Source organism: Oncorhynchus kisutch, linkage group LG7 (genome assembly GCF_002021735.2).
Source record: "Oncorhynchus kisutch isolate 150728-3 linkage group LG7, Okis_V2, whole genome shotgun sequence".
Lineage (NCBI taxonomy): Eukaryota > Metazoa > Chordata > Actinopteri > Salmoniformes > Salmonidae > Oncorhynchus > Oncorhynchus kisutch.
In genome coordinates this window covers 19,152,912-19,276,129 of record NC_034180.2, presented here as the reverse complement: position 1 = coordinate 19,276,129, position 123,218 = coordinate 19,152,912, and the positions used below count along the sequence as shown (strand labels likewise).

The 123,218-nt window shown below is 44.0% G+C and overlaps 3 protein-coding genes and 1 long non-coding RNA gene across 7 annotated transcripts in view; 3 read left to right on the top strand and 1 right to left on the bottom strand.

Annotated features, from left to right (window-relative positions):
• Positions 1 to 5,119, top strand: part of mideasb (mitotic deacetylase associated SANT domain protein b) — a 35,008-nt gene extending 29,889 nt beyond the window's left edge. For 2 of the 3 annotated variants that reach the window (XM_031828624.1, XM_031828623.1), the window contains exons 12-13: positions 734 to 942; positions 2,456 to 5,119. In XM_031828624.1, coding sequence (XP_031684484.1) covers positions 734 to 942; positions 2,456 to 2,705 — 459 coding nt within the window. In that variant the 3' untranslated portion in view covers positions 2,706 to 5,119. The remainder of the gene's footprint in view (positions 1 to 733; positions 943 to 2,455) is intronic. The other variant, XM_031828625.1, reaches the window with a different exon arrangement.
• Positions 5,120 to 22,974: 17,855 nt separating this feature from the next.
• On the top strand, positions 22,975 to 24,693 carry LOC116374632 (uncharacterized). 2 transcript variants are annotated; one of them, XR_004210525.1, is made up of 2 exons: positions 22,975 to 23,150; positions 24,456 to 24,693. It is a non-coding gene; the product is annotated as an uncharacterized LOC116374632 (long non-coding RNA). The 2 variants fall into 2 exon arrangements; XR_004210524.1 differs by having other exon boundaries at positions 24,332 to 24,693.
• A 30,351-nt stretch (positions 24,694 to 55,044) lies between these two features.
• crip1 (cysteine-rich protein 1) lies at positions 55,045 to 62,774 on the top strand. The gene is made up of 5 exons (XM_020487673.2): positions 55,045 to 55,242; positions 60,481 to 60,575; positions 61,357 to 61,414; positions 62,249 to 62,302; positions 62,507 to 62,774. The coding sequence occupies exons 1-4, from the start codon at positions 55,203 to 55,205 to the stop codon at positions 62,290 to 62,292; spliced, it is 237 nt and encodes a 78-aa protein (XP_020343262.1). The 5' UTR covers positions 55,045 to 55,202; the 3' UTR covers positions 62,293 to 62,302; positions 62,507 to 62,774.
• A 7,828-nt stretch (positions 62,775 to 70,602) lies between these two features.
• On the bottom strand, positions 70,603 to 121,803 carry crip2 (cysteine-rich protein 2). The gene is made up of 8 exons (XM_020487672.2): positions 121,650 to 121,803; positions 94,004 to 94,098; positions 77,235 to 77,292; positions 74,979 to 75,113; positions 74,460 to 74,528; positions 74,174 to 74,268; positions 73,783 to 73,840; positions 70,603 to 73,545 (listed from the first exon to the last, which is right to left on the bottom strand). Exons 1-8 carry the CDS (start codon positions 121,690 to 121,692, stop codon positions 73,478 to 73,480), a joined length of 621 nt encoding a protein of 206 aa, XP_020343261.1. The 5' UTR covers positions 121,693 to 121,803; the 3' UTR covers positions 70,603 to 73,477.
• Positions 121,804 to 123,218: the final 1,415 nt, after the last annotated feature.

Sequence of the window (123,218 nt, the reverse complement as noted above, 5' to 3'; positions counted from 1 at the left end):
CCATCTAGTGGCAAAATACTGAACAGCTGATATGGCTGGCTTCCCCACTCCCCATGTTGTGTAATTTGACTCTGTCAGCAAACTGACTCAGAAAACCTTTGACACCATTTCTGCTGTTAGTTGGTGACCTGGTAGAAATCTATGGTTTTAAAATATGGCCTGAGGTGAAACATAAAGCTTTGTTATGTTTTGTAAGATGTGTTTAAAAAAAAAACCTGCCTTATTATGTTGTACTTATTTTGTACTATCCAGGTATACAACGTCTAGGTTAGTTTGACTTTGGGAGGTGTGTGAGTGTATGTGCTGACCAGAGTTGTGGGTGCAGTTGGCAAGATACTGCTCTGACATCACTGGGTGGCGGACGGCTCATAATGGCTGGAATGGGGATAATGGAATTTAAAATTGTATTTATTTTTATTTAACCTTTATTTAACTAGGCAAGTCAGTTAAGAACAAATTCTTATTTACAATGATACCCTACACCGGCCAAACCCGGACCAAACACATTTGTATAATTTGTATTTGATACCATTCCACCCATCCTGCTCCAGCCATTACCACAAGCCCCCTCCTCCTCAATTAATGTGCCACTAACCTCCTGTGTCTGATTCTGATCAGCTGTCATGATTATTGGTCAGCTTGACAATTGGGAGGAGAGGGTGCTTTTTGTATCCATGCCTGTGTCCTTGCATCCAATGATCTTTTGCATGCTTAAATCATTTAGCAAATGAAGTATTTCCATGTGCAGGCTGGAGCAGTCCTGGTGTTGAAGAGTCAGGAGGGCTTGAGGAGAGACCAGACGTCGTCCCGTGTCGGTCTCCCTCCTCAGCTCCCTTCCAGCGCCTCCTCGAAACCACGACCGACCCCCAAGACCGGGACCATATCAGGGACCAAGGGCCCTGCCGGACCAGAGGGAGAGTTCCCCTGCAAGAAGTGTGACCGGTCAGTGTCTGAGATATATATTTTTATTTTATTTAACTAGGCAAGTCAGTCAAGAACAAATTCTTATTTACAATGACGGCCAAACTCGGACAACGCTGGGCCAATTGTGCGCCGCCTTATGGGACTCCCAATCACGGCCGGTTGTGATACAGCCTGGAATCGAACCAGGGTGTCTGTAGGGACGCCTCAAGCACTGAGACGCAGTGCCTTAGACTGCTGCACCACTCAGGAGCCCCCATATCTAAGATATGTCTTAGATGCCAATAGGCAGAACAACATGGCGTCGTCATTTGTGTCAAAGTTTGCCGGACTCTTGATGCGGTGCTGGTTGAAGGTGCTGGTTAAAGATAGTCTTGAGATTCCAGATCTGGATAAAGCATTTTGTCTATGTTTGCAATTAGAAGTTGTCCACTCTGTATTTACAGCGATGGCACACTAACCAATGACATCACCGCTCGTGATTTTGACGCACGTTACTCCGACAGTGAATTGTATGGACTGGTAGTTGTGATTTGCATATTAGAGGAGAGACCTTGATCAGAGAGTACTGCGATTCGACAAGATCTGCAGGGTAACTGCAAAGTTGCACCGGTTGGTTTGAATAGGTTGGAATCTTGGAGAGGCTGTTGGTTGCAGAAACACTGACTTGGGAAGCACTCTGAGCGACGTGTGTGTGTGTGTGTGTGTGTGTGTGTGTGTGTGCGTGCATGCGCGCGCATGTGTAATACAGTGAAAAGTGCTCCTTGGTGGTTGTTTGAGCTTCCTGCTATAAAAAAATCAAGTAGTGCTGACTGCCTCTGATTGAAGAGCTCGTCCAGTTAGCAACCGCAGTTCTGTTATTATCAACTGTCTCCTAGCAACTGAAACACAGCAGTGATATGGCATGCTATGCCCCCAGTCTATGCAGCTCTTATCCCATATCCGATTCCTCACTGGTCCACATACTGCAGACTACTCTACAGTATTCTGCCTTGGCATGGTGTTACACTTCATCCAATTCTAGAATTAAGCATTGTATGGTCTGGGAACCTTTGAATAGGAAGTAAGGAAAAGTAATATTTCATGGGCAGATGTTTCTGGCATTTGGACTTCATCAGTTCTCCTTCCTCCAGGTTCACACACAGTACCGTGCTTGTGCAAAGAGAAGGTCTTACACTCTTCAAATTGAAGTGCGGACCTTCTACTTGTCTACTGTGAACTAACACCATACAGATGTAGGAGCTTAATTTGAGCTAGTTTTCTGCAGCAGGAAAATAATCATGCAGCAACAGGAAATGTGAATTATATAATGAATGGACATTTTTCAAAAGGGAAAGTCAAGTAGAAATTACAATCTTCAGAAGCCTTTTTAAACCTCAGATACAGTAAACAGTTAGACACTTCCTGCAACGGGGTTATCAAATTAGAGCTAGTGCTTGTCCACAGATACGAAAGCTAACAAGGAAGCCAACCCAGCCTTCTCTCTGACCTCTAACCTCTGCCCCTCTCCTCCTCCTCCTCCTCCTCCCCTTAGGATCTTCTACAAGGTGAAGAGCCGCAGTGCCCACATGAAGAGCCACGCGGAGCAGGAGAAGAAGGCCGCTGCGCTGAGGCAGAAGGAGGCGGAGGAGAGGGCAGAGGCCCAGGCTGCGGCGGAAGCTGCAGCGTTACTGGCCGCGCGGCAGAACGGGGCACGGGAGGGGAACACAGCTGGAGGAGACGGCGCTAACGATGACTCATCTGACGAAGACGATGATGTCGAGGAAGATGAGGACTGGCACTGAGACCATGAAGATGGAAAGGGAGCCCACAATATATTATGCCGTTATGGCAAGTGCACCCTCTAGTCATCTCTATGGCTAAGACGGACGGCCAGACAAACAAGACAGACTGACTGCTCCTCTACTGGCAGGGTGAGGGGAACATAACAGAAGTACGAAGCCTCGGCTGCTCCTAGCGCTCTAGGGACATTTTACGCCCTCTTGTGACACCTGCTTTAGCAGCATTTGTCTTGAAACAAACTTCTTTTTCATTGTTTCATGGAACAGGATCGCCTATCGTGACACTTTCAGGGACAGGTTTTCTCCCTCTTCCCTTTAACCTGCTTGTGATGCGTTCAGGGTTTACCCATCTCTGACACGCCCCACGGCTATACAGTAGGGTATGAAAGCCATGCCATCTCTCTCTCGAACGCCATCGCTTCCCCCCCCCCCCCCCTCCTGTCTGCCATCCTCCCCTGGCTTCTTCCTGTTCCTGTCAGCACTTTCAGCCAGTCACAGCACACAGACACTCATCAGGTGGGAACTCATAGCCACGCCCCCAGCCGTGTAGGCTTTAAAAAAACGAGAACACGGTGTGATGCTTGGCAACGCAAGACTACATGAACCACAATGCAACCCGGCTTGGCCACTGCCTTGCGCTCTCTCTGCAGTTTGATATGCTGTGAATAGAAGGAGATAAAATGAGTGATTGGGTAAATGCAATATTGAAGTGGGAAGGACTTCTAGATCAGGAAAAGCTCAGATAGACTGATGTGGTGGTAACACTACTTGTGTGGTGACATGCCTACATGTGAAGGACCGATCTGTTTAGAGAACACTGCATTGAATGTGTTTCATAGTCTTTCATGTTTGGGACTTTTCCCACTCAAGACTGCCAAAAGCTTGTACAGATGCATCGGTCCTCAGTTCACCAAACTGGTTTCTTTCTTAGTTTCAAGTGCTGTACTTTTGGGTTTTATTTGAATAGATTTGGTATTCCTCCTCACTGTCGATGCCTTGGATGTTTTTAAACACGTTTTTATCTTCGAATGAATGACCATTCATTTTACAAAGGTTATTTTTTGATATTCAACAAATTACTGTTGCTTTTTTAATTTTTTTGGCTTAATTATATCAAATGGTCATTGTTGTTTCTGTTAATTTGATCATTGTTATTAATAATGTCACTGTTGTCTCGTATATCATTATTATTATATTGTTTTTGCGGCAGGTTGCTTTGAAGCTCTCTTTCCCATTTGACCACAGTATAGGGTTATTTATGACATTGCTTTTGTTGTCTGTTTTGAACTGTGAGGTTTGAGAAGGAGATCTCCAGAAAAAGAAGTCGGAGAAGAAAAGTAAATGTAAATAGAATGTGCAATAGAACAACAACGTGATCCCTGATGCCCCCTCCCCCCATCCTGTACCCAGAATGCCCCTCTTTGTGCCCTCTCCAAATTGGTCCTTAGTAGCTTTATAGGCAGTTAACCTTCTGTCAACCATATCATTACACCAGGAGGATAGAGAGGGGGAAACATGATGTTGAATTGAATGGGAAGGTCTGCTCTGGTCATTCTATTTCTATGGAGACGACTCCTATTGTCTGGCCTATTAAAATAAAATAAAAAAGGGCTTCCCATAACAGTCTGTCTCTATCGATCTATCTCTTTCTGCCAAGCACTATATCTCTATTCCCAGACCAGGCTCGATCTGTCGCCATGGCAACAAATGAGCAGGCAGAACATTTTCTTGTTAAGTAGAGTGGGGAGCGGAGAGTAGCTGCTCCAATTACCTTGCTAGGTTAAACCTACCTGCGTACTATGCACTGTGTGTCTGTCTGTTGGGAATGTTCTCTGCGTTCTGGGGTGTTTGAGAGAGAGTGTGTGTGTGTGTGTGTGTGTGTGTGTGTGGGGGGGGGGGGGGGGGGGGGTGGCTTCTTGCAAATGTGCTGCTTTTTGGTCAAATATCCTTCTGAAATTCAGCCATTTGTGGAAAACTAGGTTTAATCCCGACTTTTCACTTTTGTCATCTTAATTTATATCTCCTTTACCTTTTTCTTATTAGTTTTACTTCCCCAGAGATTGTCATGAGGCGTTGTTTGTTTTGAAAAAAATAATGTTTTAATACCGTTAAACAGAATGAAATTGAGGGCACGCTGTAAACCTTATTCGCTTTCATCGAATTAGGGAAGGGAATAGAAAACATGTAAAGGTTTATTTAGCTAATATATATCTATAAATTAAATTCTATGAATGCAAAACTTTCAATGCTATTTTCATATGGGGTTCATTTCACACTAATGATGTAAAATGAAATGGATTCTCAAGTGCTTTTTACTATGTAATTTATTTGTTTCAATTTAGATTTTTACCACCTGTGTTTAAAAAAATAAATATGGGAAAGCACTGTTTTATTAAAATTGTGCAATACTGATGGAATAAGTGTGTTGGTCATTTTCAAAACGTGCATGTATTTACCATAACATGAGATCAGGGTTGTTTTCAAATGTTTTGCAACAGGAAGAAAAAAAAAAAGAGTACTTTTTGTAATTGGAACAGGTTATTTGCCGTTTCATTCCATTATTCTTCATGTTGTACCTAATGAACATAACCCCAGTGTGTTTCTGGCTCCATGGTGAAGTTTCCCCCTAGGTGCAGATCTAGGATCATCTTCCTAACCTTAACCATTTAGTGTGGAAAATGCTTAACTGGATCATTTTCTAGGGGCAACTTTACCTTACACTGTGCCTGAGGGTAGTTGTTTTACTGAGATCCACGACGTGGCAGTATTGGAGCAGGAATCTAACGTGCCTTTACATGGTCCAAGCACAAGATGGAACCATTGTTTGACATATGTTCATTTGGCTTTTATTTTCTTTATAAATACAGTGCCTTTATTCCACATAACATTGAGCTCGAATAGTGTACAATACTGGATTTATAGTGTACAATACTGGATTTACTCTCTGTAATGTAAGAGTAAGTAAGCTATAAGTAAGACATTTATACAGAGTAAGACTGCTTCTCATGTGGCTGTGTGAGTCACACTTGCCGGATGTGGCTGTTTTGGTGGAACCTCCAAACTGGGGTTTGATGGTGGAGTTGGTTTAGATGGAACTGGGTGTGGATGTTTGATAGTACGGTTAGATCATTTTTATATATATTTATATATAAATGTACTTTTTTCTGCTGGTGTCTTTGTTCCACTCTTCACATCTTTCCTCTCACTCTGTGACGTCTCTTCTTTCTCTCACTCGCTCTCTTCAGTGAAAGTGTTGGACACGCTTGAGCAGTGGTGCTGGACAGAGCTTCAGCACAAGAACAGAACAGAGTTGGATCTGGAAGAGAATATGCACCTGGTCTGGCTGTCTTCAAAAAAAAAAAGGCCATACTGTGTAGTTAGGAGGATGAAGAGAACTGCCAACTATGTTAAGCACCGGGAGCGAGCAGCATGGAATTCTGGGAAACAAGAACAATATGAGCCTCAGATGTCTCCTCACACACACACACTGTGTATGTATGGTGTCCTGGGAGAAGAGAGGGAAGGGAGGAACGACGGGTTAAGGATGAGTTATGTTTGAACTGACAATGATTCTTCAACATGAGACATTGCTTTATCTTGTTTGTATGGGGTAACAAACCTGGGAGGAGAGAGAGAGGAGGAGGTGTTGAAGGAGGGAGGAGTGGCAGTTAAGGGGATGTGGGTTTGAAGAGCATCCTTCAACATGAGACATTGCTGTATGACACCATCTGGAAACGATAAAAGATCAGAGCCACGCTCACATGAACTTATTGACAGGGTTGAATGTAAACCGCATAATCATCATAATCATTTCCGATATATTGTTTGCTGCAAAACTGCATGCTAGATAATAATTTAGATTTGGGTTCGCTGGTTTGGGAGAGACAGAGAATTAGGACACATTTGTAAATCTTTACGTCCCAAATCACACCCTATATAGCGCACCTCTCTCGACCAGAGCCTGGTCAACAGTAGTGCACTAAGGAATAGGGTGCCGTTTGGAACGCCTCCATGCAGTCCAGGCCAGGTGTGTGTGTGTGTGAAGAACTGAAGCGATGTAGCTATTGCAGAGGGCTGTACTGCAGACCTGACTGACCTCCCAAGCCTCCAGGCTGTCTCAATAGGAGGATGAGAATAACACACACAGTACTTGACAGCTCGAGGAATGCCCACCGCCTACTGTACAGTTTCAGCTTTACCTCACTGTGTACAAATATGTAACAGTTTCACTCCATCGAACAGGTAGAGCTCTAACCACCTATATATAGTACCAAGACCAAGCTACCTAATAGGTCACATGCGCTGTGAACAATTCTCAAATCATCACGTCAACGTCATCAAGAATATGCTGACCAAAATCATCACGAATGTCATCCTCACCATTATAATTAACATCATTACCCTCATCATCATCCCCATGTTATTACAACCAATGACAATGAAACCAGTTAGGACAGACTAGCCTGCCTCCTCATTAAGCGTTTCGCTCTATCAGTAGGCTATATAAACTGGAGTTCAGTCCTATCGTTGGATATGTAGATCTCTATAATCCATATTAGGTCAGATCCCAACCCTGTGGAAACATTGCCCTTCACTTCCATCACTCAGTCTGACCAGACTGGACCATGATGGCCCCGCCCCTAGCCACACCGTAGGGAACTATGTGGTTGCCTGGTTACTAAACAGAAGTCCCTTGCTTCTGCTAACAAGCTATACAGGCTGACCAGGCTGCAAACAGTCACTACCCAGCTAGCACATAACTTTCTGAGAACCGTATGTTTCTTAGAGCTTGGTGAGAGCATGGTTGTCCTATGGTTACTTTGCATACAACCTTCCCACAACTTTCTGGGAATGGTGCTGGACAGTTGCTTGACTTTGCAACATTCTCAGCACATTTTAAGGAACTTGACAAAAATACTTTATTTTCTTGGTATTTCATTACTTTATCAGAAGGTTTCCGAAAAGTTCAAACTTGGTTACATTTCAATTTTGCTAATGTTCAAGAAACGTTCTCCAACTGGTTGGATGTTGGGAATGTTCTCAGAACGTTCAGAGAACATTAAGAAACATTGTTCTTCTGTGGGAATTTCAATACTTCAGCAAACAGTTTTCATGGTTCTATTTAAAGTAATGATTTAAAAACATATACATTCTGTTTCCAACATCAATAAACCTCTCTGTCCTCTATCTTGTTAATTGTGTTCAGGTGTGTTGGCCACACCCACTAATTGACCACACCTGATCTTAATGTGTGCTTGTTTCCTTTGACATGGGGTCTGTTTGATTTAGTGCTAGGTGATTAACCAACATTCTGGTTATTAAACAAGTAATTGACCGACATCTGTTCAATTATTTGAATTCCATTTCGTTTTTTTTCTTCTTCTGTGAGCTCAATACGCACATTGCAGTTTCTCTAGAGATAAATCATCCTGAGTGGCATAGCGGTCTAAGGCACGGCATCGCAGTGCTAGATGAGTCACTACAGACCCAGGTTCGATCCCGGTCTGTATTACGATCGGGAGTCCCATAGGGCTGCACAAAATTGTCTGGGTTAAGGGAGGGTTTGGCCGGGGTAGGCCGTCATTGTAAATAATACTTTTTTCATTGTAAATATTGTTTTTTTTTATGTTCCTGGAGGCTGTTGCCATAGTGATAACCAAAAGATAGCTGTGTTGCCATTCACTCAGCCTATTGAGTCCACTGGTTCCACTCACACAGAACTACACTTTGCCTTGACCTCTTTCTCCCCTGTCTCCAGATGAAAACCTCTGACTCGTGAGGTCTGGCCACCAGACAACCTTTCCGTTTGACCCCCTTCCCCTCCTCCGTTCTCCAGACCATCTCTGGAGACCTTCTCCCATTCCTCATCAACTCATCCATCCCTTCTGACTTCAAAAAGGCCTGAAGAAACCAACAACCCGACTCATCTGACGTCAAAAACAATAGACCTGTATCCCTCCTTTTCTTTTCTTTCCAAAACACTTGAGCATGCTGTCTCTGATCAACTCTCTTGTTATCTCTCGCAGAATGATCTTCACCCTAACCAGTCTGGCTTCAAGACGGGTCACACAACCGAGACTGCTCTCCTCTCCTCCTCCTCAGCCAAAGCTGACTCTCTCTCCTCTGTTCTCACCCTCCTAGATCTATCCACTGCCTTTGACATCATGAACCATCATCCTCCCCTCCACTCTCTCAGGGCTGGGCGTCTCAGGCTCTGCACGTCTCAGGCTCTGCACAGTCTTAGATCGCATCCTACCTGGCAGGCCGGTCCTACCAGGTGACTTGGAGAGGATCTGTGTCTGCACCACATGCTCTCACTACTGGTGTCCCCCAGGGCTCAGTTCTAGGCCCTCTTCTATCTTATACACCAAGTCACTAGGCTCTGTCATATCCTCACATGGTCTCTTCTATCATTGCTATGCGTATGACACTCAACTACTTTTCTTCTTCCCCCCCTTCTGACACCCAGGTGGTGACACGCATCTCTGCGTGCCTGGCAGATATCTCAGCTTGGATGTTGGCCCACCACCTCAAGCTCAACCTCGACAAGATGGAGCTGCTCTTCCTCCCGGAGAAGGCCTGTCCACTCAAGACCTCTCATTTACCGTTGACATCTCCACAGTGTTGTCCTTCCAGAGTGCAAAGAACCTTGGCTTGACCCTGGACAACACTGTCGTTCTCTGCAAACATCAAAGCAGTGACTCGCTCCTGCAGGTTCATGCTCTACAACATTCGTAGAGTACGACCCTTCCTCACGCAGTTTGCTGGACTACTGCAACTCACTGTTGACTGGACTCCTTGCTTGTATCATCAAACCCAACATCAAGTTATCCAGAACGCTGCAACCTTCCCAAGTTCTCCCATGTCACCCCGCTCCTCCGCACACTTTCTCACATCCAATACGAGACCACGGCGCTTGCCTACGGAGCAGCAGCAAGAGGAAGTTCTCTCTTCTCTGTCGTGTCACCCCAATGGTGGAACCAGCTTCTCCATGAAGCTAGAACAGAAGAGTCCCTGCCCAACTCCCAAATGCACCTCTTCAAAGAGTATCTTAAATACAAATAAATATCCTGAACCAACACTTGCACTTGACCCCCCCCCCCCCTTCTTCCCTTTCTGGCTCTGGCTTTGCTGATGACAACTTTTTTGAGTAAAAGTGTACTTAAAGTACCATGCCTGTGAAATGTGGTTGTCCCATCTAGCTATCTTAAGATGAATGCACTAACTGAAAGTCATTCTGGATAAGACCATCTGCTAAATGATCGAGTGTAAAATGTAGTTTCCAACACGCCAATATTCTAAATAGTTTAGTGCATAAAAAAAATTATATATATATATATAATGTTGAAATGTCGAAGCCGAACCAACCTCAAAAAGCACTAATCGCTTAGCACCAGTTTGACTAGACTAAAATGGACAGCTTTCTATGTGTAAAAAAAGCCATGGTATGCTAGCTCCATTCTGGTGGTACAGTAGACTAATTCCATGGCTAGTGAATAGAGGATTATAGGTTTGAATCTCACTGATGCTGTGCCACAATAAATAATACATGCATTAGCATGATTAATGCCGAAGGAAGTTAATTTCCATGTGTTCCATCTGTGTGTGTAACCGATGTGAAATGGCTAGCTAGTTAGCTGTGTGCGTGCTAATAGCGTTTCAATCAGTTGTTCCCTTTGCTCTGCAAGGGCCGTGGCTTTTATGGAGCGATAGGTAACGATGCTTGAGGCTGGCTGGTTCGAGCCCAGGTAGGGGCGAGGAGAGAGACGGAAGCTATACTGTTACATGTGCTGAGAGTTTAAAAAAAAGTTTACCCAAAATAAGCTAGCAGTTTTATTGAAACATTGTGAAAGTTTTAAGGAAGTTATTCATACATTTCCAAATTGTAATTTCCGTTCTCAGAGCATGAATAAAACTTTCAAGGAACCAGAGTAAAACGTTCTCAGAACCTCCCTACAATCTAAAAATGAAGGTTCCCAGAACTGGTGAAATGTTTTACTTATGTTCTCAGAACGTTTTTAAAAAAAAGTTACATTTTACAGGTCAGGAAACATATGGCTTCATTCCCACAGCCAATGTGAAACCAAAAACATGCATTCCCACAATGTCAGAGCCAAATGTGCTAGCTGGGAGAGCTGCAGGCCCTGTGATGGGGTTAGCCAAAGGAAACAGGTCTGTTTAAATTAAGGCAACATTAGGAATAACGACAGGGGTCCGTGGAGGCTCTGCTCCAAGATCTCTCTCACTGCTCCACAGGCTCTGGACAGTGTGTGCCCTCACAAAGAGACATTGGGTCAACACAACTACCGCACAACCTTCATACAACTCTCAAACAACATTCACACAAACTACCGAACAACCTGCCAAAGAGTCATGAAACGTCCTCTGTAGGATCTTTAGAGACTATTCTTTCAACAGAGAGACACACATACAGTGCCTTGCAAAAGTATTCACCCCCCTCTACATTTTTCCTATTTTGTTGCATTACAACCTGTAATTTCTATTTGGATTTCATGTAATGAACAAAATAGTCCAAATTGGTGAAGTGAAAAAAATAAATAAACTTGTTTAAAAAAATGGAAACGATTTGAAAACTGAAAAGTTTATATGTAAATATGTATTCCCCCCTTTTGCTAAGATGCCCCTAAATAAGATCTGGTGCAACCAATTACCTTCGGAAGTCACGTAATTATTTAAATAAAGTCCACTTGTGTGAAATCTAAGTGTCACATGATCTGTCACATGATCGCAGTATATATACACCTGTTCTGAAAGGGCCCAGAGTCTGCAACACCGCTAAGCAAGGGGCACCACCAAGCAAGCAACACTATGAAGACCAAGGATCTCTCCAAACAGGTCAGGGACAAAGATATGGAGAAGTACAGATGAGGGTTGGGTTATAAAAAAATATCAGAAACTTTGAACAAAAATCCCACGGAGCACCATTAAATCCATTATTAAAAAATGGAAGAATATGGCACCACAACAAACCTGCCAAGAGAGAGCTGCCCACGAAAACCTACGGACCAGGCAAGGAGGGCATTAATCAGAGAGGCAACAAAGAGACCAAATATAACCCTAAAGGAGCTGCAAAGCTCCACAGCGGAGATTGGAGTATCTGTCCATAAGACCACTTTAAGCCGTACACTCCACAGTGGGAGACTCCCCAAACATATGGAAGAAGGTACTCTGGTCAGATGAGACTAAAATGGTCATTTCTGGCCATCAAGGAAAACGTTATATCTGGCGCAAACCCAACACCTCTCATCACCCTGAGAACACCAAGAGACCTGCAGCTGTAATTGCTGCAAAAGGTGTCTCTACAAAGTATTGACTTTGGGGAGGTGAATAGTTATGCACCCTCAAGTTCTTCGTTTTTTTGTCTTATTTCTTGTTTGTTTCACAATGAAAAATATTTTGCATCTTCAAAGTGGTGAGTGAAGACGGGTCACACAACCGTTGTGTAATGTTATGTTGTGTAAATCAAATGACACAAACCCCCCCAAAAAAATCTATTTTAATTCCAGGTTGTAAGGCATCAAAATAGGAAAAATGCCAAGGGGGGTGAAGACTTTCGCAAGCCACTGTATGTCCTTTTTCTGTCTTCATTTTTTCCTTGACTATTGCTCCTTGACCATTGCTCCTTGACCATTGCTCCTTGACCATTGCTCCTTGACCATTGAGGTTTTGACTGACATTGCCAAATGATATTTCCACCATCATCTACAGTAACCTCCTAAATAGAAATGTCTACTTAAAGTAGCATAGATTCAACTCATCTACCAGATGGGCTGGTCCCAAACCCTCAGTAATGTGGCCAGAGCCTGGGCTTATGGGATTTGAGGGACTGGATGGGTCACTAAAATGGAACCATGACTCCAGGTCCGCATCCCAAATGACACCCTTTTCCCTTTGTAGTGGACTACTTTTGACCAGGGCCCATAGGAATCTGGTCAAAAGTAGTGCACTATGGAATGGGTGCTACTTGGGACACATCCCAGTAGTCTCAAAGGACCATTGAGCCACTTTAACCCCACATTCCCTCCTTGCCCTGCCTTTAACTTCGCATGCAGCGTCAACTTCATACATACACTATAGCACAGGACTCACAACATCATCTAGTACACAGTATTCATCTTTTTTTTTAAACTCAACATTTGTCTTGAGTTTGCACTCAAATAACAATTGTTTTAATGTTTTTAAGATGTGAACTCAGATATTCAGACAGCTTTAGAGGGGGGGAGGCAGGGAGGCAGTGAGTCAGGGATTCTAGAGTTGTTTTCTCACTATGACAACGGTCAGTGAGTGGTTGACCCAGACCCTCTGTGGCAGCTGGTTCAGACACAGATCCTGTCCAGAGCCACAGCCTCCAGTGGACTTCCCCATGTTAGATTCAATTATCTCCAAATTCTATTTGCAATTGGTTTGATTTCTGGTGACTGTCTGCCAAAGTCACAGTGTTTTTCTCAGCCAGTTAAACTATTGCGAGTGCACACACACGTGCACGCAGACACACACACACTCACACACACACACAGTTAAAACGTCAGAATGACTTGGTGAGGCGCCTAGCTGGCAGTAATGGTAATGAGATTCCTGCTCCCTTTGGTTTCACTGATCTGTGGTGATTATAGAGGCTTTCTAATGCTGACCATACTGGCGGCATTGCGGTTATCATCAGTGTTTCTGTTGTTACCATCGTCATCATTATTCTCCTCATCCTCCCCCTCGTCATCATCTGTGTCATCCCATTATTCTTAATGATAATTCTACGTCAGTGTCTTTCCCTCCCTTTCTCCCTCCCAGCTCCACCTCGATGTATCTCTCCAGTTGCAACATCTTAGTAAGCAGATGTGAACCTGACCCAAAGATGTTCTGACTCCAATTGCATACACATTGCATTCCTATTGATTTGGCTTGTTTATGCCCTCCTATCTGATTGTCTCTACTACCCAGAGCCTTATTTAAAAGTTCAGGCATAGAAACAGATGTTTCTTGTATCCCAGATGGATCAGCTTCACATAGATGGCTCCTCTTCCTCCCTCTCCCCTCCCTACTCAGCCCTAGCTCAAGAGAGCCATTGGACAATCAAGTAAAACCTGTGTGTTCAGGGTTAATGGTGTAATGATGCAATGATGAAAGAGGAGGTCCAAATGGAACCCAGAGCTCCATTGCTACCCTGAGGGGCCAGACATATTCCCTGGCCCGGCACAATCCTTCAACCCTTCTTGGACCCACTGACAACTTCCCACCACCCCCCTACATAATCACATGATGTCTCAGATCGGCACAGGTGGGCCGGCTTGGCAGGCGCACTAACGTTTCAAATTGATGAGAGCGACTAGAAAACATGGCACCCTGCCACTGTCAAGGCCAGGATCCAATCCTCCCACCACCTCCTCTCCTTTACCACAGTTTACTATGTCCCTCTCTCCCTGTTGGCCTAATAAGGTGGCCAGACCAACACGATAAAAGAAGATTATATACACTTTTAGTACAGTAGTTATGGATGGGAGTATGTAGGGATTTATATTATGAATGGGCATATCTCATAGGAACCAGCTGTTTTATCATGTTCTCACACCCATTGTGTGTCTGCGCTGTGATGAAAGTTGACAGCCGGGCCGGCGGGGGTCAGTGGGGAACACACAGGGATAAGTGCTGCGTCGGCCCTGGGCCCCTGGTGTACACAGTTGGCCCCTGATCTACACAGTCCAGGCAGGGATTTACATGATAGATTAGTTAGTGAAACGCTCCAGCAGTAGCTTAGCAGTTCCCTTTGGTTTCTTCTCCAACACCAACACCCGGCCTTTCCTGTGCTCTGCTCTTTATGTCCTCGTTGGAAGTGGCCATGTTCCACAGCAGGAGTTCTCACCGAGTTTCCTTTCTGCCTATACTACAGGGACTAGCTAAAGAGATGAAAAGCAACTACACACAGTCTTGCTCAGCTAACCTTGTGGGGAGATATGTCCCTTCAGTCCCATTAAAAATCACATTTTCCCTAACTTCTAACCCTAACCCAAAAACCTAACCGTAACCCTAAGGGGATACTCAAAGCGGTCACTGGGATACATAAAGGCGCACACACACTGGCAGGCCTCACCCCGAACAGAATGCTTGATCCCCCCCTAACCCTAACACACTGGCAGGCCTCACCACGAACAGAATGCTTGATCCCCCCTAACCCTAACACACTGGCAGGCCTCACCACGAACAGAATGCTTGATCCCCCCCTAACCCTAACACACTGGCAGGCCTCACCACGAACAGAATGCTTGATCCCCCCCTAACCCTAACACACTGGCAGGCCTCACCACGAACAGAATGCTTGATCCCCCCCTAACCCTAACACACTGGCAGGCCTCACCACGAACAGAATGCTTGATCCCCCCCTAACCCTAACACACTGGCAGGCCTCACCCAGAACAGAATGCTTGATCCCCCCCTAACCCTAACACACTGGCAGGCCTCACCACGAACAGAACGCTTGATCCCCCCCTAACCCTAACACACTGGCAGGCCTCACCCAGAACAGAATGCTTGATCCCCCCCTAACCCTAACACACTGGCAGGCCTCACCACGAACAGAATGCTTGATCCCCCCCTAACCCTAACACACTGGCAGGCCTCACCCAGAACAGAATGCTTGATCCCCCCCTAACCCTAACACACTGGCAGGCCTCACCACGAACAGAATGCTTGATCCCCCCCCTAACCCTAACACACTGGCAGGCCTCACCCCAAACAGAATGCTTGATCCCCCTAACCCTAACACACTGGCAGGCCTCACCCCGAACAGAATGCTTGATCCCCCCCTAACACAAACACACTGGCAGGCCTCACCCAGAACAGAATGCTTGATCCCCCCCTAACCCTAACACACTGGCAGGCCTCACCACGAACAGAATGCTTGATCCCCCCCCTAACCCTAGCACACTGACATGCCTCACCCAGAACAGAATGCTTGATCCCCCCCCTAACCCTAACAGGCCTCACCCCGAACAGAATGATTTTGATCCCCCCCTAACCCTAACACACTGACAGGCCTCACCCAGAACAGAATGCTTGATCCCCCCCTAACCCTAACAGGCCTCACCCCGAACAGAATGCTTTTGATCCCCCCCTAACCCTAACACACTGGCAGGCCTCACCACGAACAGAATGCTTGATCCTCCCCTAACCCTAACAGGCCTCACCCCGAACAGAATGCTTTTGATCCCCCCCCTAACCCTAACACACTGACAGGCCTCACCCAGAACAGAATGCTTGATCTAACCCTAACAGGCCTCACCCCGAACAGAATGCTTTTGATCCCCCCCTAACCCTAACACACTGACAGGCCTCATCCAGAACAGAATGCTTGATCCCTCCTAACCCTAACACACTGGCAGGCCTCACCCAGAACAGAATGCTTGATCCCCCCTCCTAACCCTAAATCACTGGCAGGCCTCACCCCGAACAGAATGCTTGATCCCCCCCCCCCCCCTAACCCTAACCTCCACAACTTTCCATGCAGAACTCTGGACCAGGCACTGACTCCTGACCTGGGCGAACAGCCCACACCTATTTTGAACCCTTTACAGATTCTGGGTCCATATCCCTATCCCCCCCCCCAATCCCTGTCCTCCACCCTCAGACCTTTCCCAGACCCCCAACAGATACAGAATCCCAGATTACACCCATCATCAGCACCTTCTCAGACAAACAGACTCCTTCATTCCGCATTGACCCAAACACAACCTACATTTCCCCCGCTCCAGGGATTCAGACCTATATCAGCATTCTGAAAAAAAAAACTAAGAGATCTCTTAGTCTATGTAAATTGTGCCAACAAACCCACCTATTGAATCACAGTACTATCGACAACTTCCACACATTCATGCACAAACCTCCAGTCCTATCCCTCAACTCATGACCATTCAGAGCACCATGCCATAACATGCACATTATGCTACAACATTTATTTAGGAGAAACCAGTCACAGTCTTGACATGCCTTCAACTGAACCTCCACAAAATTGAAAAAAAACAACAACAACATTGAAACACACCTGGTAAAACATTTCCAAAACCACCCTATAACCTCCCTCAGCATCAGCGGTCTAGAGATGAAAGCCTCCTGGACCATAGACCAGAGAAGAGCAGCTGAATCCAGCTGAATCCAGGTGGATAGCAAACCTTGTGGATAGCAAAACCGCAGCAGGGGTTTAATGAAACGGACCATAGGAGGAGGAGGCAGGTAGCTGGGTCCAGGGCCAGGCAGAAGGTCATACGCGGTAGGTCCAAAAATGGCAACAGTACAGGCAGGGAATAGGCAAAAGCCGTCGTGAGTGAGGCAGGCAAAAACTATCATACACGAGAGGAGAGACAGACAGGGAAAAACCAGCGCTCCAAAAGAAGTGTGTCTCAAAACAAACAATAGCTCACAGTGATGGGGTGCAAGGAACTGAAGTAAATAGTGTGGGAGGATGACATGCAGGTGTGTGAACAGGTGATTAGAATTCCGGTGATTGGGATCTGGAGAGTGAGCTTGAAAGTGGGCTGTGTTCCGGGGACGTTTGGGAGTGTGAGTTGGACACAGACGTTACACACTGACAGTGGGAGTTAGTGAAGGCCTCATTAAGAGAGCCCGGAGGAGCCACCGACACAAGGAGGAAATTGAACAAAAAATGTGTTATTTATATGCTCAATCTGGTTTAGTCTTTTTTATATTTAATTGTATTATGTCAAGCACTTCAACATAGCACTCGTCTTTGTACCACTTAATCACTCCATCCCTTGGTGTGATTTCCAATGATGTACTTAGTTATTTGTCTATTCATTTATTGATCCAGATTGAATGTTTAATTATGATTTTATTCTATAAAATGTGTTCTAAAATTAAACTTGTTTACCCCCAGCACTTTATCAACAATTGTGTTCCTTCTGTTGTTGAACTGTGATGGGTGACCCCTCGGAGCTCTGGGCCTTTCATGTTCTCTCACCCTCTCCAGACCGGTCTGATGGACAACATAGAAACAGGGTAGAAAGTTGCAATAGGCCTGTGCGACCCAAAGTTTGATACCAGCATAAACAGAAACCCTCTTAAACCTAACCCTAATTCTAACATAAACCCTAAACCCCCGAGAAATAGCATTTGACCATGTGGGGACTTAACAAACTATCCACAGTTGGTCAAATTGTTGTTGGTTTACACAAGTATAGTTAAACACACACACACACACACACACACACACACACACACACACACACACACACACACACACACACACACACACACACACACACACACACACACACACACACACACACACACAAGCTGTAAATGTGCTATTCAAACGATTAGTCATTGGGTTTTATGATATCCATATAATCTCAGTGTACTATAGCACCTCTCAGACATCAGGAAACAGCTGGCTAGCTGATCATGTGCTGTGACCTCACCGCCTGCCCCTCATCACGTCTGTCTGTCCCGAGTCCTTTCCCTCTTTTGTCACTGCCTTTCCTGTTGTTGCTGTTTTTGACGGCAACGCTCTTACCTCTCATGTTCTGACTGTGTTGTAATTCCCTATGATGACATGTACACCTAACCATTAAACAATAATACAATTACATTAACACTATGTACATAAACATGTCCGAGGCCCGAGACAGAAATGCCAATACTGTACCGTACACAAAATGTACAGACTCAAATAAAAACTCAAACATGGTTTCTTATGTGTGCACTGCGACACTGGTATATATGATATATTATCCACCTACACTGTTCTAAGTTACACACTCTGTTTGTATGCACACTTCTAAGTAGGTTTTGACATGCAAGGTGATTTGCTACCCTCTGCTCTGCTCTGCTTATCTCAATGTATTGTGGTGACCTTAACACAACACCTAGCGACCTCGTCACAGGGTTTGGACCCGAATTTGCTAAAATATGTACAAGAGGAATGATTCAATAATTTCACCTTTGCCGGAAAGCTAGTCTGGTCACCAAGATAAGATAAAATAGCTACGGTTCCTACTGTACTGAGCTGTCAGATGATGCGAAGTGGTATGGGGTGATATATCTCCTTTGCTGCAGTTACCAGATCAGTTCCACCAAGGCCCTGGCTGCATCCCAAATGGCATCGTACAGTGCCTTGCAAAAGTATTCACCCCCCTCTGTGTTTTTCCTATTTTGTTGCATTACAACCTGTAATTTAAATTGATTTTTATTTGGATTTCATGTAACGGACATACACAAAATAGTCCAAATTGGTGAAGTGAATTGAAAAACGTAAACAAATTCAAAACTGAAAAGTGATGTATTCACCCCCTTTGCTATGTAGCCCCCAAATAAGATATGGTGCAACCAATTACCTTCAGAAGTCACATAATTATTTAAATAAAGTCCACCTTTGTGCAATCTAAGTGTCACATGATTTGTCACATGATCTCAGTATATATACACCTGTTCTGAAAGGCCCTAGAGTCTACAACACCACTAAGCAAGAGGCACCACCAAGCAAGCAGCACCATGAAGACCAAGGAGCTCTCCAAACAGGTCAGGGACAAAGTTGTGGGTTGGGTTATAGATCAGGGTTGGGTTATAAAAAAAATCCAGAAACTTTGAACATCCCACGGAGCACCATTAAATCCATTATTAAAAAATGGAAGACTATGGCACCACAACAAACCTGCCAAGTGAGGGAAGCCCACCAAAACCTATGGACCAGGCAAGGAGGGCATTAATCAGAGAGGCAACAAAGAGCCCGAAGATAACCCTGAAGGAGCTGCAAAGCTCCACAGCTGTCACGACTTCCGCCCCAAGTCGATCCCTCTCCTTGTTCGGGTGGCGGTCGACGTCACCGGTCTTCATGCCATCGCCACTCCACCTTTAATTTTCCATTTGTTTTGTCTTGTTTTCCTGCACACCGGGTTTACGTCTCCTCATAATTACTATGTGTATTTAGCCCTCTGTTCCCTCTGTCTGTGTGAGGTATTGTTTATTATCGAGGTTGGCACGTTTCCGGCTGGTTAGCGCCAGGTTTTATGTATACAGTGCCTTGCGAAAGTATTCGGCCCCCTTGAACTTTGCGACCTTTTGCCACATTTCAGGCTTCAAACATAAAGATATAAAACTGTATTTTTTGTGAAGAATCAACAACAAGTGGGACACAATCATGAAGTGGAACGACATTTATTGGATATTTCAAACTTTTTCAACAAATCAAAAACTGAAAAATTGGGCGTGCAAAATTATTCAGCCCCCTTAAGTTAATACTTTGTAGCGCCACCTTTTGCTGCAATTACAGCTGTAAGACGCTTGGGGTATGTCTCTATCAGTTTTGCACATCGAGAGACTGACATTTTTTCCCATTCCTCCTTGCAAAACAGCTCGAGCTCAGTGAGGTTGGATGGAGAGCATTTGTGAACAGCAGTTTTCAGTTCTTTCCACAGATTCTCGATTGGATTCAGGTCTGGACTTTGACTTGGCCATTCTAACATGTGATATGTTTATTTTTGAACCATTCCATTGTAGATTTTGCTTTATGTTTTGGATCATTGTCTTGTTGGAAGACAAATCTCCGTCCTAGTCTCAGGTCTTTTGCAGACTCCATCAGGTTTTCTTCCAGAATGGTCCTGTATTTGGCTCCATCCATCTTCCCATCAATTTTAACCATCTTCCCTGTCCCTGCTGAAGAAAAGCAGGCCCAAACCATGATGCTGCCACCACCATGTTTGACAGTGGGGATGGTGTGTTCAGGGTGATGAGCTGTGTTGCTTTTACGCCAAAAAGTTCAATTTTGGTTTCATCTGACCAGACCACCTTCTTCCACATGTTTGGTGTGTCTCCCAGGTGGCTTGTGGCAAACTTTAAACTACACTTTTCGTGGATATCTTTAAGAAATGGCTTTCTTCTTGCCACTCTTCCATAAAGGCCAGATTTGTGCAATTATATGACTGATTGTTGTCCTATGGACAGAGTCTCCCACCTCAGCTGTAGATCTCTGCAGTTCATCCAGGGTGATCATGGGCCTCTTGGCTGTATCTCTGATCAGTCTTCTCCTTGTATGAGCTGAAAGTTTAGAGGGACCGCCAGGTCTTGGTAGATTTGCAGTGGTCTGATACTCCTTCCATTTCAATATTATCGCTTGCACAGTGCTCCTTGGGATGTTTAAAGCTTGGGTAATCTTTTTGTATCCAAATCCTGCTTTAAACTTCTTCACAACAGTATCTCGGACCTGCCTGGTGTGTTCCTTGTTCTTCATGATGCTCTCTGCGCTTTTAACGGACCTCTGAGACTATCACAGTGCAGGTGCATTTATACGGAGACTTGATTACACACAGGTGGATTGTATTTATCATCATTAGTCATTTAGGTCAACATTGGATCATTCAGAGATCCTCACTGAACATCTGGAGAGAGTTTGCTGCACTGAAAGTAAAGGGGCTGAATAATTTTGCACGCCCAATTTTTCAGTTTTTGATTTGTTAAAAAAGTTTGAAATATCCAACAACTGTCGTTCCAAACATATGGAAGAAGGTACTCTGGTCAGATGAGACTAAATTGAGATTTTTGGTCATCAAGGAAAATGCTATGTCTGGCGCAAACCCAACACCTCTCATCACCCCGAGAACACCATTCCCGGAGTGATGCATGGTGGTGGCAGCATCATGCTGCGGGGATGTTTTTCATCGGTAGGGACTGGGAAACTAGTTCAGAATTGAAGGAATGATGGATGGTGCTAAATACAGGGAAATTCTGAGGGAAACCTGTTTCAGTCTTCCAGAGATATGAGACTGGGACGGTTCACCTTCCAGCAAGACAATGACCCTAAGCATACTGCTAAAGCAACACTTAAGTAGTTTAAGGGGAAACATTTAAATGTCTTGGAATGGCCTTGTCAAAGCCCAGACCTCAATCCAATTGAGAATCTGTGGTATGACTTAAAGATTGCTGTACACCAGTGGAACCCATCCAACTTGAAGGAGCTGGAGCAGTTTTGCCTTGAAGAATGGGCAAAAATCCCAGTGGCTTGATGTGCCAGGCTTATAGAGACATACCCCAAGAGACTTGCAGCTGTAATTGCTGCAAAAGGTGGCTCTACAAAGCATTGACTTTCGGGGGGGGGGGGGGTGAGTAGTTATGCACGCTCAAGTTGTCTTTTTTTGTCTTATTTCTTGTTTGTTTCACAATGAAAAATATTTTGCATCTTCAAAGTGGTAGGCGTGTTGTGCAAATCAAATGTTACAAACCACCCAAAAATCCATGTTAATTCCAGGTTGTAATGCAACAAAATAGGAAAAATACCGGGGGGGGGGGGGGGGTGAATACTTTCGCAAGCCACTGTATACTCTATTTAGTGAACTAAACTTCTGGTCAAAAGTAGCGCACTAAATAGGAGATAGGATGCCACATTGTTGTCCACAAGCAGTCCAAGCACCCAGAATCAACCCCCCCCCCAACCCGAAACTAGACTGGAGGTTTCGAGGGGAGGAGCCAACTGAGCCGATGTTATCATAATAATGATGGTTTGTCAGAACTGATGGTTTATACGGTTGGGGCTAAATGTATCTGATGAAATGCTGCATGTTAACGTTTTCCCACATTTTTGGGCCTTTAATTGAACAATAAAGCTTCCAAGTGGTTACCCCGTAGCCTATCCATTAGCTAGCCAGCTTGATAGTCCATGCTAGTTAGATAGTTCTGAATTCAACTGACCACTTAGCTTTGTCCCGCAACTAGGCATTTCTATTAACATTTCTATTATAATGTTCAAATAAACATTTTTAATATACATTTTGGAATGGGTTGTGAATGACATCACCGGGTGGTGGCCCTGGATATGGAACTGAACTAGGCATTTATATTTAAGCAGTAAGGCCCGAGGGGGTGTGATATATGGCCAATATACCACGGCCAAAGGTTGTTCTTACGCACGGCACAACACGGAGTGCCTGGACACAGCCATTAGCCGTGGTATATTGGCCATATATCAGAAACCCCCGAGGGGCCTTATTGCTACTATAAATTGTTTACCAACATAATTAGAGCAGTAAAAATAAGTGTTTTGACATTCCCGTGGTGTACGGTCTGACATACCACGGCTGGCAGCCAATCAGCACTCGGCTCGAACCACCCAGTTTATAAAAACATATTATAATGTTAAAATAAACATTTTGATAAATAATGCCTAGTTCCGGGATGGACCATTGGTTTCATATCCAGGACCACAACCCAGTGATGTCACTCACAACCCATTCCATTCTGTTGTAGTTGTGCATCCAGCCTGGGGATCCAGGGAAGAGAAGGCCCGTCATCCTCACACAATGGCCCCAGTGTCCCAGCTGCCAAACTGGGATGGAAAACCGGGGGCGAAGGTAGCGGAGGAGCAAAGTGCTGGAGGCAGTTAGTAGGAGGATGACCATGGAGAAGAAAATGAATGGAATGAAAAAAGTGTGGAGGGTAAGTAGATGATGAGCAAAATAGGAGGAACAGGTGTCAATTAGACAATCGTTCAAGTTCATCACAAAGTGTCCAGTCTCTCCTGGCACTTGTGGTAAAAAGGATAGCTGACGTAATTCTTGAGATTGAGAGTAGGCACATTTTTTCTTGTGTAGTTTTCTATTCAGTCAGTGGCCTGTTGCTTTTCGACATCTACGGCTTTCTAACCGCTCAGTCACCATACGGTATCAGCACAGTACAATACAGTTACATACGCCAGACTGTCAAAATGCGGAAAAAGCAGGCCACAACCGAAATGCAATTCTAGCATGCCAGCCCAGTTCAGTTCACAGCTGCAGCTAAATATATTATTTTACTGAATTCTTCAGCGGTTTGGAAGCGTTCCAACTGCAGAACCACCGCAGGAGCCCCTCCACAGCTATTACTTGGTAAAAAAAAAAGTTCTCTGCTCTCTCTCCCCCCCTCCCTCTTTTTTTCATCTGGAGAGAAAATCAAGGAGTTTGTTTGTGTTTTGGAGGGGGAGATGGTTGCTATGGAGATGCACCAAGGATCTCAGACTCAGTGCATTCCAGTTATTTTTATACTTTTTATATCATACAGACAGAGAGTGTCTTAAAAATAAAGCCCCATGTCCCCTTTGAGATGTTGGAGAGGAAGTTGACTTGATTCTCTAATGGCCTTTGTGATTATATTTTGGATCTCAACAAGGCTCTGGGCTTGTTTTAAATCAGTTTGGGAGGATATTATAGAGATCCAATTAGATTGTTTGAAGCTGTGCTTTACAGAAACACTTATGGAATTGGATCCCCAAATGACTGGAAATCCCGACCTCTCATTGAGATAACATGTGATTAGCACTTGATTATGGGGTTGCCATGTTAGTCGCTGGTCTTGAGCAGAGCAGGCAGGAATTGACAGGGGTTTTGGTTGTCAGATATGTGGTTTTAAAATCCCCAACCAAAAGAAACTCTAGTTGATTGGCTGAGGCAGGATTGTATCAGAGGAAACCACAGTAACAGCCCTCTTGGTTCCTTCCAACAGAGTAGAATACCACTGGCCACGACGTCAATTCAACATCTAGTCCATGTTGGTTCAACGTCATTTAATTGAAACGACGTGGAAGCAACTGTCACGCCCTGATCTGTTTCACCTGTCCTTGTGCTTGTCTCCACCCCCTCCAGGTGTCGCCCATCTTCCCCACTTATCCCCTGGGTATTTATACCTGTGTTTTCTGTCAGTCTGTGCCAGTTTGTCTTGTTTGTTCAAGTCAACTAGTGGTTTGTCGCTGCACCTTGGTTTCCACAGTATCGCTTTCTCTCGACCTCCTGGTTTTTGACCCTTGCCTTGCCTGTCCTGACCCTGTACCCGCCCTCCTGACCACTTTGCCTGAGCCTGCCTGCCGTTCCTGTACCTTTGCTCCACTTCTGGATCACCGACCTCTACCTTCCTGCCGTCCTGTACCTTGTCCTCTGCTCTGGATTATCGACCCCTACCTACCTGTCGTTTGCCTGCCCCTGTGGTTACAATAAACATTGTTACTTCACACAGTCTGCACTTGGGTCTTACCTTGATTCCTGATAGCAATGTTGATTAAACCAGTGTGTGCCAAGTGGGATGTATTTTTTTTGTTGGTAAAAAATACTCTTTCCTCAGGTAGAATTTAAAAATGGTAGTTCAGATGAGTTTGTTATTCAATGATCTTTGGACTGCTGGAGAGAAATAAAGCATACGTGCAACCTAACTGTACCAAAAATACAACTTGGCTAAAGCAACATCTTGCATGGGTCTGTGGTGATTTTATTCATGAACAATAATCATCTGAGCTCCACATGATTCTGGACATTTAATACACTGCAGATTTGTTTCTGCGTCAAACTGAACATGTATATTTTAGCAGGGACGAAACAAACATGCCGTATGCAATCAATCCATTTCTAGGCCTGCCAGGTTCGTCAAAGTCGACACTATTTGCTTTTTCTCTCAGTCATACTCATAAATACACTTCAATTCTCTCGAACCTTCTGGATAGACTCTGTTCCTTGTCCCACCCATTAGCACTGCCATGAGGGAACATTCCAGAACTCAGACGGCAGGCTTCTGGGACGGACAGAACCACCACATCAGAGAGAGTTGTTCAAATGTTTCTGCAAATGAGATGAAGATATCTTCATACAGTTGGAATGGAGTGCAGAGAGCGGGGAAAGTACAGGGGAAACACTGTAACCACCACCCATCACTGGCCGGGGGTGAACTACACCATGGTGGTCAGCTCTGTGGAGTATCAGCTTAATAGCTAGTTCTAACTGCTAAACATCTGAAGGCCTAATGACAGAGTAAATATCCGATTGGAGTAAATATGGTCATTCTGGCGAAGTAGTGAGTTACCGTATTTATCCAAGGTGTGTTTTTCATTACTGAATCTGTAATCCTGGCCTACCTCTCTAGTGATTTACTGGTGCTTTCCAGAGTTCTGCCATACTTAATGGCCCGGTTTTATAAAGAACAACAGCCATTGTAAACAGCAGACCACAAATGTGACCACCAGAGTTCTAGCAACGTTGGTGGGAGAAAGAAAGCAGTGAACAAAATGCTCACAGTCAGATTTACGATCAGCACAGACTCCACAACTAGGAGGAATCACGTTTCACGAGACTCCAAAGCTCCGCTAGACCTTCTAGACTGAGCCCAGAGTACTGTCAGCATCCTCTCATTATTATTTAACCTTTAATCCAGATTGCCTCACAAGGGATACCTGGCCATGGAGGTCAAGCTCAGTATAAAAACCACTCTGTTATTCATTCAAAATGAACCCCCTTTGATCTGTGCAGCTACAGTAGATATACCCTTTCTCTTCTTCTACTGTATATAATAGATGACATAAGGATGGCCTTACAGCAGCGAACACTGTCCGACAGAACCCGTTCAGAAGAGTGATCCATGGTAAGAGTCTGTGACCAGACATCCATTTGATGTTGGGTCAGCTTGGGTCTCTGCCGTTCACAGGTTTTGTGGAGCGAAGAGAGACTGATGACTTCTCCAGAAACACTGCTTCTTTGAGGGCATAAATACATGAGACCTATTTTGGTTCTTTTTTTCCCCACTGCCTCACACAACTCTCCTGTTGCATACTACAGTACAGTATTTTCCACATACCAGTCCATTTTATTAATTTGTTCCCATTCATTTCCCACAAATGGTCCAAGCACCAGATTGTGCGAGAGGGAAGTTGGGAACAATCAGCTACTAGAGAGATCAAACGACTCCACTAAAGCTTTCAGAAGGAGCGGAGGGAATTCAACAAAGCATATCTTAACATTCTTTCCTCACGCCATCTGACTTGATGGAGGAGATTGGTTAATGGGAGTAACAGTGGCTACAGCTGCTCTACCAGACTATAATGCATCCTGTGCTTCAAGCTTCCCTCTGGTCTGTTCTTCCATCAGAACCTATTAGAATCAAAGCCATTGGACGCTGCCGTAATATAAACTAATTCCACAATCACTGAACATGAATCAATACAAAGTCAATCAAATCAAATTGTATTTGTCACATGCGCCGAATACAACAGGTGTAGTAGACCTTACAGTGAAATGCTTACTTACAAGCCCTAACCAACAATAATAATAACAGTAAAATAATATATATATCTATATATCTATATTTATTTATATATACAGTGGGGCAAAAAAGTATTTAGTCAGCCACCAATTGTGCAAGTTCTCCCACTTAAAAAAATGAGAGAGGCCTTTAATTTTCATCGTAGGTACACTTCAACTATGACAGACAAAATGATGAAAAAAAATCCAGAAAATCACATTGTAGGATTTTTAATGAATTTATTTGCAAATTATGGTGGAAAATAAGTATTTGGTCAATAACAAAAGTTTATCTCAATACTTTGTTATATACCCTTTGTTGGCAATGACAGAGGTCAAACGTTTTCTGTAAGTCTTCACAAGGTTTTCACACACTGTTGCTGGTATTTTGGCCCATTCCTCCATGCAGATCTCCTCTAGAGCAGTGATGTTTTGGGGCTGTTGCTGGGCAACACGGACTTTCAACTCCCTCCAAATATTTTCTATGGAGTTGAGATCTGGAGACTGGCTAGGCCACTCCAGGACCTTGAAATGCGTCTTACGAAGCCACTCCTTCGTTGCCCGGGCGGTATGTTTGGGATCATTGTCATGCTGAAAGACCCAGCCACGTTTCATCTTCAATGCCCTTGCTGATGGAAGGAGGTTATCACTCAAGATATCACGATACATGGCCCCATTCATTATTTCCTTTACACGGATCAGTCGTCCTGGTCCCTTTGCAGAAAAACAGCCCCAAAGCATGATGTTTCCACCCCCATGCTTCACAGTAGGTACGGTGTTCTTTGGATGCAACTCAGCATTGTTTTTCCTCCTAACACGACGAGTTGAATTTTTACCAAAAAGTTATATTTTGGTTTCATCTGACCATATGAAATTCTCCCAATCTTCTTCTGGATCATCCAAATGCTCTCTAGCAAACTTCAGATGGGCCTGGACATGTACTGGCTTAAGCAGGGGGACACGTCTGGCACTGCAGGATTTGAGTCCCTGGAGGCGTAGTGTGTAACTGATGGTAGGCTTTGTTACTTTGGTCCCAGCTCTCTGCAGGTCATTCACTAGGTCCCACCGTGTGGTTCTGGGATTTTTGCTCACCGTTCTTGTGATCATTTTGACCCCAAGGTGTGAGATCTTGCGTGGAGCCCCAGATCGAGGGAGATTATCAGTGGTCTTGTATGTCTTCCATTTCCTAATATTTGCTCCCACAGTTGATTTCTTCAAACCAAGCTGCGTACCTATTGCAGATTCAGTCTTCCCAGCCTGGTGCAGGTCTACAATTTTGTTTCTGGTGTCCTTTGACAGCTCTCTGGTCTTGGCCATAGTGGAGTTTGGAGTGTGTTACGTTCCCCAGATTATGTGTTGTAGTTTGTGTATTTGCATGTGTTTATTTCAGGAAATGGCTTCCTGAAATCCCTCAAGCAGCTGATTGGTCGACTCCAGGGCTAATTGGAGAGCTGACCCCGCCCCCTCGTCAAGACGCAGCTGTCTCCAATTACCCATTCAATCTGAAGCTATATAAATGCCAGTGTTCTGTTCAGGAGAGAGATCTTTTTGGAGAGAGATTTTCTGGGAGGTCATTGCAGACAGATTGTGCGAGACGTGAGTGTGAGTGTGAGTGTGGGTGTGGGTGTGCGTGACGTGACGTGACGTGAGTGTAGGTGTGTGTGACGCTAGTGTGCGTGATATATCTATACATTTTATTTATTATATATGTGTGTAATAAAAGTTTTAAAAACATGTACAAAAATAAAAGTAACAAATAATTAAACTGCAGCAGTAAAATAACAATAGCGAGGCTCTATACAGGGGGTACCAGTACAGAGTCAATGTGCAGGGACACCGGTTAGTTGAGGTAATATGTACATGTAGGTAGAGATATTAAAGTGACTGTGACCATGCATAGATAATTAACAGAGAGTAGCACCAGTGTAAAAGAGGGGGAGGGGGGAGCAATGCAAATAGTCTGGGTAGCCATTTGATTAGATGTTCAGGAGTCTTATGGCTTGGGGCTAGAAGCTGTTTAGAAGCCTCTTGGACCTATACTTGGCTCTCCGGTACCACTTGCCGTGCGGTAGCAGAGAGAACAGTCCATGACTAGGGTGGCTGGAGTCTTTGACAATTTTTAGGGCCTTCATCTGACACCGCCTGGTATAGAGGTCCTGGATGGCAAGAAGCTTGGCCCCAGTGATGTACTGGGCCGTACGCACTACCCTCTGTAGTGCCTTGAGGTCGGAGGCCGAGCAGTTGCCATACCAGGCAGTGATGCAACCCATCAGGATGCTCTCGATGGTGCAGCTGTAGAACCTTTTGAGGATCTGAGGACCAATGCTAAATCCTTTCAGTCTCCCGAGGGGAAATAGGCTTTGTCGTGCCCTCTTCACGACTGACTTGGTGTGCTTGGACCATGTTAGTTTGTTGGTGATGTGGACACCAAGAAACTTGAAGCTCTCAACCTGCTCCACTACAGCCCCGTTGATGAGAACGGGGGCGTGCTCAGTCCTCCTTTTCCTGTAGTCCACAATCATCTCCTTTGTCTTGATCACGTTGAGGGAGAGGTTGTTGTTCTGGCACCACACGGCCAGGTCTCTGATCTCCTCCCTATTGGCTGTCTCATCGTTGTCGGTGATCAGACACTGTTGTGTAATCGGCAAACTTAATAACGGTGTTGGAGTCGTGCCTGGCTGTGCAGTCATGAGAGGAATACTATCCAGTTGATGTTTCATGGAAAATAACAGTCCAATAATAATTATTCTAAATAAATCCTACACTATGTTAATCAGAGGCTGCTGTTGTGCAATGAATATTGGAACTGCTGTACTGGATTAACTTGTTCTATGCAGGACTTATGACAAAATAGCACAGACATGTCATTTCATGCAGTATGTGAAGTATGGGTACAGGGATTGATCTGAAAGGGTATTTATGTGGTTATACGAAGGGATGGAAATGTTGCTGTTCAAAGCTCTGGTGTAGCTTCTATGATTACTTACATACTGTACAGTAGGCTACATTGTTCCGAGTTTAAATACAATTTCAGTTGAGATTCAAACCAAGCATTAAGCTATTAAAAGCATCAAAAGGAAACCACTGTGTAATGTAAAATTGCCTGTTAAAGTGGAGGAGTGGAAGACCTTCTCAATAGTGGGGTTTTGTCATGGAGAATGTTCTGATGTACTGTAGGTCTGCAGGTCCATGTGTGTGTGATTACTGATTAGACCTCCTTATGGTGCACTAAACCATAATGGAGACCCCTTAATCCTTAATCAAAATCATATAACCCCTCCTTCCCTCCTTCCTGAGAGTACATATATTGTATATATACCATAACACATCTTACAGGCTCCAAACTAATGTCTACTCAAAGTTCACAACTTATCAGGACTATTTAGAGTTATACATTCAATGCTGAGTTTTCTTTCCTGTCTTTGTAGGCTACCCAGAGTAGGTTGCTGGGAACTGAGTGGGACCGTACGCATGGTAGAGAGTTTCCAGAACTGACAGAAGCCAGGCGGTAGGCATGACTTTTTACACACCCACAACAGAAACCTTCAGGACTGTCAAGAGTCCTGTGTAACTCAGCAGATAGCGCCTGTGTACCTGGTAGAGCCCCTGTAGCTCAGTAGATAGAGCCTGTGTACCTGGTAGAGCCCCTGTAGCTCAGTAGATAGAGCCTGTGTACCTGGTAGAGCCCCTGTAGCTCAGTAGATAGAGCCTGTGTACCTGGTAGAGCCCCTGTAGCTCAGTAGATAGAGCCTGTGTACCTGGTAGAGCCCCTGTAGCTCAGTAGATAGAGCCTGTGTACCTGGTAGAGCCCCTGTAGCTCAGTAGATAGAGCCTGTGTCGCTGGTAGAGCCCCTGTAGCTCAGCAGATAGAGCCTGTGTAGCTGGTAGAGTCTGTGTAGCTTAGTAGGTAGAGCCTGTGTAGCTGGTAGAGCCCCTGTAGCTCAGTAGGTAGAGCCTGTGTACCTGGTAGAGCCCCTGTAGCTCAGTAGGTAGAGCCTGTGTAGCTGGTAGAGCCCCTGTAACTCAGTAGATAGAGCCTGTGTACCTGGTAGAGCCCCTGTAGCTCAGTAGATAGAGCCTGTGTACCTGGTAGAGCCCCTGTAGCTCAGTAGATAGAGCCTGTGTAGCTGGTAGAGTCTGTGTAGCTTAGTAGGTAGAGCCTGTGTAGCTGGTAGAGCCCCTGTAGCTCAGAATGTAGCTTAGTATGTAGTGCCTGTATAGATTAGTAGGTTGAGCTTGTGTAGCTGGTAGAGCCCCTGTAGCTCAGTCGGTAGAGCCTGTGTAGCTCAGTAGATAGAGCCTGTGTCGCTGGTAGAGCCCCTGTAGCTCAGTAGGTAGAGCCTGTGTATCTGGTAGAGTCTGTGTAGCTTAGTAGGTAGAGCTTGTGTAGCTGGTAGAGCCACTGTAGCTCAGTAGGTAGAGCCTGTGTAGCTTAGTAGGTAGAGCCTGTGTAGCTTAGTAGGTAAAGCCTGTGTAGCTCAGTAGATAGAGCCTGTGTATCTGGTAGAGTCTGTGTAGCTTAGTAGGTAGAGCCTGTGTAGTTGGTAGAGCCCCTGTAGCTCAGTAGGTAGAGCCTGTGTCGCTGGTAGAGCCCCTGTAGCCCAGTATGTTGAGCCTGTGTCGCTGGTAGAACCCCTGTAGCTCAGTAGGTTGAGCCTGTGTCGCTGGTAGAGCCCCTGTAGCTCAGTAGGTTGAGCCTGTGTCGCTGGTAGAGCCCCTGTAGCTCAGTAGGTAGAGCCTGTGTAGCTCAGTAGGTAGAGTCGGTGTAGCTCAGTAGGTAGAGCCTGTGTCGCTGGTAGAGCCCCTGTAGCTCAGTAGGTTGAGCCTGTGTCGCTGGTAGAGCCCCTGTAGCTCAGTAGGTAGAGTCTGTGTCGCTGGTAGAGCCCCCGTGGCTCAGTAGGTAGAGCCTGTGTCGCTGGTAGAGCCCCTGTAGCTCAGTAGGTAGAGTCTGTGTAGCTCAGTAGGTAGAGCCTGTGTAACTGGTAGAGCCTGTGTAGCTGGTATGACTAGGCTTTTGGTGTATGGATCAACACCGTACCCCGGGTTTCTATTTACACTGCATGTTTGGATCTTTTGGGGCCAAGGAGAGGGGAGTAGATTTACATTAACTGGATGAAGTACATTCATTTCATACAGGCCAAAGCACAACGAATGAATTGTATCTTTTTCATTTCTTGCTAGTCTGAAGAAATCCACTCCAGATAAAAACAAAGCATAAATATCGAAGCAACATTTCGAAAATATGCATATTATTTCTCTCTCTTTCTCTTTCATCCTTAATTTTTTTGACAGATCATTCACACAAATTACCGGATCACCCAGGGATCTAGGGTATCAATAAAGTTGGTAGGATATTTATTTGAAAATGCTATTTTTGATAAAAGGTGTACATTGTTCACAGTACTGATGTCATGAAAAGTTTCTGTCATTAGTCTCGGTTATATTGTATCTATTGTACCTTCTCAAGAAGTTAGGTCTCATAAGTAGGGCTGAGAGCTTTTCCTGGTGATGACACATTATCAGGCAAAACTCCAGGTCCTTACTCATATATACATTACTTTTATATCAAAGGGCTATTGTATGAGTGTAGACAATTGGAGCCTTTCATTTAATAATAAAACACCCAGCTACATCAGCTGGGGTAAGTAGGGGTGCTGAGGGTGCTGCAGCACCCCCTGAAAAATCGGAATATTTTCCGGATTGACTGACCTTAATGGCTTAAATTAATGATGGACTGTTGTTTCTCTTTGCTAATTTTATCTGTTCTTGCCATAAAATGGACTTGGTCTTTTACCAAATAGGGCTATCTTCTGTATACCAGCCCTACCTTGTCACAACGCAACTGATTGGCTCAAACGCATTAAGAAGGAAAGGAATTCTACAAATGAACTTTTAAGAAGGCACACCTGTTAATTGAAATGCATTCCAGGTGACTACCTCTTGAAGCTGGTTGAGAGAATGCCAAGAGTGCGCAAAGCTGTCATCAAGGCAAAGGGTAGCTATTTGAAGAATCTCAAATATAAAATATATTTTGATTTGTTTAACACTTTTTTGGTTACTACATGATTCCATATGTGTTATTTCACAGTATTGATGTCTTCACTATTTTTCTACAATGTAAAAAAGACTAAAAATAAAGAAAATCCCTTGAATGAATAAGTCTTCTAAAACGTTTGACCGGTAGTGTAGTTAATATTTTTTCACCATTTTTCACAAAAAGAGTGCACTGAGCCTTTACTGTATTAGTGGACCTATTTGTGCATTCGAAGGTGTCTGTCTTCAGCGCATCATGTTGTCATGTCTCTGATGTGTCCTCAGCATAAGATCACACAGAGGGCATGTCCTATCAACAAGAAGGGACGAGCCAGAGCCAGTCTGAGCAGGACACACGTACCTACACATGCACGTACACACACACACACACACACACACACACACACACACACACACACACACACACACACACACACACACACACACACATCTGCGGATAAAATTAATACCTATAGCTGCTGTAACAATATATAGAAAACAGTGCCAAAGTGATATATGAGGTTTCTGTCCCAAACAGGTAAGAAATATTGGAGAAGTTCTGTTTTGTACCGTGAAAAATCATGAAGTGAATCATATCGGAGCGGTAAATATGACAACACAGTGAGAGGGCTGGGGGAGATGGAGGAAGACTACTGGAGCACTGAGACCAGATGGTGATGACATATAGATGCTTCTGGACTAGGTTTTATTTTCCAAAATATGCCTCACCTTTTCATAGTCACCCTGAAACAATATTGCTTTCACGCCGTGAAGTCCACTTTGATTCAGGCAAAGTGCGGGTCCTGTATCTGGATGACCAAATCATTGACAATTCGCACACGTTTGAATTCATCTGTCACATCTTCAATCTCCTTTGGAACCTCATTTTAACTTTGATTGAGAGATTTTATGTCGCTGATAAAATATTGCATTTCATTGATAAGGGTGAACCTAATGCTTCACGTCTCACTCTAACCAGAGAGAACCGGAAACTACTATAGACGATCATCAAACGCACATCCCCGTTTCATATCCTGTTTTGATTAAGCTTCTTGTAACCATGGCGCAGGACACACAACCCTGATAAATAATGACACGTTGTCGAGGAAACCGTTGTTTTTATCCTGTTGATTGTTTTTTTTCTTTTTTTTTCTTTTCTAACAAATAGTTGTGTTCCTGCCAACAACATGCCCGGCTGGAAATTGGTCTTGATGAGAACAGTTTGAGGGTAGGCGGGTATGGGTTTAGATAATTGTTTTCTGAACCGATCTATCTCAATGGCTTCCATGAGATTATCCTATTATTCTAGTATGAGAAACCTCTGTGAAATGTTCTTGTTATGTTCTCGCTTATATTTGTAGCTGACCCCCCCCCTTTTTTTACACACAAAAACACTGAATGCAACAAGAACAGTCACACAATGTGTCTAGAACAGTGCAGACAAGGACAAATACACTCTTGACATTTCACCATGTCGGTGCCTCTTCCCATAGTGTATTGGAGTGTGTGTGTGTGTGTGTGTGTGTGGAGTATATTTGTTTTGACTGTAAGCCACTTCTTGACACTTATCCAAGTCAAACACAGAGAGGCGCTGGAATGTTTTCTAGGTGACACTGTGAGCTGAGCAATCATCCAACAAAAGGATTGTAAAACCTACACAGAAACACCACCCCAAGTTAAAAAGTCACAAACAACACAAGTTGTTTTCTCTGCAGTCCTCCACTCGTTCACCGCCTCTATGACAACGAGGAAGTAGCCAACATGTTGATCTCCTGTGACTTGTTACCAGGATCTGCTCCTAAATTCATGATGCCTGTAGCGTGTGTAGACAGACTGTATCTGGCCTGGGGATGGATGGATGAAAGAAAGCTTAGCTACGCCTCAGATGAAATGACATGATACAAAATCTCGACATAAATCTCGTAAACATGTCCGTGATAATAGTAAGAGCGACGTTTAGGGCTTTTGGGGGGAAAACTCTTTGAGGATATGATGTGTTTACGTCCTACAGTATATCCATAAAAAGGAGTTGCTTCCGTGCTATCAAGTTACCACCACAGCTGCCACTGATGTGACAATTATACATCAATGTAAGATGTTTGTAACGTTTGAAGCATGGGTGTGGTACTTTTTGTCTGCTCATTAACGGTGTCAATAACCTGTTGACTGACAGCACTGGTGTTTATGGACAAACTATGATGTGGTGGGAACATTAATCTGCCTAGCAACCACATCAAAGCTTTGCTAGTGGCTCATTGTTTCCCATGCTGATGACGTCATAGCGTGGGGGTTATCAGTATAATGAGGTAATGGGAGTATTAAGGAGAGAAGAGATAGGACAGCCAAAGGTGGTGACCATACAGAACCTCTCCTGTGTGTGTGTGTGTATGTGTTTGTGTGTGTGTGTGTGTGTGTCTGACTGGCTCTGACTTTGAGCATCACAGAAACAAGGACATTGATTGAGTCCCAATTTACTGGCCATGTTCCTGTATTCTGTCTACCACATGATCTCCTTCCAATCGTGGCCCTCTATACCACACTCTCGGTCTCACTTTCTCTCCCTCTCTCTCTCTCCTCTCTCCCCCTTCTCCCTCTCTCTCTTTTTCCTGTCTACATGTTCTCCTCCCAGTCCTGGACTTCTCTCTCACTTTCTCTCTATCCCAACATCCATCTCTCCCTCTGTCTGATAGATTTGCAGGAGTAATGACCTAGAACATGTCATGGCTTGTTTTACTAACAGTCCCGATGAACTAATCACAGCCTGTATGTTCGTAATCACAGCCTGCATTTTGTCTCTCTCTCCACTCTCACCTCACCGGATGGACCCCAATCCATCATTCTGGGGAGCTACGCTACTCCCACAATTAAAAGAGTCCAGAAATGTCTGGTTAAAATAAAATAAGCCGGCTGAATATTCTTAAAGAGGCAGTCCTGTTAAAAACGTGATATCCTGTTTTTTTAAAATTATATTTCCACACTATGAGGGTGAAATAACATTCTGAAATTGTTCAAATTATGATAATGCCATTTTAGTGTAAGAGCTTATTTGTCAACGGTGGGTGTAGCTGGTGCATGGAAGTCAAGCGTAGGAGAGCAGAGATGAGTGAACACAAAGCACCTTATTGAGGCAAATAGTAAGTCCAGAACGCAACAGCATCACCAACACCAAATGCCCAAAACAAGTAAGGCAGCACAAAGTACCACAAACAAAGTACCGGATGCCACAAAACACAGGTATACATAAAACCTGGCGCTAACCAGCCGGAAGCGTGTCAACCTCGATAATAAACAATACCTCACACAGACATAGAGGGAACAGAGGGCTAAATACACATAGTAATTATGAGGAGATGTAAACCAGGTGTGCAGGAAAACAAGACAAAACAAATGGAAAATGAAAGGTGGAGCGGCGATGGCATGAAGGCCGAACGCCGCCCGAACAGGGAGAGGGACCGACTTCGGCGGAAGTCGTGACATTATTTATATTTTTAACTCCTGGAATTTCAGCTTGTTCAGGTGGGATGGAGTTATTGGCCAGTCAGTTAAGAACAAATTCTTATTTACAATGACGGCCTACCCTGGCCAAACCCTAACCCGGATGATGCTGGGCATATTGTGCCCTATAGGACTCCCAATCACGTCCGGTTGTGATTCAGCCTGGAAACGAACCAGGGTCTGTAGTGACGCCTCTAGCACTGAGATGCAGTGCCTTAGACCACTGCACCACTCGATTATTCTGACCTATGACCAGTAGTCTTTTATTTGCATATGTATTTTCCTACTTTGGAGGGGTAAGCGGGGTAGTCTCTTGTCTTGAGTCTAGACGATCCGATCCGCCAATCAGGGCTGGGTATGTAAATATATTTAGATTTGTATAAACACACCCACTAGTGATGCGCAGTACAGCTGTTTGTCACCCACACCCGCCCACAATTACTAATAACCCATCCGCAACAGCCAGACGTTTTGAAGTGTCTGTCCTATATATAGGAGATACTGTGTAAGAAAGCTCAGGAAATATACACTACCGTTCAAAGGTTTGGGGTCACTTATAAATGTTCTTGTTTTTGAAAGAAAAGCCATTTTTTTCCCATCAAAATATTAATTTTGTAAATTACTATAGTAGCTGGAAACAGCTGATTTTTTATGGAATATCTACATAGGTGTACAGAGCCCCATTATCAGCAACGATCCCTCCTGTGTTCCAATGGCACGTTGTGTTAGCTAATCCAAGTTGATCATTTTAAAAGGCTAATTGATCATTAGAAAACCCTTTTGCAATTATGTTAGCACAGCTGAAAACTGTTGTCCTGATTAAAGAAGCAATAAAACTGGCCTTCTTTAGACTAATACCTGGCCTTCTGGCCTTCTTCCGATGAGTATCTGGAGCAGGGTACTATTTCACAAAGCTGCCAGTTGAGGACCTGTGTGTCACGGCTCTCGTTGGTAGATACTCGTGATACTTTATTCAAAAACACTCAAACAAAAATAACAGACGCGAAAACAAAAGCGCACAGTTCTGTCAGGTACAGACACTAAACAGAAAACAAGATCCCACAAAACCCAAAAGGAAAAATTACAATTTATGTGTGATCCCCAATCAGAGACAACGATAGACAGCTGCCTCTGATTGGGAACCACACACGGCCAAAAACAAAGAAATAGAAAACATAGACTTTCCCACCCGAGTCACACCCTGACCTAACCAAACATAGAGAATAAAAAGGATCTCTAAGGTCAGGGCGTGACAGTACCCTGAGGCTCCCCCCACTTTGGTGACGTCTCTGGTGCAGGGATCATCGCCGGGACCTCCGGACGTCGCCGGGAAGCTCTGGACTGGGGACCGTCGCTGCAGGCCCCAGACTGGGGACCATGCCTGGAGGCTCCGTACCGCGGCTCAACACTGGAGGCTTCGTGCAATGGATCATCACTGGAGGCTTTGTGCCATGGATCATCACTGGAGGCTTCGTACGTGGAGCCGGAACAGGTCTCACCGGACTAAGGAGACGTACTGGAAGCCTGGTACGTGGAGTTGCCACAACGCGTCCTGGCTGGATACCCACTTTAGCTCGGTGAGTGTGGAGAGCTGGCACAGGATGCACTGGGCTATGAAGGCGCACTGGAGGCATAGTGCGTAGAGCCGGCGCAGGATATACTGGGCCGTGGAGGCACACTGGAGGTCTGGAGCGTAGAACTGGCACAATGGGTCCTGGCTGAATACCCCCTGTAGCATGGCAAGTGCGGAGAGCTGGAACAGGCCGCACTGGGTTGTGCTGGCGAACTGGGGACACTGTGCGTAGAGCTGCCGCAGGTAAGCACGGGGAGTTGGCTCAGGTCTAAACCCTGACTCCGCCAATCTCCCCCACATTTTTTTGGAGCTGTCTCTCGGGCTTCCGTCGTTGTCTTAACTCCTCGTATCGTCGCTGTTCCTCACTCGCTGCCTCCGCCTGCTTCCATGGCATGGTCTTGTCCCCTGTCATTACTTCCTCCCAGGTCCATGATGTCCTCCCTTTTTCTCCCTTTTCTCCCGGACCCAGGAACCCTGCTCCTCCTGGCCACGTTGCTTGGTCCTTTGGTGGTGGGATCTTCTGTAACGGCTCTCGTTGGTAGAAGGAAGAGTGGACCAAAGCGCGTGGAAAGTGTTCGTGATACTTTCTTCAAAAACACTCCAACAAAAATAACAAACGCGAAAACGAAAGCGCACAGTTCTGTCAGGTACAGACACTAAACAGAAAACAAGATCCCACAAAACCCAAAAGCAAAATGACAACTTATATGTGATCCCCAATCAGAGACAATGAAAGACAGCTACCTCTGATTGGGAACCACACACGGCCAAAAACAAAGAAATAGAAATAGAAAACATAGACTTTCCCACCCGAGTCACACCCTGACCTAACCAAACATAGAGAATAAAAAGGATCTCTAAGGTCAGGGCGTGACGTTGTGAGGTGTCTGTTTCTCAAACTAGACACTGTTTCTCAAACTAGACACATCTCCGGCCCCAGCCGACCCAACAGAGCAGAGCCCAGGGCAGGCAGAGTAGAGCGGTGAGGCATGGCCCCGACCCGGGCCTCCTGGTTGGCATGGAGATCTGGCTAGGCTGGCCTGGGAGAGATTAGCTGACTGATTGAGCTGCTGCTGCGGGCACTGAGGGGCAGGGGTTGGGGGGCATCGTCTGGTCTGAGACAGTTTCAGACGCCAGACAGCCAACAGAACAGAAGACAGTCATCCCAGACTCATCCCAATCACAAGGGAGACTATTCACAACACAGAGCTTCAATAACTTCATAAGATCAGGCTTTCCATAAAGTATAAGAAATGACCAGTGTCAAACAGCCCTATGCTACTGTACAGGACAAAGCAAAGTCATTGATCAATCGTAGTCCTTGACTTAGACAGGAGTTGCGTACTGAGTACCGCCACCTCAAATGTTCTACTGTTTGAGTTCGTCAGAGTATTGCGGCGTTCTTGCACCTAAATGTAAACAGTACCGGCACCCAAAATGAGTACTGGCACCTATTTCAGAGTCAAGCACTGCATCAAAGTCTGAGCCGCCAGGAAAACGTGTGGAAGTCAAGCACACACACACACACAATGCTGTTGAGTTGAGGGGCCCCACTAACCCCAAATTTGACTTTGAAGAAAAATATGATTGTGGCGTGGTAGAGGTGGTTTATAAGGTAAAGGATGTGGGGAAGGTAGAGTAGTGAAATGATATGCTGCATTTGTTATTTTCTTCTAGAATGGATTACTTGACAAGTCTCTTTTGAAACGAATTAAGAGAGAGCACTATCAAAAGGAGTCGTGGAGCAGAGTTTATCAAAAGCTACATCAATCAGTGACCTTGGTGGGTCAAACACCTGCCAATTTGTCTTGTCGCTAGCCTCTATGGCTTCTGGTACTCTTGTTTATTATAGTTTAAATTCTGGTTTCTAGATAAATCTCTAAAATTGTTGTGTCATAATCTGTCTTCTGTACAGTACTCTGCCAACTCCTCCTGGCCCTGCTTCACCTTCCTCATCTTCACTGACCTCACTCCCACTTGGTTCCTCTACATATGGGGAAACAGAGGACAGAAGTGTTGCCAGCATGGAAGAACTATAAGAATGTGTCTTGTACATAAGTCAATAGCCTGTGGCGGAGATAAACAGCACAGTCCTGTTGTAGCGCTCACGTGACACATGGATTCGATACTCAAGTTAGAGCTGTTGAAAACACATCGTAACGAAACCTAGCATGGCATGACTAACTTTGTTTTCCCAGTGGGAACTTAATTTGTGGTGTCAGATGCATCAAGCAAACTTGAATTTAAAACACCTTGATGTTTGACAAGGTGACATTCTGGTGAAATCCATCCCTACTCCTGGTAATTTATTATGTTTGCATATCATCAGTCGACCGTAATTCTATCAATAACTGCATAATTATCCTACGACAGGGCGCGGCATAATCTGTTTTATGTCTGTTATCTGATAGCCAGTTCTGCCCTATCGTAAACCTATATCAATGTTTGGTCCTTGCCTCGTGAATAGGAGACAAAGGGAATCAAATCAATCAGACGTATTTAATAAAAAAATAAATAATAATCACATCTCCAAAAGCACTATACTAATTTGAACAAATATATCATTATAAAATGGAATACAGTACTGTCCAAATGCAGTAATTGATCTTCTTGAACATCTTGTTTTGTTTCCAACATCTCCGTTTCTGTGTCGATGGCACAGTCTGCAGGATGTCTGCTCCAACTCCATGGGTGACCATGCCAAATGGTTTGCAGTGGCCTGCCATGCTGTCAACTAACTGTGATGATTTTCCTGAAAGGCAAGAGGCTCATTGGTTGTGTTCTAATCCTTCTGATTCTCTACCTTCACCGAGAAGTGTCCATTTGTTCACTCCACCTCATCCATTCAAAAGCATTGGAATGGTGCTAGCATGTACATTTAAATCCTACATTATACGAAGTACAAAACATTTATACAGCATATATAAAGGCTTCCTAAGCACTAAATAGATCATTCACAAATTATCCATAAGCATATGACATACTCTATAATTGGTGTATAAAGGGTGACATAACCATTCCCACTGTGGGGTAAATTGCCAAATGTGACATAATGTGCTATGTATATTTATACACCACAAGGCATTTATGTAGTAACTTGTATGTGTGCTATATAAAGCCTTTATAAGTTGTACTTTGTCTAAAGTGGGAACAGAAAGTTCCCACCATATTCCTTACACCACTACATTCCTTTTAAATTCATGACGGACAGTTGTGAAGTTACCTTGTGGTATTTAGCTCAAACAGCCTTTGAGGGACATTCCCTGCAGAAGCAGCGTTGTTATCTGACACATGACGCAGGTTGAGGAATCTTGCGGACAGCGTCTCAGTGCCCCTCAAAAGCCTTAGAACATCACATGGGACACACACACACACACACACACACGCTGTACTACAGTATGCATCATTACACAATATCATAATTCATCGTTTTAAGCTCCTTTCGTCTCATGTTTCTATCTAGATTACATTTTGTATTTACATTTCACTATGTCTTCTTTGAGATGTATCATGATACATGACTGGATGGTTTCCTGGACACACACAAGTCTAGTCCTGGACCAAAAAACAAGCTAAATGCAGCATCTTTGCCCCCAAAAATACTTTTTAGTCTAGGATTAGACTTAGTCTGTGTCTGGGAAACCACCCCTATGTCCTTCCATACCCTCATACAGTGCTGAGAAGAACACTGTGTGCTGTTGATTTTGTCTTTTGTTGTTCCCTGTCTAATGTAATGCTGGACAGTATTTAAAGGGAACTGTTGTGGGCACTCAATTCTCCTTTACACCTCTTTCCTTGTAACTTCACTCTTTTTGGTGGGATGTTTGCCCAGGTTGAAGTTGAGAATCGACAGCACCTTTACCTGACCTGTAAAAGGACAACAATGACAGAAGGTTACGTTCCCAAGCCCAGCTCAGTTAATCCCTATCATTGTGATGCTGAGTTGTCATAATGCTTCAACAAATGTACATTATACCAGGGGCGTTGGTAGACACAATGTAAGTAACCTCATTTATGTCCCTCTAACTGTCCTGAATGCCTCTGCTGATCCTACAGCTAGTGTATGGAGCAATCATGTGCCTGTGAATCAGATTTATGCTTTTAGCACTGAGGCGATGTGCCCCGGTAGGAAATCCACTGTGTGCAGCTCACCCTGCACTAACATAAATAACATGAGAATATGTACTTCTACTAAGCTTCCCAGTAAAGCAATGGAAAACAAGCAAGCAACATAGAAAAGTGCTCAAAATAACCCACATTAATATAGCTTATTAAGAAACAAGGTTCATGACATTAATAACAGATTACATTCATATTCTAACTATCTCTGAAACTCACTTAGATAATACCTTTGATGATACAGTGGTAGAAATCTATTGAAAGTGCAGAAATGCCAATGGGGGCGGTGTTGCGGTCTATATTCAGAACCACATTCCTGTAAAGCTTAGAGAGGATCTCATGTTAAATACTGTTGAAGTAATATGGCTACAGGTTCATCTGCCTCACCTAAAGCCCATTCTTGTGGGAAGATGCTATAGACCACCAAGTGCCAACAGTCAGTATCTGGATAACGTGTGAAATGCTTGATAATGTATTTGATACCAACAGAGAGGAATATTTTCTGGGTGATATAAATATTGACTGGCTTTCATCAAGCTGCCCACTCAAGAAAAAGCTTCAAACTATAACCAGTGCCTGCAACCTGGCAAATTAGCTTGAAAGCAGTATCCAGATCCATCGGACGTATTGATCACAATTTAGTGGCCATATCTTGGAAAACCAAAGTTCCAAAGGCTGGGCCTAATATAGTATATAAGAGGTCATGCAATAAGTTTTGTAGCGATTCCTATGTTCCTATTTGTTGGTCCGTGGTGTGTAATGAGGAGCAAACAGACGCTGCACTTGACACATTGATGAAATTGCTTATCCCAGTTACTAATAAGCATGCAACCATTCAGAAAATAACTGTAAAAACTGTTAAATCCATATGGGTTGATTAGGAATTGAAAAATGGCAGGGTTGAGAGGGATGAGGCAAAAGGAATGGGAAATAAGTCTGGCTGCACAACCGATTGGCAAACATACTGCAAATTGAGAAAGCATGTGACTAAACTGAATAAAAAATAAGAAAAAACTACACTATGAAACAAAGATAAATGACATAAAGAATGATAGTTAAAAGCTTTGGAGCACCTTCAATTACATTTTGGGAAAAAAGGCAAACTAAGCTCCATCATTCATTGAATCAGACGTCGTCTCATTCATCACAAAACCGACTGATATTGCCAACTACTTTAATGATTTTTCCATTGGAAAGATTAGCAAACTTAGGCATGACATGCCAGCAGCAAACACTGACACTACACATCCAAGTATATCTGACCAAAATATGAAAGACAAGCACTTTGATTTTGAATTCCGTAAAGTGAGTGTGGAAGATAAAAGATAAACAAAGACAAGCCACTGGGGTCTAACCACTTGGAAGGAAAATTACTGAGGATAATGCCACATCTTCAATTGAAGCCTACTAGAAAGTGTGTGCCCTCAGGCCTGGAGGGAAGCAAAAGTCATCCCACTACCTAAGAATAGTAAAGCCCCCTTTACTGGCTCAAATAGCCGACCAATTAGCTGTTACCAACCCTTAGTAAAGTTTGGAAATAATTGTGTTTGATCAGAAAAAATTATATTTTACAGTAAACTAATTGTCAGACTTTCAGCACGCTTATAAAGAAGGACATTCAACAAACACAGCCCGTACACAAATGACTGATGATTGGCTGACAGAAATTGATGATAAAATATTGTGGGTGGCTGTTTTGTTATACTTCGGTGCGACTTTTGACATTATTGATCATAGTCTGCCGCTGGAAAAAAGTATGAGTTATGGCCAGTGTGTCTATGTATGCGGATGACTGAACACTATACATGTCAGCAACTACAGCGACTGAAATGACTGCAACACTTAACAAAGAGCAGTTAGTTTCAGAATGGGTGGCAAGAAATAAGTTAGTCCTAAATATTTCAAAAACTAAAAGCATTGTATTTGGAACAAATAATTTACTAAACCCTTAACCTCAAACTAACGCTTGTAGTAAGTCATGTGGAAATTTAGCAAGTTGAGGTGACTAAACTGCTTGGAGTAATCCTGCATTGTAAACTGTCATGGTCAAGACATTATCAGATTTCAGGGGCCAGACCCAGACAGTGTCGAAGTAACAAAAGTGTATTACTAGAACAGGGGGCAGGCAAAACGACAGGTCAAGGGCAGGCAGAGGTCAGTAATCCAGATCAGAGTCCATAAGGTACAGAACGGCAGGCAGGCTCAGTGTTAGGGGAAAAGCGCTGGTAGGCTTGACGAACAAAATGAACTGGCAACAGACAAACAGAGAACACAGGTATAAATACACTGGGGATAATGGGGAAGATGCATGACACCTGGAGGGGGGTGGAGACAAGCACAAAGACAGGCGAAACAGATCAGGGTGTGATAGTACCCCCCTCTAGGGGCGCCACCTGGCGTCCTACCTGGTCACATACCTGGTTGACCGGGTGCCGGCGATGGAACTCAGCGATGAGGCCTGGGTCCAGGATGTCCCTAGCTCAGACCCAGCACCTCTCCTTCGGGCCATAACCCTCCCAGTCAACCAGGTACTGGAATCCCCTGCCCCGAGGTCAAGCCTTCAAGAGATGATTGACCGTGTACGCCGGTTGGCCATCGATGAGACGGGGAAGAGGGATGGGCCTAGAAACAGGAGACAAAGGGCTGTGAGACATAGGTTTAATCCTAGATACATGACAAGTGCAATGTATACGGAGGGTACGGGGCAATGAAAGACCGGATAGGGCCGGTAAACCGGGGGGAAAGTTTGTGGGACTCCACCCGGAGGGGCAGATCTTTGGTGGACAGCCATACCCTCTGCCTGAGACAATAACGGGGAGCTGGGGTCCGGTGATGGTCCGCTTGTCATCGATACCTGGAGGTGGTCTTGAGAAGAGCCAACGAACAAAACAAACTGGCAACAGACAAACAGAGAACACAGGTATAAATACACTCGGGGATAATGGGGAAGATGGGCGACACCTGGAGGGGGGTTTGAAACAAGCACAAAGACAGGTGAAACAGATCAGGGTGTGACAAACATATTGATAAGATGGGGAGAAGTCTGTCCATAATAACGCACTACTCTACCTTCTTAACAGCACTATCAGCAAGGCAGGTCCTACAGGCTCTAGTTTCATTGCACCAGGACTACTGTTCAGTCGTGTGGTCAGGTGACATACAGATGGAATTAGGAAAATTGCAATTGGCTCAGAACAGAGCAGCACAGCTGGCCCTTGGATGTACACATAGAGCTAACATTAATCATATTCATGTCAATCTCTCCTTGCTCAAAGTGGAGGAGAGATTGACTTCATCACTACTTGTATTTGTGAGAGGTATTGACATGTTGAAAGCACCAAACTGTCTGAACAAATAGCACACAGCTCAGACACCCATGCATGCCCTACAAGACATGCCGCCAGAGGTCTCTTCGCAGTCCCCAAGTCCAGAACAGAATATGGGAGGCGCACAGTACAAAATTCAGTAGTCATGACTACATGGAACTTTATTCCACATAACTGATGCACGCAGTAACTGATGCACGCAGTATAAAAATACACCTTATGGAACAGAGGGGACTGCGAAGCAACACAAACATAGGCACAGACACATGCATACACACACATGATAACATACGCACTATACACACACGTACACATGGATTTTGTGTTGTAGATATGTGGTAGTGGATTAGGGACCTGAGGGCACACACTTAGTGTGTTGTGAAATCTGTTATGAATATAGAATTTTATTTTTGAAATGCAATGCAAATAGTCTGGGTAGCCATTTGATTAGGTGTTCAGGAGTCTTATGGCTTGGGGGTAGAAGCTGTTTAGAAGCCCCCTAGACTTGACGCTCCGGTACAGCTTGCCGTGTGGTAGTTGAGAGAACAGTATGACTAGGGTGGCTGGAGTCTTTGACAATTTTTAGGGCCTTCCTCTGAGATCACCTGGTATAGAGGTCCTGGATGGTAGGAAGCTTGGCCCCAGTGATGTACTGGGCTGTTCGCACAACACTCTGTAGTGCCTTGCGGTTGGAGGCCGAGCAGTTTACATACCAGACAGTGACGCAACCTATCAGGATGCTCTTGATGGTGCAGCTGTAGAACCGTTTGAGGATCTGAGGACCCATGCCAAATATTTTCAGTCTCCTGAGGGGGAATAGGTTTTGTCATGCCCTCTTCACGACTGTCTTGGTGTGCTTAGACCATGTTAGTTTGTTGGTGATGTGGACACCAAGGAACTTGAAGCTCTCAACCTTCTCCACTGCAGCCCGGTCGATGAGAATGGGGGCGTGCTCAGTCCTCTTTTTCCTGTAGTCCACAATCATCTCCTTTAACTTGATCACGTTCAGGGACACGTTGTTGTCCTGGAACAACATGGCCAGATCTCTGACCTCCTCTCTATAGGCTGTCTCGTCGTTGTGGGTGACTGTTGTGTCATCGACAAACTTAATGATGGCCGTGCAGTCATGAGTGAACAGGGAGTACAGGAGGGGACTGAGCACACACCCCTGAGGGGCCCCTGTGTTGAGGATCAGTGTGACGGATGTGTTGTTACCTACCCTTACCACCTGGGGGCAGCCCGTCAGGAAGTCCAGGATCCAGTTGCAGAGGGAGGTGTTTAGTCCCAGGGTCCTTAGCTTATTGATGAGCTTTAAGGGCACTATGGTGTTGAACGCTGAGCTGTAGTCAATGACTGGCATTCTCACATAGGTGTTCGTGTTGTCCAGGTGAGAAAGAGCAGTGTGAAGTGCAATAGAGATTGCATCATCTGTGGATCTGTTGGGGCGGTATGCAAATTGGAGTGGGTCTAGGGTTTCTGAGATAATTTGTGTTGATGTGAGCCATGACCAGCCTTTCAAAGCACTTCATGGCTACAGACGTGAGTGTTACGGGTCGGTAGTAATTCAGGCAGGTTACCTTAATGTTATTGGGCACAGGGACTATGGTGGTCTGCTTGAAACATGTTCGTATTACAGATTCAGTCAGGTACAGGTTGAAAATATCAGTGAAGACACTTGCCAGTTGTTCAGCACATGCTCGCAGTACACGTCCTGGTAATCCATCTGGCCCTGTGGCCTTGTGAATGTTGACCTGTTTAAAGGTCTTCCTCACATCGGCTGTGGAGAGCGTGATCACACAGTCTTCCGGAACAGCTGATGATCTCATGCATGTTTCAGTGTTATTTGCCTCAAAGCGAGCATAGAAGTAGTTTAGCTCGCTTGGTAGGCTTGTGTCACTGGGCAGCTCTCAGCTGTGCTTCCCTTTGCAGTCTGTAATGGTTTGCAACCCCTGCCACATCTGACGAGCGTCAGAGCCGGTGTAGTACGATTCAATCTTAGTCCTGTGTTGACGCTTTGCCTGTTTGATGGTTTGTCCGAGGGCAGAGCGGGGATTTCTTATAAGCTTCCGGGTTAGAGTCCCGCTCCATGAAAGCGGCAGCTCTAGTCTTTAGCTCAGTGCGGATGTTGCCTGTAATCTATGGCTTCTGGTTTGGGTATGCAAGTACAGTTACTGTGGGGATCACGTCATCGATGCACTTATTGATGAAGCCAATGATAGATGTGGTGTACTCCTCAATGCCATTGGAGGAATCCCGGAAAATATACAAAACTGTCCTCTAGCTCAGCATCTGCTTCATCTGACCACTTTTTTATTGATCTAGTCACTTTCTGCTTTAATTTGTGCTTGTAAGCAGGAATCAGGAGGATAGAATTATGGTCAGATTTGCCAAATGGAGGGCGAGGGAGAGATTTGTATGCGTATCTGTGTGTGGAGTAAAGGTGGTTCCCTCTGGTTGCACATTTAACATGCTGATAGAAATGTTGTAAAACTGATTTAAGTTTTACTACTAGGAGCGCCACCTCTGGGTGAGCGTTTTCTTGTTTGCTTATGGAGGAATACAGCTCATTCAATGCTGTCTTAGTACCAGCCTCTGACTGTATATAAAAAGCTACGGAAAATACAGATGAAAACTCTCTAGGTAGATAGTGTGCCCCCATGATTATATGGACTGGTAATGCAGGTTTGGTTAGAATAGAGTGCAATAGAATGAGTGACATTCAATAAAAGCTACTTCATGAAAAGGGGAACATTATTTTCTATGAAAATGTTGAAAGTCATTGATTTCATGATTTGAATATATGGATTTTACAGGCAACAATTTCCTACAGTGAGAGCCAGGGAAGCAACCTCTGGTGGGCAGATGGAGACGAGGACAACAACACAAGGATAGTGGTTTTATGACTTACACATGTTAAATGTAACCCTGCCTTGTTACAAATTCTACTGTGCAGTGTTAAATGTAACCCTGCCTTGTTACAAATTCTACTGTATAGTGTTAAATGTAAACCCTGCCTTGTTACAAATTCTACTGTATAGTGTTAAATGTAACTCTGCCTTGTTACAAATTCTACTGTATAGTGTTAAATGTAAACCCTGCCTTGTTACAAATTCTACTGTATAGTGTTAAATGTAACCCTGCCTTGTTACAAATTCTACTGTGTAGTGTTAAATGTAACCCTGCCTTGTTACAAATTCTACTGTGTAGTGTTAAATGTAACCCTGCCTTGTTACAAATTCTACTGTGTAGTGTTAAATGTAACCCTGCCTTGTTACAAATTCTACTGTGTAGTGTTAAATGTAACCCTGAATAAATAATTGCAGAAGATCACTGTAATCAGATAATAATAGGTTTTTATGACATAAAATGTCAATCATTTTCTACATTGAAACCTGTCTCTTGTTAATTTTTCAAAAAACACTGCCAAACATTGTGTGTACAGAGTGAAATGTGTATTTAAAGACATTGTAACCATTCTTTGCATAACGCTCAGCACTGCTATAGTAGTTCACTAAACTACAGAGTATGCTGTCCATTGACGTTGTTGTCACTGGCTCTTCTGATATCAGATTCAGAATGAATAATAACAAGGTTTGTGGTAGTTTGAAAGGGTTTGATTCACGTTAGACCAGAAGTGTTTTCAATTCACATGACCCAACAAGAAAACCTCCAGCTCTATGGTCATAGCACAGATGAAAAAGGAAGCTCTCTATAATAATAATGTTTTGTGATTAGCCTACGAATAGCATCCAAAGTTTTAACTGACCAGGTCATGAGATCAGGAAAAACTACAGGCCCCAGAAAAGACACATTTGAATTTTCTCACACCACTTTTGAACCTGTGGTGCCACCTCATCTTTCTACAGAACCTATGATGACTCCTGTGTGTTTCGTTCATTGTTTGGTTGCCATGGTGACTTCATTAAAAGGAGGGTCAGCGACTTAGCTATCTTTTAGAAATAAGTCAACAGTGGAGGAGTACACAGAGGCACGCTCTACTGACAAGGTGTGTGTGTGTGTGAGTGTATGTTCATGCGTTGGCAGGTGTTTGTATAGTGATTACACACAAGCCCCCTTTACATAGATTCTAGTGTTTGTGCTTGAAGCGGTTGCCTATGAGTTAAAAATACAAGCATAGGTTACAACAAAGTAATATCCAATGGTCAAGGCTAAAGTGTTCCAAAAGGGTTAAAGTCTAGTTCTCTGGTCCTAGGCATGGTGTGCTACATGTTCTAATCATTGTACAAGACTGACAGGGCTGGGTTAGTCTGACAGGGCTGGACTTCACACGCTGATCTTTCACATGCTGGGCTGAGAATCAAAACACTTCCTCTGTTTCTGCCGAAGACATTTGTGACGACACTGCACAGTTATTACTGCAGTCACAAGTCAACTCAGCTCCTAAACTGTCCTACACTGTCTGTCAGAGACTGTAACCAACAAACAGTAGCTATGATCACATGGGTGGAAGCATGGTTACTAGGCTGTAGTAGGTCAACTACAGCCGAACCCAAGACCAGAGGGGTATAATACAATGCAGGATCAATGAGTTAGCCAGCTATCTTTAATAAACCTCCCCAAATAACTATAGATGTTCTGGTTAATTAAGTTGTTTGGTTGTTGAGTCAATTAGACCATGCCAATTTCAAGCTTTTCTTTTGTAAAAAATGTAAAGTAATTTCAGAATATTTGTTCTACATTATATATTTGTATGTGAATTTTCCACAACTTTGTTCCGTGCTGAACGCAACCCAGGCCATGTTTTATCTTTAATAAACATCATCTATAATAATGATCTAAATGCCATCCCTGGGCTTGATAATTTATCAGCTTGATATGTACTCTCACGGGTGGCCAAAAATAACTATCTGAACGCCACGTCCCTATTAAGCTACGCTTACGGTCTTCTGATGTCATATCTCAATAACCCAGCATCAATAACCCAGCATCAACAACTCAACCTTTCTATATTTAAAGAAAACAACCCAACTAAGTGACCCAATTACTGCAACCCAGCAGTTGGGTCATCCAAACAACCCAGCATTTTTTAGAGTGTGTAATTCATCTGTAGCAGTGTAGGAGTAGGAGGAGTGGGTTGAATCATATTTCAAAGAGTAAATGACAAAGAAGCAATAAGCTGAGCTCCCTTCCAATCCCTTCCTTCACTCATATCAGTTCCCTGCTCTGGGTCATTCACATACTCAGTCTTTTCAGATACAGTCAGAAAAGCAAATTAATATTACATTTCATCATAAATCAAACACTTTCCCTACCTCCTGCTGCACACACACACACACGAGCGCGCGTGCGCACACACGCACAAACACACACACACGCACAAACACACACACTCACACACACACCTTCCCCCCTCAGTACCTCCTTTGTTCTGGGATGGTGTGATGTGATATGAAGCTGCCAAAACTGTGAGAACAAAATGAGGTATTTTCTAAAGGCTTGTTAATAATGCAACGTTTTCCGAGGAGGAACTATAGTCAGATTAGTTAGTGGAACAGAGCAGGACTTTACTCACACTAATCACTGGGCTATATTTCAGATGATATTTAGGGCAGCAGAACGGGTGTGTCAAATCAAATCAAATTTATTGGTCACATACACATGATTAGCAGATGTAATTGCGAATGTAGCAAAGTACTTGTGCTTCTAGTTCCGACAGTGTAGTAGTATCTAACAAGTATTCTAACAATTCCACAACAACTACCTAATACACACAAATCTAAGTAAAGGGATGGAATAGGAATATATACATATAAATATATGGATGACCGATGACCGAGCGGCATAGGCAAGATGCAATAGATGGGATAAAATACAGTATGTACATATGAGATGAGTAATGTAAGATATGTAAACATTATTAAAGTGGCATTATTAAAGTGACTTGTGATCCATTTATTAAAGTGGACAATGATTTCAAGTCTGTATGTAGGCAGCTGTGTGTGTGTGTGTGTGTGTGTGTGTGTGTGTGTGTGTGTGTGTGTGTGTGTGTGTGTGTGTGTGTGTGTGTGTGTGTGTGTGTGTGTGTGTGTGTGTGTGTGTGTGTGTGTGTGTGTGTGTGTGTGTGTGTGTGTGTGTGTGTGTGTTGTTGCAGTGCACACAGGTCCCAATGACAGGGAATGTGTTAACGATCCATTGGAAGGTGACTCTCGTCTCTCCCTCTCTCCATTCTAAAAATATGTTTATTATAAAGTTATTATTGTACCGTTAAAGCATGATGGACATATTCCACTCAAAACAACCTGTCCTCATATTCCCTCACATGACTTTTGGCGGTTTTATTTTCTATCATCACCGAGTCGCTAGCGCAGTAGCTACAGCATGAGGTGGACATGGGAGTGGGTTGTATTGAAAGATCAGCACCTGCACACTCAGGAAAGAAACTGAACTTTGAAACTGGGTGTCGCCTAGTGAGCAGAATAGGCTTCAGTGAGCATAAGCATGCAAAGTACAGTATGACTCATCATGTATGTTGCAAACATGTTGTTACAGTTTTTATTTTATTTTATTTTTTAAATTGCTTTGGTGTTATTTTCAAAGGTTTTGTGGTACATTTTCACAACTCTTAGTACAAAACTCTAAACTGGTCACACGTGTAACGCAGGCGGCCTTTCATTCAAACCTGTCATTGTGCACTCATTTGGATTGTAAACATCTCTCACCACACAACCATTGATTCAAAATACGTTTATTGTGAAATGTAATGAGAACATTGGTTTAATCACCAAAACACAACATAATGATATCTTTTCAATTTTGTCGTTTTAACTACCAGTTAATCCAATATCAAACAATGCAAGATACGTGTTTTAAATCGCCCTTTAGAAGTGTTGAAAGTAATATGCTACAGTACTGCCAGCAGCATACAACCCTGCATTCCACTGCCGGTTTGCTTCTGAAGTTAAGCAGGGTTGGTCCTGGATGGGAGACCAGATCCTGCTGGAAGTGGTGTTGGAGGGCCAGTAGGAAGCACCCTTTCCTCTGGTCTAAAATAATATCCTAATGCCCCAGGGCAGTGATTGGGGACATTGCCCTGTGTTGGGTGCTGTCTTTTGGATTGGATGTCTTGACTCTTTGTGGTCACTAAAGATCCCATGGCACTTATTGTAAGAGTAGGGGTGTTAACCCTGGTATCCTGGCTAAATTCCCAATCTGTCCCTCATACCATCACGTTCACCTAATCATCCCCAGTTTACAATTGGCTCATTCGTCCCCCTCCTCTCCCCTGTAACTATTCCCCAGGTTCGTGCTGTAAATGAGAACATGTTCTCAGTCAATTTACCTGTTAAAATAAATACAGTAGATTACAGTTTTCACATTAGGCAATAGATTTACACCACCGTTCCAAAGTTTGGGGTCACTAACAAATGTCATTTTTTGTCCATTAAAATAACATCAAATTGATTAGAAATACAGTGTAGACACTGTCAATGTTGTAAACGACTATTGTAGCTGGAAACTGAAGAGCTCGTACAACGCTGTGTATTACTCCCTTCACAGACCAGCACAAACTGGCTCTAACCAGAATGTAAAGAGGAGTGGGAGTCCCCGGTGCACAACTGAGCAAGAGGACAAGTACATTACAGTGTCTAGTTTGAGAAACAGACGCCTCACAAGTCCTCAACTGGCAGCTTCATTAAATAGTACTTGCAAAACACAAGTCTCAACGTATACAGTGAAGAGGTGAATCCGGGATGCTGTCCTTCTAGGCAGAGTGTTTGTCACAACCCGGCTCGTTGGAAGTGACAGAGCTTTTATCGGACCAGGGCACAAATAATCAAATAATGAATCATTTTGCTCTTTATTTAGCCATCTTACATAGAAAACCTTATTTGTTCATCAAAAATGATGAATACCTCACCACAGGTTAATGAGAAGGGTGTGCTTGAAAGGATGAGTAGAACTCATAACTCTTTTACAACATACATGTATTGTATAGTGTGTTGTAGCAGACTTACAATGATGGCAAAAGAGAACATTTGAGAGTGAAGTCTGACCCTGGCCCTGGTGCTAGAGGGGGTACGCAGCTGGAGGGTGAATGTTTGAAATGGTACAGGACTATAAACAGTTTGGGGACCACTAATCTAGCTGAAACAGTGATAAGGTTTGATGAAAAAGTTACCGTGTGATTTTGTGTGTTGTACTTAGTCAATTTAAAATGTGCTGAATGTTTTGATGATCTGTTTTCAGTTTTGTTGTAAGAGTTGTGAAATTTTACCACATTCTACTGAAAATAGTATAGAGTTAACTCCTATTAGTGTTATGCAAAAACACTGTTACAGTAAGTGATTTTGGGTGTTGTTACACTCACTATAAGCCAAATTGACATATTTTCCATGGTGCCTTCTCTTTTTGAGTGAATTGTAGAGTTTACCACCCATGACTGTATTTGTAGAGTTTACCACCCATGACTGTATTTGTTAGTGACAGAGAGATAGCTGTTGAATTATTTCCTTTTAAATGTCTGTGGCTTTCACCAAATGAGTACCCAGGTAAAAGTTATCGCTAAACCTTTAACTTTATGACATTATATCACAAGGCCTTATATTTTACATTTATTTAACTAGGCAAGTCAGTTAAGAACAAATTCTTATTTTCAATGACGGCCCAGGAACACTGGGTTAACTGCCTTGCTTTGACCTAGTTTTACCCTAATCTAGTTTTACCCTAACAGTGTGGTTAGGAAAATGCAGGTTAATTAATTATAGGCCACCTCAGGCTGGCAAAGTGATGTCTAATTCCTTTTGGAATCCAGCTAGCGTTAGGATTAGCCTGGTACGAACCATCCTGATCTCGCAAACTTACATTTTATGTCAAAATAAATTATTTAACCTTTTTTTTAACTAGGCAAGTCAGTTAAGAACAAATTCTTATTTTACAATGACGGCCTACCCTGGCCAAACTCTCCCCTAACCCGAACAACACTGGGCCAATTGTGCGCCGCTCTATGGGACATAGTGTAAACTCGCGAGATCAGCACGGTTCATAGGAAGTTAGAATTTTTATTCACACGCAACCTACATTCAGAATGACTACCAGGGTTAGGAACTCTGACAAAGGAGACTACCTCAACCATTTAAACCGGAAAAAAACATTTCAGTAACAGATGCAATAAATCTAACTAACTAATTGGTTTAGTTGAATTTTATCTTTGTGTAGCATAACAGTAATCAATCAATCTCACCAATCAATGTACAAGCAAAAAAACAAAAACAAATAGTAAGTATAATCTCACAAAAAATCTCAGTGCATAGCATGCTGGTAAATGTGGTAATGATGGGTGTGGTTTTGATGGGACTGTTTTACTCTCCACAGTGTAAAACAAGAACTCTGGTTATTAACACCAACACTGAGGTTCTTTTAAATCTCTGTGTTAATTTCACTTTAACAGAGTGACTGTAACTCCTGAATCAACACTATAAATTACACTGAAAAATCTGCACTTGCCAATTTGCTGTTTATGCACATAAAGGGGAGAATAAAACTCTAACTAACCAAAAGAAAAAGTGCACAAAAAAGGTTGCTACAATGATTCCCTGACTTGATCTTAGGGGCACACTCAACTCCAAATCACACGAAGAAATGTTATTTCCCCTGGCATAATTTTCGTATTTTACATCTCTCTCTCTCTCTCTCTCTCTCTCTCTCTCACGCACACGCACGCACAGACATATACACAGACACAGACACACACACACACGCTGTCAAAGCCTCACCCTCTATTCCTTTCCACCGAACGCATTTCCTTCTCGGTATAAATAGGAAGGCGCGCACATCTGCACTTCACAACGAGGCGTGGTTTAGAACGGACAGGTGGGCTGCTGCTGTAATACTGCCGTGAACATTAGGATACTTATTTCACTCCCGGAGACCAACACTTTAACCTGCAAACATGCCCAAGTGCCCAAAATGCACGAAGGAAGTTTACTTCGGTAAGACATCTTTATTGTGTCGATCCAGATTATTATTCATTTGTTTTGCAATTTGTTTACTCAACATACCCGCTTGCGTGTCACGTTTCCCATATGTGTCTTGCAGACAATTGGATATAGTTTTTCTATAGTTTTTCTATTTTCTGCAGCTTTCAAAAAGCTATTGAGAGATTGTAAGAGCGACGATGAACGCATCACTTGAGCAATTTCCTGTTATGAATTATGCATGCAGCCACCCGAAAAATATTTTTGCTACAAATTTTTAATAACTAGTTAATAGCAATTCTAGTAAATGTAGTTGACTAGGCCTAAATGGTTAAGGACTGCAATGGCTTTTGCCCTTCCCGAAAGAGGAAGACAATCCTACTAAAATCCACTACACATAGTATTTTTCCCTCAGAATAAAAGTAAACTCTAGAGATGTCCCATGGTGACAACATTTTGCTATCAGACTAGGAGTGGTACTGCAGGTCCTGCCAAGTCAGTGGATCAGCAGACATCACTTATTGCATTAGGGAAGAGAGGGAGAGAAGGGATAAGACAGGGATAAAAGACTACAACCGGCATTAGGACACCCTAATACATCTCTCAGACCTTTAATGGAATATGAGATCATTTAGCTATATATCATGTTTGAAATTCATACAAGGTCAGGTTTGCTTTTGTACTCTTTTAAGTTGGAAGAGGAAGAAAGAAATGTCCTCGCTTTCATCCGGTTGGCCTCTGTCTGGAGAGGTCCATGGAGGCAGCAGGACTGATTGGTTCATCTGGGGGAAAGAAGGAAGAAAGAGGACATGGCCATTTGATGTATGTCTTGATCCATTTAGCACATGTCCTTCATCTCCAGTAGTTGAACTCTTAGACTTAGTCATCTCTGGAGACACACAAAGCCATGAGACACAGTGCAAAGCCACAAAGCCGCTCTCTCGCTCGGGCTCTCTCTCTTTCTCTATTTCGCTCTTTCGCTCTCTCTCTCGCTCTCTCTCTCTCTCTCGCTCTCTCTCTCTCTCTCTCACTGTCTCTCTCTCTCTCTCTGTCTTCTCGTATCTTCTCTCTATTTCTCTCTTCTCTCCTCTCTATACTCTCTCTTTCTCTCTCTCTTTCTCTCTCGCTCTCTTTCTCTCTACAGTAAGGTTGCCCTGTCAGTCAGATGAATTGACGCTGCTGGCTGGGGAGCCACACTTTCCTTTTTTCCTGCCGATTAACTTTCCCCCTCGGCCAAAACAAGCAAACCGATTTGTTTCAATCGTTTGTTCATGTAAGCCCCAGTGAAAAAACACCTCTGTGTCTCTCTCCAGCCATGAATTAAAATGTCTCAGGGCAAAAGGGCATTGAAGCTAAGCTATGTTTTCTTAAACCTCGAGTGAGTGCTATCAGTTTTCTCTTTCATAAATACGTCTTTGAAATAGTTGTTTCAGAAAGTTCTCTCTGTCATATCAGTTGTATAGCTGTGCTCAAGGTATAAGCTACAGTATACTGTCTTGCTTGGGAATGCTTGTGCAGCGACTCTCCATCATCAAGGCGGAACCATTCACGATCTGTTCCACTGTAGCCCTGTTTTACTACCCGACAAGGCCTATTTCCTATTCACTGCCTTTCTCTACCCACCCGATCTCAACTCTCCAGAGCCCCCACCTCTCCTCTACCCCATCCCTCTCTCCCAGTGGTAGCTGAGCTCTCAGATGGAAGCAATCATGCTACTGCTGCCAGAGTCAGGGACTGATGGAGGGAAAGTACATCTGCTTCCAGAGAAAGGGGGAGGGGGGAGGGAGGGAGGGAGAGCGAAAAACAATCCAACTTATCCACCATCCCTGGAACGAGAGACAGAGACAAAGGGAGAGAAACAGAGATAGAGAGAGACAGAGAGAGAGAGCGAGAGAAAGAGTGAAGCATGAAACACATGAGAATATCATTGCCAATAGACTGCCTATAGGTACTTATCACAGTGGGAGGCCAATCCTTCTCTTGCTACAACAAATGCAGTATCTGCTGCGTGCCAACCTGGTAGCGACGAACCTACGAAATGCTCGTCAGTGGCCAATGACTTTGAGCCAATCAGAGAGCCAATCAGAGAGCACGAACCCCCACGTGGGGCAACCAATAGAACATTTTTTAAAATAGGGCATTTTCTCCATACATCCCGTCACACTTCATATGCAATGTGGGCAATGGGATGATAGCTAGCTAAGTGCACAGACGCAATGCACACAACACTAGATACCTCCTCCAAGCTAGCTTACCACTGTAGCTTGTATTGACATTATAATTCAATTAGCTAGTTTCCATGAAACAGCTGCCTGTGTTAGCTGCCAAGTTAGTGCGGTGTACTTAGCTAGCTAGCTAGCTATGTTGTGCTAGCTAAAAATATGCAAACGTGCGCTAGTTAGCAAAACACGTGGCTATGGGCTGGGATTATGGAGAGTGAATTAATTTGTTTCTTGATCATCTTGCTAGGTTGTTATCTAGATGTGGCCATCTGGCTAGGATCAAAGAAGGGCTTTCTACAAAATAGCAACATTAGCGCAGATAGCTTGGAAACCAGACCATAAGCAATATGCACAGACATGCATTGCCAAACAACGCTACTGCCACATTCTGGTTTGGAGTATTTTAACAAGGCTGAGTGGCCGACGGCTTCCAAGGTCTTTGCTGTGTGAACACTAACTAAACTGACTGCCAACACTCTGTTCAGAAGTTCTAAGTCGTACTGTCGTCGGGAAAAGGTTTGACAATCCTACCGATGTGTCTGAGCTTTAAGAGCTAAGGAGGGGCACCGGCCGTCACAGTCTGCAGAGAATTACCCAGGAACCAAAACGGATGTCATCCTAACGGAACCAATCCAGTGCCAGTGTTCAGTATCGGGTGGAACAGTGCTTCTCAAAGGACTGCATTGTCTCAGTCAGGACATGGAATAACGAATGATTTGATACGCATGGGGAATGTACGATTTGTTTACATCATCAGCACCTCTGAAGCGTTCCTTCACAGTCTTTATATAAGTGAGAGCCTGCTGTAGGTGTAGGTTTACTGTAGGTGCACCCTGCATTCGCTTCAGCCATAGAACGTGTGGAAGTAATAATGAAAAATGAGAGGCGATGTACCAGGAAGAGGGAAAACAGAAGTGCTTCGCTTCCTGACACGTGTCCCAGCCGGGTGTCATATTAGTTCATATTTTACAGGATGATAAACAGGGCTGCGGGAACTTTTCCGTCCATCATTCTTTGGAGGGTTGGATGTGGTGAATGATGTGTTGAATGCTTCCTCATCTGGGCGTGTGTGTGTGTGTGTGTGTGTGTGTGTGTGTGTGTGTGTGTGTGTGTGTGTGTGTGTGTGTGTGTGTGTGTGTGTGTGTGTGTGTGTGTGTGTGTGTTGGATGGAGTCCATTCATATTATTGCTCCACAGTGATGAGCAAATTGATGCAGACAGCAGATCAACTCATCTGTCTCTCTCCCACACACACACACACCCCAGTCAGTCCCACCCCAGTGACAATTACACCAGCATGCACTTTATTCACACACCCACAGACAGACGGACGGACAACAGCTCTCTGATGCCTTAGGAATGACCTGACTAGTCATAGCCAGTGGTCAGAACAGAAGTGAAGGAATGTTGCTCGTTTCATCAGAATAGACCTTGTTCATGTGTCGGCCACTGTGGGAGTAAGGTCTGTTAAACCCAACAGCTTTCCTTATGTTACCCTCTGACACTGTAACTCAACCTAAGACCCAGCAGCACCATTATAGTCTGGCCCAGCGTAGTGAAGCGGGACGTCCCTTCTCGGTTTCCTGATCCCCATGCCTTGTTATTGGAAGTAAAGTACAGTAATTAGTGTTGGCCCAGAGTGTTCCACCCATCCTCTACAGAGCCAGCTGGAATGCTGTAAGACTCCCTGACTGACTGCACTGACTGACTGACTCGACTGACTGACTGATTCTAGTTGACTGGGTTAGGTTAGTTCTCTGTCTTCCTGGTTTCAGTGTGGTATAATCAGGTCCTATTATTCAGTTTCTTCCAACATAATTGAAAAAAAAACAAAAAAACAACGGAGACAGCAGTTGGATCCATACGCACACTAAATCCCTGACCTGACAAGTAATACCCAATGATACGTAGGCCTACTGTGCATGAACTCAGTAATACACTGTAGTCAAATGCAATTCTGCAAATACGTAGAGACCTTCAGAATAACTTACAGTCATTCCAAAGGTGAAGCAAGAGCTCCCATGGTGGATCTGCCGTTCATTGCTGAAACATTTGCTTTAAATCTTTTCTTGAGTAAGACTTTAGCACGACCCTCAGGTCCATTCGTATCCACAGATGGTACTAATAAAGTTATTCTCCGGTGTGTTGTCTTTTTCTCGGGTTTATTTATGACGAAACTTCACGAGCGCGGTTTTGTACCCTGTGCACCTCCTGTCCGTAATGCTTGGGAGTTGGCCTCTTGTTTGGCATGGAGCGTGTGTGTGTGTGTGTGTGTGTGCGTACGCCCATGTGCGCTCGTGCACGTATGTGTGTGCGTACGTGCGTTTGGTGTGTGTGTGTGTGTTCAGTATCATGAACTGAGCAGCGTTTGGCTCCCATCAGACACAGTAAATTATTATTTGGCTCTCTCTCCCGTTGCATCATGGGATAGGTCTCAGCAGACACAGCCCTCCAAGCTTGAAAACCTCTTCTCATAAAACTCCTGAAACATATGACTATGGCTTCCCTCCCTGTTTAATGACCATCGCCAGCCATGATGGCTGTTTGTTGCAAATCTCACAGTTCAGCCCGGATATAAAGACTCTCTTTATCAGGTTTTTATGATGCCAAAAGGAGGGGAAAGAGGGAAGGGAGTGCAAATTCCGTTGGGAGTCTCCCCCCTCTCTCTCTCTCTCTCTCTCTCTCTCTCTCTCTCTCTCTCTCTCTCTCTCTCTCTCAGAGACTCAGCCAACCACCACACCCTCCTAATGTTCTTGTGAGTAACGCGTTATCTGTGTGTGTGGGTAGGGAAATCAACACTGTGCTGGTCCTAGGCTAGACCTGTAGCGTTTGACCATGGAGCTCACAGTTCCTCTGTAATGCAGCCCCAGTATGGCCCTGCAAGTCACATACAGTATCCATACCCTCTGCAGACCCCAATGCCCCTCTCTGTTTGGAACGGTGGCACTCTGTGCGATGTGGGAGGATGCATGTCATTGTGAGTGGGCCGTGTCCATTAGCTAAACGTGTCTGTTTATCTCTTTGTCTCACAGCGGAGAGAGTGACATCACTGGGGAAGGACTGGCACAGGCCCTGTCTGAAGTGTGAGAAGTGCAGCAAAACGCTGTCGGCCGGATCACACGCAGAGGTGAGACGACACACACACACACACACACACACACACACACACACACACACACACACACACACACACACACACACACACACACACACACACACACACACACACACACACACACACACCTCACATGCCTCTCACACTGGATTATTAGCGGATAAATATTTCATTGAAAATAATGATATTGGGAATAAAAAATATATGTATGTTTGTTTGCTTTATCACAGATCATATTTCTCATAAATTACCATTAAAGAGATTCTACGGTACTTTTCTATTTTTTTGGCCAGTAGTTCTGAAAGTTGCGCTCACGAGCCGAAAGTGGTCTCTGAAAAATGGGTACTATGTCACATATGTGGCGATATCTGCACCACGCCATTGCCCTCGCTCTCGTTCTACTGTGTGTGTGTCTTGCTAACTGTCACGCAAATTGCGAGGGGCTGAAGCTCATTGGCTAGAACTCAAATTGCTAGGGGTCTGGCCCACATGGGGGAAAATGGAGGAAAAACAGTCGCTTTCACACTAGGAATTTGATTATGCCTGTAATGAACGACACATTGACACATTCAGCCTAAAACGGGAGGTTTTAAAAGTATTAGTAGTCATTCCGGAGCATGTCTTTAAGCCCACATTCTGGTCCATAAATCTTTCATAAGAATTTTTGACCTATCACACAGATTGTGTAGAAAGTCTGGATACAATCAAAAAGCCGTTATTTTTAATCAGCCTGGTACTAATACAACTTGTACCCTCTATCTCTCTCTCTCTGTCTCTCTCTCTCTCGCTGTAGCACGATGGCAAGCCTTATTGTAACAACCCCTGCTACTCTGCACTATTCGGGCCTAAAGGTGAGTTCTTCTTCATTCCTGTTGTAATGGCCCTTGGTGCAAGGTGCCTTAACAATCTATCTCAGTAAAGATATCATAATTATATTACCATAACCCATATTACCTAGGGTGTTTCTATGTTGTGGGCTCAGAATACATGGAACAAGATAACAATTGATAAGTGGAGCTCAGTGACATTGGAGCCACGGCGTACGTACATCGCCCGATATACAGGCGCTTATATCCTGTATGGAAAGTCCAGGATCACTGTCCTCCTTACACGAACCTGTGACTGAATGAGCTCATTGTAACCTTTACAATACCCACCTCGGTGAGGTTCAGGCTTCCACAAATAACATTGTGGTCATCATGCTAACATCTTATCTGTTTATCTCATTGGATATGGGTAACCTACCAACTATCTGCTCAAACATGCTCGTTCGCTTTTAAAAAGTAAGCTAGCTCCTCGACGCATAATGAGATAAATAGTTGGAATTGTCCGTCGGAATAGGAACAGCGGCAGTCATAGCTGAGGTCATATCGCCTGGTCTTGTCGGTTCCACGTGGTGGCTCTAGAAGGGCTGCTGTGGAATGGGGTCAGAGACCACTGGAGTTTCCATTGTTGTGGTTCCGCTGCTCCCATTTCCTCCTGAAACTTAATCGCAAAATGTTTGGCCGACATACAGTATACAGTCTCCTGAGCCATTACACACACTCTCTCTCTCTGTCTCTCTCTGTCTCTCTGTCTCTCTCTCTCTCTCTGTCTCTCTCTCTCTCTCTCTCTCTCTCTCTCTCTCTCTCTCTCTCTCTCTCTCTCTCTCTCTCTCTCTCTCTCTCTCTCTCTCTCTCAAACAGGTTTTGGACGTGGAGGAGCTGAAAGCCACACATTCACAAAGTAGAGCCACTCAGGTACAGGCTAGTGTACTCATTCCAAAGATAGACCAACCCCATTGATATCAACTCCCATTCAAATAGACCTTAATATAGACACAAAACAAATACATGCAGACAATACATTCACCTTCACCGCCAACCTTACAAATACTACAAACATTAGAGATTGTTGTTTTATTTAACAAAATACAAACATAACATTTTCTCCTTTCTTTGCAGGTTCACCAACCACACCAAGAAGAAGGCAACTCTGCATTCTACAACGTCCTCCATACCATACTAAACCAAAACAAACAACCAAAGAAGTTCCTTTTCGGGAACCACCTTTTTGTGTTATTTTCTGTCTTTGTATTGTCTAGAGGAATCAGCCTTAATACACAGCAGAGATGCTCTCTATTCCCACTGGTGGATCGGAGGGTTATACGAGAACCTCTCTGTTCCTTTACTTGTTCTTAAATTCTGATTAAACACTCTTTTTCAAAATGTTTTACTCTCTCCTAATTCATTCATTTCTCGTGGTCTTGTACTTTACAAGGGTTGCGTTCCCCTCGCTCCGACGTGGCATGCGTCAACCAACGGGTTGTGTGCCACATCATAAACGGTGTCGTCGACTGACAGATTGCTATAACATATGCTGTGGTTAGGTGATACGTAAAATACCTATCCAGGCATTGTATGATTTGGCAGGCATCAGCAACACCTGGGCAGAGGAACACGCCCAAGGTTTCAGTATACTTATAGTATATAACATTTCTCCTGTCTCAGTTAGGCGCTCACCCATTATGACACTTGGTAGTTACATACAGAGCAATGGACATGTCTGCCGTTGTAACAATGTAAGAAAGTGCTGGGTTCGTTGTCTGAGTCAGGCGCAGGACACAGGTTTGAGGGAAAAACACAAAAGTCTTGACTCAAAATATTAATAAAAAAAAGAATATCTCCAACAAGGAAACATCACGTAAAGAGAAAACCCTCCAACACACACGGTAACACAAAACAATCACGGACAAAACAGAAAGGTAGACGAGAGGTTAATTAAGGAACACAGTAAGGGAGTAGAAATCAGGTATGTGTAATCAAGACAAAACAAATGGAAACATGGATCGGCGAGGACTAGAAAGCCGGTGACGTCGACCGCCGAACGCCGCCCGAACAAGGAGAGGAGCCGACCTCAGCCGAAGTCGTGACAACCGTGTTCCAAGTATGCAAGAGGAAAAAGGGAAAAAAGCAGAACACATCGCATCGGCATCAGGCCAACCATAGATAAGTGTCCCTTATATTGTCAGTGTCCACATGCCTTGGCAGTTGGCACTGAACACTAACTCAGTCAGTAATCAAATTGGACTAGGTTGTGGACACAGGGTTATGGACGAGAGCAGGAATAGAAATCGTTCAACATTGCAGTAAATATATGGGCACTCTACTTTGATTCACACCCTTCGCCAAGTCACACGTCGGCGATTGTTAACATTTAGCTAATGACAGTAAAAGAGAGGAACGTAATTCGTTTATGACATGAAGTGTTACTAATAGATAAAAGTCCCTGTCTACACCCGTGGGCCAGGCAATTATCGTTGACATTAAGTGATAGGAATGTGATATAAACATTATGACCTTATCCTTGGGAAAAGAACACCCCTATCCACTTCTATGATACAAACATTCTGACATTATCCTTCTGAATAAGTCCCTATCCACTTCCATTGGCCAGGCCCATCCACTCATAGAGACATGATTCATGGGACACAGCCCTCTGCTCTTTCTCACACCCACCCTGTCCACTAAACAGCTGGACCAAAGTACTGAAGGGAGGATGGAGGGAGAGAGAGAGGGAGGATGAGAGGTCTGGCTGGACCAGAGTCTTAAAGGGAGCGGAAGGGTGGGTCTGGGATTTATCCCAATCTGTCCCAGGGCCAGAAGGGAAAGCCAGATACTTCCTCGTGGCCTTTGTAGCCTCCGCTGCCACACCCTGTTCTGAGGAAACACCCTCAACTCCACGGTTACGGCCAGCCGCCCGTTCGCCCTCCATCACCCAGCAGCTGGCTGGCAGCCACCTCACTAACCTCCCTCCCTCCCATCCGCTGTCACAGGACCGACTGACCCACCGCTGTTACCACAGTAACAGACACAAACAAGACCCAACAGACACCTGACAACCGGCCGGCGCGGAACTCTCTCTGTCTCTGCCTCTCTCTCCTCTCCTCTCCTCTCCCTCTCTCTCTCTCCCCCCCCCCCCCCCTCTCCCCCCCCCCCCCTCTCTCTCTCCTCTCCCTCTCTCCCTTGCTCTCACCCTCTCCTCTTGAACAAAGACCTTCAGTGTCACTCTCCACTAAGTCATACCACAGACAGCTAGGCATGCCCAACTGGTCACAGAGAGGAGGGGGGAAGGAGGGGGGAGGAGAGAGAAGGAGGGGTGGGGGAGGAGGGGTGATCGGTAACAACATCTGTGAAATGGTGCATTTCTCTCCCATCCCTTCTCTTATCCCTAATCTTCCCCTAACTGGTAACCACAATGAAAATAGAAGCTGAATATACAAATTCCATGCACATGCTCACTCAGATAAAATATACAAATTGACTTCAGTTGTGGTTGGAATATTTTAACATACTTCTCTCCGTGCCAACCACGTCAAAACAGCTCGTAAAGTTCCACAGAATGACAAAAGACCAAATAGGTTTTTCCAAATAATTTTGGACGAATGGGGGAGAACAGGGTCTGTACTTTTCGAAGCAGAATGTTGCGTTCTCTCTCTCTCTCTCTCTCTCTCTCTCTCTCTCTCTCTCTCTCTCTCTCTCTCTCTCTCTCTCTCTCTCTCTCTCTCTCTCTCTCTCTCTCTCTCTCTCTCTCTCTCTCCATGGCAATAAGCTTTCAACGCAGGGAGGACAGACTGCTAACTGCCACCACGGTAGACATGTAACCCTTCTCATTTTTTTATACTTTGGAAGTGAAACCTGCAGTGTGCTTGTGCTCTAAAGTCAGAAAAGGTGTCCCAAATGGCACCCTATACCCTACTTAGTGCACTACTTTTGACGAGAGCCCTATGGGCCCAAGTCAGAAAATAGTGCACTATAAAGAGAGGGTGACGTTTTTGTAGTCTGGAGTCAGATTAGTTCATGTGGTGAATCTGGTCTGTGCACAATGACTCAGGATGCAAGTCAGAGTAATAACAAGAAACTGCTGTCTCAACGTGAATCAGTAGTTGTCTAATAGCAAAGGTGTGATACATGATGGAAAGATAGTAAGAAAAACCTTCAATGGGGAAAGCTAGAATAATGTAGTGTCTTGACACTTACCCTACTCATAGTCAAATCTTACCCAAGAGGTCAGGACTACTGCTACTTTTCTGTTCTACCTGATAATTCATTGTACCCAAATCAGTCCCTGATTAGAGGTGACGAATGGATTTGAGTTCGAGGGCTGTAGCCCCTACTTATGTTGGATAATGTGAAGAAATGCGTAGTGCAGAGTGGAGATTTCATATGAGGCGTTCCTATTGTCTGCAGAATGAGGTATGGGACAACACACATCTGTTTGGGTCAATTGATAAGAAGCCTACTGCTTTAGGACTCCCAAGCTATGGCATTGTACTAGTGAGAGGGCATCAGGCTCAGAACTGTTGAATAAGAAAGAGCAACTCTACAACTCAGCAAGATTACAAACGCAGGCAGGCGGAGACTCAGAGGCTTCAACTTCACTGTTTTATGGCAGGATATTTCTCAAGTTTCCATCAGTAAAACACAATACTATTGGAAAGGACAAATTCTTTAAGACGTTATCAGACGCACTCAGAGTCACTGAGTCATGGAATTCATTTAAAAGAAGTGGACTCTGCCAATTCTAAAAGCTCTGTAACACACACACACGCAGGCATGCACGCCTGACGGACGCACGTACCCACGCAAATATCCCTTTGCCCAGCACGTTTCAACTCAACATCGGTGTGTAAGCGTCTCTCTATAAGATTGTTTTTTGATTTCAAAGTGCCCATGACGTTTTTAACGGGAATTTGTTTGTCTATTATTTGAGTTGTTTTAACATGGTTCATGTGTTGCTCAGAGTTTCCAGGCTCTCTAGCGCATCTGGTAACTGAAGTGTTACTGTGATCTCGCGGTATAAAGTAGATGCAAAGCAACCATAGGCTTTTTCACTTTCTTAAACCAATTCCCGAAGTGGAGAAATGAAGACTCATTACAGTACTGACTCCATTTTTATTTCTACTTTTTCCACTTCACAGACAGACATATTTGCACTTTGGGCACCATAATTGAGTCATTATGTATAATTTTGTCCGTTTGTCCAAGGATTGGCTGGGAGGGCAGAAATATATACTGAATGATCATTTTCCCTCTGTACAGTATGAAATTGCAGTGACAGCTTATGTAACAGATACATTGAACGATTGCAATACCAGGTGTTAGCAGCTACCATGTTCACTTGGACTTAAAATTGCAATAATGGTCTGTAGGAGGAATAATAATTCTCTCTCCAGCTGGACTAAACTGCACATGAACGCTCTTGCGTGAGAGTTGCTAAGTCCCATGTTTCTCACTCCGAGAACAAAACACTGACTACACCACCTCCGGAACCCGTTCGGAACACGCTACACAATAAAGAATTGAGTGTGTAACTCCAGAACGTGCCAAATATGGACTCTTGTCTTGAGGAATGGCAACTCAGGGAGTGCTTTTTGTAAACCATGAAGCATGAACCAGTCCCCTCTTTAACGTATCAATTGTGTAAAGAGGCTGACTGTCTTCAACAGAGATCCATAATCATTCACTGTGCATCCTACAGGCCCGTGTTGGAAGGATGTGTGTGTGTGTGTGTGTGTGTGTGTGTGTGTGTGTGTGTGTGTGTGTGTGTGTGTGTGTGTGTGTGTGTGTGTGTGTGTGTGTGTGTGTGTGTGTGTGTGTGTGTGTGTGTGTGTGTGTGTGTGTGCGTGCGTGCGCTAGCAATTCAGGGATGGATGAGCAATGGCGGTTACAGTCAAATCTGGACCTGGTTTCCACAATTGAATATGCATGGCAGCTTCAGATATTCCCACCCCTCTCATCCCTCCTTTCCCTCCATCCTCCCATCCCTCTCTCTTGCTTCCTTCCTATCCCTCCGTCCAGTGACAGGGCAGACCTTGGGATGATTATGGCTGCTGGATGCATCTGGAAGGTGTGCAACACACTTCAGCAGATGTGTATAAATAGGGCCTGTTGCAATTTGCTCATAAGGATGAAGTATAGAGGGGAGGTCTCAGCTGCAATAAGCACTCTGCCAGGCAGCCAGCAGCACTCTTTAACTTCTCCACACTCTGAATCATTCATCAGATGGTCCAGGGAGAAAGGCTCTGGCCCCAGGTAGCAGCGGTATGATGATGAGCCTGGTTGGCTGTAAGACTTCCTGTCCTCACCAGACTAAAGCCTGGCTGACACAAGCGATACAAGTTACACTCCAGACTGGGGGTCAAATAGGATTTGTTTTATTCGAATGCTTTAGCTGCGGTTGATTTGGATTTTTCCTGACACAATAGACTCAACAGATTAATCCCAAGGGGTAAACCCTGTCCGCTTGCCACTCAGGCACGCTCAATCAAACACTCAAAATATTTGAAAGAGAACAAATATCCTTTGAACCCAGGCCTGCTTCATTCTTGCTCCTATCCTCCAGTGGGTTTTAATGAGGACCTCCGTATTAGTGAGCAATTAAACCTGGGACTAGCAAATGAACATAATCACAATTAAACACATTCACATCCCTCTCTACTGTGCAATGAATGGCATTATGTTGTAAAGTAGGTATGTAACTACTTGTTCTGGACCAGATGCCCAAACCTCACATACTGTACAGTTTAGACCATGTGGACAGACACCTGGACCTCCCCTGCTTTGAGTGGAGCTGGGGGGAGTCCACTGCCCTGAGGGGAGCTGGGGGGAGTCCACTGCCCTGGGGGGAGCTGGGGGGAGTCCACTGCCCTGAGGGGAGCTGGGGGGAGTCCACTGCCCTGGGGGGAGCTGGGGGGAGTCCACTGCCCTGAGGGGAGCTGGGGGGAGTCTACTGCCCTGAGGGGAGCTGGGGGGAGTCCACTGCCCTGAGGGAAGCTGGGGGGAGTCCACTGCCCTGAGGGGAGCTGGGGGGAGTCCACTGCCCTGAGGGGAGCTGGGGGGAGTCCACTGCCCTGAGGGAAGCTGGGGGGAGTCCACTGCCCTGAGGGGAGCTGGGGGGAGTCCACTGCCCTGAGGGGAGCTGGGGGGAGTCCACTGCCCTGAGGGGAGCTTGGGGGAGTCCCCTGCCTTCACACAAGGAGCTAGGTCTGGGCCTGGGTACATCTTGAGGGACTGCTACCTGAGGTACAGTGTGTGTGTGTGTGTGTGTGTGTGTGTGTGTGTGTGTGTGTGTGTGTGTGTGTGTGTGTGTGTGTGTGTGTGTGTGTGTGTGTGTGTGTGTGTGTGTGTGTGTGTGTGTGTGTGTGTGTGTGTGTGTGTGTGTGTTTTTAACTTAAAGGCATTATGACTGTAAATCATCAGAACCAGCCCACGCATACTAAAGAAGTCAGTAAACCTTACAAACAATAGCAGCCAGTAGCACGCAGTAAACAGAATTACTGTTCATACCATCACACAGGAGGTTGGTGGCACCTTAATTGGGGAGGACAGGCTTGTGGTAATGGCTGGAGTGGAATATGCGGGATGGAATTAAAATACAAACACATGGTTTCCAGGTGTTCAATACCATTCCATTTGCTCTGTTCCAGCCACTATTATGAGCCGTCCTCCCCTCAGCAGCCTCCACTGCCCCACTACACATGCATAACATGTCCATAGCATCCAAGCCTTTGTTAACAGACAGAAGCTGATTCCTGGGGTAATGGAAGTAATGTTGTGTGTGTGTGTGTATTGTGACATTCACACAACAAACATCCCACACAACCAGAGCAGAATAAGGTCCAAATAAATCCTAATGGTATGTATTATGAAGAAGCAGGTTTGGCCTGATTGTTCATAGGTTTATGAAGAGTTGATCTCAGCTCAGACTACAGGGTGGGGTTGGTCAAAGGTTATCATGAGTTACATGGTCTGTTCTGTTGTATTGACTGTGTGTGTATGGGTACCTTGTCTCCATACACGGTGTGGGCAGGGCACGAGCAACTATTAATAAATAATCACTCTAACCCCTGATTGTTTTCCATTCATACCCAGTTGTGTGTTTATGTGTGAAGGTGTGCGCACGCACGTCTCTGTGTTCCTTGAAATATTTGACTCTGCCCAGTCTAGCATGCAATAGTTTACTTTAAAACTAATGACAGATGATCTCATGACACAGCGTAGCGAACCACCGTGACATGTGTTTATTGTAAGGAGAGATCACCTTGGTAATATACGAGGACGTAACACACTTGCAGTTTGCAAAAAGGCACATGAAAAATTGTGGCCTGATGAGACAAAAATGTAACTCTTTGGCTTGAATGCAAAGCGCTATCACCAGGCACAGCTCATCACCCGTCTAACACCATCCCTACCGTGAAGCATGGAGGTGGCAGCAACATGTTATGGTGGAGGCTTTTCAGTGGCAGGGACTGGGAGACTGGTAAGGATAGAGGGAACAATGGAGCCAAAATATAGGCAAATCCCTGAAGAGAACCTGCTTCAGAATGCAAACGACCTTAGACTGGGGTGAAGATTACATTCCAACAGGACAATGACCCTAACCACATAGCCAAAACAACGCTGGAATTGCTTCAGAACAAGATTGTGAAAGTCATTGATTGGCACAGCCAAAGCCCAGACTTGTATCCCATTGAAAATCTGTGAAAAGACAAAGATAGCCGGTCACCACTCCCCATCTAACTTAACAGTGCTTGAGAAAATCTGCAAGGAAGAATGGGAGAAAATCCCCAAATCCAGATGTGCAAAGCTGATACAGACATACCCAAGACGAATCAAAGCTGTTATCGCCGCCAAAGGTCCTTCTACAAAGTACTGACTCAGCGGTGTGAATACTTATGTAAATGACATTATGTATTTTATCTTCAATACATTTCTAAAAACATGTTTTCACTTTGTCATGATGGGGTATTGCGTGTAGATGGAAGAAAAAAATACATATTTAATCCATTTTGAATTGAGGCTGTAACACAACAACTTGTGGCATAAATCAAGGGGTATGAATACATTCTGAAGGCACTGTAAATGTAAAGATGTACAGTATATTTATATGCCCTGGGATAACCCCCCCCCCACACACACACACAAACCACAGGAGATCAGATCAACAGTATATATAGAAAGTTTAATTAAGGGATTAAAAAGACGGAAGCAAGCAGGACTGAAGTGCAGCCATTTTATTTCTCTACAAACAGTGTTTTAATCAAGCCTTACTACACAAAACAGTTCATAACAGATCATTATAATCAAATCATCACAACAGTCCTATTTTATATATATATATATATATATATATATATATATATATATATATATATATATATATAATACTAAAGCACATTCTAACATAATGCTTTGTCTGCAGTGTTTCAGTTACTCTGTGTTTGTCCCAAAATGGCATCCTATTCCCTACATAGTGCAATACTTTTGACGGGAGCCCTGTTCAGAATTTAGTGCACTAAACAGGGAACAGGGTGCCATTTCAGATGCACCTGTGTTTCTATTGGCTACCTCCTACTAAGGTATAATACTTCAGTTAGCTCATAGAAATCTCAGGTAGAAATACATCAAGGGTTTCTTACTACAGTAACATTCTGACCATATCGAATTGTACAGCTTACCGATGGTCATCACTCTATATCCTACAAGTTTATGTTGCCCCAGCTTCTTTTCCTTCCTTCATTCATTTGTCCCATAGCCGTAGTACAATGCACTTTCCTTATGCAATTTTACTGGTATGGTCTTCTTATTCTTAACAAATGAATAAACACATCCTGTTTATTTCAAACCCAATTTAAAATGATTTCCATGTCTGGAACCCAATGCAGTACTGTGCATAAACAATCTACTGTACCATGTCAACCCAGTAACAGGATCCTCAAAATAGCCTGGTTCCAGATGTGTATGTGCTGTGTGGATACTATGGTATCCATTGACGTGCAATGACCATAGGCAAAACAGTACAAACAGATCATGAACCTGGCTACCCTTATTGACCCACAACCCTAAAATACCATCTTTTAAAATGATCCAGACTCTTTCTGGAACTTAAACCCCAGATACTTTTTTTTATATCATCCATTTGATCAGGAATGTAGTCTGCGGCCAAAACTGTATAAATCTAGGTCTTAACCCATAAATCTAGCAGGAGGGATTTAAAGTGGTGCTCCTGAAACAGCACCACCTGCACCTGCCGCCAGACTACTCCCTCTCTCCCAGGTACACCTGCATGCCTGTCAGCATGTTACCATGACAACGCAACACCCCTAAAAACACCATGTATCACTAATCTGAGGAAATATATTTGTTATGTTACAGACAGGGATCATATGACCTATTTCACCTGGTCTCGTCTCTAAACTCCCCCTCAAAGGCCGCGTTAGGGGTACTTAAAGTTAAATAAAAGGGAAATAAAAAAATGTTTTATTGCAGTATAATGTGCTTATATCCACGCTCGTAAATATACATAAACATGACAATCTAATCATGAACTCATAAAAGGTGAAGAACTTATGTTTCAGTGGGGAGAGAGAATGGTAGCTCCATACAGTAATATGAAGAACCCACTCAGGGCTAAATTGTGTTCCATGAATTATTTTTTCTTTTTGAAGCGTAAATAAAATATAATTTAATAAAGTGTTTGGGAAGCGTCAAGCTACACTATATATACAAAAGTATGTGGACACGCCTTCAAATTAGTGGATGTGGCTATTTCAGCCACACCCATTGCTGACCGGTGTATACAATCGAGCACACAGCCATGCACTCTCCATAGACAAATATTGGAGACCTCAGTGACTTTCAACGTGGCACCGTCATAGGATGCCACCTTTCCTACAAGTCAAATCGTCACATTTCTGCCCTGCTAGAGCTGCCCCAGTCAACTGTAAGTGCTGTTATTGTAAAGTGGAAACGTTGAGGAGCAACAAGCGGTAGGTCACACAAGTTCACAGAACAGGACCGCCGAAAGCTGAAGCGTGTAAAAATAGTCTGTCCTCATTTTCAACACTCACTACTGAGTTCCAAACTGCCTCTGGAAGCAACGTCAGCACAATAACTGTTCGTCAGGAGCTTCATGAAATGGGTTTCCATCGCAGAGCAGCTGCACACAAGCCTAAGATCACCATGTGCAATGCCAAGCATCAGCTGGAGTGGTGTAAAGCTCGCCGCCATTGGGCTCTGGAGCAGTGGAAATGTGTTTTCTGGAGTGATGAATCATGCTTCACCATCTTGCAGTTCCAATGGACGAATGCCAGGAGAAAGCTACCTGCCCCAATGTTTTTGATGATTCGGGCTAGGCCCCTTAGTTTCAGTGAAGGGAAATCTTAACTCTACAGCATACTATAACATTCATTGCATACGATTCTGTGCTTCCAACATTGAGGCAACAGTTTGGGGAAGGCCCTTGCCTGTTTCAGCATGACACAATGCCCCCGTGCACAAAGCGAGGTCCGTACAGAAATGGTTTGTCGAGGTCGGTGTAAAAGAACTTGACTGGCCTGCACAGAGTCCTGACCTCAACCCCATCAAACACCTTTGGGATGAATTGGAACACAGACTGCGAGCCAGGCCTAATCGCCCAACATCAGTGCCCGACCTCACTAATACTTTTGTGGCTGAATGGAAGCAAGTCCCTGCAGCAATGTTCCAACATCTAGTGGAAAGCCTTCCCAGAAGATTGGGGGCTGCTGTGGCAGCAAAGGAGGGACCAACTCCATATTAATGCCCATGATTTTGGAATCAACTAACAGGTGTCCACATACTTTTGGTCAGTGTATATGTATATTAGTGTATATATATTAGTGTATATTAGAGGACTGCAGTGCTAGGAGGCCGAGGTGGGCTGGGCCAGGTGGTGAAATATTTGGGGTCAGGGGTTAAATGGGAGGAGCTGGAAGAGAGGCCTTGGGTCTCTCAGGGCTGCTTATAGAAGGAGCTATAGGGGCTAAAGCCTAGTGTTAATAATACTGTGTTGGATTGTGGTATTAGTATTGGAGAGCTTAGGTTGAGGCTGGGGACCTGACAGACCGCAGTAGCTCAGGGCTGGGCCTCTGTGCTGACGTCCTTCTCATAGATGTAGCTGCCAACACCTCCAGTGTTCACTCCTGGAGACACAAGAACACCACAGACAAACAGGCATCAGTATCAAATGCTGAAAATGTGTGACAGTATAACAAATCACTTATTTTCTTTTGGTGGTTTTTCGTCACTTTTATGTAGGAAGTGCAATATAAGCAGTTTCTTTTAACAGCTATAACACCCAGCATAGGCTATTGTTAAAGTATAGCTAATATTTATGGACAACAGCACCACCTAGTGGTTGAGTAAAGACAAGCACCTACCTTTGGGTCCAAAGAGACAAGCATAGCATGGCTTGTGGCAGTATGGCTGGCCATTATGCTGTTATAACACAAAAGACACTGTATGAAAATGTGCAATCATACCATGTATTCATTCAGAACATCCTGATTATGACGCATTTATGCCATTCAGGTGCATTCAAGAAAACCGGCTTGAGCAAGGTGCTGTGTAGACTCCCTAATCTTGATAACATAATGAGCAGTTATTTAGGATCCAAGATGATTCGTAGTTCAGTGATTCTGTGTTGTGCCTTGCTCAGACGGATTCCCTTGAACATTGATTGTTTTTTTGCAGCTGGCCCCTTCCTGGTAAAATTTCCTGCCTCTTTCACCCCCCTCCTCATCCCTTTCTCCCTCCCCTCATCTCTCCTACCTCTGCGTGGCTGCCAGCGGCCAGGGTCTTGCTGCACCTCTCACAGCGGAGACAGGGCCGATGCCAGTCCTTCCCCAGGGACGTCACCTTCTCAGCTACCATACACACACACACAATAACTTAGAAATCAATGACCTCAGCGGCAGGTGTGTCGGAAATGCTCAAATGTCATTCAAAAGGAAAAGACACACAGGACATGTTACCATGGCAACTGCACGACAGGCCCAGTTGTAATCTAACACCTAACAGTTTATTCTGAGCCTGGTAGTGTGCCATGGCTACTTACCAAAGTAGACCTTCTTGCTGCACCTGGGACACAGGTTGGCCTCACCAGAGAAGGTGGTGATGCTGGAAGCTGTAAAGAAACAGAAGAGTCAGAAAGAGAGTTCACCAGCAGATAGCTGCACACACACACACACACACACACACACACACACACACACACACACACACACACACACACACACACACACACACACACACACACACACACACACACACACACACACACACACACACACACACACACAGTAGTATAGCCTCTGGTCTGCAACTGTGGGAAAACGCAGTGTGAACAGCTTGAGAAAGTCCACTGGGACCATCCCTGGTGTGAGCCTGGCCTGTATAGTAGGTCTCATCACTGAGTCAGCAGGAAGACCAAGTCTACTTCCCCTTTCTATCAAACTCAGATCTGTAGGCAGCTACTTTCACTATTTCACAACTTTTCCCATGTCTTCAGTTACATATGTGGACACATACACATGCATGCGCGAAAGAACGTGCACACACACACACTAGCATGTACCTTTGACAGGTGCCCTGGGTGCAAACACTTTCTTCTCCTCAGCAGGCTTGGGTGGGGCGTTCAAGTCAGTAGAGGCTAGGTTATTGCTGACGGGGGCTTCATACACATAGGACCCTGCTCCGCCAATGTTCACACCTTCAGTGGTCATAGGGTAGAGGAGAAGTCAGAGTTTAGATTCAGACCAGTTTGGACACACCTACATTTCTTTATTTTGTACTATTTTATAAATGGTAAAATAATAGTGAAGACATCAAAACTATGGAAAAAATACAGATAGAATCATGTCGTAACCAAAAAAAGTGATAAACAAATCAAAATATTATTTATATTTGAGGTTCTTCAAAGTAGCCACCCTTTTGCCTTGATGACAGCTTTACACACGCTTGGCATTCTCTCAACCAGCTTCATGAGGTAGTTATTTACAGCCAGCAATTACAGCCTTGCAGACCTTTGGCATTTTAGTTGTCAATTTGTTGAGGTAATCTGAAGAGATTTCACCCCATGCTTCCTGAAGCACCTCCCACAAGTTGGATTGGCTTGATAGGCACTTCTTAGGTACCATAAAGGTCAGGCTGCTCCCACAACAGCTCAATAGGGTTGAGATCGGGTGACTGCTGGCCACTCCATTATAGACACAATACCAGCTGACTGCTTCTTCCCTAAATAGTTATTGCATAGTTTGGAGCTGTGCTTTGGGTCATTGTCCTGTTGTAGGAGGAAATTGGTTCCAATTAAGTGCCTTCCACAGGGTATGGTATGGCGTTGCAAAATGGAGTGAGAGCCTTCCTTCTTCAAGATCCCTTTTACCCTGTACAAATCTCCAACTTTACCACCACCAAAGCACCCCCAGACCATCACATTGCTTGACATTTGGCGTCAAGCACTCTTCCAGCATCTTTTCATTTTTTCTGTGTCTCACGAATGTTCTTCTTTGTGATCCGAACACCTCAAACTTAGATTTGTCTTTCCATAACACATTTTTCCAATCTACCTCTGTCCAGTGTCTGTGTTCTTTTGCCCATCTTAATCTTTTCATTTTATTGGCCAGTCTGAGATATGGCTTTTTCTTTGCAACTGCCTAGACGGCCAGCATCCCGGAGTTGCCTCTTCACTGTTGACATTGATACTGGTGCTTTGCGGGTACTATTTAATGAAGCTGCCAGTTGAGGACTTGTAAGGCGTCTGTTTCTGAAACTAGAGACTCTAATATTCTTGTCCTCTTGCTCAGTTGTGCACTGGGGCCTCCCACTCCTCTTTTTATTCTGGTTAGGGCCAGTGCGCTGTTCTCTGAAGGGAGTAGTACAAAGCGTTGTACGAGATCTTCAGTTTCTTGGCAATTTCTCGCATGAAATAGCCTTCATTTCTCAGAACAAGAATAGACTGATGAGTTTCAGAAGAAAGTTCTTTGTTTCTGGCCATTTTGAGCCTGTAATCGAACCCACAAATGCTGAGGCTCCAGATACTCAACTATTGTAAAGAAGGACAGTTTTATTGCTTCTTTAAATCAGAACAACAGTTTTCAGCTGTGCTAACAATTTCAAAAGGGTTTTCTAATGATCGATTAGCCTTTGAAAATAATAAGCTTGGATTAGCTAACACAACGTGCCATTGGAGCACAGAAGTGATGGTTGCTGATAATGGGCCTCTGTACACCTATGTAGATATTCCATAAAAAATCTGCAGTTTCCAGCTCCACCAGTCATTTACAACATTAACAATGTCTACACTGTATTTCTGATCAATTTGATGTTATTTTAATGGACAATTAGCTATACTTTCAAAAACAAGGACATTTCTAAGTGACCCCAAACTTTTTAACAGTAGTGTAGAAGAGAACAGAAAAACAGCAGTCTCCAGACCTCGTAGGGAAGGATTTGAATACCCCTAACCACACAACTCTATTCACTACTTTTAACAACTTCCACTGAACATTTGACAAAAACACATTTACTTGAAGAACAGTGCAGATGCAAAGTTTGGTAACAGAATGACGGTTTGCGTTGTTTGTGCCGTCATTCTGTTACCAAACTTTGCGTCCGCACTTTTCTTCAAGTGAATGTGTTTTTGGAAAGTTTTCAGTTGAAATTGTTAAAAGTTGTCCTTGTGCATAGAGTTGTATAGTTTGTTAAACTTTGCAAACATTGTTTTTGGTATGACATACACTTTAAAGTGAAACATTTGAGCATCATTCTGTTACCATGGAATTGCCATCCTGATCTAATGTATGCCTTATGACAATAGTAAGATGTACTTAACCTTTTGGTCCAAAGAGGGCAGCATAGCATGGTTTGTGGCAGAAGGGCTTCCCATCATGCTGTAGACAGGGAATAAAGAGAAGAAGAATGACTGACTGTGAGTAAATGACATTTATAAGCCCAAACCTCACAAGACTGACAACCATAGCTTGGCAATTTCCATCTTCTAGCCAGACTCATGCATCTTTGGAAAAAAAGGTTATTGGATTGTGTGTGCGTGTGTGTAGGAGAGAGACAGAGAAAAAAGACACCACAGCCTCCTGAGAAAGAGAGAAAGAAAGTCAGTCTGGCTTGATCTCCATTTTCTAATGTGTCACAATGTTCCAGCCCAGGTATCAGTTGTGGTCGTAAACAGGAGACCAGTACTGTTGATTAATCAAACACCTCACATCAGGGTCCTATTCAGTAGGTGGAAATCATTCGGAAACGTACTGAACATGACTGGTAACTTTCCCCAAATTTCCAGGTTTCCCAGAAATCCTGGTTGGAGGATTCTGGATTTCCTGTTTATTCCCTCATGATTCCAGGAGTTCTAAACAAGAGAGCCCCCCCCCCCCCCAGATTTTTGAAACCCTACCCAGGATAGGTGAGCGAATATGGGCCTTGTAGGATGACAGAGGTCAGTCGAAGGCTTAGAGATGGGTCTGTTAGGACCCTATGTCCCTCCTAAAGCATGCTGGGATGATGGTGGTCATGTAATAGTTGTCAGTGGTCATATCAAATGGTCATGTAACAGCATGGACAGGCAGCAGAGGGATCAGGGCCTGGGCCAGAGAGAAGACATCCAGTCCAGAGCTCTTTCCTAACTAATCTTTTTGCCATTCCATTTCTCTCCTTGCCGCCTCGACAAAATGGATTGGAGAAAAAGGTCAAAAAAGGTCTCCTCCAATACAGTGAGTAGGACGGGAAGAGAGTGGATGAATTGAGATACAGCCAAAGTGGACAGGCAGAGGGGGATGAAGGAGGCCATGGTACCAACGCCACGTGCCAATGCCGACTGTGGGAACAAACTGCTTTAGTCGCACAATCCCTTCACACCCACGTGGCATCTTATTCCACTCAGAAACCCAGAGTAGAAAACAGCCTGTTTCTCTTCTCAACTATCTATAATGTATTACCCATGACAGGAAGTACATATAGCGCTGTAACAGGAGCTAGAAACAGACAGGCAGACACAGTGTGTGTGTGTTAGACAGACACAGATCCGCAGAGGTTGTAACATCTATGGGGCCTATACAGTAAAAGTTCTGGTAATATTAGTCTCTCTCTTTCTGACTAATAGGCACTGATGGGTTTGTCAGGAGGGAAGGTCCAGCACACAGGGCTTCATTGTGTCCACTAGACAGCTCTGGTCCCCTCACAGTTCTGGTTGTATTTCCCTACAGCAGGACCAGTAGGACCTGAAAGATGGATTACCCAGCCCAATGTGTGGTTATAATTCACTGCAGTATGAGTACCCTAAAGATGGATCAACTATCCCAGTCCAGAGCCCAGAGCCTAGCCCACTCACTTCCCAGACACAAAAAGGAGGAGACATTCACCTTTCCAATTTTCCCACATCCATTTCTGCCTCATGCACCAATTAATGATGTTACTTCTGTAACAGTTTTCTTCTGTTGAAGGAGAGGAGGACCAAAATGCAGCGTGGTTAGTGTTCAACATGTTTAATAAGGACAATAAACGTGAACACTACAAAATACAAACAACAAATAGGAAAAAAAAAAAACAGTCCTATCTGGTGTATAGACACAAAGACAGAAGACAACCACCCACAAAATACCCAAAGGACATGGCTGCCTAAATATGGTTCCCAATCAGAGACAACGATAAACAACTGCCTCTAATTGAGAACCAATCTAGGCAACCATAGACTTACATAATCACCTAGACCAGAAAACACCCCATAAACATACAAACCCCTAGACCAGGAAAAACACATAAATCCCCCATGTCACACCCTGACCTAATCAAAATAATACAGAAAACAAAGATAACTAAGGCCAGGGCGTGACAACTTCTATGACCAGAGAAAGTGAAATATTCCTCTATATTATAAAAGACAAGCCGCTTATAATAACAACGCAAACTTATGGAAACACTTTGCTACACATTAATTACAGCTGCAGTGCTGGTTGTAGTGTGAGTGGAAATAGGGAGAATGCACACTTTATGGCTTATAAAAGTGCTGATCAAATTATTGACCGTGCTGAATAAGGGCTCCTGAGTGGCACAGCGGTCTAAAGCACTGCATCTCAGTGCTAGAGGCATAACTACAGACCCGGGTTCAATTCCAGGCTGTATCACAACCGGTCGTGTTTGGGAGTCCCATAGGGCAGCGCACAATTGGCCCAGCATCGTCCGGGTTTGGCCAGGGTAGGCCGCCATTGTAAATATGAATTTGTTCTTAACTGACTTGCCTAGTTAAAAAAAGGCTCCATGTTAACTGATGCGCCTCATGCAATGGAATGTATTTTAAGTAATGTCAGTTGAGTTGAATCAACAAACCACCACACGTGTTGATGGGTACACTTCCTGCTTTTACTTCCTCCTTTTGCTTCCTGCTTTGCTCCTATTAGTAGAATCGCAATGGCCGCCAGTCCACCCATTATGCCATCATTGACATGAATTGAGACACCAGTTCTATTCATTCTATTTCTATGGCGGCACATGCAGTCAGGAGTGGAGGAGAGGAGAAAATTACCGGTGACTGCAATCATTTGGCTGGCCAACTACCGCCATCCAAAATCCATGACCGTCACAGCCCTAGTCTTTCCCTGACCCCGAATCTGATCTCATACAGCCCCCTTCCTCGTGAGACACACACACACACAGACACACCACCACCGCTCATCCTGCTCCCTTGGCCTTTGCGTGGTAAGACCCAGGCCCATTATCAACTGTATACCTGTATCAGGACCCATGGTGAGGGGGATTAGTACAAACATGATCTTGGAAGGTTCTCTGTGTGTCGTAACAGAGTTATGACCTCCTCCTTGGATAGAGCCAGGATGAAGGCTTGGCCTGTGTGTGTGTGCATAATGTGTACTATGGAGGCTTGCTAAAGGCTTCTGTATGATACAGTTGGCTGGCGGCTAGCCAAACTCGCATACTCCCTTAAAAAAAGACCTTCACTTAAAAAAGAGAGAAAGCCTTGTCCATCTTTGTCCATCTTGAGGCACCGTAGCCAGTGTCCATCTTTGTCCATCTTGAGGCGCCGTAGCCAGTATACACTTCCACAAAAGTCAGAATTAATCTAAGATATTGCAGTATTTCCCAAGTGAAAAAATGTGCGTGAAATCAAGTCGTCTCTCAAATTGCAAGAATCACTACTGTTGACCAATGACCAAAGAAGGGGCGTAGACTGAACTTGAACTTCAGCCTGAACTGAACTTCAGCTTGCCTTGAAAAAAAGTATTAGTGTGCACGAACAGCTGAAAAAAACCTTACAGAAGACCAAAACAAAACAAAAACATTACAATATGTCATCATAACAAATGCACAAACTGTTCCATTACGGTTTCGGATGGGAAGTATACTGATGACCTTATGACTCTGCCATCTGCCATCCATGGAGCCCCAGGGGGCAGTGGTGCAATCTCCCCCATCGTTATTCCCCTGTCCTCTGCTTATAGAGACCCTGACCTCTGCTGTACTGTGCCTGGGATCTCCTCACAGCACACGGACTACATTCCTTGTCTTTTCTTATAGTACACTACTAACCCCGCCCCCCCCACTCCATCTCTGAACCATCCCTTCAGTTCCATGATGATGGGGTACAGACTTTTCCGACCACAGCCATGCACTCACCATGGCAATGTAGCCTAGCCTAAGGCTGCTGGTTGGATTTGGGATGTGCTGTCAATGGAGAGGATGGACTAGAGTACATCTAATCATGTGTGTCTGATCTGCTGCCTGTCCATGGAGTGGAGGGCGGACAACAACAACCCAGGCCAGTATTGCCAACATCTACTAGTAGTCTGGTCCCAGATCTGTTTTTGCTGTATTGGAGTTGGTTAAAGCCTGGTCCCAGGTCTGTTTGTGCTGTAATGGAGTTGGTTAAAGCCTGGTCCCAGATCTGTTTGTGCTGTATTGGAGTTGGTTAAAGCCTGGTCCCAGGTATGTTTGTGCTGTATTGGAGTTGGTTAAAGCCTGGTCCCAGATCTGTTTGTGCTGTATTGGAGTTGGTTAAAGTCTGGTCCCAGATCTGTTTGTGCTGTATTGGAGTTGGTTAAAGCCTGGTCCCAGATCGGTTTGTGCTGTATTGGAGTTGGTTAAAGCCTGGTCCCAGATCTGTTTGTGCTGTATTGGAGTTGGATAAAGCCTGGTCCCAGATCTGTTTGTGCTGTATTGGAGTTGGTTAAAGCCTGGTCCCAGATCTGTTTGTGCTGTATTGGATTTGGTTATTGCGTGGTCCCCGATCTATTTACAGTATATTGTACAACCAGATCTGGGACCAGGCTTATCTACTGGGGTCTGGAGGGAAATTGTGGAGAGGACATGGAGAAAGAACATTCATTTGATGTAATGATGAGAGAGAGATTAAACAACCCAGGCTAGGACTGCATCTAGTATCTACTGACGACTGGCTAGCGTCTGGTCTGAGCTGGGTGGGGAATAGCTTGTGTGATTTTGTGTCATATAAAGCTGCAGAATTCACATCCTTCTTTCCTTCCTGTTCTGTTCTAATCCAGACCAAGGGACAGGGCTGTTTCACACTGACATAACCAATATCAAATCAAATGTTATTTGTCACATACGCCGACTACCGTGAAATGCTTACTTACAAGCCCTTAACCAACAATGCAGTTCAAGAAAGTGTTAAGTAAAAAGTAACACAATAAAATTACATAACAATAACAAGGCTATATACAGGGGGTACTGGTACCCAGTCAATGTGCGGGGGTAATTTGAGATAATTTGTACAGGTAGGGGTAAAGTGACTATGCATAGATAATAAACAATGAGTAGCAGCTATGTAAAAACAAATGGGGTGGGTCAATGTAAATAGTCCAGGTGGCCATTTGATTAATTGTTCAACAGTCTTATGGCTTGAGGGTAGAAGCTGTTAAGGAGCCTTTTGGACCTAGACTTGGTGCTCCGGTACCGCTTGCCGTGCTGTAGCAGAGAGAACAGTCTATGACTTGGTTGACTGGAGTCCTTTGACCATTTTTTTGGCCTTCTTCTGACACTGCCTAGTATATATAAGTCCTGGATGGCAGGAAGCTTGGCTCCAGTGATGTATTGGGCCATACACACTACCCTCTGTATCGCCTTACAGTCGGATGCCAAGCAGTTGCCATACCAGGCGGTGATGCTCTCGATGGGCAGCTGTATAACTTTTTGAGGATCTGGGGACCCATGCCAAATGTTTTCAGTCTCCTGAGGGGGAAAAGGTGTCCTCTTCACAACTGTCTTGGTATGTTTGGACCGTGATAGTTTGTTGGTGATGTGGACACCAAGGAACTTGAAACTCTCAACCCACTCCACTACTGCCCCGTCGATGTTAATGGGGTCTGATCGGCCTTCCTTTTCATGTAGTCCATGAGCATCATGAGAATGGAAAATGATGTGGATATATTGAAGCAACATCTCAGGACAGCAGTCAGGAAGTTAAAGCTTGGTTGCAAATGGGTCTTCCAAATGGACAATGACCCCAAGCATACTTCCAAAGTTGTGGCAAAATGGCTTAAGGACAACAAAGTCAAGGTATGGGAGTGGCCATCACAAAGCCCTGACCTCATCCTATAGAAAATTTGTGGGCAGAACTGAAAAAATGTGTGCGAGCAAACCTGGCTCCTACAAACCTGGCTCAGTTACACCAGCTCTGTCAGGAGCAATGGGCCAAAATTCACCCAACTTATTGTGGGAAGCTTTTGGAAGGCTACCCGAAACATTTGACCCAAGTTTAAATTGTTTAAGGCAATGCTCCCAAATACTAATTGAGTGTATGTAAACTTCTGACCCACTGGGAATGTGATGAAATAAATAAAAGCTGAAATAAATAAATCATTCTCTCTATATTATTTCACATTCTTAAAATAAAGTGGTGATCCTAACTGACCTAAGACAGGGAATTTTTACTAGGATTGAATGTCAGGAATCGTGAAAAACTGAGTTTAAATGTATTTGGGAAAGGTGTATGTAAACTTCCGACTTCAACTGTAGAACACAACTCTCTTGGTAAATAATGCGATCTACAGCTTATGATAAGGCACTCTACCTCAGTCGAGCAACACTTACTTTATATGAGACATCGTGCACCAGCAGTTATTGACAAATAGACACACACCATACCCTTCGCCTTACCAGACATAGCTGCTCTGTCCTGCCAATGCACGGAAAACCCAGCCAGCTCTATATTATCCGTGTCGTCATTCAGCCGCGACTCAGTGAAACATAAGATATTATAGTGTTTAATGTCCCGTTGGTAGGCCAGTCTCGATCATAGATCATCCTGTTTTCCAGTGATTGCTCGTTGGCCAATAGAACCGACCTTCTCCCTCTGTATCTCCGCCTTTTCTTCACGTGAATGGCAGGGATTTGGGCCTGGTCTCCGGAAAGCAGTATATTCTTTGCGTAGGACTCATTAAAAGAACATATCTTCGTCCAGTTCGAGGTCAGTAATCGCTGTTCTGATGTCCAGAAGCTCTTTTCGGTCATAAGAGACGGTAGCATCAACTTTATGTAAAAAATAAGTTACAAACCATGGGAAAAAAAATAACAAAATAGCACAGTTGTTAAAGAGCCCATAAAACGGCACCCATCCCCTCCGGCGCCATTATAAACTCAGCAAAAAAAGAAACGTCTCATTTTCAGGACCCTGTCTTTCAAAGATAATTCGTAAAAATCCAAAATAACTTCACAGGTCTTCATTGTAAAGGGTTTAAACACCGTTTCCCATGCTTGTTCAATGAACCATAAACAATTAAATGAACATTCACCTGTGGAACGGTCGTTAAGACACTAACAGCTTACAGACGGTAGGCAATTATGTTCGCAGTTATGAAAACATAGAACACTAAAGAGGCCTTTCTACTGACTCTGAAAAACACCAAGAGAAAGATGCCCAGGGTCCCTGCTCATCTGCGTGAACGTGCCATAAGCATGCTGCAAGGAGGCATGAGGACTGCAGATGTGGCCAGGGCAATAAATTGCAATGTCCGTACTGTGAGATGTCTAAGACAGCGCTACAGGGAGACAGGATGGACAGGATGATCGTCCTTGCAGTGGCAGACCACGTTGTAACAACACCTGCACAGGATTGGTACATCCGAACATCACTCCTGTGAGACAAGCACAGGATGGCAACAACAACTGCGAGTTACAGCGGGAACGCACAATCCCTCCATTAGTTCTCAGACTGTCTGCAATAGCTGAGAGAGGCTGGACTGAGGGCTTGTAGGCCTGATGTAAGGCAGGTTCTCACCAGACATCACCGGCAACAACGTCGCCTATGGGCACAAACCCACCGTCGCTGGACCAGACAGGACTGGCAAAAAGTGCTCTTCACTGACGAGCCGCAGTTTTGTCTCACCAGGGGTGAAGGTCGGATTCGTGCTCATCGTCGAAGGAATGAGCGTTACACCGAGACCTGTACTCTGGAGCGGGATCGATTTGGAGGTGGAAGGTCAGTCATGGTCTGGGGCAGTGTGTCACAGCATCAGACTGAGCTGGTTGTCATTGCAGGCAATCTCAACGCTGTGCGTTACAGGGAAGACATCCTCCTCCCTCATGTGGTACCCTTCCTGCAGGCTCATCCTGACATGACCCTCCAGCATGACAATACCACCAACCATACTGCTCGTTCTGTGCGTGATTTCCTGCAAGACAGGAATGTCAGTGTTCTGCCATGGCCAGCGAAGTGCCCGGATCTCAATCCCATTGAGCACATCTGGGACCAGTTAGATCGGAGGGTGAGGGCTAGGGCCATTCCCCCTAGAAATGTCTGGGAACTTGCAGGTGCCTTGGTGGAAGAGTTGGGTAACATCTCACAGCAAGAACTGGAAAAACTGGTTCAGTCCATGAGGAGGAGATGCACTGCAGTACTTAATGCAGATGGTGGCCACACCAGATACTGACTGTTACTTTTGACCCCCCACCTTTGTTCAGGGACACATTATTCAATTTCTGTTAGTCACATGTCTGTGGAACTTGTTCAGTTTATGTCTCAGTTGTTGAATCTTGTTATGTTCATACAAATATTTATACATGTTAAGTTTGCTGAAAATAAACGCAGTTGGAAGTGAGAGGACGTTTCTTTAGGGATGACTGAAGGGGATATTCAGTCTTCATGTACAGACAAGGTGGAAATAGAATGGTTGACTGCTAGGTCATGAAAAAGGCTGCATGTACACCTCTCCTTCCTTTCTGTTCTGATCCAGGCCCAGGGACCAGTGCTGAGTCATACTGAGTCATACTAAGAGTGTATGGAGGAGATATGAGAGGACTGGCGGTGATATATTGTATTCATTATAAAACACAGACATGGTGAAAATAGAATGGTTGACTCATTGAATGAAATAGAACAGTTTTATAATATATTGTACTGGTATTTCTATGGGCTGGCTGGCTGGCTAGGTCATGAAGTCACAGCTAACCTTCAGCAAGGACACAGGCAGCACATCTACAGAGTTCAGCTGTAGGCTAAGCTCTAGGCCTATAGAACGGTGATGGTAATGTCGTCTTGAGAGCTACTGATCTACAGTTGAAGTCGGAAGTTCACATACACTTAGGTTGGAGTCATTAAAACTCGTTTTTCAACCACTCCACAAATTTCTTTGTAACAAACAATAGGTTTGGCAAGTCGGTTAGGACATCTACTCTATGCATGACAAGTAGTTTTTCCAACAATTGTTTACAGACAGATTATTTCACATCACAATTCCAGTGGGTGAGATGTTTACATACACTAAGTTGACTTAAACAGCTTGGAAAATTCCAGAAAATTATGTGATGGCTTTAGAAGATTCTGATAGGCTAATTGACATAATTAGAGTCAATTGGAGGTGTACCTGTGGATGTATTTCAAGGCCTACCTTCAAACTCAGTGCCTCTTTGCTTGACATCATGGGAAAATGAAAAGAAATCAGCCAAGACCTCAGGAAAAAAATTGTAGACCTCCACAAGTCTGGTTCATCCTTGGGAGCAATTTCCAAACGCCTGAAGGTAGCACGTTCATCTGTACAAGCAATAGTACGCAAGTATAAACACCATGGAACCACACAGCCGTTATACCGCTCAGGAAGGAGACGCATTCCGTCTCCTAGAGATGAACGTACTTTGATGCGAAATGTGCAAATCAATCCCAGAACAATAGCAAAGGACCTGCTGGAGAAAACAGGTACAGAAGTATCTATATCCAAAGTAAAACGAGTCCTTTTTTTTCACCTTTATTTAACCAGGTAGGCAAGTTGAGAACAAGTTCTCATTTACAATTGCGACCTGGCCAAGATAAAGCAAAGCAGTTCGACACATACAACGACACAGAGTTACACATGGAGTAAAACAAACATACAGTCAATAATACAGTATAAACAAGCCTATATACGATGTGAGCAAATGAGGTGAGATAAGGGAGGTAAAGGCAAAAAAAAAGGCCACGGTGGCAAAGTAAATACAATATAGCAAGTAAAACACTGGAATGGTAGATTTGCAGTGGAAGAATGTGCAAAGTAGAAATAAAAATAATGGGGTGCAAAGGAGCAAAATAAATAAATAAATAAAATAAACACAGTAGGGAAAGAGGTAGTTGTTTGGGCTAAATTATAGGTGGGCTATGTACAGGTGCAGTAATCTGTGAGCTGCTCTGACAGTTGGTGCTTAAAGCTAGTGAGGGAGATAAGTGTTTCCAGTTTCAGAGATTTTTGTAGTTCGTTCCAGTCATTGGCAGCAGAGAACTGGAAGGAGAGGCGGCCAAAGAAAGAATTGGTTTTGGGGGCGACCAGAGAAATATACCTGCTGCTGGAGCGCGTGCTACAGATGGGTGATGCTATGGTGACCAGCGAGCTGAGATAAGGGGGGACTTTACCTAGCAGGGTCTTGTAGATGACATGGAGCCAGTGGGTTTGGCTACGAGTATGAAGCGAGGGCCAGCCAATGAGAGCGTACAGGTTGCAATGGTGGGTAGTATATGGGGCTTTGGTGACAAAACAGATTCAACTGTGATAGACTGCATCCAATTTGTTGAGTAGGCTATTGGAGCCTATTTTGTAAATGACATCGCCGAAGTCGAGGATTGGTAGGATGGTCAGTTTTACAAGGGTATGTTTGGCAGCATGAGTGAAGGATGCTTTGTTGCGAAATAGGAAGCCAATTCTAGATTTAACTTTGGATTGGAGATGTTTGATGTGGGTCTGGAAGGAGAGTTTACAGTCTAACCAGACACCTAGGTATTTGTAGTTGTCCACGTATTCTAAGTCAGAGCCGTCCAGAATAGTGATGTTGGACAGGCGGGCAGGTGCAGGTATTGATCGGTTGAAGAGTATGCATTTAGTTTTACTTGTATTTAAGAGCAATTGGAGGCCACGGAAGGAGAGTTGTATGGCATTGAAGCTTGCCTGGAGGGTTGTTAACAAAGAAGGGCCAAAAGTATACAGAATGGTGTCGTCTGCGTAGAGGTGGATCAGAGACTCACCAGCAGCAAGAGCGACATCATTGATGTATACAGAGAAGAGAGTCGGTCCAAGAATTGAACCCTGTGGCACCCCCAAAGAGACTGCCAGAGGTCCGGACAGCAGACCCTCCGATTTGACACACTGAACTCTATCAGAGAAGTAGTTGGTGAAACAGGCGAGGCAATCATTTGAGAAACCAAGGCTGTCGAGTCTGCCGATGAGGATGTGGTGATTGACAGAGTCGAAAGCCTTGGCCAGATCAATGAATACGGCTGCACAGTAATGTTTCTTATTGATGGCGGTTAAGATATCGTTTAGGACCTTGAGCGTGGCTGAGGTGCACCCATGACCAGCTCTGAAACCAGATTGCATAGCAGAGAAGGTATGGTGAGATTCGAAATGGTCGGTAATCTGTTTGTTGACTTGGCTTTCGAAGACCTTAGAAAGGCAAGGTAGGATAGATATAGGTCTGTAGCAGTTTGGGTCAAGATTGTCTCCCTCCTTTGAAGAGGGGGATGACCGCAGCTGCTTTCCAATCTTTGGGAATCTCAGACGACACGAAAGAGAGGTTGAACAGGCTAGTAATAGGGGTGGCAACAATTTCGGCAGATCATTTTAGAAAGAAAGGGTCCAGATTGTCTAGCCCGGCTGATTTGTAGGGGTCCAGATTTTGCAGCTCTTTCAGAACATCAGCTGACTGGATTTGGGAGAAGGAGAAATGGGGAAGGCTTGGGCGAGTTGCTGTGGGGGGTGCAGTGCTGTTGACCGGGGTAGGAGTAGCCAGGTGGAAAGCATGGCCAGCCGTAGAAAAATGCTTATTGAAATTCTCAATTATGGTGGATTTATTAGTGGTGACAGTGTTTCCTATCTTCAGTGCAGTGGGCACCTGGGAGGACGTGTTCTTATTCTCCATGGACTTTACAGTGTCCCAGAACCTTTTTGAGTTAGTGTTGCAGGAAGCAAATTTCTGCTTGAAAAAGCTAGCCTTGGCTTTTCTAACTGCCTGTGTATAATGGTTTCTAGCTTCCCTGAACAGCTGCATATCACGGAGGCTGTTGCTAATGCAGAACGCCATAGGATGTTTTTGTGTTGGTTAATGGCAGTCAGGTCTGGGGAGAACCAAGGGCTATATCTGTTCCTGGTTCTACATTTCTTGAATGGGGCATGCTTATTTAAGATGGTTAGGATTTAAAAAAAATACCCAGGCATCCTCTACTGACGGGATGAGATCAATATCCTTCCAGGATACCCCGGCCAGGTCGATTAGAAAGGCCTGCTCGCTGAAGTGTTTCAGTGAGCGTTTGACAGTGATGAGTGGAGGTCGTTTGACCGCTGACCCATTACGGATGCAGGCAATGAGGCAGTGATCGCTGAGATCTTGGTTGAAGACAGCGGAGGTGTATTTAGATGGCAAGTTGGTTAGGATGATATCTATGAGGGTGCCCGTGTTTAAGGCTTTGGGGAGGTACCTGGTAGGTTCATTGATCATTTGTGTGAGATTGAGGGCATCAAGCTTGGGGTGTTAAGCATGTTCCAGTTTAGGTCACCTAGCAGCACGAGCTCTGAAGATAGATGGGGGGCAATCAGTTCACATATGGTGTCCAGAGCACAGATGGGGGCAATGGGTCTATAGCAGGCGGCAACGGTGAGAGACTTGTTTTTAGAGAGGTGGATTTTTAAAAGTAGAAGTTCAAATTGTTTGGGTACAGACCTGGATAGTAGGACAGAACTCTGCAGGCTATCGTTGCAGTAACACCGCCCTCCTTTGGTAGTTCTATCTTGTTTGAAAATGTTGTAGTTTGGGATGAAAATTTCAGAATTTTTGGTGGTCTTCCTAAGCCAGGATTCAGACACAGCTAGAACATCCGGGTTGGCAGACTGTGCTAAAGCAGTGAATAGAACAAACTTAGGGAGGAGGCTTCTAATGTTAACATGCATGAAACCAAGGCTATTACGGTTACAGAAGTCATCAAAAGAGAGCGCCTGGGGAATAGGAGTGGAGCTAGGCACTGCAGGGCCTGGATTCACCTCTACATCGCCAGAGGAACAGAGGAGGAGTAGGATAAGGGTACGGCTAAAAGCAATAAGAAGTGGTCGTCTAGAACAGAGAGTAAAAGGGGATTTCTGGGGGCGATAAAATAGCTTCAAGGTATAATGTACAGACAAAGATATGGTAGGATGTGAATACAGTGGAGGTAAACCTAGGTATTGAGTGATGATGAGAGAGATATTGTCTCTAGAAACATCATTGAAACCAGGAGATGTCATCGCATGTGCCCCGCCCTCCTTTCGGAAAAGCTGACCACGACTCCATTTTGTTGATCCCTGCCTACAAACAGAAACTAAAACAAGAAGCTCCCGCGCTGAGGTCTGTTCAACGCTGGTCCGACCAATCTGATTCCACACTCCAAGACTGCTTCCATCACGTGGACTGGGATATGTTCCGTATTGCGTCAGACGACAACATTGACGAATACGGTGATTCGGTGTGCGAGTTCATTAGAACGTGCGTTGAAGATGTCGTTCCCATAGCAACGATTAAAACATTCCCAAACCAGAAACCGTGGATTGATGGCAGCATTCGCGTGAAACTGAAAGCGCGAACCACTGCTTTTAATCAGGGCAAGGTGACAGGAAACATGACCGAATACAAACAGTGTAACTATTCCCTCCGCAAGGCAATCAAACAAGCTATGCGTCAGTATAGAGACAAAGTAGAATCTCAATTCAACAGCTCAGACACAAGAGGTATGTGGCAGGGTCTACAGTCAATCACGGATTACAAAAAGAAAACCAGCACTGTCACGGACCAGGATGTCTTGCTCCCAGGCAGACTAAATACATTTTTTGCCCGCTTTGAGGACAATACAGTGCCACTGACACTGCCCGCAACTAAAACATGCGGACTCTCCTTCACTGCAGCCGACGTGAGGAAAACATTTAAACGTGTCAACCCTCGCAAGGTTGCAGGCCCAGACGGCATCCCCAGCCGCGCCCTCAGAGCATGCGCAGACCAGCTGGCTGGTGTGTTTACGGACATATTCAATCAATCCCTATCCCAGTCTGTTGTTCCCAAATGCTTCAAGAGGGCCACCATTGTTCCTGTTCCCAAGAAAGCTAAGGTAACTGAGCTAAATGACTACCGCCCCGTAGCACTCACTTCCGTCATCATGAAGTGCTTTGAGAGACTAGTCAAGGACCATATCACCTCCACCCTACCTGACACCCTAGACCCACTCCAATTTGCTTACCGCCCAAATAGGTCCACAGACGATGCAATCTCAACCACACTGCACACTGCCCTAACCCATCTGGACAAGAGGAATACCTATGTGAGAATGCTGTTCATCGACTACAGCTCGGCATTTAACACCATAGTGCCCTCCAAGCTCTTCATCAAGCTCGAGACCCTGGGTCTCGACCCCGCCCTGTGCAACTGGGTACTGGACTGCCTGACGGGCCGCCCCCAGGTGGTGAGGGTAGGACACAACATCTCCACCCCGCTGATCCTCAACACTGGGGCCCCACAAGGGTGCGTTCTGAGCCCTCTCCTGTACTCCCTGTTCACCCACGACTGCGTGGCCACGCACGCCTCCAACTCAAGCATCAAGTTTGCGGACGACACAACAGTGGTAGGCTTGATTACCAACAACGACGAGACGGCCTACAGGGAGGAGGTGAGGGCCCTCGGAGTGTGGTGTCAGGAAAATAACCTCACACTCAACGTCAACAAAACTAAGGAGATGATTGTGGACTTCAGGAAACAGCAGAGGGAACACCCCCCTATCCACATCGATGGAACAGTAGTGGAGAGGGTAGTAAGTTTTAAGTTCCTCGGCGTACACATCACAGACAAACTGAATTGGTCCACCCACACAGACAGCATTGTGAAGAAGGCGCAGCAGCGCCTCTTCAACCTCAGGAGGCTGAAGAAATTCGGCTTGTCACCAAAAGCACTCAAACTTCTACAGATGCACAATCGAGAGCATCCTGTCAGGCTGTATCACCGCCTGGTACGGCAACTGCTCCGCCCACAACCGTAAGGCTCTCCAGAGGGTAGTGAGGTCTGCACAACGCATCACCGGGGGCAAACTACCTGCCCTCCAGGACACCTACACCACCCGATGTCACAGGAAGGCCATAAAGATCATCAAGGACAGCAACCACCCGAGCCACTGCCTGTTCACCCCGCTATCATCCAGAAGGCGAGGTCAGTACAGGTGCATCAAAGCTGGGACCGAGAGACTGAAAAACAGCTTCTATCTCAAGGCCATCAGACTGTTAAACAGCCACCACTAACATTGAGTGGCTGCTGCCAACACACTGACTCAACTCCAGCCACTTTAATAATGGGAATTGATGTAAAATATATCACTAGCCACTTTAAACAATGCTACCTAATATCATGTTTACATACCCTACATTATTAATCTCATATGTATACGTATATACTGTACTCTATATCATCTACTGCATCCTTATGTAATACATGTATCACTAGCCACTTTAACTATGCCACTTTGTTTACATACTCATCTCATATGTATATACTGCACTCAATACCATCTACTGTATCTTGCCTATGCCGCTCTGTACCGTCACTCATTCATATATCTTTATGTACATATTCTTTATCCCCTTACACTTGTGTCTATAAGGTAGTAGTTTTGGAATTGTTAGCTAGATTACTTGTTGGTTATTACTGCATTGTCGGAACTAGAAGCACAAGCATTTCGCTACACTCGCACTAACATCTGCTAACCATGTGTATGTGACAAATAAAATTTGATTTGATTTGGTGGAACTAATAGGTTGGATAAGGTATAGTGAGCAGGACTAGAGGCTCTACAGTGAAATAAGCCAATAAGCACTAACCAGAACAGCAATGGACAAGGCATATTGACATTAAGGAGAGGCATGCTTAGTCGAGTGATCAAAAGGGTCCAGTGAGTAGTGAGGTTGGTTGGGGTCACGCCGATTTAGACAGCTAGCCGGGCCATCGGTAGCAAGCTAACATAGGATGGAGGTCTGTTATTAGCCACCTCGTGCGTTTCCGTTGGTAGGATTAGTGGGGTTCCGTGTGGTAGATATAACCTGAAAGGCCACACAGCAAGGTAGAAGCCACTGCTCCAAAACCGCCATAAAAAAGCCAGACTGCGGTTTGCAACTGCACATGGGAACAAAAAGAGTACTATTTGGAGAAATATCCTTTGGTCTGATGAAACAAAAATAGAACTGTTTGGCCATAATAACCATCGTTATGTTTGGAGGAAAAAGGGGGAGGCTTGCAAGCCGAAGAACACCATCCCAACTGTGAATCACGGGGGTGGCAGCATCATGTTGTGGGGGCGCTTTGCTGCAGGAGAGACTGGTGCACTTCACAAAATAGATGGCATCATGAGGGTGGAAAATGATGTGGACATATTTAAGCAACATCTCAAGACATCAGTCAGGAAGTTAAAGCGTGGTTGCAAATGGGTCTTCCAAATGGACAATGACTCCAAGCATACTTACAAAGTTGTGGCACAATGGCTTTAAGGACAACAAAGTCAAGGTATTGGAGTGGCCATCACAAATACCTGACCTCAATCCTATAGAAAATTTGTGGGCAGAACTGAAAAAGCATGTGCGAGCAAGGTCTACAAACCTGACTCAGTTACACCAGCTCTGTCAGGAGGAATGGGCCAAAATTCACCCAACCTATTGTGGAAGCTTGTGGAAGGCTACCTGAAACATTTGACCCAAGTTAAACAATTTAAAGGCACCGCTACCAAATACTAATTGAGTGTATGTAAACTTGTGACCCACTGGGAATGTGGTGAATTGAATAAAAGCTGAAATAAATCATTCTCTCTACTATTATTCTGACATTTCACATTCTTAAAATAAAGTGGTGATCCTACCTGACCTAAAACAGGGAATTATTACTAGGATTAAATGTCAGGAATTGTGAAAAACTGAGTTTAAATGTATTTAGCTAAGGCGTACGTAAACCTCTGACTTCAACCTTATCTGGATGTAGTGTGAGTGTCTGTGTATGTCAATCAGTCAATATAAAACTTGGTTTTCCTGATTAGGTTATACCTCGTGGACCTATAGGGATTGATCCTATGCCTGTGAGCCTATAGACCCATAGACATCATTGATTATCGCTCACCTCAGCATGTCCCCCTGCGTTCAGGGTTTTGTTACAGCGGCCACACTTCAGACAGAACTTATGCCAGTCCTTCCCCAGAGATGACACCTTCTCAGCTAGAGAGAGAGAGATGAGAGAGAGGACGAGAAGACGTCATGAGTGTAAATACGCTTAAATAATGAGGCATTTCACTGAAATCAATGACTAGGCATCCTTATCTCTCAGAAGGCTGTAACTTTAATTTCCTTAGAGAATGTAGGTCATTGCTTTACAGTAGAATGATTCTCTGTTCACTCCACTGATTCTTCTCTTGCCTCCTCAGAGCTCAGAGAAAGGAGCATTAGGATAATATCTGAGGGTGCTAGTGCACTATACAGGACGCTGCTGTAATAATGTCATCATCACACAGACAGACGGCATATGCACGAGGCCGAGTACAGCTGGACAGCAGGGTGTCAACAGCTAGCCCAGATCCCTTAATATCCCTCCTCTCTCTCTATACCCCCCCCCCCAACCCCACTCCTCCTCATCAACCCCGTTTCTATCCCCTTTCACACCAGTCTTAGTCTCTCTCCCAGACCAGACCAGACACTTCCCCAGACAGGAGTGGTCCTAATTATAGCCAAGTTTCCAATTATACCCACCTCCCTCTCCCTCCCTCAGACAATGGTCCGGCTAACTTCACTACAGGAAAAACCTTCTCTAATCATGGCAGGCCACAATCAGCCGGACGTCAGGCCGCTTCCTACAGTACCTCCATTATCGCCCCATTTCTCCCTCCCTCGCTTCTCCACCTGGAGTGAGCAGGATTGTTTCAGAAGGATTGTTTCAGATCCCCCTCAGCTCAGCGACTGACTTCCGACGAGGCTGTTCATTTTGTCTCCAAGACAGTTTCACTGTCAACTGCACTAAAACAAAAGGAGGATGTAGACAGTAACTACAGTTGGACCTCCCACAAACACAACATAACACGGCCTAACCTGAACATATCACCAGTGATAATAGTTACAGGGGTCAGGTGAAATTCCCCCAAATCACAGATTAGCCTCTAAATCAATGATTTCTGACCAAACAGTGACAGTGTCCAAAGAGAATTTATGAGTGGGATAGGAGGGACATGAAGAGGCTATAATGCCAGCCAGTCCGCTGTCATTGTGTGTTTGTGTGTGCGTGCAGAGGGACAGAAGGGTATGCCAGCCCTCTGTCATTGTATGAGGGTTAGGTGATAAACTGAACAAATAAACAGCTCTTCAGTTTAAATGGATGTTATTATTGTAAGAGGAGAGAATTTGTTAAAAGGGGTGTCTGGGTTATGAGTGTGTGAGTTATAGTGTGTGTGTGTTGCAGTGTAGGGGGATGGTCCGGCTGTCTATCCGCTGGCTATCCTCCAGCTAACCACTCCCCCTATACGATACCACACACACGCATACCATTATCCAGCATGAGAGACTGGAGGCACAAACACACACAGAGAACATACAATATTGGCACCCTTGCACATTTCTTAAATAATTCTCTATTTCTTCTCAAATAAATAGAAAACAATTATATATACTTTGGTTCTCCAGAACCTGTTATTGGATTTTCAACATTGCAGAAACAATTTTATTCTTGTAAGCTTAAGTTTCCAATTTTTATTCAGAAAACAAAGACAATTTTTTTTTGGTTGCATACCCTTTGGCGAAGATAACTGCCAACAATCGCTTCTTGGAGCCACCAATGAGCTTGAATTTTGTCCACTTTTCAGCATCAAACTGCTCTAATTCATCAATGTTTGAGGGGTACCCTCCACTAACTACTGTTTTGGTCCTTTGTAGCTCAGTTGGTAGAGCATGGCGCGTGTAAAGCCACAGTAGTGGGTTCGATTCCTGGCACCACCCACACATAAAATGAATGCATGCATGACAGTCAATTTGGATAAAGCGTCTGCTAAAAGGCGTTATTTATTATTATGATTCTGATCTTGCCATTGGTTCTGGATGCGATTCACATCTGGACTCTTCGCTGGTGACTCCAGAACAGTCCAGTGTTTCTTCTTGAACCATTCCAGGGTGCTTTTGATGTGTTTTGGGTTGTTGTCTTGCTGGAAGACCCATAACCTTCAAAAGAGACACTGGGTTGAACATTGCACTCCATAGCACCTTGATAATCAGCTGATTTCATGATGTCTTGCACACATTCAATCCCTCCAGTTTCAGAGGCAGCAAAGCAACCCCACAGCATTATCCAACCTCCCCATGTTTGATTGTAGTGAGGGTGTTATGTTCTTTGAATTCTGTGGCATTTCTTTGCTGCCTCTGGCACTGGGGACCTTGCACGTGTGCAAGACATCATGAAATCAGCAGATTATGAGGTGTTTTGGGATCTGATGTTCAACCAAGTGTCCAAACACCAGGTCTCCAATGAAGGTTGTGGGTCTTCCAGCAGGATAACAATCCCAAACATATCAAAAAACACCTAGGAATGGTTCAAGAAGAAACACTGGACTGTTCTGGAGTGGCCAGCGAGTAGAAAGATGCAACAAGCACATTGATGGCTACAAGAAGAGTTTGTCTAAAGTCATATTGGCCAAAGGCTGTGCAACAAAGTACTAGCTCCGGGTGCCAATAGTTTTGTCCATGCCATGTGTTAATTTTCTAAACAAATTGTTTAAACTTAAGTCAACAAAATTAAAATTGGTTCTGCAATGTTAAAAATCCAATAAGGTGTGGGGACCACATTTTTTTTTTCAATTTGAACTTATTTGAGAAGAAATAGGGAATTATTGAAGAAAAGTGCATGGGTGCCAATATTTTGGCCCTATAAAAATCGGTTCTTTTTTTCACCTGATTGCGTTTAGTTTTTAGCAAAAACTATAGGGCCCTACAATATATTTGAATGCAACTCTGAATAATAACACCCAGTAACGGCTGACTCTCATTCCTGCGGGATTCCGTGAAGTTCTATAGTCAAGTTCTGGACAGGACAGGATAGACAGTCTACAGGATTGGGCAGTACAGGAATAGTTATGAGCTTTTTTTGAGGGGAGAAAGGGTGGGGGGTTATAAATATGTAATGTGTGGAGCATTTCATACAAAAAAACTGTGTAGGCCTAATATAGTATACCTTATTAAAATCTTTACAAAATAAATAGCCATTTCCCCCTCCCCTTTCTTCGGTTCACTCTCTTGACTCGCTCAAGTTGTAGCCAGTCACGACTTTACCTCAGATGCACGCAGAGGCGTACACAATTACACATGTCCATATCCATGAGTTCATTCGACTCTAGAAAAGTACAAGGGCTGCCTTCATTGCCAAAATCTCTTAATGTGGTTGTTATCTGCTGTGTATAGGCAACTGTCTCATGAGCGCTGAGCAGCAGCCAAATGGAGCAGTTGCTATGGCTACTCACACACAAAGCAGCTGTATCGCATTAGTGGAAACCAAGACTGTTCTCAGGGCAAATCTGCCTATTTTGACTAGCAGAAGTGACTTTTCGAAGCAGGTTAGGATAATTAACGTGGGAGGTTAGGATAATTAGGTTAAGAAAAGGGTTAGGGTAAAATGCTAATATTGTCCCTGATGCAACGGAAACATTATCAACCTACAACCAGGCTTGCCCTGAGAACAGTCTTGGTGTGCCGAGTACTCGGACAAAACGAGTATCATAACGAATATGGAGAATTTTCCAAATACGACATCAGTAAAAAAAATATAAAAAAATCAACTGCCAGCATGCTTCTGTTTCACTCAAACAGTGTGAAGCTCTAAACAGCCATTGGCTAGTTCGTCTGTCTGTATTGAAACGGGCGGGGTAATCGGTTGAGCTTGCTGCAGCGATTGGATTAGAACAAGCCACTCTTCCTCTGCTCTCATTTCCACAGACAGACACATGCATGGCTGTTTCACTCACTCACAGTCACTCATCTCAAGGCACAAGTCTGCCCTTCTCCAAACATTGTGTATGAATCAGAATCCGTAGCTAGTCATTGTTGTTCAATCTAGTTATTTGCTGTCAACTTTGCTGAGGACATATGGTTGTTTTCGTCTATCTACCTAGTGTTGTTGAGTAGGCCTATCTTGTCCGTTTAATTATTCCATTGCTGACAACGTCTGTTGTCATGTCATGATCCAAGCCCTAGCTTGCTTGCTATTTTTATTTATTCTCGCCCAAGCATGTTTACCGAGTGACAGATCATTAGAAGATAAAATTACAAATGTATATAGTTTATTTTTTAAATTATTATTATAATTTGTAAAAAATTGTACCCCTTTTTTCTCCCCAATTTCGTAGTATCCAATTGTTAGTAGTTACTATCTAGTCTCCTCGCTACAACTCCCGTATGGGCTCGGGAGAGACGAAGGTCGAAAGCCATGTGTCCTGCACACTTGAGAAATAGTCTTTACCGGCATTTAAAGCACACTTACGGGTTTTCTGATCATGAGTAAATCCGATTACGAGTATCAACTGTGATAAAACGGATACGATTACGAATATGAGTATGCCGACATCGGTACACCCCTAGTTTCCTCTAATGCGATGCTGCAGCAGAGCGGGGACAGACAGAGAAGCAGCTAAAGGCTTCCGCATGCATCGCCTAGCCGAACCGAACAAGTGTGCTCGCGTACTCCCTTTACAGATCTTCGCTTGAAAAATGAGAAAAAGCAGCAACAGTACTGTTTGTCCATCTTAAGATGCCGTAGCTTGTATACACTTCAAAATAGTCAGAATTCATTAATTCAGCTAAAATTAATGACAGATTTCTTGAGTTTACATTTTTGCAGAGGAGATCTTAGTCACGCAATTTTACATCTAACTAAAATGTTTGGTGCAGTACTTGATAACGAGTCGTATTTCGTTGAATGACAACAAATTAATGTGAAAACGAGTCGTATTTCGTTGAATGACAACAAATTAATGTGTGTTTAGTATGAGAGAGGGAGACAGTGTGTGAGGAAAGGAAGGAGAGTGTGTGTGTGTTTTAACTGAAGAGTAGAAGGTTTCATTCCGTGTTTTCCCTTATTGACACAATGACATGCAGATCAGTATGCATGTACACTGCTCAAAAAAATAAAGGGAACACTTAAACAACACAATGCAACTCCAAGTCAATCACACTTCTGTGAAATCAAACTGTCCACATAGGAAGCAACACTGATTGACAATAAATTTCACATGCTGCTGTGCAAATGGAATAGAAATTATAGGCAATTAGCAAGACACCCCCAATAAAGGAGTGGTTCTGCAGGTGGGGACCACAGACCACTTCTCAGTTCCTATGCTTCCTGGCTGATGTTTTGGTCACTTTTGAATGCTGGCGGTGCTTTCACTCTAGTGGTAGTATGAGACGGAGTCTACAACCCACACAAGTGGCTCAGGTAGTGCAGCTCATCCAGGATGGCTCATCAATGCGAGCTGTGGCAAGAAGGTTTGCTGTGTCTGTCAGCGTAGTTTCCAGAGCATGGAGGCTCTACCAGGAGACAGGCCAGTACCATCAGGAGACGTGGAGGAGGCCGTAGGAGGGCAACAACCCAGCAGCAGGACCGCTACCTCCGCCTTTGTGCAAGGAGGAGCACTGCGAGAGCCCTGTAAAATGACCTGGAGCAGGCCACAAATGTGCATGTGTCTGCTCAAACGGTCAGAAACAGACTCCATGAGGGTGGTATGAGGGCCCGACGTCCACAAGTGAGGGTTGTGCTTACAGCCCAACACCATGCAGGACGTTTGGCATTTGCCAGAGAACACCAAGATTGGCAAATTCGCCACTGGCGCGTGTGACAGACGTGACAGAGTCTGGAGACGCCATGGATAACGTTCTGCTGCCTGCAACATCCTCCAGCATGACCGGTTTGGCGGTGGGTCAGTCATGGTGTGGGGTGGCATTTCTTTGGGGGGCCGCACAGCCCTCCATGTGCTCGCCAGAGGTAGCCTGACTGCCATTAGGTACCGAGATGAGATCCTCAGACCCCTTGTGAGACCATATGCTGGTGCGGTTGGCCCTGGGTTCCTCCTAATGCAAGACAATGCTAGACCTCATGTGGCTGGAGTGTGTCAGCAGTTCCTGCAAGAGGAAGGCATTGATGCTATGGACTGGCCCGCCCGTTCCCCAGACCTGAATTCAATTGAGCACACCTGGGACATCATGTCTCGCTCCATCCACCAACGCCACGTTGCACCACAGACTGTCCAGGAGTTGGCGGATGCTTTAGTCCAGGTCTGGGAGGAGATCCCTCAGGAGACCATCCGCCACCTTATCAGGAGTATACCCAGGTGTTGTAGGGAGGTCATACAGGCACGTGGAGGCCACGCACACTACTGAGCCTCAGTTTGACTTGTTTTAAGTAGTGTGGTATTCCACTTTAATTTTGAGTGTGACTCCAAATCCAGACCTCCATGGGTTGGTAAATTTAGATTTCCATTGATCATTTTTGTGTGATTTTGTTGTCAGCACATTCCTCTATGTAAAGAAAAAAGTATTTAACAAGAATATTTCATTCATTCAGATCTAGGATGTGTTATTTTAGTGTTCCCTTTATTTTTTTGAGCAGTGTATATTCCTTCCTCCCATTCCTCCAGCCAAATCAAATTTTATTTGTCACATGTGCTGAATACAACAGGTGTAGACCTTACCGTGAAATGCTTACTTACAATCCCTTAGCCAACAATGCAGTTTAATTAAAATAGAGTTAAGAAAATATTTCCAAAATAAACTAAAGTAAAAAAACAAAAAAAACATTAAATTACACAAGAAAATAAGGGGGGGTCAATGCAAATAGTCCGGGTGGCCATTTGATTAACTGTTCAGCAGTCTTATGGCTGAGGGGTAAAAGCCTTTAAGGAGCCTTTTAGATCTAGACTTTGCGCTCCAGTACCGCTTGCCGTGCGGTAGCAGAGAGAACAGTCTATGGCTTGCGTGACTGGAGTCTTTGACAATTTCTGACACCGCTTAGTATATAGGTCCTGGATGGCAGGAAGCATAGGCCCCAGTGATGTACTGAGCTGTACGCACTACCCTCTGTAGCGCCTTACAGTCGGATGCCAAGCAGTTGCCATACCAGACGGTGATGCAACCGGTCTGGATGCTCACGATGGTGCATCTGTAGAACTTTTTGATGATCTCGGGACCCATGCCAAATCTTTTCAGTCTCCTGAGGGGGAAAAAAGGCGTCTTTGGTATGTTTGGACCATGATAGTATTTTGATGATGTGGACACCAAGAAACTTGAATCTCTCAATACGCTCCACTACAGCCTGTCGATGTGAATGGGGGCGTGCTCTGCCCTCCTTTTCCTGTAGTGCATAATCAGCTCCTTTGTCATGCTCACGTTGAGGGAGAGGTTGTTGTCTCTGATCTCCTCCCTATAGGCTGTCACATAGTTGTCAGTGGTCAGGCCTACCACTGTTGTGTCGTCAGCAAACTTAATAATGGTGTTGTGGGTGAACAGGGAGTACAGGAGGGGACTAAGCACGCACCCCTGAGGGGCCCCGGTGTTGAGGATCAGCGTGGCAGATGTGTTGTTGCCTAACCTTACCACTTGGGGGCGGCTCGTCAGGAAGTCCAGGATTCAGTTGCTGAAGGAGTTGTTTAGTCCCCGGGTCCGTAGCTTAGTGACGAGCTTTGTGGGCACTATGGTGTTTAACGCTGAGCTGTAGTCAATGAACAGCATTCTCACATAGGTGTACCTTTTGTCCAGGTGGGAAAGGTCAGTGTGGAGTGCGATTGAGATTGCATCATCCATGGATCTGTTGGGGCGGTATTCGAATTGGAGTGGGTCTAGGGTTTCCGGGATGATGGTGTTGATGTGAGCCATGACCAGGCTTTCAAAGCACTTCATGGCTACTGACGTGAGTGCTACGGGCAGGGTAGTCATTCAGGCCGGTTACCTTCGCTTTCTTGGGCACAGGGACTATGGTGGTCTGCTTGAAACATGTAGGTATTACAGACTCGGTCAGGGAGAGGTTGAAAATGTCAGTGATGACACTTGCCAGTTGGTCCGCGCATGCTCTGAGTACACCTTCCTGGTAATCCGTCTGGCCCGCGGCCTTGTGAATGTTGACCTGTTTAAAGGTCTTGCTCACATCGGCTACAGGTAGGCCTTAGCAAATATGAGCAAATCAGCCATTCTATGCAGTATTCTATTGTACACTGAACAGTGTGACGTTAAATTCAATGCGTTGTATTGAGTAGAAGTGTGAATTTCAGTGACAGACATTTCCGTAGCACATGAGCAGAACATTTAGAAAATGGGAACAAGTGTCCGGGGGACGGAGCGAACAGGACGCTAAGATCACAGATTTTTTCCCCACCGTGATACTTGACCTGGTATTGTATTGTTAGTAGAATGTTGGTATCGTGACAACACTAATACAGACAGACGGGATGCCAGTATTTTAACTTATCCACTTTGCTCCAGGCTGCAGCCTGGAGAGAACATTTACGTCAGCAAGCCCAATTCACAAGGTTGTTAAATTCAGGGAGGGACGCTGACAAGGATAAAGACGGACGGAGAGAGAGAGCGGGAGAGAGCGAGAGAGGAAACCTCGCCTTGACTGAGGCGACAGACGACCTCCAGAGCCAGGGAATTGAAGGGAAGTTGGGCTATAGTTTCACTTGTGTTGCATCAGCCAGCCTGAGGGAGCAGGAGCTGACCCAAACACATGTGTCCCAGAGGCTGTACCAATCACACCCCAGAGGGACACATCTAATGCTGAATGCCAAATAAAACCTTTATTCTCTAGCCACTTCTGTAGATCTGAGAAGATTAGAGGGGTGGAATCCAACTGCTGTATATACACCACATGTCCACCCAGCCAATCAGAAAGCATTAAATAAAAATAGACAGCTACAGTATCACCATAATGGCTGTGGTCCTAGGGTAGATTTGGAATTCAGATTTTAAAGAGCTGGATGCTGAATATATGTTCTAATGTATGTGCAACAAGAAACCAAGTGTCTGAGAGTGACTTTGACCCTAGTGTTGAATGTAACTGCTACCTCACAAATCAAACCACATTCAAAGCCAGGGTCCGGTGAATGATGTTAGTGGATGTAGATGTAGAATGCCAACCTTTGCCATGGGATTGTGTGAATGTTGAATAGCCATTGTCTTAACCACAGCAAAGGCCATTTGGCCTTGGGGTGTTGTGTGTATTCAATTGAAAAAGAGCAGAATGGAGAGAGGATGCAGAGGGGGAACACAGGCTGAATGTTGTTCCTTCCTGTCTGCTGCTGGAGAAGGGAGGAGGTGGGAGGATGGTTGTTTGTTTTGCTGTATGTTTGTGCCCTTTGTCTCTGTCTCACACACAAACAAACTCTCTCTCTCTGTTATCACTGCCCCTATAGGCCCCTCAGCCCTCAGGAGTCAGGTGCATGTTGGTTAATGGGACATGCCATTATCAAAGGAGCGTTGCAATAGTTACAACGGAGTAGACTACAAATGCCTGTGTGTACTCAGCTGGAGTGGATAGGGGAAAGGAGAAGGGATGGATGGGGGGATGGGACAGGAAAGGGAAATGGAGGAGAGAGGGGGGGCTTACAGTGTTGAGGGGCTGAAGAACAGATGGGTCCACATGACAGCTGATGTAGAAATTAGTCCAACCAACCAACCGTAATTTTGAAATATTTAACCTACAGTACACATGTAAATACTTTACATTCAATGAAAAACACAATTTATATACTGTATTCAGGGTTGGGGTCAATTCCAATTCAATTGCTTTTTAATTAGGAAAATTTGAATTGAAATAGAAATGTCAGTTTACTTCTGGAATTGACTGAATTTAAATAGATTTTACCCCAAATCTGACTGTATTACAAGTATATTGACGTCTATGTTATAGAGGTTAATAACTTCTGACAGGAATATTAGTAGGACCCTATAAAATCCACGTTGTAGAGAACCCGAACAAAGTCACGGAATCCAGACATTAAAACGGAATTGAACAAAATTCAAAAATGTATTGAACTTAGGACATCAACTAAGTGTATTGAACGTATTAGAAAACGCATTAATTTGCTCGAGTTAATCATAAAACATGAACAAAATGCATCAGTGATTCATGTTTTCCGCAAACTTCCAGAAACGGCACAGGAATGCACCTGTCTCTGTGTGTTGTATGTGATGCAGGCGCATGTCTACACTTTGTACAGCCGTTAGCGATGATGCTAATGACAACCTTCTGCTAGCAGAGATGGAAAAGCTTTCCCAAAAACCTTCTCAATTAAATGTGAACTACAAAGTAACCTGTGCCTACCTGGCAGAATGATATCATGATTATATGCATCAATTCAGTGGCCATTTGCTTTGAAAACTATGCAATCACATGAGCGCCACAAAAACATTGCTAACCAAACAATGGTCTCTTGCTGGTGCAAACTTGGATTAAAGGGTAGCCTAACTACACCTCAAAAGCCACATTTCTTCTATTTTTCCCAGACCTCAAAAGTATCATGATGTGGTTTAAGCATTGTTGTGGACTTAGAACATGCTTTTATATTTAAAAAGTGTGATTTTGAGAGCGAAAACCATTATCATCATTTTGTTATCGGGAACCTGGAAAAATGAAATGGAGAAAACAGTATTTGAGAAAAAACTAAATGGAATCAGGCAAACCATGTAAAGGGCCCTATGTTAGGCTTTATCAATATAAGGCAGCTACTGTAGGCCTACATAAATGACACCTAAATTGCAACACATACACACACATCCACTCATACAATCCTTCATAGATTGCTTCTATCTAACCAGTCGTTAAATGGTAATAGTTGTGTGAGGTAAACGCTATCAGATATGTGAGGGCAGAAGTCAATATGTTGTCTTCCTTCTGAGTGGATTTCAGTACATTTTTAATCCAGTTATAGTATGATAAGAGGTCTATATACGAGGTAGCAACACTGTCCCACTGGACATTCCTTTCCGTTCCTGTGGCAGTACTGTTGCATGCTGGTAGTTGTGTCAGTGTTGTCCAAGGCGGAGTAGTCTAGTGATTATTTGTCTGTGATGACTTCTCAGACTTTGTTTAACCGCCACAGAGATGTGTGGGTGCAGCATGCGTATTGCATACACTACCGGTCAAAAGTTTGAGAACACCTACTCATTCAAGGGTGTTTCTTTATTTTGTACTATTTTCTACATTGTACAATAATAGTGATGACATCAAAACTATGAAATAACACACATGGAATCATGTAGTAACCCAAAAAAGTGTTCAATCAAAATATATTTTATATTTGAGATTCTTCAAATAGCCACCCTTTGCCTTGATGACAGCTTTGCACACTCTTGGCATTCTCTTCACATGCATTTCAATGAACAGGTGTGCCTTCTTAAAAGTTCATTTGTGGAATTTCTTTCCTTCTTAATGCGTTTTAGCTAATCAGTTGTGTTGTGACAAGGAATGGGGTGTATACAGAGGATAGGCCTATTTGGTAAAAGACCAAGTCCATATTATGGCAAGAACAGCTCAAATAAGCAAAGAGAAACGACAGCCCATCATTACTTTAAAACATGAAGGTCAGTCAATACAAAAAATGTCAGGAATTTTGAAAGTTTCTTCAAGTGCAGTCGCAAAAACCATCAAACACTATGATGAAACTGGCTCTCATGAGAACCGCCACAGGAATGGAAGCCCCAGAGTTACCTCTGCTGCAGATGAGAAGCTCATTAAAGTTATCAGCCTCAGAAATCGCAGCCCAAATAAATGCTTCAAAGTTTAAGTAACAGACACATCTCAATATCAACTGATCAAAGGAGACTGCGTAAATCAGGCCTTCATGGTTGAATTGCTGCAAAAAAAACACTACTAAAGGACACCAATAAAAAGAAGAGACTTGCTTGGGCCAAGATACACGAGTAATGGACATTAGACCGGTGGAAATGTGTCCTTTGGCCTCGAGTCTAAATTTGAGATTTTTGGTTCCGACCGCCGTGTCTTTGTGAGACACGGATGATCTCTGCATGTGTATTTCCCACCGTAAAGCATGGAGGAGGAGGTGTGATGGTGCTTTGCTGGTGACACTGTCTAATAAATTTATAAAATCAAGGCACACTTAACCAGCATGGCTACCACACCCTTCTGCAGCGATACGCCATCCCATCTGGTTTGGGCTTAGTGAAACTATAATTTGTTTTTCAACAGGACAGGGCTATTTTACGAGGAGAGTGATGGAGTGCTCCATCAGATGACATGGCCTCCACAATCCCCTGACCTTAACCAAATTGAGATGGTTTGGGATGAGTCGGACCGCAGAGTGAAGGAAAAGCAGCCAACAAGTGCTCGGCATATGTGGGAACTCCTTCAAGATGGTTGGAAAAGCATTTCAGGTGAAGCTGGTGGTGAGAATGCCAAGAGTTTGCAAAGCTGTCATCAAGGTAAAGGGTGGCCATTTGAAGAATCTCAAATATATTGTGTTTTGAACACTGTTTTGGTTACTACATGATATGTGTTATTTAGTTTATTATTCTACAATGTAGAAAATAGTACAATAAAGAAAAACCATTGAATGTGTGTGTGCTGTGTTTGTGTGTGGGTCACGTGTGAGATTTATGGTGTTTTGGTGCTTCTGGCTCGTTGTTGATAATTAAACTGCTGTAATTAAGCCGTTTGGGACACTTGCCCATTAGAAGCCTTCCCCCTGTAGACCTCCTTGCTAAATTACTAGTTCCCTCTTATAATTTCCCCACACCGCTAATGTCTGGCGTAATTACACTCCCTGTTTTCACAGACCATAAGCGCCTGGGCTTGCTCGCACGCACACACAGAAACACAGGCACAGAGACAGACAGAGACCCCACTATGGCTAGAGAACTTAACTGTCCAAAGAATAACGCTCATAGTAGACCTAATGTCTTCCCTGCCGAACATGATCCTAAGTAGCAGCACATCACATCATTTTGAACAAACAAAATACGTAACCGAATCACAGAGACGACTTTCTGCTAAACCTGTATCACTGATAGCAGCGTAGAAACAGCACTTCCCCTTTGAGATATAGTCTATCACATGGCTAATCTCATATCGGGCTTGGCATGTTTTCAGAAACAAATTTTCATCAACGCTGATTCTATTAGTTCCATCCTTATGACTGCCATGTTCCCTGGGAGAGAAGGTTGTGAATGATGTGTGTCTATGATAGAACAGTTCTGTGAACAGTTGCTGTGGCCTCACATGCACCTTACAGCCCCTTACAGTCAAGTTTTACCCACACTGTGAACATTGTCAACTGTAGGTTTGCTTTGTTACAAAAATGGCTCATCCAGACGTAGTCGTCCTGAGTCAAAAGGATGAGGTAACATAGGAGGGGTTAACACCTCCATCCTAGGGTTAAGCCAGGCTGCCAACAGGGGGTTAAACACAACCACACCTCCATCACCTCCATCCTAGGGTTAAACCAGGCTACTAACAAAGGGTTAACACAAGCACACCTCCATCCTAGGGTTAAACCAGGTTGCCAACAGGGGGTTAACACAAGCACACCTCCATCCTAGGGTTAAACCAGGTTGCCAACAGAGCGTAAGGGATAGCGTCACAAGAGTTATTTCACATATTTCAGCCAGATAAAAGATAAGACCATATTTACTATACAGAGGAGATCAAAGGAACCACAGACTGAAGAGGAGAGCTTAGCTCACCACAGGAGCTCAAAGCACAGCTAAGCTGCTTATACAGGACAGGACAGGTACAGTATCAGGCATATCAATCGCTTTCTGACCTCTGTCTTCTTCTCAGCAGTAGAAGCAAAATATGTTTTGTTCAGCTGTCATCAGAACTCACACTGCCCACTGGCTATACCTAAATGTAAAACGTTACCATTGTTTTTAACAGGCTAGCTGTCCTTTAGGACTTGACACATCATCGACAGTGTTGACCTTGTTAACTACCACATCATGAGGGTGATGGGGATGACCTTTCATTAGTGGGTCAAGATGGGGTAAGTGCTACACTGCTAGCAATACAGAAAGTCCAAAAGTCTGTGATTCAATTACATGTTTTGTTTGTTCAAAATTATGTGATGTGCTGCTACTACATAGGATCATATTCAGGTTGACACGGGAGTGAAAATTCATTCTTCCCGTCTTGTCCTGTCCAATCCTGATCCTGCAACAGTTCTAGAACCCGGGAAGTTTCCTGTCCCATCCCGATAAAAATCACTCCGGTCCCGTGCTCATTTTTACGCACAGAAATCAATATGCTTCCCATCCGCAACATTTTAGAACAGTTGATGCATATATTATGAAGACATTTTGTGACGTTTTTCGTTTTGATCCTCGGCAAGGGTTTTATTGGCTGTTCGTGCACACCAAAAAATGTCTTCAGGCAAGCCGACGTGTACGCCCCTTCGCCGGTCACTAGTTAACAGTAGGGATTCCCACAAACACTGCTCCCAACATTTAATATGTTAGGCCACAAACAAAATGTAAGGAGCACCAGAAAGAAATTGATTTGTGATACAGTTTAGGCTTACATTAGGCCTATATGAATCCTACCTTTGAAGCACATCTCACGAGTAGCAGACTCTTTTTCCTTTCTTCCTGTGCCAATCAAATTAGCCTAAACCTACTGCCAAGTTACATTACCAGGTTGTTAGCTAGCTAGGTGACATGACTGAACAACGTTGTTTGTTATCAAACCAAAAATTTGCGACACAGGATTATTTTAAAATGATGAAAATAAAACCTAATATAACTCAAACGGAAAGCATTTGCATTTTTGCGACATGGTTTGTGAAATTATATCAAATGTGTGCGAATCCCGATAGAAAGTAAAAAAACACATCTCTGGTAATATGGGTCATATTGTTTTTACCGCTTCCACTAGAGACGAGACGTTTTCTTTGCTGTAAAGCTATAAACATGCCCCTCGCGAAACGGTGCTCCATATTCCCTCTCTGACAAACAGAGGCTGCAATGTCAGTCAACTTGCAAAGTCTACTCTGGGCCTGTGATCTTGGTTATAACAGGCGATGAAATTATACAATGTATCAACACGGCTTGCTTTGCCCTGTGCTGTTCCAATGTAACAAATGTACAACTCATGTACAACAGAAGACTCAACAGGGTCTGTCTGCATCCCCGCTCGCCATCACTGCTAAATTCTATTTTTTTTACACTGATGGGAGGAATAGATGTACATGAAGAGTGGACAGAGAGAAGCTGTGAGAGTGGGCTGGTAGGGGATGGGGCTGGCTGATTACAGATGCCACATGTGATGTGGGCATGGAAGTGAAGTAGATAGTGAAGTGGACCCATGCATACAAGAGACTAGTGGCTGTTGTTTCAATTCAACTGAATGTATAAACCAAACTGAGTATATCAACATTCTCTAACAGGTGCCAGCGGGTTCTTTCGATCTGTAGGGCTGAAAAATGTGGTAGTATCATATGAAACGGTACTACGGTATTCGAAGATGTTGGTATCATAAGTCTCATGATGTTTTGGTACCGTGATATTACTGTGGTACCGTGATATTACTGTGGTACCGTGCAACACTAGTCTGTACTGGTCAAGAGGAAAGCACCATTTTCATAGCCTCTCTGCCTTGCCTTGTTCACCTTTCGGGGCGGCAGGTAGCCTGGCGGGTAGGAGCGTTGGGCCAGTAACTGATAGGTTGCTGGATCGTATCCACGAGCTGACAATGTAAAAATCTGCCGTTCTGCCCCTGAGCAAGGCAGTTAACCCGCTGACCCCGATAATGTGGATGTCGATTAAGACAGCCCTCCGCTCCTCTTTGATTCTGAGGGGTTGGGTTAAATATGGAAAACACAGCCTCTCACCCTCAGCTCCAACTCATCTGCAACCACTAACCAGCCAGGACATTGTGTTCTGAACTGGAGAGTCTAGGCTACATGTAGGTCAACATAGCTCTCAGAGAAGTACTAGGCTGAAATGCCTAGTACAGGACTGTGTGACTTACTGCTAATGATTACTAATGATGTAGCATGTGTCCCAAATGGCAACCTGTTTCCTACATAGTGCACCACTTTTGATCAGGGCCCATAGGGCTCTGGATAATAGTAGTGTGCTATTTAGGGAATAGGGTGCCATTTGGGATGCCTATTGTACTGTATGCAGGTTACTTTGCACCTGTGGTCTGGCCGCTGTTTACTTGTGGAACCAAATGCTATTTGTAATTCACATCACCTTCACAGAGTCACAGAACGAGCACAGTAAGTGCTTAAATAAAAGGGTCTCTCAGACGCGTTGAGTTCACTACACAAGTTGGTAGTGTTCAGCTGAATTGGCTAAGGAAGATAAAAGGGGTAGGGGGGGTGTAAATGAATGATTTTCTGCACCTAGACCAAAACCAGATTAGAGTGGCTTCACTGCAGTCAGATTGGATGTCCTAGTATAAAACAATATACACTACCGTTCAAAAGTTTGGGTTCACTTAGAAAATGTCCTTGTTTTTGAAAGAAAAGCAATTTTTTGGTCCAATAAAATAACATCAAATTGATCAGAAATACAGTGTAGACATTATTAATGGTGGAAACAGCAGATTTTGAATGGAATATCTACATAGGCGTACAGAGGCCCATTATCAGCAACCCTCACTCCTATGTACCAATGGTACGTTGTGTTAGCTAATTCAAATGTGTCATTATAAAAGGCTAATTGATCATTAGAGAATCCTTTTGCAATTATGTTAGCACAACTGAAAACTGTTGTGCTGATTGAAGAAGTGAAGAGGTGACTCTGGGATTTGATTTTACCTTAATTTAGGCAAGTCAGTTAAGAACAAATTCTTATTTTCAATGACGGCCTAGGAACAGTGGGTTAACTGCCTTGTTCAGGGGCAGAACGACAGATGTTTACCTTGTCAGCTCGGGGATTCGATCTTGTAATCTTGTGGCTACTAGTCCAATGCTCTAATCACTAGGCTACCTGCCGCCGGGATGCTGGCCTTCTAGGCAGAGTTGCAAAGAAAAAGCCGTATCTCAGACTGGCCAATAAAAAGAAAAGATAAAGATGGACAAAAGAACACAGACACTGGACAGAGGAACTCTGCCTAGAAGGCCAGCATCCCGGAGTCAACTCTTCACAGCTGACGCTGAGACTAGAGGTTGACCGATTAATCGGAATGGCCGATAAATTAGAGCCGGTTTCAAGTTTTCATAAAAATCAGAAATCTGTATTTTTGGGCGACGATTTGCCGATTTTTTTGTATTTTTATACCTTTATTTAACTAGGCAAGTCAGTGAAGAACACATTCTTATTTTCAATGACGGCCTAGGAACGGTGGGTTAACTGCCTCGTTCAGGTGCAGAACGACAGATTTCCAGACTTGCAACCTTACAGTTAACTAGTCCAATGCAATAACGACCTGCCTCTCTCTCGTTGCACTCCACAAGGAGACTGACTGCCTGTTACGCGAATGCAGTAAGCCAAGGTAAGTTGCTAGCTAGCATTAAACTTATCTTATAAAAAACAATCAATCATAATCACTAGTTAACTACACATGGTTGATGATATTATCTAGCGTGTCCTGCATTGCATATAATCTGACTGAGCCTACAAGCATACAAGTATCTAAGTATCTGACTGAGCGGTGGTAGGCAGAAGCAGGCGCGTAAACATTCATTCAAACAGCATTTTAATGCTTTTTGCCAGAGTGTCAAGCATTGCTTGAGTGTCAACATTGCGCTGTTTATGACTTCAAGCCTATCAACTCCCGAGATGAGGCTGGTGTAACCGAAGTGAAATGGCTAGCTAGTTGTCGCGCGCTAATAGCGTGCCCATGCTCTGCATGGGTAATGCTGCTTCGATGGTGGCTGTTGTCACTGTGTTATGGTTCGGGCCCAGGGAGGAGCAAGGAGAGGGACGGAAGCTATACTGTTACACTGGCAATACTAAAGTGCCAATAAGAACAGTCAATGGTCAAAGGTTAATGAAATACAAATGGTATGGAGGGAAATAGTCCTATAATTCCTATAATAATTACAACCTAAAACTTCTTACCTGGGAATATTGAAGACTCATGTTAAAAGTAACCACCAGCTTTCATATGTTCTGAGCAAGGAACTGAAACGTTAGCTTTTTTACATAGCACATATTGCACTTTTACTTTCTTGGACAAAAAAATAGCTTTTCTTTCAAAAACAAGGACATTTCGAAATAACCCCAAACTTTTAAACGGTAGTGTAGATATATAATAATAATAATTTTAAAAACAAATTAGGCCTAAACATCAGTTCTATTTAGGGATCATATCCTAAGGAACCATAGAGTTTAGAGAGTATCAGTGTGCACTGTAAAAGGTATTTATTCTATATTTTGGTTGTGTACTATGCATGTTAGTATCCCAAAGAGATTTCCCTTTGGAGATTAACGGAGTTTAATCAAATTTTTCTGCTTGAGTCCCATGCACCCGTCTGTGACTGACCCATTTGATTATTAAGAACTGAGAAAGGCACCGACCGTCTGTTTTATTGAACCTTTATTTAACAAGGCAAGTCAGTTAAGAACAAATTCTTATTTACAATGACGGCCTACACCGACCAAACCAGGACGAATTGTGCTCCGCCCTATGGGACTCCCAATCACGGCCGGTTGTGATACAGCTTGGATTTGAACCAGGGTGTCTGTAGTGACGCCTCTAGCATTGAGGTGCAGTGCCTTAGACCGCTGCGCCACTCGGGAGCCAACATTTTAAGGGCACAGCATAGTCCGTCCCAAATGGCACCCTATACAGTGCACTACTTCCCTATGTGCAGTGGTCAAAAGTAGTGCATACATAGGGAATTGGGTGCCATTGGGACGCAATAGTGTTCTCTGTTAGAGGATCAAACTGTGACTGGAAGAGGCATACAGATAGACAACAGGGCCCTTCCTTGACCAGCTATAGTTTCACAGGGGCTCTGAGGGTTATTATGCAACCCAATGCCACATGAGGCACCGAATCAAGAAATTACATTACATAACGTAGCCTAGGCCTAATGTGGAGCATTCAGTCAGCCCCAGGGGCAGCCAAGTGGTAAACAGGGTACTCCACCATGAACAGGGAGAAAGAGCAGATTGTGTGTGTACGGTGTGTGTGTTTCAGTGTGTGTCTGTCAGTGTGTGTATGAGTGTGTAGCCTACGGTGTGGGAAATAGGGTATCCTTCTCTTCTGCCCTGAGAGACTGTCTAAGAGGAGGACTAAGGTATTCTAGCAACCTGAAAGGACAAATGCATCATGTAGCTACTATACACAGAAAAAGACAGAAAGAGACTTGTGTGAATAGAGGTGTTGCTACTCATTATAATGCAGGAGGCACTTTGAGGCTCGCTTTAAATAAAGACCAAGCCATGTCAATCAACTCCCCTCCACTCGCCCCATCCCGCCTCGCTCCCCCTGCCCCCTCATTTAGATTCAGGAGAGGAATTTAAAGCCTGGGTTTAGAAAGAGAAAGAGTATGATTTTTTTTTAAAGAGAGGGATAAAGAGATGTAGAGCGATAGAGAGAGAGAGGCTCAAAGACCTCTCTGATGAGGATAGGCTACCCGTCCTGTTGGTGGATGACGCATAGAGCTGTGGGTTGGCAGCGCACTACATTGCAGCCTGCCATAAAAGAAGGGACAGTGTCTGACAGAACAACCAACCTGCATGTCCTCTATGCCATTCCTTTTGTCCATTGTATGGATTTTTTTACCCTTGATTATTGTTGTTCCTGATTGTCCCATTGACAATCTTGATGATAATTATTTCAATTATGTTAATATTGTAAATGAATCACTTAAGGACAGAGACCCACAGGGAATTGTGTGTGTGGAATTATATGCTTTGGCAATATGCACATTGTTACGGGATGGAGAGAGAGATTTAGCATAGAATAGAGTCATGGCAGCACAGCATCATTCACTTCCTAGTTTTTCACTTATCATGCTGTGCACAAGTGATGCTGCCTGCCATTATATTGGCCCACTTAGCCTATTTCAGGTCCACGTTTGGTTTACTGAGCCGTGCCACCATGCACGCACTCACAAACACACACACACAATTCCCTGTGGGTCTCTGTCCTAGTCACGTCAATCAATAGTCCCTGTGCATTTCCAATACAGTTTTACATCGGTAGAGCTGCAGCAGTTGGAACACTAGAACTCTCTTCTGACAGATGTGCACCATGCACTCTGGGAGTTAAGAGTTCTCGGCAACGAGTGAAGAAGCAGTCATCCTGACCTAGGCTAACCCAAGGGACATTCTGCATTCTTTCTCTGCCTACACTTGGGTTAAGGTTTTATTATGGATGTATTTGGATTTCATTAAGTTAGCTTAAATTCGTGAGAATCCTAAATATAGGCTAAACAACACTCTACTTTATACTCTTGATTCTTTAATCTGGTACAGATTCTCTTCATGGGATAGAAACACTATGAATAAGTAGAGACACAAGCTAAGCAGAGATTTAACACCAAAAATACATTTGAAATAAGATAATTGTAAAGGCTTTAAAACGCCACTAACACAGTCAACATGTGTATTAAGTTACTGGCGACTAAATGTCACCATCTGCTAACAGCAGCCCAATAAAGAACAAATGGAAAATAATAAAACACTTCCTTTCGAAGCAAACGTTTCCATTCCAGACAGTGGCTTACCACCAAGGGTTTAAAACGACAGTCTATATAGTATCAAGAAAGAGAGAGAATTTAAAAAAGAATGAAAGAAAGAAATAGGTATAGATAAAATAAGGTGGTTAAAGAGAGTTGTCTAGGTGGTATTGTAACAAGGGAGCAGGTCCAGCTCGTTCTACACAGTTGCATTCTAGAATTCCTTTGTGAAGTCCACCTGATGTTCCAACTGCCTCGCCCAGACTAGACTGCATCACTTACTCACTTAAGTGATAATGCCAGAGTAGCTGGTGTTTGGAGGATATATTGGCACGGGTGTTGTTAGGAGGATGCCAATATATCCTCCAAACACTGGCTTCGAGAGCATTATAATTTTTATACAATGGGTTACCAAAATATTTAAACAATGATTAACATATTTTCATATTTTGATTCATTTATTCATACTATTTCATCCTTCCACAAAATACAGTCCCGACACAAATCTAGGGTTGATACCCAAGCTGGCTGGTCGTTCGTTCTATCGGTTTGGTTGCCAGAGACAACTATGGACGCGACCCAGTCGTTCATTCTAAATTGTCAATTGCCATACTGGCTGGCAATGTTCTTACGACTAACTTACAGTCATGTCAAAAAGTGCAGCCAGAATAACAGCAACGTAGCCACATTTGAATTTGTTAAAGCTGTTTTCTAGTGGAATTTATTTGGATACATCTATAACAATGAGCTAATGAGGTGCGATTTCGCCTGCAAAAATAGGTTTTTAGAAATTTTAGCAAATGTATTACAAATAAAAAACTGAAATATCACCATTACATAAGTATTCAGATCCTTTACTCAGTACTTTGTTAAAGCACCTTTGGCAGCAATTACAGCCTTGAGTCTTCTTTGGTATGACACTACAAGATTGGCACACCTGTATTTGAGTTTCTCCCATTCTTCTCTGCAGATCCTCCCAAGCTCTGTCAGGTTGGATAGAGAGCGTTGCTGCACAACTATTTTCAGGTATCTCCAGGGATGTTCGATTGGGTTAAAGTTCAGCCTCTGGCTGGGCAACTCAAGGACATTCCGAAGCCACTCCTGCGTTGCCTTGGCAGTGTGCTTAGGGTTGTTGTCCTGTTGGAAGGTGAACCGTCGCCCCCAGTCTGAGGTCCCGAGCGCTCTGGAGCAAGTTCTAATCAAGGATCTCTGTCCTTTGCTAGTAGTCTCCCAGTCCCTGCCACTGAAAAACATCCCCACAGCATAATGCTGCCACCACCTTGCTTCACCATGGGGATGGTGCCAGGTTTCCTCAAGACTTGACACTTGGCATTCAGGCCAAAGACTTCAATCTTGGTTTCATCAGACCAGAGAATCTTGTTTCTCATGGTCCCGAGAGTATTTAGGTGCCTTTAAGCAAACTCCAAGCGGGTTGTCATGTGCCTTTTACTGAGGAGTGGCTTCCGTCTGGCTACTCTACCATAAAGGCCTGATTGGTGGAGTGCTGCTGAGATGGTTATCCTTCTGGAAGGTTCTCCCATCTCCACAGAGGAACTCTAGAGCTCTGTCAGAGTGACCATTGGGTTGTTGGTCACCTCCCTGACGAAGGCCCTTCTGCCCTAGGAAGAGTCTTGGTGGTTCCAAACATCTTTAATTTAAGAATGATGGAGGCCACTGTGTTCTTGGGGACCTTCAATGTTACAGATATGTTTTGGTACCCTTCCCCAGATCTGTACATCAACACAATCTGTGCCTCTCGGAGCTCTATGGACAATTCCTTCTACCTCATGGCTTGGTTTTTGCTCTGACATGCACTGTCAACTGTGGGACCTTATACAGACAGGTGTCATGTCCAATTAATTGAATTTACCACAGCTGGTCTCCAATCAATTTGTAGAAACATCTCAAGGATGGATCAAAGGAAACAGGATGCACCTGAGCTCAATTTCAAGTCTCATAGCAAAGAGTCTGAATACTTATGTAAATAAGGTATTTCTGATTTTATAAATTTTCTAAAAACCTGTGTTCGCTTTGTCTTTATGGGTTATTGTGTGTAGATTGCTAATCAATTTTAGAATAAAGGCTGTAACGTAATAAAATGTGGAAAAAGTCAAAGGGTCTGAATACTTCCCGAAGGCACTGTATATATCCATAAAAATGATGCTAGCTGATTCATTACTTCAACTGGTTGAGAAATTCTGCCTGCCTTTCTGTCTCGTCCCGACTCTTTCATTACTATGGGACAGCTGGAGATCGAATTTGAATACTGAAACAATGTTGCAAATGTCGGGGAGACAGACTGCAAGGTTTATAAAAATCTCTGCTGTAGAAAACTAAATGTTAGTCTAAAAGAAAATTGAGATCATGTCTAGATGATTTTTAAAGTGGAGATCAAGTTTATAACTTGCCTGGCTAGGCTGATTAGACAGTGGATTGCACAGTCAGATGGAACAGAGTAAAGAGGCATTTTAATGTCATAGATTTAGCCGGTGGTACCTTGTGGAATAGACACTGGCTGGAATGCAGTTTTAACCAATCAGCATTCAGGATTAGACCCACCCGTTGTATAATCTCCAATAATCACTTATGATGCAGACAAAACCACACAAGTCTCATCACTGACTGTTCTGACTAGACACAGCGTCAACTATTCCCAGTAAAATGGTTACTTTTTGTAGGCCCGCAGATCAATAGGCCCGTGGAGCTTTTGTAGGCCCGCGGATCAATTTGACCTGTCCCCGCTCCCAAATAAGAACAATCCAAAAATGTTTTGGGTTGGGTTATTAGGTCGGGGTCTTAACTTGATGTTGAGAGTTAGAATAGTAGAATACACAAGGTGCAATTTATAAATGTTGTTTTGCATCAGCAGTTAATTGACAGTCACTCAATTAGCCCATGTCAGCAAACATTTTTTTTTATATAGTAATCATGGGCCAACATTTCTCTCCACCCTTTGGCAAAATTAGCAGAATTGCAGGTAATTAGATATATATATATATATATATATATATATATATAAAAATAATGTATCTCTGCCCCATGGCAAAATGTGTGGAATTGCAGCAAACTTGATTTAAAACTGCAACATGTTCTCAAAATGAGTAGAATTGCATGAAAAGATCTCTTCTTTCCGCTGTCAAAAAGGGGGCCACTAAAATGTTCTGCTCGCAAGGTGGGGGGCCGGCTGACTGCATGTGTGAGTATGGATATGGGTACACAGACCCGCAAGCCACTGCAGACCCTCATGGTGAGTTCAGATTTGTTGTGGCCCCCACCCCCATTAACCATCCCTGCTATAGTTAGTTACTCACTCACCCACTCTCCCATTCTGACTTCTGAAGCAAACCACTGAGGCTAGTCACTGACTGACTGGTGTCAGTTACAGGTACTGTATCCCCAGAATCAACTGTTGTGTTCACATATCCCCTACATGGGGTGGCAGGTAGCCTAGAGTGTTGGGTCAGTAACTGAAAGGTTGCTAGATCGAATCCCCAAGCTGACAAGGTAGAAATCTATTGTTTTTCCCCTGAACAAGGCAGTTAACCCATTGTTCCTAGGCAGTCATTGTAAATAAGAATTTGTTCTTAACTGACTTGCCTAGTTAAATAAAGGTTAAATAAATAAAAAACATAAACTGTTCACATAGCCCCAACATCAGCTGTTCACATAACCCCAGCATCAGCTGTTCACATAACCCCAGCATCAGCTGTTCACATAACCCCAGCACCAACCCCATTCTGCACTTCAGATAAACTTGCATGCTCCAGGCAGGAGGCAGGACTCCACCCAACTGTGATGTGAACACTTCACCCCACCACACGCAGTCCCAGTAAAAATAACTTCAATAGGCTGTTTCCCTTCCCCTGTGTGCTCGCATTGTGTGTGTCTGTCTGTTTCCCTGTTTGTGTGTGTTACATAAAAAAATATAAATAAATTCGGAGCAATCAATTACTGCTAAGATTAGAAAATTGCCAGTATTAATGTATTACTTGGTGCTCATCTCAAATCTTATTTGCCTGCTGTACAGATGTAAGATGTTAATTTGATCACACTTTCGCAGAAGAACCTTCATGCAATGCAGTACATTTAAAGTTTGTAGTGCAGTGGTCATCAACCTTTTCTAAGTCAAAATCACTTTCTGAGTCAAAATGCAAGCCGAGATGTACTGCTCAGATTTTTTTTACATGACTTAGACAAATGTAAGCCTACGCTACATTAACCTACTAAAAACAGTACTGTATCAATGAGGTTTGTGCTGTAAGACCAATATATTAGCACCTCATATTGGCTTTGCTTGTATTGTGCTGCCAATGCATTGTTGTTCAGAGCATTTTTTATTTTTTTTATTTTTTAAATTTGAGCTAGGCTATATGATCACACCGGTAATATATCCGTTGTTGTATTACTTGTGAGGCACAGCTGAGTGAGCATACATTTAAATACTTTACTGGGCTGATGGTGCTTTCATTTGATGTTCAGTCTCAGAGGAGGGTGGGAGAGAGCAGCAGACTGAGGGTCCGCCTCTCAACGTCCCTCCGTTCTCCCTTTCCTCCGCTGACCAAAAAGGGTCACCGTCTTCCAGCTGATGGCGAAACTCAAGTCGCACCGCATTATTCCTGCCTCATGCACAAATTCATGTTGTTACTCCTACGAACTATATTCCCTGATATTAATAAAGACCCAAGCCTCTAATGATAACAATGCAAGCCTATAGCTACACTTTCCTACTCATTCATTACTGCTGCAGTGTTGGAAGAACGCGCATTTTAATAGCCTAGAAAAGTGTTGAATAAAAAATGTTGACAGTGTTGAGTAAGAACTTAAACATGAACTCAGTCATAAAAACAGCAGCACTTTGCTGTGTTCGTTGACAGTCTCTCTAGTCATGGGTTTTAAAAGGTTTGAAATATCACAGTATAAACTTTGCTGTAGCTTTCTTTCAAGCCTGGCACGCTACTGCAGACACGTTAATCTGAGCCATCCGATTGGCCAGCGGTAGGCCTATAGTGCACATGATTTGCTCTCCGGGCCTGCCGGGAAGGCAGAGTTTGTACCCTCAGACACATGAAATGATAAAAAATGTGAAGAATTTGCCAATCTGGCACGCAGGACAGCTGAATCGGATGCACCTACAGGCAACAGCACGAGACAAAAACAAAACAAAAAGGAAAGCAAGGCTTTATCATCGTTTTTTTTTTACAGAAATGTTTGGCGATTGACTAGGAATGCCTTGGAAATTGACCAGTCAATCGGGAACGACCAGTTGGTGACCACTGTTCCAGTGCATTTGAGGTTTAAAAAAGGCTTCTGACGTTTGTAATTTGATTTTCCCTTCCAAAAAAATGTATCAGCCCTACAAAAATTACCATTAATTACAATTCACATAATAATGAACATTTCCAGCAAACTGGCTCAAATGAAGATCCTACACCTGTATGCTTCTAGTTGTCTGACTTGAGGGAGTGTGGCTGGCACAATTACCATATAACCGACGGTTTTGGATGAAGACCGTAATGAAAATAAAATAACAGTAATAACCGTTTTAAAAAAATGTTTTTTTTTGTTGTTGTTGTGAGGAACGCACAACTGACTGACGACGGGATGCCCGGGCGTTTGTGCTGTTGAGTCCATTTCTGAGGTAACATGGACTCTACAACGTGATGAAACTTTGTTGCACCTTGCTGAAACAAGCAAGGTGTTTTAGCAAACCAGTCTTTGCTTGCCTAGGAAATGCCTCCCTGCAGCAGCAGCACATACAGTCAGGCGCGGAAGAGAAGAGAAAATGTCTATAAAATATATATTTTTTTCTTTAAAATTGTTTTGGTTTAGTTATCCAAATGGTAATTGCGATAACCACGGTTATTTGGTAGACCAATAACTGTCATCCAAAATGCCATGCCCGTCACAGCCCTTATTGGCCCATAGGATGAGGAGCAGCTGCCATGTGCACTGCCTGTTATTATATAACAGGCGTGTCCACTTAATTGATTTGGAACCCATGACCACTTCAAGCACTGTGCTAGATGTCACGTGTGTGTGTGATGTAGTTAGAGATAGGATGTGAACTAGCCAGGAATAACTGTGTTTTTTCCATGATGACAGCAAAACACAAGCACACACACGTCGATCAGGTGATTGATTTAATCATGACAAACTTGTGTGTGTGTGTGTGTGTGTGTGTGTGTGTGTGTGTGTGTGTGTGTGTGTGTGTGTGTGTGTGTGTGTGTGTGTGTGTGTAAATCACAGTTCTATACTGCCAAAGTAGTTGTTTGATATCTTTGTGGTCCAGACTGGGCATATGGTTGACAGAACAGCAGGTTTGGTACATCTGAAACAGCTTGACCACCAAATTAGGCTATACTGCCTCCCTTCATATTGAGTATTTTCAGCATATGGCATTATCACACACTTGGCACTGAGTGAGTGAGCAAGGACACTGACTGAGCGGCAACCTCCAAAGCTGCCATAGGCGTATATATCCCAAGCACAACAAATGTACTACTGCTATGTCCTAGTTCTGTGTCAACTGAGCGATTCATCTAATATTTTAGGATAAAAAAAGTAAACAAATATTTTAATGCATACATACAAATGTCCCATATTTTGGCAAGGATGTTATTGTGAGATTGAATGGATGTTCTTCAGACACTAACGCTAGCTAGTCCAATCCTCTAGTATCATTCCAGTATTTACACTGCATAGGATTTGTCCACTAAACTGTTGTTCTAAACGTTAGAATTGTCAGGAACGTGCCAGGCTGAACACTAAAGGACCATGTAGGATTTAGAAAATCATCTATTGAGTATAGTACATTTACAAATCCAGTCATTTAACTTACTTGATATATTATCTAGCGTTCGTTATTTTTTGACAACAAAGCAGAGACTTACTACTACTTAGATAAGCTGGTCCTCCTTGATAATTAGTAATGATGACAGTAACGTTAGCTAGCTATTGTAAACAATGCCAAACTGTGCCAACTTGTAGGCCTAAACACAAATGTCGTGATTTTGGGTAAGGACATGTCCTACATAATAACGTGGCTAGCCTAGCTGTGGCAGGTTACGGTCTTTGCATCCTTTCCCACGGGTGTCATTTCGCGAATAAATCTCAACGAACCATGTGCACAAACTAGAGTAGAGTCAGGAAATCCAAGTAACTTACCAAAATACACAGTCTTGTCACACTTGGGGCACTTTGAAGCCATGTTGCGATGATTTTATATCGACGAAAGATCATATGAAGTGGTGTTCACAAAGTGCCTCACTGAAGCTCGAGCGTCTCCTCACTGCGCCTCATTTGCATAAACCCCGCCTCTCGCGCCTCACTTCTTTGGTCCAGTGCGCGGTCAGTCACTGATCCGGCGGGAGTCGGTAGAGCACGGTGATATCTACGGAGTGGGACGGGAGCGCTCAGACACTGACTCAACCACCCACTTTCTCCTATCCTTTTGCCCCTTCTTTTTTTTCTCAACTCGGCGAGTAGGCAGTGTTTGTTGATTCACAATGCGCTCTTTCACTGAAGAGGAGTAGGAATTTCTACGGGCGTGCGTGATAATGGCAGACGTTGACATTTGAAATCAGTTATCTGGCTGATTGAATGGCCATGGAGAGAGATGCTAATATAGTATAATCATTTATTTCATGATGGTGCCTTGACATTTGACGGTTCAATGTAAACTCCACACTGAAAAACATGTTATAGGGAGAAGAGGGAAACACACACACACACATTGTACACATGGGTCACATTCTGCAGGTCCCAGCCCAAGAACTGACACTCACACACACAAACACACATTCTCCAGAAGCTATTTCTCAGAGCTCTGAGTTTCCCAGAATATTAGTACCACTAGTTCATCTGATCTCTGAGCTCACTATTTTTAAAAGCCTCCTTGTTCCAACCATCAGGCTGTCTGGCTGCTGAGTGTCTGTCTCACTGGCGCAGGTGACTGTGTGTGTGCCACAGAAGACATGACTTCATTACTAGTCAGTCCCTCACTTTGCTGTGGTTGCATCCAGGTGTATGTTCAGCTCATTCAGCGGCAGTACAGAATCTGGCTCGGCGCAAGACGATCAGCAGAAAGGAGAGAAGAGGGTTGGAGAAAGAGAGAAGGGAAATTGAGGGGAAGGGGATTTACAGTTTTTCTCAATCACTTTGGTTAATTTTTTGAAACAGTCTTAACATTCTCTAAACTGTAAGTGCAATTGTCACAACTGTTTTATGGGACATCACAACTCTATTGCATGTCTGCAAAATGTAGTAACTCACCCGAAACATTTAATTCATGCTTCAAAACCTAGTTATTGTGTCAGTAAATTGGCCAATGCCACCAAAATTAAAATGAAGTGTGCCCGATAGTCATATACTTTCCACCTCTCTGCTAAACAAAACTCTTTTATTGGATTCAGGAATGGGGAGTATAGTGGAAGGAACTCCGCTGTTATCCTTTCATATGCAGCAAACCATTCCCTAACAATGTTGGTTTGGTGGAAGCTGACATTACCCCACACAATTACATAATTTGTCAAATCTGGTCTAACTAAACCTCTTTCGTGTTCTGTTATTAGGTCTCTGTAAAGTGTATTTAGGAAGGCCAGGATAAGTTGAGTGTTATAGGGCCCAATGTGTGGAATATGTGTGCTCACACCATTCTCAGAAACGGCAGCACACATTGTAATATTGTCCCCACGTTGGCCTGGTGTGGCAATTGTGGCTTGGTGTCCAATGAGA

Bases quoted from the DNA above. Each gene is read 5' to 3' on its own strand.
- crip1 (XM_020487673.2), top strand. From the start codon at position 55,203: ATGCCCAAGTGCCCAAAATGCACGAAGGAAGTTTACTTCG. The intron at 55,243-60,480 runs GTAAGACATCTT...TTTGTCTCACAG, and splicing joins CACGAAGGAAGTTTACTTCG to CGGAGAGAGTGACATCACTG. The intron at 61,415-62,248 runs GTGAGTTCTTCT...TCTCTCAAACAG, and splicing joins TGCACTATTCGGGCCTAAAG to GTTTTGGACGTGGAGGAGCT.
- crip2 (XM_020487672.2), bottom strand. From the start codon at position 121,692: ATGGCTTCAAAGTGCCCCAAGTGTGACAAGACTGTGTATTTTG. The intron at 75,114-77,234 runs GTTAAGTACATC...TGACCACTGAAG, and splicing joins TGCCCTCTTTGGACCAAAAG to GTGTGAACATTGGCGGAGCA. The intron at 74,269-74,459 runs GTAAGTAGCCAT...TGTGTATGGTAG, and splicing joins CAGCAAGAAGGTCTACTTTG to CTGAGAAGGTGACGTCCCTG.